The sequence below is a fragment of the Xiphophorus maculatus genome, chromosome 2, assembly GCF_002775205.1.
Source record: "Xiphophorus maculatus strain JP 163 A chromosome 2, X_maculatus-5.0-male, whole genome shotgun sequence".
Classification (NCBI taxonomy): domain Eukaryota; kingdom Metazoa; phylum Chordata; class Actinopteri; order Cyprinodontiformes; family Poeciliidae; genus Xiphophorus; species Xiphophorus maculatus.
This window is the reverse complement of record NC_036444.1, coordinates 19298854-19403704: the sequence shown is the minus strand read 5'-3', so window position 1 is coordinate 19403704 and position 104851 is coordinate 19298854. Positions and strand designations below refer to the sequence as shown.

The 104851-nt window shown below is 38.1% G+C and overlaps 6 protein-coding genes across 11 annotated transcripts; 2 read left to right on the top strand and 4 right to left on the bottom strand.

Moving 5' to 3' along the window:
• Positions 1-9934: 9934 nt before the first annotated feature.
• gins3 (GINS complex subunit 3) lies at positions 9935-14086 on the bottom strand. The gene is made up of 3 exons (XM_005796250.2): positions 13821-14086; positions 12807-13040; positions 9935-12052 (listed from the first exon to the last, which is right to left on the bottom strand). Exons 1-3 carry the CDS (start codon positions 13989-13991, stop codon positions 11822-11824), a joined length of 636 nt encoding a protein of 211 aa, XP_005796307.1. The 5' UTR covers positions 13992-14086; the 3' UTR covers positions 9935-11821.
• Positions 14087-16841: 2755 nt separating this feature from the next.
• znrf1 (zinc and ring finger 1) lies at positions 16842-66637 on the bottom strand. The gene is made up of 5 exons (XM_005796249.2): positions 65131-66637; positions 35473-35568; positions 23737-23842; positions 21750-21841; positions 16842-19931 (listed from the first exon to the last, which is right to left on the bottom strand). Exons 1-4 carry the CDS (start codon positions 65522-65524, stop codon positions 21784-21786), a joined length of 654 nt encoding a protein of 217 aa, XP_005796306.1. The 5' UTR covers positions 65525-66637; the 3' UTR covers positions 16842-19931; positions 21750-21783.
• Positions 66638-70460: 3823 nt separating this feature from the next.
• On the bottom strand, positions 70461-76335 carry ldhd (lactate dehydrogenase D). 5 transcript variants are annotated; one of them, XM_023344791.1, is made up of 12 exons: positions 76259-76335; positions 75196-75295; positions 74503-74615; positions 74243-74384; positions 73896-74037; positions 73606-73765; positions 73331-73530; positions 73059-73187; positions 72709-72836; positions 71595-71685; positions 71153-71264; positions 70461-71020 (listed from the first exon to the last, which is right to left on the bottom strand). In XM_023344791.1, the coding sequence occupies exons 2-12, from the start codon at positions 75286-75288 to the stop codon at positions 70840-70842; spliced, it is 1491 nt and encodes a 496-aa protein (XP_023200559.1). In that variant the 5' UTR covers positions 75289-75295; positions 76259-76335; the 3' UTR covers positions 70461-70839. The 5 variants fall into 5 exon arrangements, with proteins under 5 accessions (XP_023200559.1, XP_023200565.1, XP_023200538.1 ...); XM_023344797.1 differs by having other exon boundaries at positions 71595-71640; XM_023344770.1 differs by having other exon boundaries at positions 73331-73765.
• LOC102225688 (protein FAM169B-like) lies at positions 75781-82424 on the top strand. 2 transcript variants are annotated; one of them, XM_023344832.1, is made up of 8 exons: positions 75781-76141; positions 76288-76420; positions 77552-77654; positions 77737-77822; positions 78287-78452; positions 79029-79211; positions 80406-80536; positions 81480-82424. In XM_023344832.1, the coding sequence occupies exons 1-8, from the start codon at positions 76119-76121 to the stop codon at positions 81531-81533; spliced, it is 879 nt and encodes a 292-aa protein (XP_023200600.1). In that variant the 5' UTR covers positions 75781-76118; the 3' UTR covers positions 81534-82424. The 2 variants fall into 2 exon arrangements, with proteins under 2 accessions (XP_023200600.1, XP_023200607.1); XM_023344839.1 differs by having other exon boundaries at positions 75782-75966.
• A 90-nt stretch (positions 82425-82514) lies between these two features.
• On the top strand, positions 82515-85496 carry arpin (actin related protein 2/3 complex inhibitor). The gene is made up of 6 exons (XM_005796247.3): positions 82515-82704; positions 83069-83144; positions 84043-84175; positions 84358-84564; positions 84765-84928; positions 85360-85496. The coding sequence occupies exons 1-6, from the start codon at positions 82613-82615 to the stop codon at positions 85366-85368; spliced, it is 681 nt and encodes a 226-aa protein (XP_005796304.1). The 5' UTR covers positions 82515-82612; the 3' UTR covers positions 85369-85496.
• Positions 85497-86814: 1318 nt separating this feature from the next.
• On the bottom strand, positions 86815-104437 carry LOC102225423 (aminopeptidase N-like). The gene is made up of 20 exons (XM_023344755.1): positions 103492-104437; positions 102800-102942; positions 102574-102707; positions 101674-101794; positions 101278-101432; positions 100994-101107; positions 100151-100294; positions 99033-99098; positions 97928-97993; positions 97681-97826; positions 96562-96641; positions 95402-95535; positions 94430-94485; positions 93890-94037; positions 93582-93670; positions 92987-93097; positions 90823-90990; positions 90558-90698; positions 88795-88858; positions 86815-87570 (listed from the first exon to the last, which is right to left on the bottom strand). Exons 1-20 carry the CDS (start codon positions 104097-104099, stop codon positions 87418-87420), a joined length of 2841 nt encoding a protein of 946 aa, XP_023200523.1. The 5' UTR covers positions 104100-104437; the 3' UTR covers positions 86815-87417.
• Positions 104438-104851: the final 414 nt, after the last annotated feature.

Genomic DNA, 104851 nt, shown 5'->3' with positions numbered 1-104851 from the left:
CTTGCAATATTAATAAAGCATTGTCTTCTCTTATAATGAATTAAAATCTTTCATTTTCTTCTAGTAAGACTGAAATTTGACTTTGGTTTGGTTGTAGAAGCAAGCAAAAGTGCAATTAATTAGTGTTACATGTATTACCTTCTTACTTCTCAAACTATATCTTATCTCACAATTATTTTTCATCCATTGTTGCATTCCATTGATAAAAATGTTCTTAAATTATATTTTGTTGAGATGGAAATTTTGGGCCAAACTAGGAAGCAGTCCCCATTAAAATTGTTAAAAATGCTACCCTGGTCAGTCGCCTCACAGCGTGAAAGTGTCCCATTACGGTTCTGAAAGTGGACCGCCACAGGCTCAATCTCTGCAATTTCCCAGCGTGTCCATCAGCAGTCATGTATCTGCACAAAATGGCCTGCAGCTAACAGGACTTTACCATCTCACTGAAAACCACAGAAGACTATGTCAGCTGAATGCCAAAACCGTAGGAAAAGAGGTTAGGATTGTCAGTCACTAATAAAGGACGGTACAGTTTGAGGTAGCTCTGGTCGAAGGTCGAGAGGTGAGATATTCTTGAACCTGCTGACAGTAGGCAACAGCTTTTTTTTTTTTTACATGTTGTCATGAAGAATCGTTTGATATGTGAGGACACATGTCACAAAGGTTTTAGATCAAACCCTAAAGCCACGTCGTTCACTGCCCAGAAAATTGGACATGGACAGTTTCTCACAGGAAGCTTCAATCTCTCACATGAGAGCAGTCAGTCATCTATAATAATGTAATGCTACTATTTCTAACCAAGAATTGAAACATCACTTAAACACCACTTAATTAATACTTTAGTCTTATTATGATTTAACAAGTACATATAAATTGACGCTGCTATTTATATTAGCTATCTTGTACAGGGTAAGTGAGCTAAGGCAAAATAGCCAGATATTAGAGAAAAATTTATGAATGATTAATTGTTGAGCCAGATTTTAAAAATGTATTTCCTCAGCAAGCCAACGGACGCCCCCACCCCCAATCTTAGAAAAATCTAGATTATTGTTGGTAGGGGGGGACCTAAAAGTTAATTCTTATTTTTTTCTTAGATAAATGGCAGAATTATTTCCGTCTTTGTTTTTTTTGCCTTTTTATATTGATATTATTTATATGCAAACATTTTATTTTATTTTATTTTTTGGGGAGGGGGGAGGACAATTCTAGACTTTTCCAAGATTGGGGGGGTCCGGACCTCCCCGACCCCCCGGCTACATGAACCATGTGACCACGTATTGAAGAGTTTGAAGAGCGTCGTAACACTGAAATTTTTGACTTGTCTACTTGCATCTTCAGTATAATTGAACTTGGACAACAAAATCGTTGCAAGGAAAAAAAATGGCGAAATTACAAAACTGATTAGCTGGTAATCATGACCTTTTTTGGGAGTTCCACCGCAGATGCAGTGATGTCATAGACACACAAAAAAAACAAAAACTAAATATGCAATAGAGAAAAATGAACTTTATAAAGCTCATTTTCTCTGACTGAAAAATATAACCCAGCACCAGGAGAGAGTAAATTTAATGTTTTGCACTCCTGGACACGCAAACAAAATGATGCATTTTTGGGCTAAACAAGTGGATTTGCATGGTTTTTCCCTTTCAAGGACCAGACTCAATAAAACTGCCAAACCAAATCAAGTGTTTGCACGTTTACTCAAAAGCAATTTCCATACAACACCTTCCTCCTTACCACCAAGAAGACAGAAAACAGCATATGAACAAACAGACTTTGAAACAAACCCTCACCACCATATTAGACAATTCTCACACTCCCAGATGGTCAACAGGCAACCAGAACATCACCTCACAGCTTTGTGTTTTATGATCCTGACGGCACAGTGGAGCCAGCTGAGCCCAGTTACCTGCATCAGGCTAAACTACAGCTACAGGACCTACATGACTCAACAAAGAAACACATCCAACGTTTACTGCAGCCTGCAGCAATCAAAACATACAGCAGATCCCACACCTCATCATTACCACATTCCTCTTTTAGTAAGTCCCCACAGAATTTAAATTGTGTTGAGGACCAGTGCGTATCACCTGACCAGCTGTCAAGTCAAAAGTCTTCCCCATTTGTGTATGATTGATGCATTGAAAGTAATAGTTTTAATCGATTGGTCTTAATATTAATTTGATACATTTTCAGTTTTCCTCAGGTTAAAACCATAATCATCAAGTTTGGATGTGACTTGAGAGGCCTTAGTGTGTATTTGAAAGATGAAAACGTCTTGGTCTTCCTCCTGGATCTGTTGTTGCTGCAAACCAATCTTTAAGCAGAAGGCAATGCATCCAAAGAGTCATTCTAAGATTTGGAGACAATAATGCTCTATTGCATAAATAAATGCAACCAAAAATTTTTAAATAAAAAAACCAAAAAAAACAAATGGTCTTCATTTGCTCACAATGCTAACAAATTGATATGCAGATCTCATTCATCGGGTATGAAGTCTTCACACCAAAACATTATTCAGAGCAATGCAAAAGATTCGGCTCTATTACTAAAAGCCCTCTTTATGTATGCATGTCTGTGCACCCTACACACCTACACCTGCATAAATGTTCAAACACAGTGGAAGTGACTTAGAACTCTGTGTGGGGCTGTCAAAGCCAACCCATGCTTGTCCCAAATGTTCACTCCCATTGATTGAAACCTAAAAAGCTTTCACTCAATGCAGTGACACCACAGGAGAGCACAGTGTGTTAGCTGCCAACAGACAGACTGACCCCTGGGAGGACCGAGCCACTGTTATTATTAGAATGACTCATCACTCGGTCACACTGCAAAGTGGCCTCTGTAGATTTAACCGGCTGTGAGAGTCTGCATGAAAGACGTATGGAAAATAAGGGCTATTAAAGTGAGCTGCTTATAGTGAACTCTGTATATTACATTGAATTCCTCAGATGTTTATATAATGTACATTGAGGAGTAATATAAATCACTTTGGATTAAAAAAAAACTGTGCATTAAGGATTGGTGTGTGTGTGTGGGGGGCGTGTGTGTGTGCTGCATCACTGTCGGTTATCCATAATGACTATACAGCATAGCAAATATGGTCTGTAATTCTTTGGTCTGTAATTTTTAAATTTAAAATATTTATAGCAGCTTTGATTGTGTACTATTAGATGCATAAGCAGAATATTTTGTTTTGTTGTTGTCAGTTGTTGTCATTAACCCCAAACCTAAAAAGTGGTGCCAGATTTATTCAATAATAAATACAGTATATAATCGAATCATGTAAAGTAAATACAAAATTAAAATACAAATAATTTCCACTTCATATATATTACAAGAGATAAAAAATAATCTCATTGTACAAAGAAGTGCACAAAAATCCTCAAGTGTTTGCTCTTTTGTCTCAACACAGCTATAGAACTTAGTAGTTCTATAACTCAATATATTCCTCTCTATATATTGAGATGAATCTTCATATGTCAGTACACATTCCTATAATTGCACCACACCACAGGCCCAAGCTGATATAAATTTCACAGACCATGTCAGGATGCAGTACCTGAATATCGACCAATGCCAGCATGGCACTACAACCACAAGAATTACATATCAAAGCTATGTGTGCGCAGGCTACATTTTATAGATACATGGCCACAGCCGCGACCATGTTCCAACATAATCCACTGCAGTAATAAACCACCATGACATCAAAGCTTGTGCATATTCCTATAACCCTGCATCATTATTTATGTATTTATGAATATTTTGTTTATATGCGCCTAATTAACTAGCCACAACAAACTCATTTGTGTCCACTTTCTAATCCAGTGTGACGTCCATTAGGTTGGCATAAATTCAGGACCAGTTGAGGACAAGATGATTCATGAAGTTCTTATACATCAAATTTCAGGCCCTCTACAGATATAAGTTTTTATAATGGTGGTTTTTATCAGAGGCTTCCAAGGAGCTGCCAGCCACCTGCTACAGATAATAAGGCGAGGCCAACAGAGTACGGCCCTCTCTCCTCCTCCGTCCCGGTCCCCACAACATGCCTTTGTATGAGCTGTTGCTCAAGCCGAAACCAGGGGAGGAGGGCTTGAGAGGGAGATAATATTTATTTGGAGAGCATAGCGGGGGCGTTGCCTCAGATACAGCTAATCTTCACACCTCATTGCTGAGATGTGTCTGGCTGCTACCTTTTTTTTCTTTTCTTCTCCTGTTCCACTCCTGCTGTCTTCCGACTCATCTCTTCAGACTTCCTGGCTGTCTCTCGCTCTTTCTCTCTCTCTCTCTTTCTCCCCACCTCAGGGACATCAGCTTAAGGGACAAAAGGGTGGTGCAGTAGAAAAAATAATGGCGATATTATGATAAGTCCATCATATTATCATGGAATTATAATATGATAGTGAACTGATAATGTGAGGAGTTTCCAGCACAGTGGCATTGGAGATGTTTTTTAATGGTGTAGCCTTTTCCCTCTATTTACATGTTTTACATGTTCAGGAGTCATGTCAATCATAAACTCCTTTGACAAAACGTCTTTCAAACTAACCCCCTTGCAAAAATACTCGACAAGAATCAAAAAGATGTTTTATTAAGTTTGGAATTCCAGTTACAAGAAAGTCATATTACATTTTTATGCTCATGAAACAGACGCTACTGTCAGAAATCACTCACAACATCCACTAATCCTTGGATAAGTAAGATAACTTTTGACAAAGTATAAAGGTTCACTGGGTACTCTGACCACCACAGTACAAAAGCCATGAGTAGGATTAACCAGGCTCTCCATATTTGTTTTTAGGTGTAAGTGTGTGCATGCCTTATTGTTTGTCCTGTGTGCCTCAGTGTTGCTGTGTGATGGACTGGCGACCTGCCCAGATGTACCCCAACCCTGCTGGAGAGAAGGATCTGCCCTACTTCTGATAAGGAGATATAGACATTTTGTAACTGTAACTAAAAAAGATTAAAGAAACACAAATCCTATCCACAAGATCTGCTCACTGAAAGCTACTCCTCTCACTAGACTTCAAAGGTTAAAGATGGTATTTTAGTACTAGGTACGAATAGTTTGTCATACTTTATACCTAAAACCACTTTCCATGGACACAGAACAGGGGAGGTGTTTGGTATAAATCAAGTATGATACTCTTCCTGGTACGATGTTCCAGGAAGAGAACATGATACCAACTCAGGTGGAAATGCCATGGTTTGAAGATAAATTACTGTTGCAGCACCTGGACATATTGCCTCCATGCAATCCACCTAGAATTATATAAGGATTTGAGAAAAATTAGACTATATGTAAAAAAAAAAAGCTGCAGTAGAACCCAAACCCACAACATGACAATGACCTGAAACAGACAAATGGATCCAGCAAAAATTGGCTTAGAATTAAGGGTAACACTTTATTTGAAGGGGTGTGCACAAGACGGACATGTCACTGTCATGAACATGAAGGAGTCGTTATGACTATTTATGACTGTTGTCATGAAGTGTCATTCGGTAAATAATAAAATTTTTACTGCAAAGTTGCATTAAAGTTGAATTAAAACTGTATTCAAAGTGTCAATTTTGCATTATTGGGAAAACATTGACACTGACAGAAAAGTTACCTTAACACCTTGCATTAAAAGTTCATTAAATGTGTCAACTTTGCATTGAAAATGTCATTACTTACCGAATGACACTTTGTGACATCAATCATAAATATTCATGAAGACCGCTTCATGGTCATAACAGATGTTATGTCATGTTTATGACAGTCTCATGTCACAGTCTTATGCACACTATTTCAAATAAAGTGTTAACAAATTAAGAAATGGATAGTCGTTGGCCTAGTCAAAGTCAATAACATTAAGATACTTTGGAGTGATTTTAAAGTGGGATGAACATCCAAGAAAGCCCTCAAACATTTTACAGCTGTAAGTGAGAGGTGGGACAAACTTTCCTCAGGACTGTCAGAGACTGGTAGCTGCCTGCAAGTGTCTCACTGAAGTTATTTCAGCTGAATGGGGTAAAATTCAGCTGAGTTATAACCTTTTCATCAACTAGAAAACACATTTTGCTCAAGTTTAATGAGTAAAACAAGGTTAAATGTAGGTGTGTTTCATGTCAATAAGCTACAGGTTTCTCTGATTCGCTCGTTTATTCTTCTTGTACCTGTTTATTTTTTTATTGTAGCATTTCTAATAAATTTCATAGATCTTTTTAAAGTGTTTGTAATCCATCTATTCCTATTTTTTTTCTGTTTGACTCCAGACTTTCTCCCCGTTAGTAATACAAGCTGGAAGTCATGAACCCTTCATCAAGCTATTTTCTTAGACTAAGATGTTTTAGGAATACTCTTAATCAGCTTCATATCTTTATCTTTTTTTAAATTGGTCACTGGAGTTCTAATACATGTTATTAATATGGACATGGTGAGACCTGGGCTTTAAATATTAATCTTCATCTTTTTATAACGAGTCAATCTCATTCAGCCCCAAAAAATTTCAAACGTGCGAGCGGCAAAAATATCTAATATTTAAATTTGAAGTCTGACCTTCCTGCCCCTGTTTGAACTGCTGTGACTCTGGTAATTAAATATTCATAGGTCTTGGTACTTTTGCTTTCATGTTTGAAAGTATGTTTTATAGATCCTTTAATTTGTCAAAAAAAAAAAAAAAAACTGTGTGCAGTTTTACTTTATTTCTGCTGTCTTTGTAAAAAACTCATTGTTCTAACTTTTTATTTCTCCAGTGTTTTTATTCCTAGTTATATGCTTAAGAGCTGTGAGGAGACTTTGTGACGTAAACACTCTTGTGATTTATGTGAACCTGTACGGTAAGCTGGGAGACACTGTAAATGATCTTTCAATGAAATATTGGCAGTAATATAAATTAAATTACAATTTAGGAGCTTGTATGTAAAGTTGAGAGACAAAATGTGAGCCTTGGGCTCCCCTCAGTACTTTATTGTGTACGCGAATGCTTTTCCAACAAATACCAAATGTCAGAGGCCCTTAAAAAAGACAGAAGCCAGAACCAGGATTAGTGTCTGGTATGTCAGCTTTCTGGACGCTCGCCCTCAGTTTGCCCTTTGCTTCAGCGAAACCTTTGGCTGAGGCTGCCCATCAGCATCCACGGATGGGCATAATGGATCTGCTGTCAGGCAGGAAGGTGTCGATCTAAGGAAATAAATTAAACTCATTAAAGTTACGAGGACTGTGATTTGTTCAATACTTTTATGATACAGGTGCTGAAATAAAGCTCTAATTTAGAGGGACAAAATAGCAGGCCACTTGTTCTGGAATATAACAAATCACAATAATTAGAGGAGGGCACACACATTTCATAGCAAAATAAATTCTTCTGTGAACTTTCTTGCTTCTTACTTAAGAATGAGCTATACATGCAGTAATTTAATGAAATAAATAAACATGTCTGTTTTTTGTAGAAAGGACTTATCTATGAATGTTTGTAGGCATGTCTGACCAATCAAATTGCTGTTTTCTGTTATTTTGGAGTCAATTGTTTCATAGTTTGTTGCACAGCAACAAGAATGGAATATGGGTCACTTTTCTTGTGAATCGTTTGCCGTTGGCCAATTTAAATAACTGGCTGCATCTAAACCTTCTATCTAGCTATACTATATCTAGATATCTATCTAGCGATAGATAGATAGATAGATAGATAGATAGATAGATAGATAGATAGATAGATAGATAGATAGATAGATAGATAGATAGATAGATAGATAGATAGATAGATAGATAGATAGATAGATAGATAGATAGATAGATAGATAGATAGATAGATAGATAGATAGATAGATAGATAGATAGATATTTACACCAAATATGTAATCATCCTGCTGACATGCTGCAAAAATAGCATCACTCAGCCAGCAGTGATGTGATGAATGCTTCTTGTTTGGTCCTCTGTCAGGGTCAATAGTGACAGCCCAGAGGGAATGTCAATATTTACATAACCAGTGACCTACCATCTAAATCCATCATCTGACCCATGCTTAACACAACGGCATGCTACCAGGATCCAGCCACCCTCACATTCTGGATGACTTTACACAATCCTTAAACAAAAGGACATTTTTGCAAATGTAAAATATTTACAATATAGAGGTGAAAATGTTCCTGAACTGATGGTGGTGGTGGTGGTGGTGGTGGTGGAGGGGTGGGGGGGTTATGGTTGGTTATTTAAGTGATTTGTATCATTTTCCCTCTAATCAACCTAATATGAAGATTTGATTCAGCTATGTGAAAAAAAATGAAATGACGTACAAAGCTAGTTACGAACTGGTCCATTATTTCAAATTAAATTATAGCAACAATTTAATTTGAAATCAATCAATTAATTTGATTATGTTCTTAATTATTAATCAACCATAGAAATGGGAGGAAGCATGTGCATGCAGGTCATTTATTCAAGATGATTTCTATAACACCATATCTAAATAACTTGTGCATTTTATTTACTGAAGGCATTGTTCATGCACATTAAGCCCAGATTTAGTCTTTCAGATGTATGAACATGTTGCAGATTGTGTTATTGTGCATCGCTGGCCTACTGGTTCAACCGGAAAGTTGTTTTTTTTAATGTAATTAGTTCCACTTATGTGCCTCCTGATGTTGCAAGTCCAAAATTTAAAAAGCCAGCACAAAGAACAAGAGCAAACAAGACATTGTGTATTATTGTAATAAATAGCACGTTCAATAGTTATAATCTCCTGGGACGAAACCAGGAGGTCTGTGAATCCAACGCGCTGCATAGATGTGACATCTATGCAGTTTTTGCTTGTTGAATATATATTGGATCACAGTTAAACACTGTTATTTCACTTTTCATCATGTCTTCACAGTTCAGACATGCACACTGTACACATATGAACCCCAGCCCAAAAGAGCCCCCACTGATGGCCATTTTTGTCCCCATATACAGTATATGGGGATAAAAATATCGATATGACATTTCAAAAAGGAATATTTATAAATCTCATTAGGTCTGAAGCTCATTAAAAGATTATCTTTAAACGTGAAACAAAAAATGTATAATATTTTGTAATGTTTATGTCTGCAGGGACGCAGAAAAGTGACAGTCTTCATTCGTATCGTTAAAAAAAGCAGCAATAGGAATGATGAATGCTGTAGTCTGGAGACACTGGAATATATTTTTTTTCTTATGGATTAGACTGATGAACACCAGCTTGCATTGAGGACTTTTACATGTCTATGTCCAGAGCAGGTAGCTGAGGTCATGTGATCAGGACCTGCTGGCTGTGCATCACACCTGCCTGAAAACTGAGGGAACCGAGCTTTACTTACAGAGAATCAGTCTAAAACTCTACCACTGAGTCCACAATCTTTGAACTCTGCTATTTGTTTTTATAAAAACTAGCTTTTACGTAATTTCACAAAGTTTCTTGGTTTATGTTAAAACACTTTGAGATCATTTTATCATGAAAGTGGCTGTAAAATTTTCCATATTAAAGCTCAGGACCATCATCTTTTAAGTAATGAATGGCAATGATTATTGAGAATTGCTGTGTCAAATTATTTCTATATTTAGTCCTTTAGTTGGCTGGATATTATTACGGTAATTGGCCTAAGGTTGTCATATAAACCACCATATAAATGATAATGCAATACTGTTAAAATTGAAATATTCTAACTATTAGGGTTTTTAAAATATTAAATAAACTGGATTAGAAATGTGTGATGTAAAGAATTAGGCATAATTTGGCCGATATAAGAGAAATTTAAAGTCTACAACTTAATTTTCAAGGGTTTCCCTCAATGAAAAAAATAATATTTCTCAAACCAGTAAAGATGTTTTTTTGTTTCTTTCTTTCTTTTTTAAAGAAACTTAAAATATTAAAGGGCAGTTTAAAATTTTTTTTATTTTGTGCTCAGAATAAACAAAAATGCTACCTTCTAGTACCTCCTCAAATAACTTGCTAATCTATCATTTACTCTCTGGAGAGCTGCATGTTTTAGGGGCTAAAACTTAAAAATGAAACAAGTACAATGAGGATTGTAACCAAAAACTAATGTACTTGCAGTTTTGTTGGACATGCTCTGTAAATGCATTCAGAATGAAATATTTTCTCAATAACTCGGACATTGTGCTGTGTTTGTGTGTAACCCAGTGACACATTTTAGCAGCATTTGGTGCCTGGCAGGTGGTCATTTCTGACTCCCCACAACAGTTGGTGATTTAGAAGGGACCTCAATCTGCACACTGTGAACAGACTCTACTGTATTTATTACATGGAGCTGCTTCCTGGGTAAAAATCACAAAATACAAGAATATGCACATTAATTACTTCTTTCATAGTTTAGAACTAGATGCATGCTGAAATCATTCATAAGAGTTTAAAGAAAACCAGCTACTATCTCTAATGTGAGTTTTGCTTTGTTTCTGTGTGGATTAACTAACTGATTCTAAGGTTTTTCACAATATATTACACCAAACATTTAAATAAGTGATACATAATCTTAGAGCCAGTTTTAAACATTAAATGTGGAAGAAATTCTCATTTTCATTTTTAAACATGCACGTTTTATGATTTTAGTTCTTTTTCCAAGTAAGATGTTTCTTCATATAATTTCTACTTTAGAATGCTGGGATTTATGCCCAAGGTTTGGACTTGGATAATCCAGAAGGGATTTCCAGAAGGGTTCAAATCTGCACAGATTTTGCTACAGGTCCAAAATCAATGTTGTAATATTCGCGCTGCTTTGTTATCACAGTACTTCTTAAAGCTGCAAATTTACAGATTGCCTAATCCTGTCTGGAATATTGGAAAAAGTGTCTCATGAAAGACATTTTGCACCACCTTTGAATTATCCTTGCAGAGAAATGAAAAAATAAATAAATTCCTTAGATGAGAAGCAACCCCACAAAAGGATGAATCAGGATGCGTCTTAGGTGCAATCTTTAAAGTCAGATAGCAGATCATCTGGCAACTGATGGCGAGTCAGTGTGGGAGGAAATTACCTCTTAAATGGAGGACAAAGCCTGTGAATTGAAGTCAGAAACGAGCTGTCAGCGCGATCCAAGGTTATACATAATCAGCCGCTGACACAATATCAACATTGGAGATTACACACACAGCCTGGAACTCATTATCTAATAAGGATATTGACCAAGTCTTGCGTTTTCAAATCCATTTGCTGCTAAAGTTGAACAAGCATGGATGACAAAACAGTCAGCGCACTTTCCTACAGCTTACCTTGCCTGAATTTAATCACAATTGATTAATTTGTGAGAGCTGAAAAACAAACAACCTCCAAGCAAAATTCGGTTTGGGGTCTTCTTCATCACACTAGACAACCGGAAAACTTTAGGATCGACACCAGTTTTTTTGGTTTCTTTTCTTTAACAGCTTCTGATGGGACTCACTGCTGTGGAGAAAAACATCTGGACTAATATTGTTAGCCTCTCAGAACTGCAATGCAGCAGAAGCAGCACATGCTGGTTAAAGAAGATCCATGACTGATTTTGTTAATCTCACCTTTACAGTTTCTTTTACAATGGGATGTGCTTTATTCGCTATTGGTTTGATCACTAAGTTTTGATTAATTTTATTGCAAATTAAGAAGGGCTTCAATGTAAATAAAAATTGTAAAACCTTTACTTCTCACACATTAAAATATTTATACACTAAAAATCTTGCTGATCAATTATCAATTAAACATGTCTACATTTCAGCCAGGGTCCTTGTCCCTCTAGTCTCTTTGGGTCAGATGTGGAGGAGAACGTCGTCCTGACTAAATCTGCTCCTGAGAGTCTGTTGACCCGATACGAGCGGGCCGAGTTCAGGACTGAATATCGACGATCTTCCTCTTGCGGTAGTTCAGAACCAGGCTGGAGGCAGTGAGCTGTGCGGCCTGGCCCTTCTCCCAGCCCTGGAAGCCGTTCAGGCCGCTCTGACCGGACTTAAACAGAACCTTCTCCAAGAAGTCCAGTCGCCCCACCAGCACAGATGTGTCTTCATTATAGGCATTCTGGGAGGAATCCATCGTTCGCCTAAAGCGGCCGATGAACGTCTGGAGGGACGACAGAGTAAGAAGGTCACAATCGCAGTTTGCAGTTAATGAATTTTAATGAGTGATGCTTTCTTTTTTTTAAGTCGGTCCCATCTATAATTTTTTCTTCTGCAGGCAAAACTGTTTAAAAATATTAGAAGCAAAGTGGAAGAGGGCGATGGTGCCTTGCAAAATAAATTTATTGGCTTGCTGCACCCTCTAGTGGTGAAAGAGGTCAATAACGCTGCCTTGCTTTCTGATGTTTAGAAAAAAGGAAATGGAGCAGAAAAAACCATCTTGGCTGAGAAACCTCTATCGGCTGGACCATTTAAATGACATTTTTATTTCAAACACAGGCAAGAGGAAACTTCCAGGTTGTTTACTATTACACCTTTCAAATTCTGATCTAAATTTAAAATTTACAGGTTAAATTAAAGATAACTCGCTCATGCACTGAAAAGGTAAGAAAACGTCAGCTGTTGGTGGAAGCTAATAAAATATGATGCTGTGTATGCTTGGTAAATTGTAAATTAATGAAGAAACTATTTGGTTTCTGTCCTCACCAGAAGTGAGCAGGTTTGTCTCCTCACCTAAAGGTCAGACACACAATTATTAATCTGCAAACATGTCCCACCTCGTTTAAGATGAACATAAATCACAGCAAATTACATCTAATCAGTGTCTGACTGACAGCGTTTATTGTTGTCCACTGGGGATTATTTTCAGAAATGGACTCGTGCTGGTAACTACTGTACTTCCTCCTAGTCTCTCGTACCTGTAACAACGTCTTTGCGATGTCTGGGTTTTCTGGACTGTCAAAATGCAGCATCTGGGATCCCAGGCCGTAGTAGTAGGGACCCATCTTATGCAAGTCCACCACGTTGGGGTCCGCTGTGAACACGGTCCTCCAGCCCTCTTTGTAGATTTTAGGAAGCTCCACAGACAACACCTTCCTCTTCTTCTCATATAGACCCTTACAGAGCCATAGAGGAAGCTCCATCTTTGTGCCCTGAAAGGAAAGAAAGAGCGCTTAGTGAACAGGCTGTTAGGCACCGATGTGTTCAGGAAGGCAAATGAGCCAAACGCAAATACCTTAGAACTTATTTTTAACTCTTCATTATATTCAATCATTAATTTTTAATATGTGGTTAATTCTGTGCTTTGTTACATGTAGATTTAAGTCTTTCTCTGTGCTTAACATGCAAGAGACAGGGTTTGAACTGGTCAGGTTTGGAATCCATCACAATTAGATACATAGAACGAATAACTAAGAGCAGCTCAGTCACTAATGTTCCTAATATTCATGTTTTTGGATTGTGGGAGAATCCAGAGGAAAGACCCACACATGAAATGCCACACAGAAAACACCTGACCATGATTTGAACCTACGACCTTCTAACTACAAGGCAACAGTGTCATATTTAGATCCACTTTGAAGGTATGTTAGTTTAATGAAACACAAAGAATTGTGTCATTTGAATAATTCGGATTATTCTTTAACAAGTGACTAACTTCCCAAATAAGTTGCGTTTTGATTAAAAGCTAGCCAAAGAAGATTAAATTTGCGCCGACTTTACAAGGGAGCAGTATTTATTCTTGAACTCCAAAAACGTAAATTTTAAAACAGCAATGATTACTTAAAGTGAATTGATATCGGCGAGAAGTTCGGTTGAACTGCATATTATTTATGCCTCATAACTTTAAAGTACATAATAAAGTAAAGACAGTGATTTAGAGATAAATGCTGTGCCATAGTTCATTGTAATTTATTGCAGCAAACCCAACCAACCTCCTGAATGTCCTGCGAATCACTAGACTTCTCCAGAAATCCAAGTCGGGGGAAAACGCACTCCGTCCTTACAGGCAGCCTCTCTTGCGAGAGCAAAATGTCGTCGAGAGACAAAAAATTATCCTCCATCCCCACACCGGGAGGTACGGGGAAATAAGACGGTGTGTCCATGTGAGTGAATGTAAGACCAAAGTTAAACAAGTAACGGAATAAAAGCAATTAAATTCTCCCGTCTTACAGGGCTTCCACCACACTTCCTGGTTTTTGGCGCCGGAACAAAGGAACCAATCACAACGCTGCAAACAAGAGCAACAAACACACGGTGCGTTCCAGTTACCTCGGAAGTTTGATATCTGTTTCTAAAACTATATCACACACATCTCCGTCTTGGAAGTTAAAAATCCATTAGAAGTTACTAATAGCTATACCAAGCTATTGAATATTGGCAGAGCAAGATTACTACATTGAAAGTGTTATTCTGTGCAATTTACGTATTGTACAGGAGAATGTTCACAAATGTCTTACGCAGTTGGATTCATAGTTGGAAGCTAACAATGGTTCAAATCCAAATATGACTGCTTCTAAACGTCAACAAAAAAATAATTGGTTTTCATTAGGATTTCTGACAGCTGGTATAAAAGACTGTGATACACATTTTAAGTATAATTTGCGGACATTTTTATTTTAGAGTTTAAATGAATAAAATAAAGATAAATTCACTGATAATGGCATGTGCAACACATCGTATATTGCAGATACAACTGATTTTCCAACTTGCAACTAGAAGGCTGCTAAATTGGGGCAATGTAATTCCCACATCAGACTAACTATACCAAAATAAATTGAATAAAACATGTGAGAGATTTGATGAGATACACATTAAATCTGTATATTTAAAGTATGAGGAACATGCGGTTGGACTTGGACTTTGATGTTGAGTTTACTCCGGGATTTCTCACTTTCCAAGTCGAAAATTTGATGCAGTCTTGGGTTTTTCCAACTTTGAATCAAGGAAATACAAATAGATCAAATAAATTAGATGTAAAGTCATTCTTAGATATTGAACTGAGCTCTGAACTTATACAGTATAATGTCAAATTGACTTCTGTGATATGTTATTAGCATTTTCTATATTGCAAATTATTTGAATAAAATATCACGTTATTGAATACAAATAACATCTTTTATAAGGGCAATTTTAATCAGTTATTTAATCAACAGAATCAAAATACCCAAATAAAATCATGTGTAATAATATTTGTGACCATTGGAGGCCAGAATATCACCATGAATAAAAATAGGATCATCTTATAACCAGTTGGAACTGTTAAGCTGTAACCAATGTGTGAATTGTAATTATATTAGAAGCATAAAAAGAAGGCACAACAACAAGTAGCTAAATGTTAGACAGTAAATTCAACCTTGAATTGTCATCCAATTAAAATGCAGCACTTGTCTCAGTGCCCTCACCGTCTCTCTGTCACTTCTGATAACATTCATCAGCTGATAAATGAGGGATGACAGCAAGTCCAGACTGTAATATTGTATTTTCTCCTTTGTCAGGGTAAAATCAGTTCACAAATCTTGACGACAGCAAAAACAGTTCAGTCATTTTTCTTATTTTGACATTGTTGATTCTCAGACACATCCTTCAGACTCCACATTAAGGTCATCAGACACGTGGGCCAACTTCCACTTCAACAAAGTGTTTCTTCATGACTCAATAAATTAAACAGCTCATAAATTATAAGGATTCAAATGACATGAAGCTACAGTAGAATTAATAACTGGGTTTCCAGCTCAAAGCTGTCTGTCTCAGTCATGTCCTTGGGCAATACACTTCACCCGCCTTGCCTGCTGGTAGTGGTCAGAGAGCCTACTAGTGACAGTGAATGACAGCCTCGCTTCTGTCAGTCTGCCCCAGGGCAGCTGCAGCTTACCACTGTCAGTGTGTGAATGTGTGCATGAAGGGGTGAATGACTGAATGTAGTGTGGAGTCCTCTGGACTACGTAAAGCACTATGCTGTAGCATCACCATTTACCATAAGGGCAAAGCTTTTTTGCTGCAGCAAAAAAGCTTTCCGCTCATCTCTACCAAGGTCCTTGTAAGCAAGGAATGAGCTGTAACAGCATCATGACTACAACTGCTTTAATATTAAATGAGGAATAATACGGAACGAAAGCTCCAGTGGGACTGAGCGCTTTGTGCCAGAAGCGAGTTGATAACGCTTTCAAACTCCATTAAAGCTGCATCAGATGCTGTCACACACCGCCTGTGAGAAGTGGCTGTTTAACAGGACATGAAACTGAATTCATACTGTAGTTTTTTTGTTGTTTTTTTTATGTGACACTCTCCCAATATCAAACAGCAGTAGGAAGGCTTGTGATGGACAGCAAGGAAGTGGTCTCGCTGTGTAAGATCCACATGAAACTTGAGTGGAGTCGCACGTGGATGCGCATGTGAAGTTTTCTCAACGGACATTAATTTGAAGCATCACGATAGATTTGAAGCACTAAAAAATTTGCAAGAGCCTATTTTTGTGGTATATTTTTCCTTTTTAAAAAAAAATCTAATTAAGGACAGATTTTTATTGTGTTAAACAATGAGCCTGATATTTCAGACAAACTCCACATATCCATATCTTTTTTAAACACCTTTCTGTTGGACTAAAATGTGATTTTATTTTTCTCTTGCTGATTTTTTAGCTCAGTAACACTTACATCTGAGCACTATGGAGGCTTTCCAAAGCAGTGCAACTTTGCTCTAAGCAAAAAAACAAAAACAGACTATTAATACACTTTTTAGGAGAAGTGGGCTTTCCAGAAAATGTAGTTGAAGATTGAAATAAGATAAAAATGTGTTACCTCACATTCAGATCTTAGAAATAATTCCTCATCTGTGATGCCTCCACTCTGCAAGTTTCCTTCAGTGACTTAAAATGACTTTATTTCCCACTAAAACTCGCATTCATCTTCCTGTAAAAGACACATTTGAAATAGCAGGAAAAAAAGCAGAAAATACTTTTTTCATCTAGCACAATTTATTCCACCATTTGTTTACAGTAGCTTTGTAAATGCAGTTTGTACGTTGATTCGTAGTAGTCTTCACACATCAGCTCTTGGCATTCTGAAGAGTGAGTAACACCTCACATGATTGGAATATTAAACAAATGTTGTTAAATATGAACAAATGAATAAATAAGCCCCGTTCAGTGGCTGCACAGTGGAACAACGAGAGTCCTTTTGAGGGTCCGAGTGCCTCGCATCTCCAGTCGCAGACAGATACATCTGTTTCCAGCAGAAACACAATGTGGGGGAGCTGACTGTAGCAGAGACCAAGAGGCCCCCTTATGATTTGCAAACACACATGCACAAACAGTCATGGAGGGATTACGAGCCAACAGAGCAACCGGAGAACAGAAGAAGGAAAAGAGGACTGAGAAAGTCACATGAGTCATTTTGAAGAATCCAAATGCAGTTGCCTTATGCGTCCTAATTTTTGTTTATTTATTTTAAAATTTTTGTAAAGGTTTTAGCAGAATCTTTTTGCAGCCATTTTTGCTTTGAGTGATGCTCTAGCTTTCTTAAGCGCCTTTGTTGTTTATTTTCACTCTCCCTTGTTAGAGGAGGGAACAGATCATGTTCAATTTCATATGTTTGCAGATTTAGTTATCTTATACTCAACCATTTCAGACATAAAAAGACGCCATTGCCCTGCGACTTTTTGTACCGATCAGGGATATATAAATACATATCTGCTTTTAAGTAATTACTAAAAACTCGTACTTTCTTATTTTAAAATAAAAGTTCTCAAATATAGAAACAACAGAGGGTCAAGTTTGAAGCAGACAATGTCACAAGCTGACAGCAATTGGAAGTAGTGACCACAAACAGTCAGATTTGACCTTTTCATGATATGTCTTTTCCAAATACCTCAAAGACATTCTTGATATCAATGTTTCCTTGTCCCTCTAGTTTTATGGTGAAATACCCTGTCTCAATCCCTGTGACTTTGGTAATGTTAGAATTTCAGAAAAGCCCTTTTAAAAGATAAGTCATAATTAAATCACGATCAGTCCCAAACATAGAAATGGTCTTCAGTTTAACAAAAAATACTGTGATTTTTAATAATAATAATAATAATAATAATTGTTATTATTATTATTATAGTTGGATGCTATTTCATAGCATACAACGATGCTGCCGCACTGTTGTACATTTTTATTTGACTGTTATGGGCGTTGTCCTGCTTTTGCTGTTTTTATCAGTTTTAATTCTAAATTTCTAGGTTAGGTAGATGACCTGAGGTGTAAGCAAATGTTATGACTTCAGGGAAATTTTATGAAATTCTTAAAGGACATGTTAACAAATGCATTGGTTGCTCATTTTTATGGGTGTATACTAAAATATTTATTTGAAATAAAAAGTTTAAAAAAATCATAAAAGAAAAATGTAAAACTCATTTATTGCATCTGTGTTAAACAGATTAAGTGTTGACACACATTTCAAGCGTTTGTTTGTTGGTTCTTTTGATGGTTATGACCTTTCCTAAGCAAGAACATTACATAACACCAATAAAAAAAGGCTGGAGTTTTCTGTTGCTTGGACAGGTTTTACAACGCTTACAGTGATATGCTTGGATACAGCACTCTGTGACCAGCATGCTTCTTTCACAATTACTGTCTATGTCTATACTCCCCATGTGGAGAGTGACTGGCTGCTGGACAAATAATAAATAAGTTTCTCTTTTTGAATTGTAAGTGGGCCTCCAAATGGAAAAAAAATAAAACTATCTGTTTGTCTGTGACTATTTGGGTCCTTTGGTTCTGTACCTGGCTGGTTCCACTCAGTAATCCTTCCATGCAAGCAGTCATATGAATGGACACAGTCTTGCACTCGCGCTCATTCCAGACTCTCTCTCTTTAAGAAATGACTAATTTTTACATGAAAAATCTGGCAGATCTGATAGAGAAAACTGAGACAAGTTACAAGTGAAATTTACAATATGTCATGTTGCTTTTCTGCAGCTGTAAACATTAGCAACGTAAAGGGAGGACTGCCAGTTGCACACACAGGGAACATCTAAACTGTAAACATTTCAATACAGAGACACACACAGCGCTGTCCCAGTCAGCCCTCTACAACGACCTTTCACACACACACATGGCTTCAGTAACCTGACACAATCCAAGGACACACAGACGCACACACACACACACACACGCACACACCCGCACGCCTACACACACACACCCCTTCCGGTGAAGCATCCCAACCATACACACACACCCACACGCTTTACGGGCATAAACTACATTGCTTCTGGCTCCCTCCTTCCTCCCAGTCTGGACTAAGCAGATACTGAGCATGTGCAGACCGTTCCCCTCTTCTCCACCCCACCACACCCATCTTCACACCAAGCGAACGCACCGGACAAGCTGACGTGCCACATCCTCTCTCTTCCTGCTCAGATGTGCACTGACCTGATCTGAAAAGCATTTTATGTACTTTCTGATGTTGTTAATCTGGTGCGGAAGGTATGCAGAACTGAGGCAGGGGCTATGAAAGAGGAGCGCACTGTGAGGCAGTCTTTTATGAGAGATCACCACCAAGCTGGAGTCCTGTTTGTGTGAGATGAGAGGCGCACTGAATAATGTACAGGTCTGTTTGCAGTTTTCTGCCTCTCCCTCTCCGTCATCCTCATGTGGTTCCTTTTCCTCTTCCACCCACCCTGCCCTGCTTCCTCCCCCCATCCCCACCCAGTTAAGGCCATGGGAGGACTGGACGCAAGTTACAGACTGGCCTGGATCCAGAGATGAGATGGGAGGCCCGTTAAGACCATGCTTTGATTTGGAGGGGTGTCTGAAGGGAGGCGGGAGAGGGTCCACGTTGTATGCAGTATCATCAGCAAGTTTCGAAATAAAAAGCTTAACAGAGGCCCTTTAATGCGTGATGGTTGGAAAGTCTCATTTTCTTTTTGGTTCAGTTTACAAGGAACAGTTGTCTGATAGGACTATGGATTCCGTCTCGGCGAGTATGCGATGATCACTTTGTTTCATCAGATTTGGTAGCGTCTGTGTCCAGATGTCCATGGCAGGAACCTAATATGTCCTGAAAACAAAGAGGAGACAGACAGGAAAGACTGATATTTTCAGAAATTAGAAACTAATGTCAGAAGTCAAAAGCTGTCAATCGTTACATTTTCAAATCGTTTTAGACGATAAAGAAATTAGAGTTTATCAGACCTTTCCTAACAGATACTGATTTAAAATTTTCTTCTATGGTGGAATGTTGGCCCACTCTTCTTGGTAAACTTATTTTAAGCAGGTTTTTCATAGACTGAAAGGCCTGTGTAAAGTGACCGTCCTAATCTGATTTAAGACTGGACTTTGAATAGGCCTATCATGTCACATAACAAAACTGTTGTTACGTTTAAGATCACAAGCTAATGGCCGGATGTTTTGCTTGAGGATTTTCAGATAGAAAGTGGAATTCATGGTTATATCATTACAGAAAATCATAAAACACTGTATATATCAAAAGTAGCTTAAAAAAACCTTTACATTGCAAATTGATACCTTGATATTGGCCTCTGTCTCTTTAAGAAGCTTCTGTTCTTTCCAAATTGCTGCCATGGAACATTCAATTAGTCCCCAAACATGTATGAGAGAATTAAGGCAAAACATCCATATATATTTTGGATGACGGAATAACATTATAACATGATGTAAAGCTCAAAAATGTCAACCTTACATAATACTCCCATTAAGATAAAATTGCATAAAGTGTTATTTAATTACCCCAGCAACTTTGTTTTGCTTGTTTGTGAATTCTTTATTTAAGTTTCACCCTGCCTCAGATTTTTCAGTATATGACAAATCAATGAGCAAAGCTGATTAGTTGAACATTAATAGATTTTGATATCATGCCAACTAATTAATGCATCACAGCATACCCAAGGACAACAGACAAACCCTGTTTTAAGTAGCCTGGCCATTGCCTTTCTATGCAACTCCCCTCGATTCTCATTTCCCTTCAGTATTCCGTCTTGGATTTCTCCCATTGAACTAGATTTCTCTGGTTGAATTTCAACCAGGCAGATCAGTGAACTGAAAGAGGAGCTGTGAACGTTTTATACTGTTTTAGAGTTGTAGAGGAAGTGAACAAAGGAATTCAGTCCATGCTGCCAAATATTGAATTAACATTAACATCCATCTCATTCAACTTCTCTCTTTGCAGTGGAGGATGGTTGTTTATAGTGCAGACAATTTCCAGTGAGCTTCAAAGCATTGAACTGGCGCATTGCATATATCAGGGGCAAACGTTAGCAATTGGGTAAAATTATAAATTTCAACAGAATCCACAGAGAGAGACAGCAATTGTTTCTCAGCAGCAGACCTTCTTTTCAAGCGAAGCGTAGAACATGGGGATGGTTTTTACCAGACTGTGTTTCAAGCGGAAACCCACAGTTTTTCAATATCATTTTTAAAGCCTGCAATTTCAATTACTGTAATGAGATGCCAACACTGGGATTTTAAAATTAGAGTTGTCATGCTCTCCCATACATGCTGCTGTGAGCTGCCAGTAGATTTTCTCTTAATTTACAAAATAGTCAGCCATGTCCTGGCTATCAGTGGCCATCAGTGGAGAGACTGAGGAAAAACTGTCAGATGTGAAATATTGGCAGTAAACTCCCAAGGATTACCTAGCCTGCTGTTTTTTGATTGTTTTGGATTGACTCACTAACACATTTCTGGATATAAACTGACCTGTTTTGAAAAGAACAGATTTTGCATAAATAAACGGCACTGAACTGAATGAACTGCCAACTTTAGGTTTAGTGGTAAAGAACCATAATGAAAGGAATCTTGTGCTGCGTATTACAGTTTATGCACTTTCTTCAGCGGGTGATCACACTGTGATTCTCACCTTGAAGAGTACTCAGAGTGGGCCAGGTGGTCGGTCAGTCGGAGGGGTGTTCAGGGCAGGACCGATTGATCTCAAACCATGAGTCTATACAGCTGCAGAAGCACAAAGACACATAGATATGAAGTAGTTGAATCGGATATAGAAATCAGAAAACACATCTTCATACGGATAATGATGAATTTACACATCTGAATAAGAAACAAGCTGAGCTATGTTATGCAATACACATTTAACTCAATGTTATGGAAAGCTGTTGCTAAAGTTTCATGTAGCCCTGTTGGAAAATCTCCAAACACTCCCACACAGGAAGCTCATAGACACATAAAACCTATAAATGAACCTCACGGGACGACACTAGAAGAGACCTCTTCTGACCTGCTTTGAATCTATAAAATCTTTCTCCCTGTGTTCTTAGAAAACATTTGACAGTAACCACGTTTTTAGGGGCTGTCATGTCGAGTTTATTTCATTAATAGCTTAAGTACTAAAATCGGAGCCTTCAAAGACCAGAGTAAAAAGAAAAATCCACCATGTCGGGATGACTTTTGTGGAGTAAGTGCTGTGCTGAAATGTCCTGATTACAAAATCTTTACACAAGCAGATGTTAATGATTTTATAGCAAAGTGGAGCCATTTGGGAGTCACAGCAACTCAGCCACAAAGTAGTACAATCATAGATCGTTTTGTTTTTCTTTTCAGTAGATGCTGGGCAGGAAAGAGTACTTTCTTTAAAGTTATGTTGTCTTAAGGAACTTGAAGGATCTGTACAAAGTCCTGGTAAATTAACTATGGAATTAATCAAAGACCCTCTTGTCCCACATCATCGTCTGACCTCACAACTGTGCTTCCCTTAATGTCCTATAAACACAGCCCTGAAGCTTGTGGAAAGCCTTTCCAGAAGACTTGAAGTTGGTGACATCCTATTAAGCACCTGGGATTAAGAATGGGATGTCACTCAAGTTCATGTTTGCATGAAGGGAAATTAGTTTGGCAACAAAGTATATTTTACAGTTTCAGTAAAACAGAACTGAAAAAATAAATAAATTCTAAAATTGAATGTATAAAATCTAAAATTATTAATGTATGCAATAAATAAAAATGTATTAGTTCAAGAAATGTGTCAATAATTACTTAAATACACAAACATACAATTTATTGTATAGATAATTAAGGCAAACTTGAATTTTTTGTATGTTAATATTTAATACTTAGTTTCCCTTTGGGATTAATAAAGTATTTTTGGACTGAATTGAATTGTTAAAACAATCCAATCTCAATAATTATTCAATGTTTTCTGTGCCACAGTTTATCATAAATTAATTTAATCTGTGACTCTCGTTCATCTAGTTAGACTCTAATATTTCACTGGTCAAATTGGTAACAGCAGTTTAATGACAGACCAATCACCTATACTTTAGCAGAGTTTGCCACTTCCACAGACTTGATGGTGGTTAATTATTTCAAAATTGTATAAGCTATTACATTTAATAAATTAGGAAGAATAATTTCCACATAAAATTGTTTAAATATGTTTTTCTAATTTTTTAAAAATATCTAAATAATTGTAATAAAATAGATTGATTCATGTAATAAGTGAATTTCCAATTTTATTTAAATGATCACATAAAGTGAACATTTATTCAACTTAATTCCTTTGCATTGTGCTACTTTGACTCTTGTACCAGCTCATCTCTTTAATTAACTTTTTAATAATGTGAAACACTTCTTATGATAGAGAGCAGAAATGCTGCTTTATCTTTAAACAAATGATTGAATAATGTTTGCATCAAAATAAAGCACAGCAAACAGAGCAATCAGAGCTTTAAACCTTTACACAGTGCTGTGAAGGGAGGGGATTTAATTAGAAGAAGTGCAAAATTTATATAAGAGCCAGTGATTCAAATCTGTCTGCGTGTGTGTGTGTGTGGGTGTGTGTGTGTGGGGTGTATGCGTGTACGCGGGGGGGTGTGGGTGTGGGTGTCAGTTACCTTTTGTGGTAGATGCAGAGGCACGGCAGTCTGGCTATGGTGTCCCCTTGCTGCAGCTCCTCTAGACAGATCACACACTCGCCGGCATCCCTCGCCAACACATCATCTAAGGTGGCAGACACACGCAAACAGCCACAGAGCGGAAGAAGAATTAGCATTTCACCACAAACACTGATAAAGTCAGCCATCATATCAAACACAGCAGAGAGCAGCCGGGAAAGCAGCTCGGAGCATCACAAAGATGATACCGTTGGCATTTTCTGCTTCCAGCCATAAAGAAAAAAAAAAAAAAACGCAACAAAGAAGCAATTTGTGACGAGCTTTGAGCCAGTTTCTGTTGCTATTACTAGAAAATGTATTTCCGAATATTTTATCCCCTCCACTACGCTACTAACTGAAGATCAGCAGCTACAGAGACTTGAATGATCTGTACAGAAGAACTGTGCTTATCAAACCACACAGTTAAGTATAGGACTTAACCAGTATTCATCATCCTGGAGCATTTGAACATTTTTGTCACATCACTATCATAAACTACAATGTACAAAACAAAACACAACTGAAGTGAAGGAAAAAGGCAGGGTTTTCTAAACAAAAAAAAAATTCAAACAAAAAAAGAAATCTAAAAAGTGTGGCATGTATGTTGTAGAATCCCAACTAATACAACTGAAAGTCATTTGTGGCTTGTTTCTGTCATGCAAAGATGTAGTTTTTGTTCATTTCCAGAGGCAAAATATAACAATGTTTTCTAATGTGTTATAATGGGGGGTTTTTTAAGTGTAGTGAGAATTCATAAATTAACACTGACCTTATAGAATTATCTGGCAATGATAAGATATTTTCTGGTCAAAATCTTAAATCTATCTATAATCCAAACCTGTTCTTTTCTCAGGCTACAGCAAGATGGGAATAAATGCGTCGTATCTCTGTTTAGGCTGAAGTGTGGAGGAAGCAAGTGGAAACTGTTTTCAAACTAGCATTTGCTGCAACCTAAACATCATGAATGCTGAAAGAAAAGATTTCTAGTTAATAAATTAGTTGCATTATAACCAGCCTTCAAACCCATACTAAATACTTGATTTTTTTATTACCTCTAGTGATGAAGAGTAGCAAATCAGATAAAAGTTTTATTGACTTAATCTGGACAAGCATCCATTTCCAATATGACCAGGACAAACAAGCATCAATTCAGAATTGGTGACAAATTATCCTAACATGCATACTTTGGGAATCTGGAAAGCAGCTGGAAGACACATAGAGCACATGCAAACTCCAAGCAGAAAATCCTCAATCCCAGATTGAAAACCCTCTTGTTGCAAGGAGACGGTACTAACATGTCGAGGCGCCCACATTTAGAGAATTTAGATTAGGACAGTGTGCAATGATGACTGAGTCTCTCTTTAAGTAAAAGGACAAGTAATTAGATCAATGTTTTAATAACAGTAAAATAAATCACCAAAAATCACTTTTTAATTGATCCACAGCTTTGAATAAAACAGATTCAGCTTGTTTGCTGACTTTAATCGGTTATTTAAAACAATCCAGCTCAAGTATCTGTACAGATGAAATGGGTTTACATTGCTCTTGACACTGAATTTCAGCCAGGGCATGTTTGTTATTGTTCATGTGGTTGCTATGTGGTTGGATGATTTGATGATGTCATTTCCCTTGATGGAAATGAATTTCCCCTTTGGGACAATAATGTCTAAAGTCTAAAGTCAGGACATCCAGCTAGCCAGTATTAGTGTGGAAAATTCATGACACAGCCAGAATTCCCACATTCTTTGCTCTGGTAATCTATAGTTCTTATAGCCTTCTGAATGTCTTTCCAAAACTTTCTGTGGGCTTCAGCTTCTGGATGCACTTACCCTGCATCCAGAATAAAAGCTTATCTTGAGGTAGAAGGGAGGATTCATAATATTAACCTGCCGTTGGCAAAGCTGCAAAAATAACACAATCCGGTCATGTAGTGCAGAGCCCCGTAAGATGTTTTGAACATCTCATTAAAAGGTGAGGCTGCCTGAGCACAGTGTGTGGCCTGACCCAGTAAAGGTATGCCGAGACTAATAAAGTGCTCACAAAGTGTGAAATTCTAGAGAATAAGTTGCTCATAAATTAAATTCTCTGCTTGCTTTAAAACAAAACGCTACATCAAATAAGTCGTCCTCGATCCTGATTACCCCCACCTGACCGAGGCCAGGAAAATCTCCACGGCTCTTTGGAGGATCAATACGCCATTCACTGAAGGTGCAAAATGACGGATCATGTGCAATTATACAAAGCAAGAAAACAGATATAATTAGGGATGCATGTATCATACATATTCCTCCACGTTTGTTAAAGTTGTGTAAAAATACTAAACAATCTCAAATTGATGATTACATAAACAATAACTTGACTAACGTAATAGTATTAATTGTAAAAAGAGCGAAGGAGCAGAGAAAACCAGTAAAATACCTAATACTTGATAGAAATTAGAATTTTGGTTGGATGAGCTGTTCAGGTTGAAACTCTTCGGTAATAATTTACACTGAATAATAAACATTTTATTATACAAATGGAAAAAACTAATATTAGAAGGGTGGTGGAATCTGGCAAATTTGGTAGCTTTGTTGCCAGATTCTGTTCATGTGTGGGCTCTCTCTGGGTACTCTGACTTCCTCCCACAGTCCAGGCACATGACTGGTCGATTATTTGGTCTCTCTAAATTGTCCTCAGCGATGAGTGAGTGTGTGCATGGTTGTTTCTTCTGTGTTACCCAATGATGGACTGGCAACCTGTCCAGAGTGTACCCCTACTAAAAACTAACAGAATCTGTGGAGGGAGCTAAACATTAGGGTGATAGCAACAAGGCCATCCAGCCTCAGAGTCTGAGCTTACCACCAAACATAAATTGTCAAAATGTTAACACTGAGCAGAAAAGGGGATATTCCACTTTTTAAATGTAGAGAACCATGGGCCCATCCGCTTTGGCAATGAACTGCTTCAGTACACATAGAAGTTCATGTTCTGATTAAAGAAACAGAACCAAATTATTTGATTCATTTGCATAAAGCAAAGATGAGGTTGAGGTTCCCTAAGCCAAGCAATTCTGTTCAACAGCAGTGGTGCTGTGTCATCTGTTAAGAACCGTGCAGAGTAGAACTGTATGTTTACAGAGATCATGATTGAGACATTAAAACAGTCACATCATTTCCAGAAAACCCTTAAACCATACCCGTTCGCTACTGATGAGATCGTAGGCAAAGTGAATGAAGAAAGATGTGTTTGACATTACATTAAATCTGGTCCATCTTCTGTTTCGTTTGATCAGAATTGGATGAAACGGGATCTGAGGGCTCTTTTTCTGGGTCTCCAACTCATTAGTTCTCTCCTCTCCCACCTGCCTCCCTCTTGACTTTCAGCTGTCTCTCCTGCCTGCCAGCAGACGTTTGGCATCAAGCAACTTCACGTCAATAATGACTTAGAGGGGTTGCTCTTTGCTTTCCTGAATCACAGCACTAAATTCCTTCTTTTCCTGTCTGTATTTGTCCTCCAGTGGCCCGAGCTGCAGGAGGCAAACTGCATGTGCCTCACCTGACTCTTCCTTCCGCTTTCTCTCTGGTTTTGCTCCACATTGGTCCTCCTGACTTAAATGTCTTTGCCCCCCTCACTCACGCCACTCACGCAAGTGCTCAAGGTGCTATATTTAGCAGGACACATTAAAAATATCATTACTGAAAGCCGAAGCCCAGATAAGATCCAGAAGTCACCTCACGTGGATTTTGTGCTACCCTTGAACCTCACCAGCCCTCTACAGGCATGTAGACATAAAATACTAAAAGAAAAATACAGAGAAATGACATTTGTTTTAAGTTACTGTAGACAAACATTTAAAATTAGTAGATATGTTTTTGATTTGTATTTCAGAAATCCTCAATGCCATTGCAGTTACATCTTGCACATACAGTGTGTTGCAAAAGTAAACATAACTCTCAAGCTTTTTTTATACTTTGTCACATTTTAACCTTAAATGTAGATGATTTTTGTTGGTGGGATCTAATATAATAAAACAACTCACAACAGTGGGAATTGCAAAAAGATGCAGTTTTAATTTCTGATTTAAAGTCTTAAAAGTGTGTCATAGATATGAACTCACCGCCCTAAATAAAATCTGACTAAGTCCAGCTGTTCTGTAAAGGCCTTTTTGATTTGTTAGAAAACATTGGGAAAGAAACCGTCTTTGTTCCTTGATCATGAAGACCAAGGAGCAAAATGGGCAAGTCAGGAAGAATGTTATGGAGAAGTTTAAAGCACAATTAGATTATAAATATCTCAAGCTTTGGATATCTTACAGAGCTCAGTTCAACCATCTGGAAATGAAAAGAGTGTAGCACAAGAGCAAACCTGCCAAGACATGGCTGTCCGAGCAGAGAGAGTGTAAATCAGAGAAGCAGCCAAGAGGACAATGGTAAAGCTGGAGGAGTTGCAGAGACTCACACCTCAGGAGGGAGAATCTGCCAACAGAAAACTATTGGTTATGCACTCCACAAATCTGGCCTGTCTGGAAGAAGAAAGCCATTCTTGAAATAAAGCCGTTTGTAGTTTGAGATAAGCCATGTGGCGGTCACAGGAAGAAGGAAAGCTGGTCAGATGATACAAAAATGTTACAAAAAAAAAGAAGAAAAAAAACTCCCAAAAGTCGAACAATCACAGTTCTCTTCTTCAAACAAGAAGCCAAAGAAACATGGACGAAACTAAATGCAAAAGAAAACCTTTTGGAGGCAGCAGAAGACTTAGAACCTGATTGGACATTCACCTTTCAGCAGGACATTGACCCACTGCAATACAAACAGAGTTACGAACAATACGTTTAGATTAAAGCATATTCATGTGTTAGAATGACCTAGTCAAAGACCTGACCTAAGTCCAATTGAGATTTTGTAGGAAGATTTGAAAATTTATACTCACAAGGTCTCTATTCAGTCTCTGACTAAACTTGACCTTGAGGATAGGCCAGCAAAAAACACTAACAGCTCTATCATTCCTGTGAAAGGTGTTGGGGAATTTATGCAAATGCATGTTCATTAGTTCAAAACTATAAAAGTCAACTATTATCTTTAAATATACAATTATTAACCACTACTTTCTGTTGGTTTATCATGAATAAACACAATAAATGCATCAAGTTCTGGTTGTGAAATGGCAAAATGTGACAAGGATTGCGAGGCATTGTAACTTAGTCTTGTTGATGCAACCACTGCACTGTACTTCCAGGTCGTTGCAGGGGTAATGCCACTTTTAATGAGGCGGTTGCCAAAAACAGTTTCTGCAGACACTCACCGGTTCAAAGTTTAGGCTTGTCTGAATTGCCTCAGGTGAAACTATCAAAGACTTTGATCATACCTTCAATTTTTCCTGCATCCTGGCACAGGATAACACTTCTGAGCGCAGTTCAACAGCTGCTGCTTTCATCCACTTCATAGTGATATAAATAAGATATAGCTGAAAGTAATCGATTTGCATGAAGCGTAACTATCAGGGAGGGCTTTGCTGGGATCATGTGTATTCAGTGAGAGTCATTCCCAAAAGTCAAATTTTATACCTAAAAACTTGATTTTAGACAGCTAAGACTTTATTTTATTTAAAAAATAAAATATAGTAAAATAAAAATAGCAACCCCCCAGCAACCCTTCAGGACTTGGTGGAACTGGTGATTCAGGTCATTGATGTCTGCAGATGCTGAACGATCCTATCGAGTGAATATAAACCAAAATGTAGAACGAACGTATCAGCTATAAATCTATGAAATAAAGAATTACAGCCGTTCTGCCTGCAAAAGGGGGTCCAGCCCAGTAGTACAGTAATAAACTGCCTTCTGAAATATTTTGAGTTTATCACAGTAACCTCAAAATACATATTTTTTTTTTTTTTACTGCTGACCAACACAAGTGGGCATTTTATTATTACCTGCAATTCTTGCACTATTTTGGTGTGGAATATTTTTATGTACTAATTTTTTGTCATGGCAGATAAATAGGAAAAAGAATAAATGCATGTGACTTTCTGATAAGGAGTGTTAACCACCTGAGACAAACACAAACTTGTCACGGTGTGGGGTCGGGGTGTTGGCATATTATATCATGAAGAGTTAGAATGTGTTACTGATCTGCCAAAGCGGAGAGATCATAAGATTGTTTTTATGATGTGCTGCATGCATTGCAGTTCTTTGCTTTGACCCAGTTTTGTTTTCCTCCTCAACAAACAATGACAGGGATGAAACAGTTTGTCTTGTTAGTTAGCCTTGTTTGTTCAACCTGTTACCAGTGTGAATTATCAGCATATTAGCTGAAGGTATTCTTATAAGTCTATATAACAGGAGGAGTCTAAACAAGTAGAGCATATATTTTACTTTTTGTGCTAAAATAGCAAATGAACTCAGACAGCGTCCTTCAAAATAAGAGCCTTAACCATATTGCTTACTCTCTGAACTTCAAATCGCAAGGACCATATTTTTCGGACTATAAGCCGTTAATTTTTCCCCACACTTTGAACCACACGGCTTACAGCCCTGTACGGCTTTTCTGTGGATTTTTCTTCAACCGCCAGGGGGCTCTTTAGCAGGAAGTGAATCATTGGAAGTCAAAATTGGAAATCAAAGAAGAAAGTGCTAAAAGAAAAACAAAAAGAAAGAAAAGAAGAAAGTGCTGATTTTCATTTAGAACAACCACATGTTAGCAGCAGGTACGACGGAGAAATGTTTTCAAACTCATACCCCATCATCGTGGAAACCACAGGAAGAAGTTCATATGATGCCGCTTTTAAGTTGAAGGAATCGGCGTGAACGAATCCATGGTTCAGCCTTGGAGACGCAGGGCTGCGTCCTTAATAGCAGATTTATTAAAGACCCAGCCCTCTTGTGGAGAGCGGCGGAGATACCAGCGGCTTATAGCCCGGTGCGGCTTATATTTGTACTTTTCCGTTTTTTTTTTGTTTTTTTTTTTTGTTTTTTTTTTACTTTGTGGGTGCGGTTTATAGTGCGGTGCGCTCTATAGTCCGAGAAATACGGTAATATTTTCAAAAGTTTATTAAAATATCTTACAGTATTGTCTACATTTGCATAAACAACTTTACGAAGGTTGGGGAAATTGTGTGTCCGAACTGCAGACTGTGATTCAGAAAATATAGTGTGTGATGATGATGATGATTATTAAGAAATTATGAAAAACACTTCAATGCACCTACTTGTACTACTACTAATGTTAATAATGTAAGTTATAGTGATTATATTTATGTTCAAAACCACAATAATATTAACTAAAAAACAACATTTTCATACACCAGAGTGTTGTCATTTTTTAGTATGTATACATGATGCCCTGCCTGTTCTCCGTTTAGTATTGCAGGAGTACATATTTCCAGATCCTTCTGTGGAATGTGATTCCAAATTTTTATTTTTGTTTTGCTCATCTAAAATATTCAAAAGAAACCGCAGCTTGAAAAGCTGGAATACCTTGATGCAACTTGACATGTCATTGGCTGGTATTGCAAACAACAGTAATAATCTCTAGAACGTTAAAAAGGTTTAGTCAAACTTAAAAAGAGAACAAATTGGTTTACTCAGCGCTAAAGCATCGTCTTGACCAATTGGAGTAAATAAAAGCAACATAGCTAATGTTTTTAAGTTTTACTTCTTGGAGAAAAATATTAACATTTAAGCTGTGTGCTGTTGAAATAAGTAACCAAAGTTCTAAGAATATTTTTAAAAGGTTGTAAGAAGTCTGAATATGTCTATCAAATAACACCGCAGACTTGTTTGTTTGTTTGAAAAATGTGGATGTGACACACCACAGCCCAGGTGATTGGCAATAAAACCCCTGAGCATCCTGGGAAACAAGATAAGCACGTTTCATTCGGTGGGTCTCAAAAACCACACAGAACAGAGGAGAAAGTAGATAAAGAGGAACAAAGAAATTAGGAGAAAAATTGGATGGCAGGAGTAGACAGACGGACGGACTCACGGAGCAGAGGGAGAAATTGCAGAGTGTAATTGGCTGGAAATAAAGAGCGACAGGATGGAAAGGAGATGCAGAAAAAAAATGAGGGGAATTATGGGAAAGCTTCTCCTTTTGCCCTCTCTCCTCTTGTCCGTTATCAGGCATCAGAGTACTCCATCACTCCGGATCCCATCAAGCTTAAGACAGTTCCACTCTCCCCTCTCTGCCTGTGTCACTCAATCTTCAGCTCAGATTTGGCTGGAGGCTTCAAACCTACATTATGTTTTACTGCACTGGCCTTGTGGGCCACACTGGCAGCTATTTGTGGAACTGTAAAATCGCCTCCCTGCACTCCTCGCCTCAAACTACATCACATGATTTAGTTATCATTAGGATCAGAAACACAAGATGATGCAGAGACCTCAACAAGGTGACCCCAGCAGACGCCCGTTTCCACAGCCGGCAAGTCAGAGAAGTGTCAATGGATGAGCTGCTGTGGGACAATAAACATTTGGGACCTGTGTCTCCAAGCAACCAGCAGAGGCAGATCATAACTAACAGCACTGTGTTTACTGGTATAAATAGGTGGCTGGATGGTACACAGTAAGTCTGCAGCAGCTTTGTGTGCTTCTTTATTTTCAGTTATCTCAACTATAGGTGTAGATTCCTTTATTTGTAGTTTACTCTGATTGTTTTTTCCCCCTTGAATTGACCAAAAAAGGCATGTCAATAAAGTAGAATATTACTTAAAAGTTTCAAAATAGAAACTTGTATTGATTCAGAATGAGATACTTCACATGTTTATTTATGTTAATTTTTATGATTATTGCGACTAATAAAACCCAAAAGTTAGCTTGTCAGAAAAAGTATTCTGTTTCATAATACCAAAAGAAAAGGAATTGTTTAACATAAAATGTTATGTTCTTGTCTCCGCTGTCATCGCAAAGAATGCTGACCTGACAGTTTGCAGCCAAAAACAGACTGGCAGTTTACAGAGTATTGCATAAAAGCATTCTGTGAAAGGAAAAATTGTGGCTTAAAAGACAAAAAGGCACACAACAGTATTAACTTCCACCTTGATAGGATTCACAAATCTTGCACTGGGATGAGAACAGTGGCCTGGGCCAGCAGCTCCATCAGCGTTTTGGGGGATAATGCTGTGTAATCCCAGTCTGGTAACTTGCTCCCTCTAATCTGTTGTACCTATTCGACTCAGAGGGAGTGCCATCTCCTTTCAAAGTCAATAATGATTTCTTGAGCTCTGTCATTTGCTGGTGTTGGTCCACTGAGTTTTATAAAGTCCAAAACCAGCATAGAAAACCAGGACATTTAGCAGCACTTCATGCTTCCCTCTACCGTCAAACAATATGGAGATATATCATCAGACTGATGCAGGAGACTGGTGAAATAAACTCAATAGTGGGTAAACAATGTTGTTGACTCTCATAGCATTCCTCATCAGTCTGAAAAGTCAAAAATCCAGGTATCAATCTAATAATAATAATAATAAAAAAACCAGAATGAGATGCAACAGCTTTCTGGTTATGAAACTGAATCAGTCAACTTGTTAGATAACAGGGAGATCCAAGCGTGGCGGTGCAGACAGTTAACAGTGCAACACACAGCAGCACTACACACAGAAGATCAATACAGAAATGAAAAATGCTCTGACATGGTCAGCTCCCTCACTCTTCCAGTGTTAAATGCCGGTGAGACTGAGCTAAGCATCAGCCTTCAAAGTTATTGATGGTAAGGTATCTGAAATTTAATGTAAAGCTGCAACTTGCAGGTTTTTAACAACTCGGACTGGAACAGAACCCCAAAGAAATGAGGCATTGGAACAAGATTAACAGGACATGCAGCATGGACACAGTAACAGCCAACATAACAGAAAAGTCCAGCAATGAACCATGCAAAACAGAAATAGTTAATTCAATTAATTAAACATGAAATAGTCCAAAATGTCTGAAGCATTAATGATTCCTTTTATGGGAACAAAGGGGCCAAGCTCATCTCCTGAAAAACAGCCGCACAACCATAAACCATATACTCTACACAATGCAGTCAGGCAGTAGTCATGCAGCTACTAAACCCAGACTTGTCCATCAGGTTGCCAGACCAAGTGTCATGATTTGTTACTCCAGCGAATGCATATCCACTGATCTAGTATTCAGAGGCAGCATGCCTGGTAGACTGCTATGCTGGCTTTGGATCAGATGCAATGCGTCTGAAGTGTCGCATTGCATTAAGGGATGTAAGGCTTGGATGCATAAATTCAAATTCAATTCAAATTCAAACATACCAAAGGGAAATAAAATGTCTCAACTCATATGTCCCAAGAATCCTCAAGTGTTGTTGTGGATGGTGATGCTGTGGCCAGGAAGAATTTCTGGTAGCAGCCAATCCTGCAACGGCTCTGAAGAGACCTCTGACTGAAGACTGTTACTGTATGACAGTCTCATAACGATCATGCCACGTTATCAGCTCACTTTCTGTGCAGCAGAGACAACACTCCACAGTAACATGCCAATTAATCAGTTGTTGGCAAGAACTACATCTAGTCACATGGTTACAAAGCCAGCCATGTTGGAGTTGGGTATATGCTCCTTACCCACTATGATAGATGCAAGAAACGGTTCGAACTTTCTCTTTCTCACTCTGCTCTTAGGAAGCCTTCCATGTAACTCCTCAGGGATTTGGGGTCATCTCTGAGGATGTCATAGTTCAGGTGTTATTTGAGTTTGTGAGATACTAATGAGCTGTTCCCAGCTGTAGAAACAAAACTATCCAGTGGAGAATAAGAGAAAAAATCTTCCAGTTGTATAGTACTTAACATTGTGGGGAACACCTGTCCAAATGTGCAATGCCTCAACCAAAAACATTATGAACAAATGTCTATAAACGTTACAAATCAGAACTAACCCTACAGAGCAACCCTAACATGCTGCCAACAAAATGGTCCAATTCTAGATCCCACTCCTTGACTGCAGAAAGTTGACAATCTTTACATGTACAGCTCTGTAATTCTACATGGTTGGGATGCCAACATTTCCAATCTCTTCCATTTTTTTTTATCAATACATGTGGCATCTAATCACGGTACAGCAATAAAACAGGGAAAAAATAAAAACAGGGAAGTTTATGGTTGTGACTTGACAAAATGAGGACAAATTTAAGAGTTGTGATACCGTTGTTTGGATTACATTTTTATTTTTTTTCCAAGACTTGATGACTCAGTAACATAATGAAGAGCTTATTCAGCATTATTTATATGCTTCTGTTTTATTTAAGCAAAAAGGTACACTTGCTGCAGCAATACGACTCCAGTAGAAAAACACCAAGGGGCAGAGAATGATCAGACATAGTGTGGGTCACATGGCATAAAGACAAGCTGTGAAACACAAGAAGTTATGAGTTACCAAGTAGCTTTGCTGCCTCAGGTGGGTTTGTATGTTTGTACGTTTTTTTAATTGAATATATTATCTGCTTAGAATCAAACCATGAATATATTATGAATTCTCTTTTTTTCCATCTCATTCATATTTAAGGTGTTTTGGAAGGACTAGCTCGATATCATAAGCCTTCGTGTAGACCCACCCACATCGCTGTGAATATTTAGCTGTACAGCAGCAGGACACATGCACGAAATCAAGCAATAAAAATGAAAGGTAATGCAAACAACACCATTTTCCCCGTTTATCCCAAGCTCAACTTTTCCCCCCAAATGAGAACATGTAAAGACGAGTGAGATGTTTCTCACCGTTGTAGGAGAGGCGAGGTTTGCTGAGACACATGATGAAGTGGACCTCCATCTCATTGGACGCCACAGACTTGGAGCAGACAGGACACTTGAATCCTGGGAAGATAAACAGTGATGTTCAAAAGCAAGCACCAGTTTTATCAAATCTGATAACACATTACCATAATACAACCCAAAGGTTTAAACAGTGATTTTAAGATGTCTTTATGTTCACCAAAAGGCATGTTTAAGATTTGAAAATTATGCACATTTATCTTCTTGTGAGATAATCTGAAGTCCAGGAGCCCCAATGATGGATTACCCATCAGAAGACCATTTAACTCTGTTGCTCAGGGCTCCTGAATCCCCTCACATGCCAAACTTTGACAAATTAGGTGTGGAGGCAGCTCTCTGACGGAAATCCCAGTGATGTTCTTGTTGTAAATGCTGCAATACAGACCAGTTAATGCATATAACAGCTCATGTTGGCTGTATAATGACGTTGATATTGCAACAACAATTATAAAAACAAGTTGTAGTTTAAAACATTAGATTGGTCAAGTAAAGCAGGACTAAAAGGTCCCAAAATTAATAAAAGAAAACAAAACACAATATTCAGGAGACAGTACAGCCTTTCCTAAACCTGCTTTTTCTTTGTGTTGATTCATATTTTTCCCTTCCTGATTAAACTCAACAGGTTTATGAGAATTTAATTATGGACATAATTGCATGCCGCTTTACAACTGATATGACAATAGTAGTAATTTTTGTTTTTGAATTAAAAAGACTACTTCATGTAGCATATATATCTATCTATCTACATGTATAGATAGATATATACTGTATATATAATCTGATGCCACACAGCTGCAAAACTTTGACATTTTATGCTTAATGTAATCATTAAGCATAAAATGCTTAATGATGATGAGTGGATGATTCTCAAAGTGAATCATCCACTTTGAGAAACTCCTTCACACTGATATAAAAGACTGACAGTCTTTTTAAAAAAATAAAATCAAACAAGGTCACGGTTTTTACACTAAGGGAGAGCCCAAATTCACTTTTTATCTGTTTTTTTATGAATTTTGGAGCAAACTGCTATTCCTCTGGTTCTTACAAGCGAAGTAAGCAGCAGACTGGGTCCTGGCTAACAGGAAAAACAACCCACATCGATCAACATTTAGCTGAACATTTATTACATAGCTAATTTTTTTGTTGCAATAGATTATTTCAGTATCAGTGGTAATTGGGGTTACATTTTTGTTTTTAAGTAAAAGCATTGAGATCATGTTACACATTTTTTGTTCTTGTTTTTACTCAAGCTTTTGATTCCATATGAGCCCTATTTAAATCACACATTACCATCCTTCATTCTCTACTCTCACTTTCACAATAGGTGATTTTTAAAGTATAAAGCACTGATCTGTGTATATTTGCCTGCTTTTATCCTCTCCCACGCTTTTACATCCTCTCCCCTCTCTTGATTGTTTTGTAATGCTGGAGCCGCCTCAGCAGACTCCTCCTGTGCTGTTTAGATGGGGCCCATTTGGCCTAATGATATTAGTTAAACACATAACAGATAATTAGATCATCCACTGGGCCACATGAGTCGACTTTGCTTACAGCTGAAAACAAACAAGTTCTGTGAAAAAGAGGAGCCCAAATAGAAATGCTTTCGCTTGCTTTGTTGTCAGTCAGATCTTATTTATTTTTACAAGATCTGTATGTTGACTATTGTTCTTCAATGTTCAACATTGAACATTACTTTGTTTTTTTTTACTTATTTCATGATTGGTTCTTTCATCTGTTTTAATTTATTTTTCTTGGTGTTAATTTCAGTCACACCTGTTTCTCAGGTCTGATCTTCCCCCTCATGTTTATGTATGTTCCCAGATCTTATTGTTCTTTGCCAGATTCATTTTGTTTTCAGTTTCTTTCTTTTTAGTCCAGTCCTGTAATCTGTTCCATTTCTGTCAAATTTTGATAAAGCATCCCAGCACAAGATTAGATATAGCTTTTGTTCATAAAAAACAGTTTTGAATTGTTAAAATCACTTGAATCTCACATCGTCTTCACCGTGGATGAAACCACATGCCACAACACAGTGTCTGATTTGAATGACAACTATGTACTTTGACAAGGCCTAAAAGCCTTTATTTAATTTATTTATTTTTCCAAAACCATCTGCAGGTCGATATGCTGGTTTGATTTGGATCACTCTCCCGCTGCATAACCTAAATGTGCATCACCACCTGATGAATGCACTTTCTCCTTCCAAGGATTTTCTTGCAGAGAGCAGAAATCACAGTTCCATCAAAGCATCCAGTTTCTAAACAGAGAAGCAGCCCAGGCCACTACCCGACCACCACCATGTTTGACTGTTGGTATGATATTAAAAAGATCCTAAAAGCTCGATATATTCAGCAATACATTCAGCAATAAGCTTTTAGCTTTAGTTCACTTTTACCATTTTGTGTTTAACACCAACATGAGGTGATCTAAGTGATGGGAAATACACAGAGATAAGGGTGGGAATAAATTTGAAGGCCAGACCATCTAACTTCGCTTACTTATGTTTTTTGTGGTCAGTGAAGCATGCATCCAATACATCGACCATGTCCTTCGAGCAATGCAGCCCCTGAATTTGAAAAGTCCTGAAGTTGTTCTGGGGTCTTTCATTAGCTCTTAGATGAGCAGATGACTTTATCCTGGAGTAATTTCAGAAGGCTGGCCACTCTTGGGAAGGTTCAACTCTTTTACATACTTTCTCTGTGTGTGGATAAAGGCTCTCAGTGTGATTAACTGGAGTCCAAAATCTTTAGAAATGGCTTTGTAGCTCTTCTTGGCAGTAATCAGGCCTAGGTCTAGCTTGCAAAACTGAATTTGGCATTCTATATATGTGGTGAATCACATTTAATTCACAATTTACCAGGAAATGAAATAATCTTGCACATGGCTGGTACAGATCTCTTAGTGAATAAAATAACTAAAATTATTCTCAAGTTTTGAAAAACTTGAGAATATTAACCAAGTCCCTGAGTTGAACGTTAATATATATTTTTTTGCAGCTCTACATGAAATTTTATTGCATTTGAGGAATTGTGTGCCTTCAAGATTTTATTCTCTGCATGTTGCCCTCACTTAAAATCCTCAAAAAGTTGTTTTATAGTAAAAATTGGTTTGTGTCAGCAGTTTTACACGAGGCCTTATGTTTTATAAACCCTAGCTTTGTTTGCTAAGAAAACTGCTTCGGTACATAAAACTGTTTGAGGTACAGTAGTTTGACAAATTGTAGCGTTACCCAGAAATGAATTCAGTGTATGCAGTATATTCTATGGCAGCTGACCCACTTTTCCCTTGGCTGCTATTTTCAGATGATCCAAGGGGACGAGCAAGGAAGAAAAAAATGAAGGAAATGAGAGAAAAGATGTAGAAAAGGAAGGTGAAGGAGCTGAGCTGGTTGGAAGAGAAATAAAGGGTTATGATGCACCGTCCAGGAGGAATCGAGCTGAGCAGACCGAGCTGAGGTTTCAGCTGAGCAGAGCACCACAAATCCTCGAGGACGTTTCACATTCAAGCAGCACATAAGGTCAGATAGGGACAAAAATAAATCACAGGACTGGATCATAAATTAATTATACTGGTGCTTATGTGAGAATGTGCCTGTGGATGTGTGCTCAGGCCTGTATTTGGCCAGTAACTGTATTATGCGCTCTGAGGATTTGGTTTAGGTCAAAAAGAGACATATTTCTCAAATATAGCTCTCTGCTGTGGTCTGCAGCTATTCACTGTTAATGCTACGCAGCACTTTTAAGACTAACTTCTCACTAATGGCAACAACAACAACATGGAAACAGAAGTCATCCTGAGCCGAAATAAATATTTAAAAGAGCCCAGTGTATTTGGATGAAATTTGAAATTCAAAGGAATGAGCAGCATGGTACAGAAAGTGCTGACCCACATGAAAGCCGCCTTAGGTATGTCTATAATCTGCACCTTTGCAGAGATGCACTATTTGAGTTCAAAAGTGCAACACATTTAAGTAGGTTTGCACCATTTAAAAAAACTCTTGCACAGCTTTTTCTAAACCAGAAAAAGTCCTTAGAGAAATTTGTAGAATTTAACACTGATTTCCAGATAGGATTTCTGTACAAGTATGAATGATGTGTGTGAATTGCAGTTGTTAATAAGTTACCATAGTTTCTGGCCAACGGAGGAACAGGTTAGGGGGTGGCACAAGCCGAAAAATAATCAATAATTTATCCACAAAACACCTCGTGTTTACAGTAACTGAGGAAATGATACAGCTGAAGTTGGTGCCTGATTCAGAGTTAAAGTAAGGAACTAGTTTGGTGTGTTAAAGGTATTTAGGAAAGGTTTGACAATCTTTATATACAGCAGCATTAGCGCCAGCTAATCGAATATGGCTAAACCAGCATCAGTGCAGTTGTAATTGCAACATTTGGTTCCAGACTGTGATGACATTTTTTGTTTGGTTTGTAGAACTGCTTAGTTGATGAGTCTGGAAGACAACAGTAAAAGGAAATACATTTTCTGATACAGCTGCAGAAAGTCACAATTAGAAAGTCTTTAAAATCTGGAACATAATAGGTTGAAATTGTAAACACTAAATTAGTCAAATCTATATGCTTAGGAAAATAAAATTGCCTGTTGTAACTTGTTTTTAGACACAAAAGGTAAAATTATATTGTTTTAAAATGCAAAAGGAAAGACTGCCAGCTCATTCCTTTGCAACTGCTGTAGTGCAGCTGCTGTATAAATCTCCATTTATGAATTGAGAGCGATCCCTGGAACTAAGCTGTTTGTTGTGTTATCATGTTTTCGCTCAGGTGTGCCATGGTTAAGTGATGAAAAACAGTGAATCAAAGTTGCAGGGAAAAAGCAGCGCTTTGCTGCGATATTAATTAACATTCAGTGAGGAGCGAGGATCAAAGCTTAATAATGACTCATGTGTAAAATCTGCTGTTGGACTTCCAGATTGGATTTCCAAACAGCTGGCTCTTTGCAGGCATGGGAGCATCTTACTGAATCATGATTGCAGCAGCCACGCCTGATTGGTCAAATTAAATTCAAGGTGACTCCTTATACACTGACACAGAAGTGCTTTAATATGCATCAAGTGTGAAGACCAAATTAGAAAATCACCATGGGTCTGACTGTAGTTACTGTGGAGATATGATGATGAATGAAAACACTTTAGTGCATAAAGCTTTAGTGCAACGGCAGTTGTGGCTATAAAACCAGTATCTTTACTATTTTTCAGTATTTATTTCAACACCAGAAAAGCCTTTGACAGATTCCTCATTAAATCGGTTTAGCCACTCTTGCTTCCAGTAGAGGCAAGCTTAAGTCTATAACCAAAGATTGAAAACATGCCACCTTCATGAGGAAAAATGAAAAAATAGATAAAAGACTGAAGCATATTGATTCTAACCAGTCATACATAAAACTGCTAAATCAGTGCCAGTCCCAACAATACAACTGATGCTGTGATTATTACGTTCACATGAAGAAATGAAAGCAAGCTGATAGACAATCTTGAACAAATTTCACAGCAACGCAACTTTAAAATGAATGAGACAGAACTATTTAACAGTGATGTTTTTTAGAGACGTGTTGCCTTTGAACCATTCTGGGAAGCTTTCAAACTAGACAGTTGTTCTTAAAGATTTCATATCAAATGTCACTTCAGTCAACACCAAGGTTTCCAGGAAACACAATCTGAACATACATCTTATAACAGTTTTGACCAACAGAACCACAATATATTGGTAAGAGAAAGTTCAAAAAAGCCCTGTCATGGAATGATGAGCTGAAGGAAAGGATACAATGTGTTATCAGTGCAAATAATAACTGTACTTAGAAATTAACATGTCCCATGTTAAAGTAGGGAAAACTAACAAAAAGAATGAAGAACTTGGAATTTCAAGAGTGAAAATCAGAGATCTATAAACTTACTTAGAGCTGTTTATCTAGATTTCTGGCAGCATGTATCTTTTTCAACCGTTCACACAGACTGTATTATACAACCTTCATGGCCACCGCTGTTAAAAAATTGCCTGCCTGGAAAAAAACACTCTGTTGTCCTATGCTATTTGCTTCATACAGAAGATCTGGGCTCTCAGCTATTGAGAAATGATTGCTTCTTGGAGGCGTGAACTGTGTTAAGGTTTTAATTTTTACCCACTTGCTAAAGTTTGCCCGTGACGAACTAATGCGTCAGTTCAAAGCTAAGAAGCTTACCAAAAATTGCTTGCCCTGTAAACAACCATCCTCCACTGCAAATAGAGAAGTGCTGATCCCAAAGAGGCAACTGTTAATGTCAATTAAATATTTTGAAGTGTGGCCAACATAGACTGAATGACTTTGTTCACTTCCTCCGCTGCCTTTGCTAAAACTACAGGCAGACTACAACTCTAAAACAGTGCGGAAAATCAACATCATCGTTCACAGTTCTCCTTCTGTTCACTGATTGGCCCAGTAGTAAATCTACCAGACAATCCAAGTCTAAGGGAGAAACCCCAGTCTGTGTTGTAAGTGAAATATTTTTCAAGTAGGGTTACACAGGAAGGCAATGGGCAGTCTATTGTCTCCACAACCCAGAGAAATATGTTCAGTTCCTCTCAAGGCATACAGGGTCTCCTTCTTCAATCAGGAAATACATATAAAACCAAACAATTAAATAAACACACACACAAATTAGTACTTTTCAAGTATTAATTTGTAAGTATAAACATTTCCTGGGGTCGCCACTGCCAATAAACACTGATATCTAAATGGATCAAATCTAACAACTCCAGTCCTCGAGAGAAATCGTCCTCGATGCACCCCTGCTCGAACACACCAGAATCAAATGAATGGGTTTTTACCGGGCATCGGCAGAATTTGATGGCATACTGAGGAGGTTAGGGTTAGGGTAGGGTTGCACTTAAAAGTTGCAGGACTAAGACACTCTTGCCTTTGGAGATTTGTGCATGCGTTTCATTTACAGCAGGATTCATCAAATTAAGTGTTTTACTCTGGCATGACAAAACTAATTCAGGTGATTTTTCTCACACTGGCAGTTCAATTATTACCAATATTTCACATATTGGTAGCAAAAATGGAGACACTTATGAAGCTCTAATTAAAAACCGTATACGGGCAATCTTTTCCCATCTCTATCGGCCAAACATGAAAACATCCAAACAACAAACACACACCCATCTTTCCAAGTTAAGCTGAAGGGAGGTGAGTAAAGCCATTGCATGACATGGGCCAGTATGATTTTAAACGAGCACATGGAGGTTTATTCTTGTAAACCCCTGCACATATGAGGAGACTTAAACTCGGTCCAAAGCATATTTTATCATCCCTGAACTGATGGAATGCCCAAACAACCGTGGTCCAGCCCCGAATGCCTCAAATCCAACCTGGAATGAAACATGCACTGTTTCTGCACTCACTCCGGCTGTTTGTGTGTCTGATCTCTATAAAATTATTCTTTTCAGCATATCACTATTAAAATGTATTCGCTATCAAAAAGAAATATTGTTTAGTCATAATAATATGAAATTACACCAAAACAAAACTCAGAAGCTTGTTTGTCTGCTGCAGAGCCATAACTAATCCCCTCACATGCCGTTCTAGACATGCCAGTTTCTTGCGAATCAAATCCTTTACAGTCATGGGAATAATTAAGTACAACCCGCATTTCGGTAGACACTGGAACCACCCTTATCAGCAACACCTTAAGAGAACTTGAGTAGTTGTGTTCCTCTCTACTCAACAGTGCTTCAGTTCATTTCTGAACATCTCCCATATGGTATGAGGAGTTTGTGCTGGCATTGCTGCAGAAGCCTTTTGGTTCATGCAATGCTTCCAAAAAAGCTACAGCATTTTACGCCCTTCCTCATCGTCCTATCACGAAATATAATATTTAAATTAGGCCTGAAGAGTCAGAGATAGGTGCTCTTAAGGCTTCTTTAATTTGAAAGAGCTGGAATTAGCTGAAAATCCTGTAAAGATTGGCAGCTGTTTAAAAGCTTTACAGTTGTGAATAACCTTTATCTCTGTAGGATAATGGACTTTTAATTGTTCAGAAACAGTCTTATAACCTTTCCTGGATTAACAGCAACAATTGCTTCTCTAAGGTCATTGCTGGTTTCTTTCCTCGGCATTGTTTAACCACACACTGAAATGCTAAAACTGCTGCTTGATAGAGACAGTCACACACTCAAGTGCATTTGATTAGCAGCACCTCGTTGCCACGTTTTACCTCCTGAAGGGTTTACTTTTATCACACAAGTTTGATTCATCTTTTGTGAATGGGTAATATTTGGTGGAACTGGTTGAGTGTTTTTTGCAATAATTTTAAAGCCTGTTAAAAGCCAGGCCCACTTTTGTATCCTCAAATGTGGAACCTCAGATTTAAAAATGGGTATAATTTGGGTTTTGTTTTTTGTCAGTTTGTGTACAATAACGCTAATAAAAATGTTTTTTTTTTTTTTTTAGCATGTGTGATGTTAAGCATGAATCAGCTTGGGATTTTATTTGGTTTAATTTTGAGTATGACACCAAAATTAATACTATTTTTTTTTCATGATTCCAGTGTTACTCCATGTCCAACTATATAATTACTGCTGTCGTTCGCATATATCAACTCACCAATGATAAAGACTAATGAGCAATGAATTATAGTGATACACAGCTTAGCTGCAGCAGACAGCATGATTAAAACATGCATAACTGTCTCGTGCTGATGAGCGATGACCATTCTGGACTGTATACGGCCAGAGTCATAAATAGGAGCCAGACTAAATCAAACTGGCGCCTCTGACCATACTGGCTGCACAAACAGCTTCTCAGATCCAATCAATACCGCGATTCAATTCTGACCGTATTTAGTCCTATTGAAGCGTATCTCTAAAGCAATAATTACTTACTACTTATTGTTATTGTTTCCTGTTCTTTGACGCTGTGCATTCAGCTTGATAACTGTCAATAGGACAGACAGTGTGGCAGAATGGGAAGTGCTATTTAACTGTGCAATAAAATGAGGATCACAACAGTCCGGGGGCAGAGATGAATCATCCAGGCATCTACTTCATGGTGCAGAAGTGAGGAGGAGGAACGAGAGAGTGCAAAGAAAATGAGGGGACAGTGGAGCAGAGCAAAGCGAGCGGCGAGACAGAAAAGTCAAAGGGGAAAAGATGAAAAAAAGATTGCTCTGAGGGGCAAACGGTAAGGGTAGAAGCAAAAAAAACAAAACAAACAAAAAAAAAATGAAAGGAAATCCAGGAAGTGAGGCTGGCGTATGACTGAGAGGAAAGGAAGTGGCCGAGAACAAACTGAGCGGAAAGATAAAAGGAAAAGGGGAAATGTGGAGGAGACGAAAAGGGCAGATCGACATGAGAAAATAAAGCAGAGAATTATGCCAACTAAACGCAGAAGGCAAACGATTGTTAAAATTCTGAAACTCTCTCTGAGTTCTTTGTTTTCTAAAGCTTCTGTAAAGTTAGAGAGTGACCATCGCACCATACGACAGATTTGATTTTCCCATCCGTGACCTCAGCAGAAGGGTGATTCAACGACAACTGGGCCATTCATGCATTTTTTTTAACAGCGCATGATCTTTCTCTGAGCCACTCGAATGGAGAATCAACCATGTCCTGTAATCAGAGGTCAGGATGAATGGATGGATGGATCTATCATTAGTTGGAAATTGGCCACAGTACAACCAATTGCTGCTACTCCAAAAATCACCAAGCATATGTACTTTGAGGACTAACTTCTCAACACATCTAGAAACAGAGGAAGATAATCTCTTACATATAAAACACAGAGCAAAGTCAGGCAGGTCAAGGTGCTTTGTAAGCTGAGAACATGGCTGGCTCCACAAATTCAAGATGCTTTCATCAATTTGTGCTCTAATTCAGGAAGTAAGGACACAAGCACCCAGGAAATTCGGCAACTGATTCAACTGCAGACACACACACACGCCTACACACGCCAACACACAAACGCAGAGTCATGCTGAGATTTCGCTCTAGCAGACAGGCTGAAGGCTGAGATTCTCCTGCAGAAGCACAACAAAGCCACTCTGGGGGTTTAGCTCTGTGGCACTGCAGACTGAAGGCAGAGATTTAACACACATAGACACATCAGGCAGGCAATGTCACCAAGACAGATCACAGTGGAGGGGAGAGAAGACACCATTAATACTACAGATGGAAAGTGTGAGAGCAACTCTAGTCGCACTGCTTGTCACGCTCGCGGAGCCGACCAGCTGAGAGGATGGATGTGGAAAGGAGAGGGCACTGGTCTTGTAGCGATACATCATTCAGAAAAGACAAATTTACCCAACTGCATTCGAATGCTTGTGTTTCCAGATCTAACAGAGGTGGAGGACACCCAGTTAGCATGAAGCTACTGCACCTCAATCAGTGAGAATTAGGTCAAATTTAACTCAGGTGGCTGTTTATGAACACATGAATTGTAAAATGATTGTCAGCTCAAGCTGCAAACTATAGCTAGCAATTGCTTCTGTAAATAGAAACATTTACTAAATACAAGTATAAAACTCTTGGCCTGTATTTTGGATTCTTTTACTCTTGTTCTTTTTATAGAAAGGACACCTCGGGGAGCGCTTCTTTGTTAAGCCGTGTCTGTTTCTTAGATGGAGCAGCACTGTCGATATCTGAGTGTACTCCATTTGTTTTCTTTCCTGTGGGACGTATTTACGGCGCGGTTCTACGTGTTTAAATATTTTCCTTTGAAGCAGCTGGTGTAGCTAATATTGACATTAATGATGTGAAAGCTCCTTGTTTATTCACATAGAAATTACTTCTTGAGCAGTGATATTGTATTTAGTTGTGTACCCTTAACAGAGCTATTGACAGAGCTATTGCTGCTATCAACTTTGTAATGACTTTGGACTTTTCCGTTGAAAGTACTGATCTTCTTGCACATCAATGTCTAGTTACGTCTCTCTATTGTTAAAAGTCAGTCAATCGTTTCCACTGCCACAACACCCTTGCTCAGGAAGAGGGATTGCTGCAACAGCAATGACTTGGTACAATTATGTTTGCTTCCTCAGATTTTTTTATAATCAACTTAAATGGATTGCATAGTATTACAATATTGTCTGAATTGGACTTTATATAATTGGTTCTGAACAGAATTTGTAATATATTCAGTCGAGTAATGTTATTCAGTAATGTATTGTTTTGCAATAAACTGGATTTAAATTCGATTTGGACCAAAGTAAATTATACTTGTGACCAAATATATATTGGACCTGTTTTACTTGCAAGGTGCCTTTGACTTGTGATGTAATAAAACTGAAGTCAATTTTATAAGTAATTAATTTTAATGCCCCTCTGGACTCTTAATTTATTTTGTCTTTAACTGCAGGTGATGCGCTTAAAGCCACACATAATAACAAAGCAGCCTGCATTAACTGCGGCACCCTTTCCTTTTTTTCGTCTTGGAGTCAGACAGAAAGAAAACCGATCGTCAGCAGACCACCACTGCCACGACCATAAACGGAAACCCTGGAAACTGGAGGCTTCATTACATCACAACTTACAACTAATGCCACTCGCGCCAGCAAACTCTCTGTACCTTACCGGAAAGACCGGCAGTTTCCATGGGAACAAGACAGAACAAGAAAACGAGAGGGATGGAGAGACACGGGAGAGGATGGATGCTGGGGGTGTCGAGAAAGAAAGAAAAGCAGAAAGAAGAAGATCTGTTTTTTTGTTTGCCACAAGAGAAAATAATTCACCCTTATATGCAGGGAGAGGAAAGAGACAAGTATCCATACAGTCTGTATTTTGGATGTGGACAATCCGGCCGTCAGCAGAGGTTAAATAAGGATGTTTACTCTGAAGAGAGTCCCTGAATGCTCCGTCAACCCCTAGGAGTCCGTGTCCTCTGAGACCATGTGGGGCCCAGACAGGGATCGGTAAACAACACTGTGAACAGAAGCCACTCCTAACAGCAGTCACTGTGCAGCTTCACTCGTCCCTCAACACCAGCTGTTATATGAGCACTACGTCAGTGAAATGTCTCTCAATGTATCTGGAGGAGTCACTGACTACATTTCTCTGAGCCACACAAACAAACACCAAAATAACCTTCAGATAAGAAAGAAAGAAAGAAAGAAAGAAAGAAAGAAAGAAAGAAAGAAAGAAAGAAAGAAAGAAAGAAAGAAAGAAAGAAAGAAAGAAAGAAAGAAAGAAAGAAAGAAAGAAAGAAAGAAAGGAAGAAAGAAAGGAAGAAAGAAAGTGTTTGACAGTTCAGTGAACTCGGTTTTTCTGCTCTTTAAATATTAATAATCTTTTGAAAGATACCATGAACACATTCCTCAGGGTTGTTTCAAGGTACCTGGTGTTGACTTGTCTCTCCAAGGTTTTGGATCTGTTTTCAAGCTTGAGCTGAAAGCAAACAACCCTGATAACCACACTGTAATGTCCTTACCTTCTTAACAATTACTCTCTTCACAAGAAATGACCGAGAGCTTGGATACATTACTTAACAAAGAGATTGATAAACAAATGGCGTTCAAACAAGTAGCAAAAATAATCTCATGACACCATTCTGCTCTTTACCCTTCAAGGCTGTTATTCAACAGATCCATTATTGTTTAGCACTTAGCTTGCTCTAAAGTGGAACATTTTAGAAATTACATTGCTTAAGTGTGATTTTGACCCATTTTTCTACAGAAACAGTCTTCAAATTTTGAATGGGTCCTGCTGCACTCTGATCTCCAGATTTCCAGAGGATTTGAATAGGACATTCTAGCAGTTTTACTTTCTTTCGCTGAAACCAATTAAGATTTTTCTATGACTATGTGGTTGAAACTATTGTCATGCTTAGAAATCCGTCGTCTTCAGATTCTTATCAAGGATGTCCTGGTGCATCTCTCATTCCTTCAGTTATATAAAGTCTGTCAGCATCGTAAGCTAAAAATATTAAAACTGAGAAAAAAATTGACATGTTCAGTCATTATTTTACCCACTATTTGTTGCTTGAGGTTTTGACTCCTGGTAGGGTGTCCAAATGTAAATCAGTCTCAGGGTTGGGACAAGACATAAAGCAGTTCAGTCATCTTGATAACTAGCAGACCATAAAAAACCTCATGTAAGGTGTTGAGGGTCCTAAATATCTGAAAGGGCTATGAGAGTTTGGTTGTCATCTCAGTTTTTGTATTTTTTTATTTCATTGCTCCTCTCCGTTTTTACCTCAATAAGACCAGTTATGCAACAAGAGCAATATCCGTCTCTCCCCTTCTTTGCAGAACAAACACAAGACCTGACATCTTTAAAAAACTCTCTCTCAAAGTAAAAGAAATATAAAAAGGGATCAAACAGTGCAGCTGTAAAAAGCTGGCGCTTTGACTCCAGTTACTGACCAAGTCCCAGGTGTATCTTTAGAGAGTGTCTTTGCTGTGCTCGGCGGTTATGACATCAAGGCGTTGCCCATAGAAACAGTCACTGAGGCTGCAAACAGCTTATTATCAGACAGTACATGTCAATAAAAGTAAATATTGACGATATGCAGATCATTTTAAAGTGTTGCAAAGTGTTGTTTCTGCTTTACTGTAAATTGTGTTTTTGTGCTAGTTTTCATTTTCTGTTCATTTTTTAAACTTGCTTCGCATTTCTTGGTAAATATTTTTGTCATAATTTATGAGGCAAATGGCAGATTGAAGTGCAGACAGGAGTAAATCAGTCATATGATGATTTAATAATGGAAACCAAAAGCATTTGCAGGACAACGCCGGAGAAGAGTAGAGCATGTCTGGACGTAGGAAGCTAGAAACATGGCTCCAGTGGGAATATATATACACACTCACAAGGGTAATTAAGGGGATGAGGAACAGCTGGAACTAATTTCTGGTGAAGGAAAAGTCATTGAGTATGGAACACAAACATGACTGAGGTAAAATATGGTCCACAATGTTAATCAATGCTAAACAAAACGCAAATACTCAAAACTTATGACAATTTGGTAGTTTGCTTCACTGTTTTCTGTATCTTCTCAGTCATTTTCTTGCATATTGTTGACATTTTATGGTTATTGTCTGTCCTTTAGTTGATTCTATGATACATTTTAAGTTTGCTATTCTTTAGAATTGTCTTATATGATTCTAGTCAAACTGTAATATAATTTTCTGCCTCCTTGTACGCCTTGTTTTTTTTGGTTTTTTTAATGGTTTCCTTGTGATGTATGTGTGGCTCTTGCTGTCTGTTGGTGCACATTAATCATTCCCTGCTAAACAGCATTCACCTGTTTGTGTGTGCGCGATGCAGAAATCATTCATGGATGTAATAGTAACGATTAGGTGACATTTGCAAAGGTCAGCATGCGTATGTTTGTGTGTTCCTTTCTGGAAATCCACCAGCAATAAGGAGCTAGATGGTTGTCAGAGCAACAAAGAACCCATCTCCGAACGCCTTCTTGCAGTCTCTCCTTCCCTCCCCGTCATCTTGCTCTGCTCCTCCACGGTGTGTTTGTCTGTCTGTGTCCTCGCAGGCCTCCCGAGCACGCAGCACGCCGAGTTAACGGGGAGAGAAAAGACGAGGAAAGATGTGGGGAGCGTGCGACGGAGAGGAACCAGAAATACATTGCGATGCTGACCTACATTCTCGCTACCAGACACTTCAGCAGCACAGATGTTGCTCCATCCCGTCATTCCATAGCTGCAACATGCGACCACAACATCTGCCTGCACCGATGGCAGCCTCATTTTGAGCTTCTGTGTGTATCCAACGAACGCTGCCCGTCAGAAGGTTTTGTTTGTATTTGCTAGTGTGCACCAGTGATGGGGAATGTAGGAGGATTTGCAGCGATTTCTGTGCTTAAAGCGGCACCTGACTTATTTAGTGTCCACGTTTCTGTTAGGAGTGCGGACGCCACTGCACTCCCGTTAATAATCTGCATCCGGTAGGCTCTATTCAGCCCTCCAAATACAAAACCTGATGATGCAAGCATCAGGGATGAAGACTTATTTCAGGCTTCGCATGTTTAATATTTCTCGAGTCGAGCTGCAGCCTGGTCTCATTGCTTGTCTTCCATGAGTGCAACATAGAAAATCCCTTAATATACTGTTATAGAAAATGTTTCAGGCTTCATTACTAGGTGTTGGTCAAGATTAAAAAATATATTAACTTCCACAGTTTATCAACTAACAACCTCTAACTTCAACATATTGCACTGGATTTGATGTAACTTCCTTGGAAGTGGAAGGAAATTGACACGTGGCTTTAAAAAAATGCTTAGTAATACCAAACTGCAGTGTGGCGTGCATTTGTATTCAGCACTCCTGAGTCAATATTTTGTAGAGCCACCTATAATTACAGCTGCAAGTCTTTTGGGGTTTGTCTCCACCGGCCTTGCTCATGTACAGATTGATATCTTTGCCCATTCAGCCTTGCAGAACAGCTAAAGTTCAATCAGAAAAAGAGAAATTGTACTTGGAGAATCTGTGAAGATCAATTTTCAAATCTTTGCCACAGATTCTCAATTGACTTGGATTTGAATGGGTCATTCTAACACATGAGCATGCTTTGATATAAACCACTGCATTGTAGCTCTAACTGTTATGTTTGTACTTGCTGTCCTGCTTGAAGCTGAGCCTCCACCACAGTCTCATGTCCACTTTAACAGGTTTCCTTCTAAAATAGCCAGGTCTTTAGTTACATCCATCTTCCTGCCAACTCTGACCAGATGATTCCCACGACGTCATGCTGCCTCCACCATGTTTCACAATGGGAATGATGTGCAGGGTTGTTGTTGGTTTTTTTGTTGTTGTTTTTTTTTATGTAGGTTGATCTGATGCAGAGATTTGCAGATAAGCACAATTTTGGTGCCGTCTGACCAGAGCACCTTCTTCCACATACTTTATGTTTTCTGCATGCCTCACAGCTAACCGCATCATTTTAAAGGTTAGATCGTGTCTTGTTAGGTTTGCAGTTGTGACGTGCTCTCTAGTTTGCAAATGATGAAATAAAACGTGTTTTGTGAGATCTTCGACCCTTGGGATATTGCTTTAAAATCTAATATTTCTTTAAAATTCTGCAAATCTTCATCCCTGACCAGTCTGCTGTGTTCCTTCGTCTTCGTTATGGCGTTTGCTCTGTAATCTTCTTAACGAACCTCCACAAAACATCTGAATTTATGTCACACAAATATTAAGTAGGTGACTTTTGAAAGCAGTTATATTTTATTTAGGGCTATTAGAGTGAATATAAAGCACTGAATACATGCATATCACATATTTTAGAAATTAAATATGAAATAAATAATAATTCTCCTAAATAATTCTCCTAAAACTCCTCTCACCTAGTTTCCATGCATTGTTATCAGGGGTTGGAGTAATTTGGGGTGCTGCATGTTTTTTGTGAACTTTTTATTAAGATTTTACTAAAGGTCGCTTCTGTGGATGAATAAAGTGATTTCTGCCTTAATCTCATCTAACTTATGCTGTTCATGTATTTGTTGCCCTGTACACAGGAGATGGAGTTTAGGGTTCCAGCAGCATTTACTTCAGTTTCCAGTCATATCGACAAATGGCAGCATGTTCAAAAAAAGAAAAAAAAACACAACACCACAGATAACTCTCCGTATTAAACAATCCCCAAGCCTGTCTCTATGAATGTTTGTTTCAGAGCTGAAAACAAACTCGATGTTGTTTTTGTTCTCTCTTAATGATGAATAATGTGCCGGACTAATCTTCGAGGCGGAGAGGAATTCTTCTGAATGAGTGCAACGCCACTTCACTATTTACATTTAAATTAAAAAGCACCTGCGTGTGGAGGTGAAGGATTTGCTTTGTCTGTAATCTGAGAACAATGGCGAGCAGACATCCACTCATGACACAGGGCGGAGGGGTTGGGCGGTGACAGAGGAAGTGATGGTGTTCCTGATTAATTGCTTTGCATCTCGGAAAGGTGAGTGACGGTGAGAGGGGATATTTTAAGCAGAGTTTGTGTTTTAGCATTAAATATCTGACATTATCCTTTAATGTCAGATATTTAAATGGCTTTTTTTTTTAAGTCTATAAGTAACAAGTTCATAAAAATAAATTCATGAAATGAAGCCGGAGTACCCGGAGAGAAACCATGCATGCGCAGGGAAGAGCATGCAAACTCCATGCAGAAAGACCCCGGGATGGGAAGGTCTGCAAGGCAACAGCTGTACCAACTGCGCCACTTTGCCCTCAACAGATGAATATGAAAAACATATTTCCTCCACTACAAGGCTTTTAAAGTCATTTAATGTTTTGTGGCCTCAATGTGCTTTTTACTTTTATGTGGGTTGCTCATTTTTCATTTCTATTTCAGCTGCCCTCATTTTACAAGAGGGATCTTTTTCTTTGATTTAGTGTTGAAAATAGTAATACATTTTATTTGAACTTCCTTAGCATTCAAGAGAACATTTAATTTAGTTTATATTTATAGAATGGATCTTTTTCTGTGGTCGTAGAGAAATTTTATTTTGTTGCAGTGTGGTTAAAAATAGTTTTTTGAACTGAAAGGAATAAGAAGAAGAGCACCACTACTGAGTGATCACTTCTCCAGAACTAAATCTGATTGAAAATCAAAGGAGTACAAATGCACAGAATGAATGTAAAGAGAGGAGGAAAAAGTTCCAAAATTACTTATTGTTTAAATGTTTTATGTCACAAAAATCTGGCATTTCAACCTGAGCGTGTAAACTCTTTGTATCCACAATGTAACTTAGGAAACCAAAAGGAAACAGATCAGAATCAAACAGTTTGTCCTGAAATAATACACCTTATTTTCCACTGAAATTAAACAAAAGACGCCTGATTCATCTAAAAAAAATAAATAAATACAAATCTGACTTGTTTTCAACTGTAGAATACTTCAGCTCAGGTTCTTTAAAAAAAAATATTTGTCAGCTGAAAACCAAGCTCCTAAATTGACATAATCTAAGAGATAAATGAAATCAATGACAGGACCAGCTATGGCTGGCGAGATATGTGTGAGAATAAAAGGCCTCCAGAAGCATCGAGTGAGTCCTGTTATTGTTTTAGTCCCTGTTCTGCTCAAACTATCAATGTAATTAGGAGTTAGGAATGCTTTTGCACTTTCGAGGGCGCCGCTGGGGGAATCAGCAGCCAAGGTCGGCGGGGATTAAACATCCATCCATCCATCCATCCATCCATTTTCTGTTCACCCTTGTCCCTAATGGGGTCGGGAGGGTTGCTGGTGCCCATCTCCAGCTACGTTCCGGGCGAGAGGCGGGGTACACCCTGGACAGGTCGCCAGTCTGTCGCAGGGCAACACAGAGACATACAGGACAAATAACCATGCACACACACACTCACACCTAGGGAGAATTTAGAGAAACCAATTGACCTGACAGTCATGTTTTTGGACTGTGGGAGGAAGCCGGAGTACCCGGAGAGAACCCACACATGCACAGGGAGAACATGCAAACTCCATGCAGAAAGACCCCGGCCGGGAATCGAACCCAGGACCTTCTTGCTGCAAGGCAACAGTGCTACCAACTGCGCCACTGTGCAGCCTGGGATTAAACATGTTGGTCAGAAAAAGAGTGCAAATGCTATATCGATTAAGCACTGATGCTGTATTGACAAAATGTGTCAATAAAGAGTTGGGAGGGTTGAGGGAGGCCCCTTCTCTGAGGAATGAGTGTGGCTGACTGATAGATATACGGTAAAGATTGTTAAAGCACTCGGTAAGACGGTAAAGTCAATTATCTGTTTGTGTTGGGATGTTCTGGATAAAAAGCTTCCCTATGAGAGCTACACCACGCTAACACCCCAACACAATGAGCTAAACTCATCCTGCTTGTGATTATTTCAACCAATAATCAGTTCCCTTTTGCATCTTTGCCGCTCTCAGCCCATTTGTTCTCATTCCTGCGTTTTTGGACGTATTAATCACTCAGAGTCCAGTCAGGTCTCCAACTTTAGCTCACTTATTATTTCATGCCTTCATGCCTCTCACTGACACCAGATGCGGAACATCAAATCTAATCAAAGCAATTACGATTAATCAGAGCCTAGCCTTCTGCAAGCAGAACTAAATCAAAGCAGGAAAAAGTCAGATGTTAGAAAACACGACTGGTTCCCACAGCCAGAGACAGATAGCTACGTTGCTTCATTTTAGGGCTTTATTGCAAATAAAAGTACATAAGAACACATTTATGTGGCACCCAGAGTTGCGCCCTGGCTTTGGAAAATACAAAACAGACTTCTGTAAGCACAAATCTATTACATGTAACCAGCTAGTTACATGTAATAATAACTATTACATGTAACACCAGAAAATTGTGAAACAGTTGCTGCCCGAAAAATCCAAACAAGAATGTCTTTGAGAATGTGTGGCGAATTTTGCAAAGCGATGTTCACTGACACTCTTTATTCAGACAGAGCTACTTTCCAAAGAACAGTGAATCAAAACTTCAGTCTGTTGGTGTATAAAACTGGTGGAGACAAACCACGTACTTCTGACAAATATAAGTGCAGTAAAGGACTATTCAACAAAGCACTGACTCAAAAAAGTGAACACAAACGCTTATCAAAGATTTTGAAAACCAAACATTCTTTTCATTCCACTTAGTTATTGTATGCTTTTCATTGATCTATCACAAAGCACTGTACTTGAAGAAATGTTCATGCTGGCTTCTGACAGAAAGCTCAGCCACACATGAACAAAGTATGACTCCCAAAACAGCTAAATTAAAGTTGGAATCTTTCATGTTGATCAACCGCAAGAAAACTCTTTGCCAGTGAATGACAGAGAAAATAGGAATTGTAGCTTCCAGGCGTAATAGAAAATTACTTGATGGCTCTATTTTGTTATTGCGGCTATATTAAGATTGTTTTACTGATCTCATCTGCAGACTGCAGCTCCTCGCTCCTCGTCCAAGCAGCCATATGTTGTGTCAGCAGAGGCACAGAGATGTTGTAGAAACATGAATGAGTGTTGTAAAAACCCCTCAAATCTGCTTAGGTTCCAGTACCAAGCTGCAGTCATTTAATGCGGCCCGTTGTGGTGCATTTGACCTCCGACCGGCACTGGTCCAAAGATAAATGGGAGGCGTCTTTACTGCTGCTGCTTTCTGCATGCGAGTTTAGCAGAGGATGCACCCCTCAAGGCAAGGCAGGTAACTGCATTACTGATGCAGCTGCGGCGCTGTCGGCGGTTTGAGTCGTGATTAACATCGGACCGCGTCTTTTAACATCTGAAAAGAGGTCCATCAGACACACACAAAGACAAGCAGAAACCTCCGCAGCACCTCTGGCATCTTAAAAAGAGAATCTGTTCTCTCTCCTGAAGATCATTTGGTGCTCTTACTCACGCCCATGTTCCCTCTTTGTCCCCACAAACACAACAACGGTCTAAGAGCAAGCAGAGAGAAGACAACTGTGGCCTGTCTGATTAAGAGCCATTTTTTTAAAATATTCGAGAGGAAAAGATACAGCTCTCTCCTGAAATCACATCGGAGAATAAAACAAGTATTTTTGTGTGTGAGCTGGTTGGTTTATGGTGCCTGAGAGAGAATTTGTTCCACTGTGGCTCTGATACTAAAGCTAAATTTCATATGAACTGATACTTCAGGAAAATGTGGTGCTGAAGTGTGTTGTTCAGTGCCTTACAAAAGTATTTATTGAAAAGCTAAATTTTCAATCTATTTTACTGGGATTTCATGTGGCAGATCAACAAAAAGTTGTTGATGGTTGTGTGAAATTCTCTTTTGTGCTTTGATCTGGACTTTAACTGGGCCATTAAAACACATGGATAGGTTTTGAATTAAATTATTCTCTTGTGGCTCCAGTTGGATGTTTGCATAGAGATTAAAAAGTCTTATTTCAGTCTCATCTATTTCAGAGCACCTTCTTCCACGTTTGCTGTCACGCTGCATGGCAAGCCGTAAACAGGATTTCAATAATTCAACAATCATAGCACTCTTCCTTAAAAGCCAGATTTGTCCACAGCGCAACTAATAATTGTCTTGTCAACATATCTGCCCGTCAGAGCTGTGGATCTGAGCTGGTATCAGTGTGAAAGGAGAGATTTTTAGATTTGCAGTTTTTTTTTTAACTTGACAATTATGCAGTATCTTGTGTTAATCTATCACGTTAACCACCAGTGAAATACATTTAAGTTCTTCATTGTAGCCTGTCAAAATGTGGAAAAGTTCCACTAGTATTCAAAATATTGCGTACTACAGAGCTGACAGCCGAGTTAATGTTGCTTCAAAATGTCAAGAATGTTTTTGATCAGCATTAACTCGTGAAATGTCAGTAATTTAGTACCTCAAGTATCAAATTGTTTCTTCTAAAAGAAACCTAAAAACTGCAACAAAAATAGCAGAAAGAACAACTTGGAGGACTAAAACATGACAAGTGAAAGTTTCTCATAAATACAAAGTCAATTTCAAATGCTTTGCTAGGTCAAAGTAAATCCGCAGAAAATGTACTCTGATGTTATTTCTCGAGAACTGGCCCCTCTGTTTTCAACAAGTTATAAAGAACCAGTCTAAAAAACACATAGTCACACAATAAGTTAAAAAATATTTTTTATAAAAATTGTTTGCACTAGCAATGTGCAAAATGACATGTTCTACTGACAATCTGTTTCAGCAAATAATGACTTTTTCTTTTGTTTGAATATCTATGTTCTCTTTATAAAACGAATCATGATTTGTTCTTCATCTCTGGCTAATATTAAAAAGTGTTTCTGATCAGAAACATGTTATTGGGGTGGGAAAAAAAAGGAAAAACGGAACAAAGTTATAGCAGAGCACAGTAATCTATACTCATGCTTTTAAACAGGTTTGGCTCATGCACCGCTAACAAACTTTGATTCAAATAAACGAGATCCCTCTTACAATTTCGTATTCTGACTACTCTTCATGGAGCATCCACACATCAAGTCAGACATTGCTTGGTGATTTCTCACAGTGGGTTGAAATTTTGAATATCAGTTAAAAGTCTTTAATTCATGGCGGTGGAAGTGGGCGGAGGGGGATGAAAACAGAGCAATGCCACATGATTCTCATAGTCTTTAAATGGAAACATCTTTTCATTTTTTCGAGCTGGTCTCCTGGAAGCAATAAGCTGCAGAGCTCTGGAATTCCCCCAAATCAAACATTTTGTGTGTAAATATGCAACTGAATCATGGATAAAGATGAGAGGAAAAAGCAAGAAAAAAAATCTGGTCTAAATGATTATGTGTGTATTTATGGCAGAAGACAGCTACAGTTACACATGTGTCTTAAATATGCTGGATTTGTAAATTTAGCACCACAATACTTGTAATTTTCGCCTAAGGATCATTGTAATTTTATAAAGCAGTCATCCAAACAGACAGCAAGTGTGAGAAACAGGATGTGGGCTGAACTGTGCTTTTTGTTCGGGTGAGCAAATAACTATAACTGTAACTATGTCAACCACAGGATTTCTCTATAATCGCCAACAACCACTAAGTGAATACATGTGAAGGTCAAAGTCTGTGTGTTTCTTCTTGGCTATGTCTCTTTAGATGAAAACATGTCTAAATGTGTTTTCTTTACACTCTTGCACAGAAAAATATTTCTAAACGGGAATGTGAAGACCAATACATACGGGATTGCTGTAGGAATTCAAACCAAAATGAAGCCGAACGGATGCAAAGAGCTGTCCAGGTTAACCCTGACCAGGGTCACCGGGGCACTGGTGCCTACTGGATCTACAACGGGAGAAAACTCAAGTAGGATCTGAACCTGTCATGAGTCCAACAGAGACAAATGCTAGGATGAAGATAACTTCAAAAACAATATACTTCAGTTTGGCAGATTGGTCATGAAAGGTTAAAAAAAAATATTTGTATCATTGCCAAGTCAGAAAAGGTTTTTTGAAAAAGAAAACTGACCATGGAAGATGGTGTCAATTTCCAGAGTTCATCACTTTATTCTATCCCTGTCAAAAAATACAACTCCTCATTACTGAAAAGTTAAAACTCAAGAGCGGTTCAAATTTAGTTTGCTGCTCTTTACTTTAGATTTGCTGCATCTGTATCACAATATAAGTTTTTGTTAGATGTTACATTTCAGTGTTTTTATCTATATATTCGATGCCATCTATTTTGGGGAGTGCACCAGTCCCTCAACATGATGCTGCCACTCCCGTTCTTCACAGTTGGTGTTCTCAGGTATTTCCTCCAAGTGTAATAATGACCATGATGGCCAAATATTTCTTTTTTAGTTGAATTAGATCGCAGGACATGGTGGCTAAAATTAAGGGCCTTTCTCCATTAACAGATTTGTAAACTGTAATCTGGCTTTTTATCCTGCATTTACTTTAATTGTAAGTGTGTTCTCTGGCTATGTTGCTACATGTCTCAGTTTTCTGTGAATAAAAACACACTTCTTCTAACTTTAGCCGAACAACGCAAACACATTCGTCTCAGGGACTTCGTCTTCTTCCTGAAAAGTTTGATGTATGGACGTTCTCATAGTGTTTTATTCATTTTAATAATTCTTTGAACAGATGAATGTAGCACCTTCATCTGTGCTACATAATCAGACATGTAGTTTCTGAACTTGACCCAGACTAGGGAGCTGCACAATTCTCCTCCTGATGTGTTGACTGATTTTGTGAGAGCTTTTAATGATGGAACAAAAGTTGCCTACATAAAATTAATCTTCGTTTAATTTAGTAAGTAAAGCACGTTTTTAACCTGTTTCATTTTGAAACAGTAGAATTAGAAATGCAAGCCTCATTATTTGTTTAAACCCATGAAGACATGTTGACATACTTGGTGCTACAAGACAAGCCACAGAAGTTTTTTTTTTTCTTTTTGCAACTGCAGGCTGCTGAGCCGCATCAGTGGCCTCAGCGAAATAAACGAGGACCCTGCGACTGAAGCAAAAAATTATAGCCAGGTTCCCCAAAAAAACTGTCTGAACTAGATATAACTAAACTAAAAGGTCATGCTTGCGTTCACAGCTCAAGTTTTGATGGATTAAAAGCGGTAAAACTCATCAGAGAAGAAGCAAATCATTTGTAACAGATTTAACGTTGTGACATTTTGGAGATTGTTTAGATTGTATCTGGCAACTACAAACAGAACTTTTCTCACTTTTATGATGAACAATGTGAGTCCTGCACACCTTCTCCACTGGTCGTCCACGTCTAGTCTCAATGCTCGTCACTTTGTCATCCTAGTGGACTTTTGCTCTTTTACATGTCATGCAGCATCTCTAAAACATGTCAAACTTTACACTACTTTGTATAATCCACAGGGTGCTACATCTCTCTAATTTCAGTCTTTGGATATGAACAGAGTGTCTAACGTTCCCTCAGCATCAAGACTTTTGAGGTGTGCTTAACAGATTTGGACATGTAGTTTCTGAAATGTTTGCCAATTCCTCTTTGCAAAACAACTCAGGCTCAGTCCAGTTAAATAGGGATTGTTGTTAGTCCCTATTCAATCGGACAACCATTTTTTTAGTCTGTCCACAATAGGATTAGATATAGGAGTGCACCGATTTATCGGCCAGCTGATTTATCGGTGCCGATTTCCTTAATTTTTGGAGATCGGCCGATTTTTACATGTGAAGCTGATCTTATCCACCGATCTTATCTAGCTTGGCAAAGGTCTATGATTCGACCACCGTCCTCTTTTGCTCTTCGGTGAGAAAGATTTGATTGGCAGATCGGCCCACCAAGTTATGTCTGCACATTTACAATTAACAATAGTGACCCCACTCTTGCCAGCTCAACAACTTTCTTGCTATATTGAGCAACATTTCAGACCAAAGAAACTGGTATCGGCTAAAATCGGAATTGGCAGGCTAAGCTTTTTAAAAGATCGGTAATCGGCAATCAGCCAGAAAACTGCAACTAATTAGATATATACTTTTACTAGGCCATTTTAAATCAATCACATGCTTCAATTTAAACTGTACTGACAGTAACTGCAGTTAGTTCTAGTCCTTTTGTGAACTTGTAAATGTAGCAATCACACTACATCGCAGCTGTTTTCACTTCTTTGACAGCTCGGACTTTTTTTCCAAATCATATCAAGTCAAGTCAAAATGTATTTTTTTTCTATATTTAAAACAACAATAGTGGACTAAAGTGCAACAAATATATAAAATCACCAGTAGCTCTCAGAGTTACAATACAATAAAAGCAAAACCAGGTAAAATAAGATGCAAAATAACCAAAATAGGTATGGCAATTAATACAATGTGATGCATCTCTCTGAAACTACTGTAAATCTTTGTTGTTAATTGTGTCTGTAACTCAGGGGATCTTCCAGTGGTCTATAATCATTACTCTTATTATTAGTTGCTATTAGTTGTTGTTTTGGGTATCATCACAGATAGTGTAAGGCCATAGTTGTTCTGGCTCTATTCTACATTATTTCTTCTTTCATAAAGGTGATTTTTTTTTTTCTCATCTCGATTCCCCAAATTATGTTTACTTGTGGACATTTATCTTGTTTGCTTCATGATTTTAAATTTTAAATTTGTAAGCCTTCTGTCTCTTTTTACATTTCATTTGGATCCCCTTGTAGCTATATGTGTCTGTTTTTAGTGCCTTTGGATTACTCCTGTTTTTCTCTGTGTTTCTGTTTTGCATCGTTGTCTTGTTTTGAAGGCTCTAAAGAACCTCGAGCTCCTAGGCCCATCAGGACTGTCGGTAATCCTTTGTGCTGTGTGATGGAGAAAAGGGTATTATTTTGCATTTTATGTGGGATTAAAAGATCTTAAGACGTCTTAGGTTTAACCCGGTGAACTCTGCAGGAACTGGGCTCATCCACAAATGCCCTCGGCTGCTGTCCAACTGTAAATCAAAGAAGCGACTTAGCTATTAACACGCTGCTGCTTACTGCAGTTTATTTATTTGCTAGTCGCCCCTTCGTTCAGCTTTGCAATCGAACATGCACACCTTTCTTAATTTCATCAGTTTTCCACCGACTCCCTCCCCTGCTTTGGAGTTGTTATCTGCCTCCATAGATATGAAAGCACATCAGAGTTGCTAGCCAATGTAAGAAGGGCAGAAACAGCTGAGATGTTGACGTCTGACTTGCTATCATCCTGCTGTGAGCCGGTCAGGGCTTTGGTAATGAGAGCCTGGGGACCTGGCCTGACCTGCTGCATGCATGTGAGAGAGGAGGGAGAGGGTGTTCATAATGTTGCTTGGTTACTTTATTCTGGGCATTTCAGGATATTTGATTGCAGTGGAGCCAGCTGCAGGGCGGCCACATTTGCAGGGATAATAAAAATCAAGCGTTTAACCACAGTCATGTGGATCTAAATAACATCATTACATGCAAATTTCTTGGAAAATTTGCACCACCGATGGAAGCTGGACTCTGCATCATATGACCATTATTTTGGTTCATATTGAGCTCATTTAGTTTTTATTAGACAGTATTGGTTGTTTAGTTGGCCCCAAATTAAATTGTTTATATCTATTTAATGATCAGCTATGTGCCAGATACTAATAAATAAAGTTAACTTCTTCTCAATAGATACTAATTTGGATGAGATTTTATTTCTTTTTTTTCTTATTACATAAAAAACTGTAGACAATGTATTGATTCAAGATTTATTCCCTTTTAAATTTTTTCACAATCGTTGGAAACTCCAAACTTCAATGTATTTTTATGGCCTTTTATAAGACAGATCTGTAAATAGTGGAAAATAAATGTGAAGTGTAAGAAAATTCACACATGCTCTTCAAAATGGTCTAAAAATAAAAATCTAAATAATGTGGTTTGCATGTTTATCTGACCTTGTGAATCTACCTTTTGTTTCACATACAACTGCAGTAATTTTGGAGTATTTCTCTAGCAACTATGTAAATTTTTGCCCATTTTTCTTTACAAAATATCTGAGGCTCAGTCAGATTAGATGAAGAGTGTCTGTAAGCATCAGTTTTTGAGTCTTGCGACAGATTCTCAACTGGATTTAGGCCCAGACTTTGACTAGACACTTCAAACACATGAAAATACTCTGATCTGAATCTTCTAGCCAAATCTGGATGCTGGTTGTTTTGTGTGAATCTCTGCTTCAGTTTCAAGTGTTATGCAGCCTCAAATAGGTTTCTCCTTTAGAACTGAACTGCACTTAGCTCCATCCATTTTGCCATCAGTTCTGACCAGCTTGTGTCTCTGGAAAAAAGCAACCACACATCTTGATTGCAGTTCCACTACAAATGTGTGAAAACATTGTCAATTTTCCACTTATGTTGGAATAAAAATGTCAAAATGGCATTGTTTCCACTGAATAAGAAGCAAAGTTAAAGTCACACGTGAATAGATACTTCACTAAAAAACATCTGTCGCCACTTTCTCCTGCCACTTCCTGTCATCTTCTTTGTCTTTTCCGTCAGAAGTAACATCAGGTTGTTGATCACATGGCTCATGTGAGGCGAAAAAGTGTTTCCATTGCAGTTTTGTAAAATATGGTAATTTTGATGCCATCAAAAAACCACCTCATCCCAGCACAAAAACTTAAATAAAAAAATGTGTTGTTTTTTTTTTTCATTAAGCAAATTTATAGCAATAGGTAGCACCTACTGCTACCATCATGTGTATCCACAGGGATAAAAGTGTAGGGTAATGTACAGGCATACAGAGTTTAGGTGTAAAAAACAAATCTTATCTCATCTTAACAGACTATCTTCATCCACATGTTTACTGCATGTAGCTTCTTATGGGTTTCTTTCAACAATGAATTTCTTTTTACCACTCCTCTGGAGCTTCTCCAGTCTTACTATGGACCTCTGCTCTCTGATTAATGTGTTGCATCATAGGATGGATCGAACAGAGCTCTGTGAGATATTCAAACCCAGGGATATTGTTTTATAAACTTACTCTGCTACAAACTTCTCTATATATGTGTCACTAAGTTGGCCGCTGTGTTCCTTGGTTTTCATGAAGCTGTTTGTTCATTAATGCTGTCAGACAAACCCAGAGGCCTTCACAGAACAGCTGGACTCATAATGAGACAAAAATTACCTAAAGGTTTATTCTATTTAATAATTACGTGACTTTTAAAGAAAGTTGTTTGCATTTAATTTTTATTTAGGAGTATCAGATTAAAGGTGGCAGAGGACATATGCATCAGGTATACAAATTTTTATTTTTTTAAATCTTTTTCAGCATTTTCCACCCACTTCACATGTACACTACTTTCTGTTGATTAATCATATAAGATGCAGAGCAACAAAATACAGTAAATTGAAGATTGTGGTTGCAGTAGAACAATTTGAAAAACTGTTCAAGGGGTATAAATACCTCTGCAAGGAACTTTATATTTTAGGCTTAGCTGCGGTCCATCTCCCAGTAAGGTCAGCTAAGGTTTACCCTGTGCATGTACAGGCCTATATTCGTGTCTGCACAGGTGTGTTCACTCAAAAACAGAGACATATTGGAGAGATAAGCGAGCTGAAGATTAGCGAGCGGGAACAACGCTCTCAACCCTCGGTTCTCCAGCCTCGCCCTCCTCCATCCCGCTCTGCCCTCCTTCCACTCTAATCGCAAAGCTAATTGACTCAACCAGATTTGGCAAGAGGCTTATTAGTGTCATTTCACACAACAAGGAATGACCTATGCATATGGTCCTGCGGTGACAGTCAAGAGAGGAGCACACTCTTTACGGTTAGAATCCAATATGACCTATAAACAGCTCGTCTATAACCAGCGTTACACTGGTCTCATTTTCAGCCAAAATCTGCAGAAGGAGAAAACTGGGATATACTTCATCCCAGTGTGTGTCCAGCAGATGCAAGAAGAAGCAGATGTCTCAGTGCCTCAGCTTTCCTTTAATGCAGTGAATATTAATGGCACCGCGTTAGTGTTATTCTGCAGCAGGTAAATAAAGAGTGGGTGCTTGGAAGCATCTGGCGCCTCCAAGGAGGGGAGCTGGGAGTCAAGGGGGGCCAAGAGAGTCCATGGCGTAATCAAGTAATTTGCATTTTAAATGCAGATTTGTTTATGTCTATGAGTTTGATGGAGGGAAGTTGAGTTACTTTTTTAAAATTTGGCCTGTTGTTTTGTTGCTGCTCTCTGTGCCAATCCTTCATCCCCCTTCATATGATAAAAGTATTTGTATTTAGTTATTTTTTTTGTTTGTGATAATATAATAAAATTACTTTCCTTTTTGATGAGCAACTAAATGACCCCTATCTAGCCATGCATTTTAACATGTTATACAGTACATGACCTCTACTTGTAATAGGTTGTAGGGGGAATGGCCACATGCCCAGCAATCCCCTATCATATACATGTTTTTTTTTTATTTTATTTACAAATATAGGCCAAATATAAGCTTAAGACAAGTCTTTATTTAATTATTTATTTTTAATCTATTACTGCCTATGTCACTTTTTTCTCCTTTATATTTCAAAAATACTGATTCCCATTCCCCAAACCTGAAGACAGCAATTTTTACTTTCTAATTTTTAATTATTTTTTACTATTTATCAATATAACATTGAGGCAACTCTAATAATTATATTATAGCTATCATTGTTTGCGTGCCATTCACAGATTATGTGAGAACCCCCATCTAGGCACCCCTTTAAAAACTTTTTGGAGCCACCCTTGTAATAAATCCAGCTGGGTTTGTGTGTCGGCGTGAATAGATGTGTGTTTGTGCGGCAGATCTTACCGCTGTGCGCGCTGAACCAGCGGGGTGCAATGTGCAGGGGTAAGGTGTCAGCCAGCGACCCCCGGGACCCCAAATAGAGCACCCCGTCCGTGTGATGCCCGCCGCCCCCAGAGTCCTGGTAGCCGGTTCCGTGGGGGGCCGCCGTAGTGCCCCCAGACCCTCCTCCGGCTCGGTCCGAGTCCGTCCCTCTTGGGGTGTAGAAGCCGAAGGGCACGGCGGGACTGTGTTCGATGCCCATCCCGGCCACGGAGCTCACCGAGCGGCTCCGCAGGCCCATGGTGCCGCTCGGCCGGTAGTGACCAAAGTGGGCCGAGGGTGGCACCGCGCTGTCATCCGAAGAGACGCCGGGAAAAGCACCCCGGGGCCGCCCTGCCGTGCTCTGCTTCCCCCCCATCCAAAGCGGGAGAGAAATGGGTGGGGGTTCTGGGTGGCTCGATCCGTAAAGGGGTCGAGAAAGCCCAAACAGGCTGTGCCCCCCCTTCCCTCCACTCGTTCCTGTCTGTCTCTCGGCCTGCCTGCCTGTCTGTCTGTCTGTCTGTCCGTGTGTCTCAGCAGACTCGTCAGCTCTGACTCTCTGCAGACGCAACAGCCCGTTTCCCTGTCGAGCGGAACATGAGCCAGCCCTGACGTCTGGATTCACCTCACCCTCAGACAAATGAATATATTATAATTAAAATAGATAACCTCGACACAACCGGAGGGGGTGGCTGCCGAGCCGAACCAAATCCCTGCAAGGTTAAACAGATGCACGCCGCTCCCCCGCGCCGTCCCAGCTGCTTCAGACGGCTGAATCACCCCGGCCGGTCCGGATCACAGGAGCGCCGCAGTCTTTACTCCGCCGCTCTCCACTCATCTGATCTCAGACATCGTGACAACTGTTGCTGTCTGTCTGATCGCCAGGAAAAAAAAATAAAAGATGGTCTGTCTTGGAAATAAATGACGTCGTCACCGAGCGCTGGTCCGGTCCGGTGAGCTCCAACCAGAGGACACTTCTTCTCCTCCTCCTCCTGCCCCCCTCCCCGGAGATCGGGGTCACAGTGAAGCCGCTCCCCTGCGCTCAGATCGGGCGCTCCTCTCCGCTCCTCGCCGCCGACGCTGCTGCTGCTGCTGCTGCTGCTGCTCCTGACCAGACAATGGACGCGCTCAGTGCGCAAGCTCGGATCATAAACACAGACAGACCGGGAGACGGTGCAGCAACACTTTGTTTTAATTCCTCGACATGGGATTGGCCTGGATTTTTCTACGTGTGGGGGGTCTCATCTGCTGGATCAGACAGGAGGCATTTCAGGATAACCTGCGACAGGTGTGGTGAGGCCGGCAGGCACCTGAAGGTGAACTGGGCTACGTTCTTGTGTACCAGTGTTTGGAAGAAGAAAGTGTGAAAAGATGTGCGAATTGCTTTTATTACCTACTTCCCCAATTGAAACAGCTTCCTGCTAAGTCAAGGGCTAATTCAGAAGAGCCACAGTTCTCAAAGGGATGGACAGACGAGGCCCCATAAAAATAAAAAAATAAAAAATCTATTTTGTTATTGGTCGTTTATCAATAAAAAAAAAATCCCAATAAGAACTTTTATTTTTCTTTTGTAATATCTATCCCCTTTTTTGCTTATTGCTAGACTTAAATGTTCATATGAAGCAAATGGGATGGGAGGACTATCTAATCCTCCTATCTGTTAACAGGTTGTGCCAGTCCTGGCAGCAGGGACTGTCATACGTCTTTTACTTCAGTGTGATGTGGCCCACTCTTCTCTGCAGAATTGCTTTATTATGGCCACTCTGGAGGGCTCTCCCGCATGAATGGCATAATTGAAGTCATGCCAAAGCATCTCAAATACAATCAAAATGTGGTGGCAGAGTCATTCTAAACACAAGTCAATCTCCTTTTAGAGGAGTCAAAATACTTGAGCCCACAATGGCGATTTAACTTCCAGCAGAGCAACAAAGAACCAACCACATAGCAGAATGATCTGAATCAGAGTATCTTCATGTGGTGGAATGGCCCAGTTAAAATTCAGTCAAAACCTGAGTCTAATGGAGAAACTGTGATAAAATTTATGATCATATTTTGCATATTTTGAGTTTTTCTTTCCCCAGCATCTATGTGTGGAGTTTCATTTTAAACTAATAAACTTAATGGGCTAACATCCATTCTAGTACTTTTACCTTTCATAAGGTTAACAATTATTTTAATATTTGAATAATTATTGACTTTCAAAAACTCTGAAACATGTCGATGGAACAACAAACTGATTGACTTATTTATATCATACAGACTGTATATATCCAATAAGAACAGTATAAACTAATGTAATTTAATATTTTATCAGTAAGTTAAAGGAAAATCTCCGGCAAAATAAACTGACCATTTGGACAAACCGGATAAACAACAGCTAACTTTATCAGCTGAAGCCATAAAGTTATTTATTATATTCACACCCCTTTACTTGTCCACATTCTTTAACGTTATATTTACACATTTTAGTGAATTTTATCTGAATTTTGTGATATAAAAGATGAAGTGGAGTGTTTTTAAAATGGAAAGAAAATTATGGTTTTGAAAATCTCTTGCAACAAATCTGAAACGTTTGGTGTGTGTTCGTATCTAGCCACACCCAAGTGAATAACTTGCTGACCCTTTACAAGTCCTTTGGGGTATGTAAAGCTCAAGATTTTCAATTTTCTTCTTTTAAAATCAACAATGTCTGTGAACATACATTTTCAAGCCTCACCAAAGATTCTTGAATTAAATTAGATTGGGACTTAGACCGGGCCAATCCAGGTGCTGAAACTACACTGGTCTGAAACATTCAAGTGTAACTCTGGTTGTATGTTTGGGTTTGTGCTCTGCTGGAAGCTGCTTCAGTAAAGCTGATCTTTTCAATGCAAATAAAATACACAGATGTTTGTGACTGCTTTTTTTTCCCCTTTTCTAACCCTACTTAATTATCCAGCTGGCAGGTTTTGTTTGAAATTAGGAATTTGATCCTGTCTTCTGGTTTCTATGTTTGGTTGAGTGTTTTACTACTTGCAGGTCTCTTGCAGTTGTCCTGGTCTTTCTCCCCAATAAGGTAAGCTATTGTAAAGTCCTTACTGTCATGCAGAAGGTGTTAATCTGTCCTGCTATAATGACAGCAGGCCTATAAATGGTCTACTCTCTGCTGCTCAGGTATGTAATCACACTCGCAGACTCAAATAAACCAAACACAATCCGCTCAAGTGGGTCTCATGTAAATTTAAGAGCCTGACAGAAAATAAATAACGTAAATTCATCCAGAGAAAGATAGCAACTTTGTTGTGTAGAAATCCTCCCTCTGTTACATTCTTGCAATCTTTTAAAAAGTATTACCTGCTTTCTCTGACTTTCAGTAGGTCATGCTAAGGTTTTCTTTCAATCCCTGAACATTTACAGAGGAAGGTTTCCTTGTTTATTTAATCCACCTTATTCCGACACATGAATTATTCAGATGTAAAAAGGCTCCTAACCTTAAATATTGAACCAGTGTTGTGTGTTTAGGCACTTTGTTACTCAATTTGATTTTACTTCTTGTACAAAAAAACATCAAATATAACATAGTTAGACAGAAAACAGAATTTTAGCACTGAAAAAGCTGCTCTTCTGGCGCTGCTTGATTAAACCTTTGCATACTGAAGCAGCCTAGCTGCATTTTCCCTGTTACTTAAGCAAATCAGATACTGTTCATCTGATTGGCGCAGTTGTTTTTCACAGCCCTTCTTCCTTTGCCCTCCACTTTCCTCATTTTTAAATCCCATGCTGCACAGTAAGTATGCTGCAAAGCTCTGGCACAAGGATGGGTGGTCCAAGTCCAAAGTAACACTTTGAAGGTCCTTCATTTAGCCTGGAAAACCTGTGATCAATGCTTGTTTAAAACAAAACATAAAAGTCTGGCTGCTTGGAAGCAATACATAAAATTAGAGGTGAACATTCAAACCAATGAGGCATGAGTGGGTTTAAAAATGCCTACCTTGAAACTACTGTTACAGTGAGAGGTGCTGTATGGAAGACAACAGTGCTAGTATGCCACCGTGCAGCTGTGCCATATTCTATCAAAGATTTAATGCATTTTCTAGCTGAGTTTCTAAACCACTTGAGATATTGAGTGTCTACAGTTGATCTCTCTGTGGCTGATTCTGTGTGATTTATTTCTCATGGGTCCATGTTGGATAAATTTGTGCCACTTTATGGTCATTTAGGGGCATTTTGCATCTATAAGACAGAGCTTCTTCAAGATAAATCATTCAGTGATCTGTGTCTGGATGCACAGGGGCTGGGAGCTTTTACAAATCAATATCAGTAATAAAAACAAACTGTCTATAAACTGAGAGACAAATTCAATATTCTTCAAAGATTTTCAGAGCAGCCCAGAAGCTCAAACTGTTTGTTTTAGGAAAACTGTCTCATTCCAAATCTCCACTTAGCAGCTGACCCAACCAGTAAGTAACCACGACAGCAAGAATAAGCTTTTATTATGTCTGTCTTCAGGTGGACTTAAGGAATTTGTCACAAATGGAAGAAATGCTGACACCAGTTGGTGGAACAGAGTACTGCAGTGTCAACAAACGCTTCACTTGGGTTTGGATTCGGACTTCCAAAAAGTGGATCATCCTGAGCTAAAGCTTTTCCTGAGTTTCTGCATTAACACAGACTGCAGCTAACTGGTGTTTACTCCAGCATCTCTGTTGTTAGTGATTAACAAGTAAAAATATTCACATCTTGACTATGAAATTCTGCCTCAATAATGGAGTGATTAGTTTTGTCAAAGTCTATAACTAGAGATAGTTGGGGGGTTTTTTCATGTCGCCTTGTCTTTAGTATCTTGTGTTGGGAACTTTGGACATTTTTTAAGTTTCCAGGATCGAGTGATTTAGTAACTCTTGCAAAAACAATCTTAAACACAGAGTGTATAATACGTGGACACAGTACATTTCAGGAGGTGGACTAATTCTCACATTTTCTGTGAGATGCATTCTAGGTGTGGCTGTAATACATAATCATCAAACTAATGATTATGTATTTCTGTTCAAATGAACAGAAATAACAACTCACACCACATATGTACGTTTGGGATTTAATGAATCAAATAGTCACTTTTTGGTGCCATTCTTGAGAAAATTCTAATCAAAAGTATTTATTACCTTCCAGTTAATCAGTGAAAAAGAAAAATTGTCATTTATATACAAGCATCAACCTCTTATTGTTTTAAAAATAATAGATGTAATATTTGGGTTTTACTTTTGCTTCCTATTTACAAACATAATTCAAAGGATAAAATTACTACATAAAATTTAAAGTCAGCAAAACTAAAAACACTGCGGAAACTTCAAGCTTTAGTGAGACCAAACAAATTCTGTTGTAGCATTTTAGAAACACTTTTACAAATGAAATAAAACATAATAATATATTACAAACATCAACAAGGCTTTAACTGGATGTCCTCAGCAACAGTAATACAATCTCATTATTTGATGTCACATTTTTATCATTTCAAGTAATTAAAAACAAAAACAGCAGCTACATTTTTTGTATTCTTCTGTTTTCCAGGTGCCCTGGCAACCAACAGAAAGTACAGTGGCAATAAATCTTAAAACTTTCTTCATTGAATTCTGATGCACAACTACACAGACAACCTAATGAATTTTTTTACTCCAATCTTATGCCATACTCTCACCCTCTATAGGGGACTTCAGTTTATAACTCTCCTCTTTGGAGGATTTTCCCAGGATTCATCAGGTTCCTTGGGTCCAAACTATCCTTGAGTCCCTTCATGACCTGAATGGCCAGAGGTCCCACCTCCTCACACAGCAGCACTCTCTTTCCTAAACCCACACCATGCTCTCCTGTACACGTACCATCCATGGCCAACGCTCGCCTGCAGAAGAACGAAGAGAAAATTAGATTTTCGTATATCAATGACCTAGAGAGGAAACACAGCCAGAAAGTCAGACAATCACAGATAGCAGGCATTGGTTCAGGTTTGGTTCAGCCCTCAGAGAAATGTTACCTGGCCAGCCTCTCTGTGAACAGATGGACCTGGTGCAGCTCGTCTGGATCATTTGGATCCACAACCATCAGACAGTGGAAGTTGCCATCACCAACATGACCTGCAATAGGACCTGAAACGGGATGTGTTTATGTCCATTAAGCAGAAAAGGCCCAGTGGATGTCTTATGTGTGTTCATTTTTATTTTAGTTGGCTTTGTTAATCAATCAATCAATCAAGTTTATTTGTGTAGCACATTTCAGCAACAAGGCAGTTCAAGGTGCTTTACATCATAAAGACATACAAAAAAATACAAAGTCATAGAACACAGTCAACAATTGTCTTGTATGTACACTGCTGGTTTGCTAAGTGATAAAACTGAACTAGGTTGAATGCACTTAGAGGTTTGTTTTGCTAAAAACCTCGAAAACACCAGAAGTTCTTTCCGATGTCCTTCTCTCACCTGTCAGCCTGCTCTCAAGCAGGTCCTTCTTTGTCTCCACGATAATCTGAGGAAGTCGCGACAGAGGGACACACACATCTGTGGAGTAAGCCTTCAAAAATCACACACACACATATACAAGAAAGATAAAGTCACTGTATCTGAATGGCTCTAAGCAGCTCTCTGCTGCAATCTTTAAAATTTAAACTATTAATAGAGGGAGACACAGAGGGGAGCAGTTCTGATTTGGATAAATAATGTGCAAGAACAGCAGCAGTCAATAAGACACCAGAGTTATTCTACAAAAGAAAAAAAAAGAGGAAACCCTGGTCTCTACTTCACCAGGCCTTCACATCTTTAAGTTTGACTTGGCTCAAATATTATATATATTTAACTGACAAGTACTGTTTATAACTTTAGGAAACAAAACTTTTATTATATCATAGTAATAGTTTTTTTTTCTTCGTCAAAATAAATTCATCAAAATTCTGCTATAAATCTGAGTAAGCATAAAGGGTTTCAAGAAAACCTCTTTCTCACTTCCCTTTGATGACATATGGAAAGAATCAACAGTGAAATCGTAAAAAAATTTGAAATATTTCGATGATACTTTTGTCACCCAAAACTGTCTTACATATATTGTACTATTACTGATAACAGTTGGTATAAACTTGTTAAGTGATTTTTACCATTTCAGGAAATTATTCAGTCACTTACACTGCAAACATTTTGAGAAAATGCCTTCTTTAAAATCACTAGTTACCTTGTGAGTAGGAAAAATGTATAATGATAATACTAATATATTAAGTTAAAAAGAAACTTTAATATAGCTTTTAATTGTATATTGTTTGACTGCTGTTCTATACAAAGCTAGATAGAAATATACTACTATAATATGTAACTGGCCTCCATCTTACTTGATGGAAAAAAACTGAGTACACTAAAAAATCAAGGGCCATACTATGACAAGCGATGACAATGGCAATGATTTCTAACAATATGATTATACTGTTAGCAATATTTGAGACTATCGGTTATAAATTGATCTAAGATTTGGTATAGTCGGAAATGCATCACATCTCGATATGGTTGACTTTTGTAATGTTGCATGTTTCAATGTCCTGATTAGTTTTACCTTGCAGCCCGGTCTCAGTGCCTGTGCAGCGTACCAGGCGTCATGGCGAGCTTTCCACAGACGGTTCCTTGTTTCAGCGTCTCGAGCCCACTGAAAGTCTGACCCTTCATTACTCTGTGTAATCTCCTCTGCAGAAACACACATGGAGACTGTAAGTGTTTAATTTTTCAGCATGACTCTTGATTTTTAATCAAGTAATTTTCATTAGCTGGGTTCTATTCATTTGTTGCCCAAATATCAAAAAATAAGTAGTCTAAGCTTTACAATCACAACAGCCGATCTGTGTAACACGTTTGACGCTAACAGTAAATGTCAGAGAAATTGTTCCCGTTCACCACTCTCTCACACACCAGCTGTGCTGACTTGTTCTTCCAGGCTGTGTTCTGACCCGTGGAACTCCAGGAACAGAGTTGGGGTGACGGGGTAGGACAGAGAGCTGAACTTGTTGCACGCATCAATCATGACATCATCCAGAAACTCTGAAAGCACAAACACACAATGGAAATGGGGAGAGAAAAGGAATGCAAATGTGATATTCTACATTTTGCCAATTTATTGAAGTTGCTTTATATTTTGTAGATGTCAACTTTTAACAAGTAGAAGATATTTGACTTGTCCGCACCGATACGAGCAATAGGGACTCCAGTTTGCAGAATCTGCACGGTGCTGTCTACAGCGGCCTGGACTGAAGGAAAAGAGCAGACAGCCGACACCATGGCCTCTGGGACGCCGTACAGCCTTAACGTGGTCTTGGTAATGATCCCCAACGTGCCCTCTGAACCCACAAACAGGTTTGTCAAGTTGTATCCTGCAGACGTTTTCCTGAAAACAGAATAATAAGATGATGAAACTACAACAAGCAAGGCTAGAGAGTGTATGTGATGGTTGACGCTGTACCTGGGACGCCTGCCTTTCCCGGCTGTATGTATGACTGTTCCATTAGACAAAACCACCTCTAGGTTCATGACGTTTTCTCTCATAGTGCCATAACGCACAGCGTTTGTTCCCGAAGCACTGGTGGCAGCCATGCCACAGAGGGAAGCATCAGCTCCAGGATCTAAAGTCAACGTCCAAGAAGACAGCTGGACAATAATCCACTAACTGCACAGATACAACTGCACAGAAGTTAACATTTAATCTGTAAACTGTGATTCATGGAGTATAAACTGGGAGACTGTGTGACTGACCCACAGGGAACCATAGGCCTGTGTCCCGTAGGTAGGCATTGAGGGCTTTCCGGGTCACACCAGGCTCAACGGTCACATCGAAGTCCTCTGGGTGAAGGTTTAAGATCTGATCCATGTTCCTCAAACTGAAGCAAACACCACCCTAAAAAAAAAGAATCACAGAGACACATAACAGAAATATTTTTAAGATTTTTTTTCACATAAGAATGCACATGCTGGATTTTTTGTTTTCAAAAACAGTTATGTATTTAAAGATTAAAACCAAAACCCGATTGGACGTGCTGCTGGAAACAGGAACTTTTTATCAGAGATGCATTCATGGGACAAATACTGACACATGCTCTCACCTGCACTGCACCAACCCCTCCCTCTAAGCCCGTCCCAGTGCCAAATGGGATGATGGGAAGGTTGTGGTCATGACAGACTTTTGCTAGAGCACTGACCTCCTCCACACAGCGTGGGAACACAACCACATCTGGGGGTCGACATCTGCACAGAAGTAATGCATGATTCAGATCATGGTCCACCGTTTACAGAAAAGAACACACAATTTTATTTTATTTTTACAGCAGTGCTCTTAAGATGTAGTAAACAGAGAACTTCTGACCTGTGCACAGACTCATCTTTGCCATGTTGTTCTCTGATGGCTTCGCCCAGAGAGACATTGTCCTTTCCACATATACTTCTAAATGGAGAGATAACCTTGTCTACAGCAGCTTTCTGAATAAATAACACACACATTTAATAGTTTCCATTCAATAGGCCCATATCTGTTTATTTTATTTTATTTTCTTTAACTGGTCAGTGTTGTCCCTGACATTTACGTATATATTTCACTTTGCTAGCATTGAGAATAATTTACGGACATCAGCGAAGCTGTGGATAAACTACTCTTGGCTGCAGGCCAGAACCACCGAACCATCAATGATTTGATGCAGCGCCAACGTCACGTGCTTAATATTAAACCCAATCACAATGGCGGACCAGGAAAAACGTGTTAGGTCATGACAAAAATAAACAAGCTGTCTATTCTATTTCAGAATAACAGATTCTAAAAATAAAAGCAAAAAATAATTAATAAACAATGCGCAAATTGAGAGAATATCTTAAGGTGTTTTCTTTACATTTTTACACTAAAACTAAATGCATATTAAGTTAAATAATTACACATTTATTTCACATTTAAATATACAACCTTCCTCCGACTTTGGGAAATAACCTTTAATACCCCTGGTTTCACTTTGTAAACGACCTTCTGAAATAAGGCTAAAATAAAATAGATAAAACAGATACAACTCACCCTGGCGCTGTTTTCTAATGTTATGCTGCGATACTGAATGAGACTCCGCCGGAGAGAAAGCAGCCTGCGGCTCGGCGTCAAATAAAGCCACATTGTTTACCTGTGAACACGGTTCCTGATTCGTTAAGTTCATAATAATAATAAACAACACAGAGAAGAGCTTCCGCTTTTGTTTTTTCAAAATAAAATAAACACAAATCAGACTTTGACTGTCGCCTTGATTACTTTTTATATTTGATCTTTTAAAATCCTACTGCACAATTACTTAAAGCAAAACATGTTTATATTCATAATCCATGTTCTTATGGTGTGCTTTCCGTGCACAAACATATGTACAGTAATTGTTACGGAAGCCTAGAGCGGACGTTTTACGAGTATACTTTTCCCCGGTCGTTTTCCTGAGGTAATCTCGAGAAAACCTTCGTGGGAAAAGTATATGCAGAAAACGTTGTTTTTCTTTAAATAAAACTCAGTTGTACATTTCGTTTAATTCGTTTAAAGGTCAACTCTATTCGCAGTAAATAGAGTTGACCTTTTATTTATTTATTTATTTATTTATTTATTTATTTATTTATTTATTTATTTATTTATTTATTTATTTATTTATTCAATTCTAATGAAAAAATAATAAAAGGAAAGTATTTGCTTTTATTCCCTGTATGTTTTTCAGGTCACCAAATGAGAAACTCTGTTTTTTTTTTGTCGGTAGATGGCGCTGTTGATTGACGCAAAGGTGGGATCAAAGGTTAGGCTTACCCCAAGACTGTAAAGGTAGAGCTTACGCATTATTATGTCATTGTAAAGCTTACAGAATATGTGATAAATATTCGCTGTTTTTGGCTGAAGACATCTGTTATGACGTCGTGACGTGTTGTTTGCACTGTCGTCGCTATTATCAGACGCGCAGCTGTTTATTGTAGAAAATGCCTCGAAATCACAAACTTTTGTAAGAAACACCATGAAGCGCAAAAATGACATTACAATTAGTGACTTACAATCTTTGAAACTTGTAAAGACACAAAGTATTATGACAGGTTAAATATCAGTTTTCGTGTCACTCCACCTGAGACTTTCCTATTTGTCCTCTGGAAGGGCTATGTATCCTGTCGATCTGCCAGCTGTGGACGACACCGAGCTGACATCCGCATCTGAAAATTACCTAGCTTCACTGAACGCAACAAATTCCTGCAATGAGTGGTTTCGGTCATTACTGACGCCAAAAGAGGTTGGATAACGCTTTCTTATTCTTGTCATTAACTGCTTTTTTTTTTTTTTTTACATTTATATAAATGAACTGTTTTGATTCCAGGTACACATTTATTATATATTAATTACCTACTTTTATAACGTTGGGACTTGTTACCGTCAAATATTTGAAGGTAAGAGAGTGAGAAAAGAAAACACACCAAGGAAACAATAATGAAAAATGATCAGCAATAAAAATATATACCATTTTGAATAATTATTATTATACATTTTTATCTTGTTTATTTTCCCCTTTCAAATCTGTGCACAATAATAATAATAATAATAATAATAATAATAATAATAATAATGTTATTATTAATTATGTTAAACTACGTTTTTTTAATCATTGTTAGACTGAAATACTTGCAGACTGCAACATCTGACTGATTGACAGAAATTATGGCAGCAACAAGAAAACAGTCGGTTCAAACAATTGAAGCTGTTGCAAAAACCTCTTCCAGAAGTCCGCTCAGACTGTGACAAAAGGTTAACAGGTCTAAAATGTATATGCAGGACAAACAAAATGTCCAGGATTATAAAAGTGAAACATGGTAAAAGCCTGGGCCAGCTAGAAAGCTAGAGTAAACTACTATTGTGAACTCTACAAGTCCAGCTGAAGGAAATGGGATTTGCACGTTGAAAAACCAAAGAAACAGAAACAAAAGGAGCTCCAGATGGGAGCCTTTATCCCTAATGCACAGGTGGATCTTGTTTCCAACAGTACAAAAGGGGGTTATTTACAATGAAGTCATTTTTGGGGAGAAAAAAATATTCTGTCCAACATGCACAGAGCCTTCTAACTTCTCTGCAGGAAATCCAAACTAGTTCCATGAAATAACTTGAAAACAGTCTGGATCCCAAATGAAGGGGAAGTTTCAAACGTTGCATGACTGGGCTCCATCCTGCAGTGCTGATCTATCAGCTGCTACACAGGAAGGCTGGATCCATGCCTCAAGGATCCCGAACTGTCAGAAAGGCCAGAGGAGCTGCAGCAGAATATAATTATATAAAGACAAATAATTGACAGAGCTTCATCTCTTCTACTCCTTTTACAAAATGCAACACCACTCACACATTGTTTGTAAACTGTTGTCATTTTCTTGTGTAGATTGCTGTAACACCAGCCAACATCAGACAGCTCCAGCTGTTTGAGGACGAACATCCTGCCTGTACTGTGCTGGCGCTTCACCCTCCACATGATCAAACACAGGGTTTGGAACCAAACACGGTCTTTCACCAAAAACGCCATGTCAGACGCAGACCAACTCCTACCTCTCTGTTTTCACCTTATAGTCTTAGCTTTATACTTGCACAAGAAGTGGTGGCCATTGGACGACGTGCTGCAGACCTCCAGTGAATCCAGAAGTGGCTTGCAGCCGGTAAGTGAAACAATTTTAGAATCTGGTGAGACATTATCTCTCACTGGATCTGAAAGAACATTGCATGTAGGACTTCCTACACATTTGTCACTTTCAATATCTATTGAGGTCGTTCCACATTCCAGTGAGTGAAGCATCTCTATAATCTGCATCAGAGTTGCTTCTCCAAGAGCATGTTATGATTAAAAACTGGGTTGCAAAGTCAGATTCTTTCAACACTCCAATCAAAATCTGAATTGATTTTTCCTTCATGATCATGGAACATTGTATCATAAAGCAAAAATGATAACAATGTGAGTGAAAGGTCAGTCAGGTTTTACAGAAGTTAAAATAGTCTAAACTATGCATTCTGTTTATTCATATTAAATCAAAAAATATTTGCTAATAGAAAAAAAAAACACGTTTTAAACTGTTAAATTGTTGTTCAACTTACATCAGAAACTGAATCGGCACGTCGTCTGCAGGTGCAGTCCATTATGGAGAGGTTGATCGTGTTCCTGCTCAGTCAGGTGGTGGAGGGGCCTGGGTCACATGGAGAGGTGTCGTTCTCCCTGCATCCACCCACAGAAACCTGCAAAGTGCTGTGGAAGGATGGACAGGCGGTCGGCTTCTACACCATCAAACACAAAGGTGGGACAAGTTGGGGAAGACCAGTCAGTTTCCATTAACAAAACAATTTCTGCAAACCTGAAGGGAGGATTCAGCTTGTGAATTTATTATTAAAGTTTATAATGTTCAAATAGAAGACATGTAAGCAGTGCTCTGCCACAGTTGGACGGAAAGTGATTCCTGATTTTCGGTAGTTTCTTCAGACGGAAATCTGATATGTTTGGCCTGCATTTGTATTTAGTCTCTTTGATTCAACACTTTGAACCCACTTCTGCTGTAAATAAAACTGTAAGATTTTGAAAGTATGCCTCTACCAGCGTGGCACTTAATGGCGACTACAACTTCAGACCATTCTTCTTTGCAGAATAGCTCAAGCTTAGCCAGATTGGATGCAGAGTAACCATGGAAATCAATTTTCAAACGTTGTCAAATTTCATTCTGAACCTTCACTGAGCCACTCCAACTGAATATGCTTGATCTAAACCTTAATGCTGTTGTTCAGCTGGAAAACGTCTAAAAACTTGAAGTGCTCCTCTGAAATGAAACATCCTGTGGTCAAGCAAAAGACAATAAAAAGTCTTTCCTGTGCTGTTTCAGGCAGACTCTGTGACAGCTGGAGCAGCCGCTGCTACCTGCTGCCTGTCCTGGACACTGTGCTGGTGAGGAGAAGATGCAGGAGGAGAGGCTTCGGCCTTCAGATCCTGCATGACTTCTGCTCCTCCTTCTCCTCGGAGGAGTTTCTCGGAGTCAGCTCTCCCTTGTCGTCCGGCATGGTGGCAGGTCAGCGTGTTTATTTCAAATCTAAACCCCTTCCTTGCATTCTTTTTTGTGTTGGGGAAGAATGTTTTGTGTTTTGTTGGCGTATTAGGCAGACAGAATGGATATTTCAGAAGACCTGTAATAATTGCAATGGCAACATTCAGCTTTACTTGGAAATGTTCTGACATGCTATTGTCACTGGGAGAAACTCTATTAACGCTATAAACTATTTGCATACTTTTCATTTCAAACATTTTTTTTTTCTTCACCATGTCGATTATCCATGAATGAGGAACAGCTGGCAACTCTAGTTACCACTTGGGAGTCAGGCTGCTGACAAATAGAACAATTGTTAATAAAGTGATAAATTTTTTGTCCCTTCATGTCTCACTTTTTGATATCTGTCATTTACTGTATGCGGTGACATTTGGCTTGGATGTAACATAAAGTTTCCCATATGGGCACCCTTATTAAAAAATACCTGGAGACCAGAGTGGAGAGTGACGGTCATTCACTGTCAGACTGCGGTTGCATTTTTTTAAATATTTTATGTCTTAATGGCTAATAGCTCGTAGCACAAAGACAGAAATTTTAACGGCCTCTCTCTGACCAGGTGGAGAGCTGAGTCAGTTCATTGCTTTCACCTCCAGTTGTTTTCTGGCAGGTGAAACGTCCTTAAGGGACAGTTTGTTAAATACTCATTAGTTCTGACTGTTATTCCTTTCAACTCTTACCACAGGGGCAGATTCAATATGCCCCCTGTTTAACACCTCTATCAAGCAAAACACGGTAAATTTAATGACTTGGACTCCCACCTTCTGCTTGGTTCGTTTTTTTATCTGCAGATAAAGCAGATTCAGTCATGCATGCTTGAAAAATTGCCCACATCTGTCTGTTTAATGGATCCCAGGGTAATCCAGCATGCATTTGTAGCAGTTTCCAGTAACTCCTGCCTTATTATTGTAATCAAACCTGCATGTGTGGACAATTCTGCAGAGTGATGAGGTCAGAAGGGAGCAAACCCCTAGAATAGATGGTCAGGTTATTTAACTGGAAAACCTGCAGGGAACATGCTTACCCCCTGAGCGAGGCGTGTATAAAAAAGACTTTAAAGAAAAAGTAAAACAACAAATTATAAAACTAAATGTTTTTAGAGTCTCATGCAGAATGTTGAAGTTTATAAAAAATTTTTTTTCTTTTTAACACTATATTTAGTAATCAGGAAGTTCCTGCAGCAGCATGAGGAACATCGGGCGCGTCTGTATGAGGTGGAGGCTTCAGGAGGGTGGACTCAGAGAAGAAACATCTGGCTCAACATCCAACTTGGTCGCTACGCGTCTGAGCAGGTGAATGGCCCTTTTTCTCTCAGAGCACATTGTTTCTTATCATGGACTTACAAGAAAACAAAAACAGTAAAAACAAAATAAGTACATACATTAGTCCGCACAATTACTGAAGCAGGAAAATCAGTGCTCTACAAGTACAGCTTGCTCCAAGCTTATTGACACCCCTGGTGCAATGAGACCTAAAATAAATAGTTTTATTTCAGAACCAAAACTACACTCAACATTTTTAAAGAGTCAAACATCAAAGTTTTCAGGGAGTTTGTCTTTTAATGAAACTCTGGTGGCCTCTCTGGGTTCTTCAGCAGAACAGTGAACCAAAGCAGACATCTACATCGACACTGACTGGTTTAGTTGCTAGAAACCTTCTTCCATGACCATCTCAGTCCCCAGACATAAACCTTATAGAAACCTGTGGTGGGGTGATTTGCAGAAAGGAGACCCAGATCTAAGGACGATATAGAGGAATTGTGCAAAAAAAAATTAAATAAAATAAAATACTCAAAGATCGATTTCTCTCTAAAATAATATGATCAAAGTAAATGGGATTCTACAGTTTAACCCATAACGAAGCCATGGCCTTCGACACCAGGGATTGCGTATAACACAATAATGCCTTAGCAAATGTACTCAAGTTAGGTTTTTCTAAACTCTACATTGAGATTATACTGTACTAGTAGAGGCACATATAGGTTATCTTGGCTTCTTAAAAGTTCTTCCAGGAATCAAATGAACAAGAACTCTGAGATCACTGGGAATATTATGAGTAACGGTCAGATGGAGTTTATCATCATGGAATCCACTGATGAGTATAGAAAACCCCTCTGCTTTTAAACGTATACATTGCATGAGCTGAATGTGAACAATGATGGGAGTGGTTTGTAATAACAAGAAATCGAATTAAAACATATTATATGTTTTTAAAGCTGTTTCTGTCCACCCACAGACTAGTCCAGCTGTCCTGACCCCAGTCAGCCCTGTAACTCGAACGCTCCCCTGATAACGGCCTCTGCTCAGCTCTGTGATGTGAACCAGATAACTCCCCGAGCAGCGAGCTGTATGGGACAGGATGTTGCTCTTCAGTCCGCACTGATATTCTGGGTTTTAAAGCTCCCAGGAGGTCCCAACGTTTAAAAGAAAGTTTGAAATGGAAAGAAGCTTTGTCAAGCATAGAAAGCCCAGAGGAGATGCAAAAAAGGTCCAAAAGAGCCAGAATACCATCAACGAGTAAAATCACAAACTTAGCTCATTGCACAACATCACACTCTAGCGAGAACTGTTCTTTTCCTTGTGTGTGAGGGGCGCATGAAAAGGCTTTCAAATATCAAAATGAGAAAAGCTGCTCTGTGCAGATTTTGTGTTTCTGAATTTCTTTCTTACTCAAGACAGGCAAAACATTTCAGCTTTTTGGAGTTCACCTGTTCCATTTTCTGTTAATTCTGTGGTAATTTTACCCCCTACCTCTCTCCTTATGTTTCTTGTATTTCTGAATATTTAATTATTTTACCTTAAATGTCCTGTTTTGGTGAAGGCAACTCAAATATCATCAGATAGATAGATAGATAGATAGATAGATAGATAGATAGATAGATAGATAGATAGATAGATAGATAGATAGATAGATAGATAGATAGATAGATAGATAGATAGATAGATAGATAGATAGATAGATAGATAGATAGATAGATAGATAGATAGATAGATTTCCTATGTTCCCATATTTATGTAGTATTAAGTGTACCTGGGATCCATCAAATCTGTGTCCGTTTCTCTAATAACTTTTCACTATAAATAGTGACGAGGTATAAAATGTACCTTGGAAAATATCACATACAGGACTGCATGATGTAATGACGCATTTAAAATCCACTTAAATAAAACCTGTTATTCAGTCATGCTTCGTTGTCCTTTCTTGTTTCGATCTTTGGTTTGCTCTTATCTGTTGTGGCTGGCTGCACTACCGGCGTAAAAAACCAGCGCACCTCGCTCTCACACAGCTACCAATAGGAACAGGAAGCTTGGAAACAGGAAAAAAGTCCCTGAGAAGGAAGAAAAACTTGTGATTGCGTTTTTTAAAAAATGAGCAGAATCTATAACAACACGTCTTTACAGAACAAACCGGTGCACAATGAGAGTTTTGACCGTGTGTGGTGTCCTGCTTCGTATGAAAGGTAAGAGCTCCAAACTTAATAAGTCCCTCAAAGTGCAGCTTCACCAAATCCCAATAGTAAAATCACAGTTTTTCTATTGCTCCTAACATGAAGAGCAGAACGCTTTTATGTATATCCTAAAAACCCTTAGCTCCAAAAAATAAACAATTCGGCTGCAATCTGCAAAGTGCTAAAGAAGATAATGTTGAGATGCCTATACAACAATACAAAACATCAACAAATACTTATATCCGCATCAATGCGCTGGAACCTTTAAAACAGTACTTTACAAACTGAACATATTTTAAGATTGAACTGTAACAATGATAACTGTGACAATAATTGTACTCATTCAATTCAGACGTGATATTTTGCTTTCTCTCAGTGGTCCTGGGGTTCTTCTAGAGGGGAAGCTGATGGACGTTTCCAGACATTCAGTCAGTGACATCGACGGACAAAAGGTGCACCAGACTTATTTATTTACTCATTTATTTATATTATTTTACTATATTTTATTTTATTTCAGCTAATTAATTTTGGTTACATGTGGTTCAAATGTATTCATATTTATAACAAAATTAGTAATTACAACAGAATAATTTAAATTTTGATTATTTTGTTATTTTAATTTAGCGTGGTGTAATGTGTTTTGATTTGATTTTATTCTTTGTTATTTTTATTAGGTTACTTATGCAAATAAATATCAGTTTTATTTTAGGTTGGCCTGTTTAAATGCAATTTTAGATTGTAATGTATGTCCTTTTTGTTATTTGATGTATTTTTGTTTATTTCTGTAATTTTATTACTTGATGTTTTTATTTTTTTATTTTGTTTTTGTGTTTTTTACTTTTGTATATTAGATTACATTTGACTATTTTACTATTATTTTTCAGTATAATTTTTGTTTATTTCTTTATTTTGTTTCCTGTTTTGTTAGAATATTTTTGTTTAATTTAATTAACACAGTAGGTGTTCTTGACATGCAGCATTTGTTTTGTTAAAGAAGACATGCATGTGAATAAAACCAGTAAATATGAAACTAAAGCTAATTACTAAAAAACGATGAGATAACTAAAGATTTGAGTTGTTGTTTATGGCAATAAAAGTAAACAAAAAAAGAGCAATACCATGAACTATAGCGGTAGATATTTGTTACAACAGCTTTACAGGGGAATTAATCCAAGCTTTGCTAAACTGAGTTAGCTCTGCTGTAAGGGTGTATTTGACTGATATAAAGATATAAAAAAAATATACTCAGAAGGTACCAGAGCCAAACAAAACCAAAATTTAAAGCAAAGACTCATGAAAATTAAACTACTCTTTGTTTTCACTCCTGATATCTTTTTAAAAAAATGTCAGGTACGTTTCTACGTGCTGTACATCAAACCCGGACGCATCCATCAGAGGAAATTTGAAGCCAGTGGGAAGGAGGTGGAGCCGAACTTCAGCGACACCAGAAAGGTCAACACAGGCTTCCTTATGTCCTCCTACAGTGAGTGACGACCACAGTTTTTGTACATCTTCAGTCCTCCGTAAACCTGATTGTTTTGGTGCGAACTGCATATCATATTAGAAATAACAAACTTTCACACTGTGGGGAAAATCATTTTATTTTCCGTCACCGTTTTAAATGGAATTGACTTAAACACGCTTTTTTTCTTTTTGTCGGTGCAGAGGTGGAAGCCAAAGGAGAGTCTGACCGTCTCACTGAGGATCAGCTGTCGCAGATGATCAACAAAACTGAGCTGGTTAAAATCACAGACCAGCTCCGACCTGCTGGGAGCTGGGCCTTTTGGTACCCAGAGTCAGAGATGGACAAAACAGAGTTGGAAACGGGACAGGAAGTCCGACTGAAGACCAGAGGAAACAGTCCTTTTATCTGTCAGTGTGCTTTAATTATTTAGTTGGTTTGCATAATAATAATTTAAAAAAAAACTTATTTAGCTGTGCTGTACTGGTTTTTACCACATCACAAGCCTAAAACCTAAGACGTAACGATCAAGATTTTAAATAATTGGTCCGGTTGCTTTTTGAACGTCACGTGCAGCGTGGATCACGTTCTTCACTTTCTTATCTCACAGTCTCTTTAGCCAAAGTGGACAGCGGGACGGTGACCAAATGCAACTTTGCTGGAGATGAAAAGGCCGGCGCCTCGTGGACTGACAAGATAATGGCCAACAAAACAGATGGCAGCAGCTCTCAGAGGCCTGGAGCAGCAGGGGAGGGAGCCGAGGAGGACGAATGGGTCAGAACCACATCTAATTGTTTTTTGTTGAATTCAAATTTTTGTTTGTTGTTTTAGTTTAGTTTATGTTTTTATTAAATATGACTCATTATTTTTGAACTTTTAATCATATTTTGGTGTAATAAATAATAAACTATTTTAAACAAATAAAAAAATAAATGCTAGTATGACATATTTCTGTGATTAATTGACTTGAAAATGGAATATGAATTTTAACGCTTAGCAAGATAAGCTCATGACTTGAGCCTCACTTAATGACTTCTGACTTTGGTAAATAAATGTTTAAAGAGGAAGAGGGCAGCTGCCACAGTAGTAATCTACAGTGTATATTTCTACATGCAAATAGACAATCATGTTTGCCTATTTCGCTAATAGGAGTTCTGCATGTGACTGGATTTATTGCTCATAAGCTGACCTGCATTTCTCTTCAGGATGATTGAAGACAAGGTCCTGCTCCATCCTGGGTTCTGATCCAGTCTTCAGGGTTAAACGGTTTTCATCCTGCATCGAAGATTGCAACTGCAGTGCTTTAAAAAAATAAATAAATAAAAAGTATATTTTTGTTTTATCTTTTGAATTAAATGGCCTCATTTATAAAAATTTGACTGCCACACACAACCTGAATAGCGTTATTAATTACTGTAACAAAGTCATTTTCTTAATCATTTTTTTTTTGTTTCTTTCACAGAACAGAGCTCCTTGAGTTCTTGTTGTTTTTGCCCCACTTGTCTGAAAATGAAGCTCAGGCACATAACACAAGATTTCTTTCCCAAATTTATTCCGCATTAGGGAAAAGTTCAAAGTCTCTTTCCAAGCAGCCAGATTTTCTCAAAATCTTGAAGGTCATTCAAAACCCTTCATCACAAACAGCCCCGTTTAAATTTTTATGGTTTCTTTTTAAGTTGATTGTTTCTGAATATGGATTAAACATTTTCTATAACATTTGACTGCTTCTTTCCTAATTTTTGAACCGCGACTGCATATTATGATAAAAAAAAAGTAGGTTAGTTGGTAAGTTGAGAAACAACAAATCTGATTAAGGCCTAAACTAAGTATCTACAAAAAAAGAAAGTTAAACTTTTCCAACTGGCACAGGACATCTCTCTGATGTTCAGGTTTTGAACAGTTTCCTCATTCCACTAGCAGATACTGGATTGAACAGTTCTGACATGTTGAAAGCTTGGGATTTTGCTGTTTAACCCAACTCTGCTTTAAACCTCTCCATAACTTTGTCCCTCCTTTTACTAGTTCACTTTTGTTTTCTAACAAACCTGTGAAGACCCCAACAGGTAGCCATTTTGTTCTACTCTTTTTATTTAGAGGCGTTCAAAACACTTCTTAAGATGTGGAAAAATTCAGCATGCACCACGTTTCCTTATACTTTATTACTTTGTTTTTATCTCTTAAGCATAATACCAATAAAGTATGATCAGCTGGTTGAAACATAAATCTTGTTTTCAGTCTTTTAAAGTTGGTCAACAACAGGAATATGTCTTTGTGAAGGTGCTTGCTGACAAAATGCCAAAATAGCCAATTTAAAGTTCTATACCAAGTTGTTTTTCACTTGTGGACACAACACAGGGTCATTTCTGTAGTTTAGGAATCTTTTTATTCCTAAATGATTCAGTAAACAAAAACCTTCTGACATAAATGAATGCTAAAAGCGATGAAGAGTAAATTTTCACCCTGTGCTGTTTGTTCACTTTACTTTTGAGAGCCCAAATAAATCCTACATGGTTACAGGCTTGCTGTGCAATGAAGGAATCCTTTGAAAAACAAACTGGTAATTAAGACAAGTTGTGTCTGATTACATCTAATCTCAGTTCAGACTCGGACAGCGTGGCATTTCCTGTTGCTAAAACTAAAATAACACAGACCAAATGAAAGGGCTTGCTGGTTGGTATTTTATTATTAAAAACAACAAATTCAGCAAAAATAAATGCAATAACAGTAATTGGATTCTTTGATTTCAACATTCATTCTCAAGCAGACTTTCATGTGTTATTCTGGATGTTTGTGAGTGTTTGGGAACCAGCAGCAGCATGGAGACCGGTTAATTTGAGGATTTTTTATTTTTAACTAAAGTTGTGTATTGGGACAGTAAAATAACAATCAAACTGTCATCCGTAAAAGAAAAAAAAATATTCATTATATTTATATAAATCAGCAGTAACACACACACAAGTAATCTCATATAAGAACATCTTCACCAATTAATTGACGTTCCAGCAGGAAACAAACAATTTATAAAGGGGAATAAAATCTATGTTTTAACTATTTGCATTGAATACACTATAAATAATGTTCATTGTTAATCACACAAACAAGAGCACACCTCTCTTGTTGTCTGTGCTACACATCATGCCACTTCTGTCTGATCAACTGAAGTGTGTAAAATCCTTTAACTTCATCTCTACTTAGATTTACTAGTCGCCTGAAAACCGGCTTAACCGCCGATCCGACGGGCCGCAAAACATCTGAAGCTTTGATTATTCTAGATGGGCAGTCTCTCTTTCAAACCACTCCAGGAGCGTATCATGGTTCTCCTTGACCCACTGGATGTTGACTTGGGTCTGCTCGATGGCCTGAAGTGTGGCTCTGTAAGCTCCGTTCATCTCTGTGTTGTCCTTGAAGCGAATCAGCTGGAGACACAAATTGATGTGATTAAAAACACAAAAATGTGGAAGCTAAATCTGACAGAAGGATCCCTCACCTTCAATGAAACTACTCATAATCATTAGGAAATATTGTAATCTTTAGCAAACATATTTTTCCCAAAGATTTCAGATTTGTAGAAAGCATAAAAGATGTATGCATATGATATGATTTTACTGTAATGACCAAATTCCTTTTCCAGACTCTTGTTAGCTAAACATAATACACAAATCTTAAAGATAAAAGTTACTAATTAGATAAATAGCTGGGTGATGTCAAATAATTTATTTTTAAGTCTTATCAACATAGGACATAAATGAACAAAACCAAGGAAGTGATTTGTGTGTGTGTGTGTTTTAAATAGAAAAATAAATTCACATTTTTAGAAGATCGAAATATAAAACATAGCTACAAAATCATTAAAAGCTTTGATTTATTATAAAATGAGATTTATTAAAAAGACTTGTGAAAGCATTATTAACACATTTAACAAAAGATGGTTGAGTGTTAACCATTGTGTGGAACAAATAGATTAAATAAAAGTTCTAGATTATACTACACAATGTTTCACATAAAACCATGGCATAATCATCAATTCTCTGGTGAAAATTAGTGAATAACACAAAAAGCTGTAGGTAAGTAAGGCTACTTAGATGTTAAACACAAAGAAAAATCATTCAAAAGTGCAAACATTCAATAAGCTAAAAAAGTGGAATAATGATAATGAAATATGATTCCAGATGCTAAAAATTATGAACCACTCACAAATAATTCAGAAGAGAAATGAAAAGTTGAGTTATAATATATTTACATGATCTGCTTAGTTTAAAAGAAGCTGAAAGGTTTTTTTTTACAATAACAAAGCCAAACTTTGACCAGTAGAGTCACATTATCGTCACAGTTTATATAACATGGATTTTGATAAGTGACTCATTCAAATGATTAAGTAATATGAGGAAACATCTGGAGAAACACAAATGAACTTGACAACTCATTAAATTCAGGGTCAGAACTCAAGAGTCAACAAAATAAATAAATAAATAAATAACTTTGTCTTAAACCGGACTGGTCATGATGGGGCAGATTTGATTGATTAGGTATCAGGGTGTTTTGGGTTACTCATGCAAGCGCTAGGGCAGATAATCAGAATAAAACTCGTTTCGAGGTGTGGCACTTATTCAATATATACAGATAAAATGTGAGTAAATTACCTCCTGCAGCTCAAACTGTGTGGAGAACCGTCTGGTCACACCCATAACCAGTGAAGCAGCATCCCTGAAAAACAGCAGCAACAGCATTTAAGAAAACAAGTGAAGAAGCTGAAGAAACCAGTAAATCAAGCAGAATAGAGGGTGGATTATATTTGCTTTTTAATTTACTTTAGATCACATGTGTCAAACTCAAGGCCAGTGGGCCAAATCTGGCCCGCCATAACTTTTTTTGTGGCCCTCTAAATTCTAGACTAAACACTAAGTGTGCTTAAATATTATGTTATCAATCAAATCACTGCAGTTTTTTTCTGTTTACTGACAAATTATATCAATCAGTTCCTCCAGTTTCTTGCGAATTATCGCATATCCACACAAAATCAAAAAATCCCCACACTTCTTTGCACTAATATATAATTGGGAGTTTATTGCAGATTTTTCTCAAAAGTTGTGAAAAACTTCTTTGCTTGTACTAAAGATCTGCCTCAGCCTTAATTGATGTCAGATTACAGTCCATGATCTGTACAGCGAGTATTAAAAAGTCACATTTACTGTCATAAACAAGCATAAATATCGCAAACATTTCCAAATTGGTACCACAAGAACACTTTGATTAAATCATAAACCAATCTTGAAATCCTGGAGGGACTGAAAAGATGTTCAATATTATTTAATTTTAAGAATTCATTGACATTTTAACAGGTTGTGAGTGGGGTTTTAAGAACATTCATGATCAAAATGAGTTTGACACTCACTGCTTTAGATAAACAACAACTACTGGTTATTAAATAAAATCTTGTATCTTGTGCATATATATACTTAGATACAAAATCTCTTGGCTTCCTGGTTACAGTGTAAACAGTGGAGACTTTATGGTGAGGAGCTGTTGATAACCACTGATTAAATTTCAGGACCTTTGTCCTTGACGACACAGGGCAGGATTACTGTAAGCCACTCTAGGAAACTCTAATTTTTATGACTTCATTTTAACACGAGCAATTAAATTGTCACGAAGCCCCTGTAAACAACTCCTCCCTGGGCGAGTTGAAGGAACCGTCTTCTTGGCTCAGCTCTTGTCTTGAGAACCAAGATAAACATCAACAGAGGAACTCTGGGGGACCAGCCACTCAGCTAGTTGGCGGTCCTGCAAAACTTTATGTTTATTTGTAGCTAAAAAAGCAGCGCTGACCATATATGTTGTTTAATGGCGTTTTCTTTATCAGTGTGGTCAATACACAGTGTTTACCCCTTACTCTACTTCATTATTAGATATTTTTAAAACATAATAGTCACAATGCTAAACATCTATTGACAAATTTGTAATTCTTCGTAGTACCAAACATTAATTTTCCCACAGACAACATACAGGATCCATAAATACTCTTAAAAAGTCCCAGTTTTGTCCAAGTATGATTTCTACTCCTGAACTTTAACTGTTTTTTCCTCCCCATAGTTACAGCTCAAAATCACAAATAAGTTACATCACACTGTTTAAAGTCCTCTAAATAAAATATTTCTAAAAAGTGACAGAGTGTTGCCCAAAACAATTAGATGATAATCAGTGTTTGTTACGTAATGGCCAGCTGGAATCTTTGGTGTACGTTTTTGAACGACTGATGTTAGGAATAACATAATTTGATTCAATTCAATAATTAAATGGATCCTAAGTCCCCTTTAAATGTAGTTTGAATAACAAAGCTCCTTCCTCCCCATCCTCTGAGAAAATACGTATTTCAGAGGCACTTCCGACCCGAACATCAACCTACCCCTGACTGAAGTAATCCCAGTGGGCTCTGATGAAGTTCCAAGCCAACGCTTGTCCCGCGGCGTTTTGCGCTATGAGGTTAATAGTGGAAGTGGCGTCCATCAGCCTTATCTTATCAGGGTCCAGAGTGTACGACAGGTATCTGTAAGATAAGGAAGGTTCTGATTCACTATCTGCCTCCCAACACCTGGCATGACTGTAATTTACTTTATCACAGGCATGCCCGTTATGAGAGCGTTTTATTTTTATTTTTTTATTCTCATCACCTGTTGAGGAGCCAAGTCTGCTTGGTGCAGGACAGAGCTTTTCTGAGCTGGTCTTTCTCCGAGGTGTCAGTGGAGCTCTGAAATTTCTCCCAGGCAAACTCCCACTCTTTCTTCCCACCAGCGGCCACAGCTTGGCAGTAGATTACAGACCGTAAATTGGTATGAATTCTGAATAACAAACAGAAAAATGCCTTAGTCCACTGATTGAAAGCGTATTGTTTATGCAGAACTGTTGACTCAGTCCGTTTCCTCTCGAGAAGCTCGTCCACAGACACACGGGATATTTTTTACAACAATAATGTTGTGAAGAATGCTCTGTCATCTATTCAAACACTTACAGACCAAGCCAGCTAAAAGGCTTAAAATGAAGTAGCTCTGGACTGTGGGATATATATTTTTTATTTAGATTTTATGTTTCTTTAAATTTATTCAATCTGATCTCAATCAGGTTTTTCAATAATTTGACACAACTTCTCTCCTTCTTGTAATATTAGAAATATCCACACAGCAATAATTGAAAACTTCTAACTGTATGTACAATGACTAACATCTACTACACTACTCAGATATGATTTAAACATATATATGATTTAAACATATATATGATTTAAACATATATATTTGCACAATCTCTCTGTTCAGATTACATTACGTTGCTTTTTTCCCGTTTTGCCTTGCATGTCAGTGTATCAAAAATAATTTTTATATGGTTCCAAATGAAAAGAAGTCATTGGGCTCTTTGAAGCATTTGTGCTGATTTTGATGTGCCTCCATTTTATATAGTGGCTAACGTCTAACTCCTACGCCAGAAACAACTGATATTCTTCTTGAGTTACACATTCTGGCCTGAAATGTTGGAACGTCCCTCAATAATCTGCCCTAAAATCCAACATGGCTGCTGCACATATAGAAACTGCCGTAATAAACTGATGAGTTTCTCATCTGAAAGTTGGCGTTTTTCTAAATAAGTCCCGCACATTTGTTACTGACCAACGTGTGCTGACTGTGGTCACTGAACATGCTAACGGGCTTGTCTTACTGATTTGGGATTTGCCTCGTCACTGAGCTTTCAGCAAATCTCACAGATTTTCTGACTCAGTACACAGTTGAGACAGACAAATATATCTAAACACAGAAAACACATCAGAGTTAGCTCTGCGTTGAGATTTCTGGAGGCGACGTGGAAAAAAATAAAGGTTGTCTTGTATGTTATGTTTCCATAAGATGTCAGCAAACTTCCCATCACAACACTTCTTTTTTTTCATGATAAAAAATGGCTGAAAATACGTGCACATATTTTTCTTTATTATTTTATTTCCTTTAAAGTTTATATGTTTATGCTTTATATCTGTCCTCGGTAAGCACTTGAAAAGAGAGGTCAAATTCTATGGAAGAGGACACTCAATACGCCAACTGTCCTGATTCACATTGTTGGATTGTTTTATATTTTAAGATAATAATTTAATCATTATTGCCTGATAAACAAATATATTTTATGATTTACTTGAACTTAAATGGGTCTAAGCCTTCAGATAAAATACCAAAACTGCTTCTATATCAAAGATGCCTGAAAATCAGCTGAGAACAGTAAATATCCTAGATTGAAAATGTAGAAGAGATTGATTTAGGTTTTTTTACCCAATACATCGCACAAACATCACATGCACTAACAAGCAGTTGTGGGCTACTACTGACACACTAACATTACACGTAACTGTGTATCAGCTTCTCCCCACAACTGCTTGAAATGGCCTATAATTACATGCAGTTGCGGACTGATACACAACCACATTTCACGCTGGTATATGCAACGCATGCAGTGATAGTTAAAGCTGCACCTGTAGACATTTCAGAAAACTGACTGGAGAAAATTGCAACAACAAAAATAATAAACATCGGAGTTCCTTGTTAGTTAAATTCTGGCAGATACTTTTACATTTTATAATAAAATAATTTTTAAAATCCAGACGGATGCAGCTTTAGAATAAATCACGATGCTGCGACACCAAAAGACACAAAAAGTGAGCAGACAGCACCTACCTTTTCTAAATCACTGCAGGAGAGAGCAAAGCTACAGAACGCAAGGGATGCTATTACAGTTACTGTCAAATTATGGCTCTTCAGAAAACAGAGGTGCAGAAGTTATATTCATCTCAAACCATACTTGTTGGTGTCGTTTGTGTCCATCCAGTCAGCAAACTTCTCCGTAACCATCTCCACACAATCTGGGAGTAAACTGGAGCAGGCCACCTCTATGGCAGTGATCTGGTTGTGCCTTCAAATAACATCGCAGACAGAACCCAATGGTTGAAAGTCACAAAAACCAACACATTTAAATACTTTTCTTTGTCAGCTTTAAGTAAACCGCAAATTTAAATTTTTTAAATTATTATTATTTCTAAATGACTAATTCAAGTTTACGTTGAACATCAAACCTTTTCTCCTCAGAACTAGTTTGGGTAAAATTGGTGACATTCATACAAAAATTGTGTCAAAAGGAAAAACCAAAAGAATGAACTATACTTGACTTTCCAAAAGCAGGAAATGAAATCCCTGACCAATGTATAATTTGCATTCTTCTGCTGTCAGATGGATGCCAGCGCCCTGCGTGCCAAAGTACTCAGCATAAAAAGTGTCTGGCTGTGAACTTTATAGACCTCAAACATGCAAATCTGGTTATGACTAAACTGCAGACAATTCTTCCACCTTAACCTGTTAGTTTAACAGCTCCAGATGGAGTGAAGTAGATTTTTGCTTACTGTAATGAGTGATCATCGGGGATAGTCGAGCTGTCCGTTTGGTTTTTGAAGAAGTTATAAAGCTCCTCTACTTGATGTCGAAGATAAAGCTGCGGCAAGAGAAAGAGAGAGAGATTTAGAGCAGACTTTCCAGGTCATGCTTTTCTAACATCTGTATATAAAATTCTAGGTCAATTTTAAGAAGAGTAAACTAGTAAAACTGATTTTATATCCACTGAACATGGCTGTAAGACAACCCCATATAATAAAACAAGACAATGTTCTACTTGTTTTATTGTATTAAGCAACAGCATTTTATTGGCGCTTGCCTGCATGGGGCCGTACACCTCGGAACGGTCAAACATCAGGATGAAGTACTCCAGATTCCTGACGGCTGATTCCCAGGGAAGGTAAGCCGTCTCTTTACGGAGGAAACGGGTCGAGTTCAGAGCCAGAGTCACGTCGACCTGCTTTGCTCTGAGAAAAACAAAGGATAGTAGAGACGGTTTGCAGAGACTACTGAAAAGTAATCCTCATTTCATTGAACTGGAGATTTGTTTTAAATGGGCGCACTGTCACTCAACCTACATATTCTCGTTCAAGCCAAATATGTGTGTAAATAAATAACTTAAGACACATTTTTACACAAATATATGAACAGATCAAAGCAGGTTGCAAAATCTTTCAGAGGGAAATTATCATTCCCCCATTTCCTCATTCGGTGTTGCTTTAAACTAGAAGCAGTTCCTCTTTAAACAAACGAGGGTCAAACCGAATCAAATATTTTTACTGCTGAAATTATATCCTTTAATCCCTGTGTCACTTTTTCCTCTCAATATTTGTGAAAAATAATGTAAAAATATCAGTACCTAGCCAAGTTGAAGGCATCGTCAATGAGCTGCCCTCGGTTCATCAGAGGGATGCGCTGCAAATGAGAGAATTCAGTGTTTTAATGAAACATCCAAATATTAAGACATCCAAGGGTTTGCTCTGTACTAAAGACAAATATAAAGGTTAACTTATCAAGCTCCAGTCAGGGAGTCATGGTTGCTGTTTTCATTTGGTACAAATCTACATTAAAGGTGAAAACTGAAGTTTGCTCTGGTTGGATATGTTTACTGGGTCGACTGAAATCATCTGTGAAAAAATTCCAATATGAAGCCCAAGAATAATCCCAGGCATGGTTTGTAATTTAATATGAATTTTAAGAAAACATTTAAAAAACTTGTTTTCACTGGGTGAGTGTTTTATTCTTACTTTATGTCCCTCAGGCACATTCTAGGAAACCGAGCAATAATTTCCCCCCTGGTTAAGTTCTTCATGTATTTATGGGTCTTGCCTTGCCACCAATGTGCAGTCATGTCGAAACAGGATTTTATTTAAAGATTTTCTTAGTGTTTTCTTTACAGAAATGATGGGTCATTTCTTGTCCATTATTTAAGTTTTACACACCTTACAAACTTCTTAAGAATCTGGTATCTTCTCTGAAAGTGTGGACCGCAATTAAAATAAAAAAAAAAGAGGTTTCCATTAGGGAACTTGTGAAAGCATTATTTATTTTTCTTACTTTGACTTTTCAAATAAGGACTTTATCCTGGAAGCATAAAAAAATGCTCCAATTAACAAAGTGCTTCTAAGACTGTTGAGACAAGGGCGAGATTCAGACCGGCGTAAGTTCCTGTGGTCTCGTAACTCTGAAAGCGTTGGCTGACGGTTTGCTTTATGTGTGTATGTTGGCTGTGTTGGACATCATCTGGTCAGGAACAGTGGTAGAAAAAGTTGTGAATGAGGCCTGGACATCTTTTGGGAGTATGTAGCATTTAGTTCAGCTGCTAACTCACAGATGGATTTGTTTCCAGCTGCCACAGCAGGCGCTCCCAGTTCTCCAGGTTGTAGTTGACTCTGTAGTATCCAGTGGCGTTGACGTTAGCCAGGATCCACTCTCCTTTCTTTGAAATGAATTCCTCCATCTTCACTGTTCCGTGAAAAATGTTTGGAGAACACATTTTTAAACTCAACACAAAACTGAAGATTTTGGAAAAGAACACTAAACAAGGCCAGAACAGTTCTGTTTCCCAGGACAAATTATAACAATTCAGGCCTCTGGGCACAAAGATAATCGCCCAAACAGCCCTGCAATGCAAACAAAACACCAAACCCACAGCAGATGTCTTTTTAAAAGATGATTTTTTTTATACAGCTAAGATTATATCTAAGATTTCTATAATATCTAGAGTAAAAAAAGCATTTTTTTTTCTCTCTTTGTTCTCGTTATCTTTAGCCTCCATGAGATATAAATGTCATGGAGGTTTGATTATTTAGCTCTTTGTCTGTTTATTCTTTGATCACCTACTTATTGCATATCAACTTGGAGAACTTATGCACTTATGTTTTCTGTTTTTGTGTAATTAATTGAGATATTGCATGGTGTGACTTTCGTGCTATGTTTCTGGGGTGTCCAATCCTGATATCATTGGCAAACCATTTTAAGTCGTTTTCACTTCTGAATGATCTTTCTCACTTTACAACACTGGAATTTAGATTATTTGGTAAAGATCTAACACCTCTTCTCAGATTGATGGAGAGCAACAATTGCTTCGCTAGGGTCACTGCCATTGTGATAAAACACACTTTAATTCTCTGCAGCAGCAAACGGACAAAATTCAGACATTTTTTGAGGTAATCAAAGAAGATGGTGATCAATTAATAAAGACTCGTTTTATTAGAATCTCTCTCATAAAGCCTTCAAAAGCATGCATTGTGTACTGTTCAAACCCTTAAAGTCAGTTTGTTATATCAATCCCTGATAACTCAAGAATGGAAGTAAAGTGTCCTTTTTAATTACTACAACTGAATGATTGGCGTATGATCAAAAATACAGTAAAGCTTTTTGCATGTCTCTTCAGTCTGGATTAATCTGATTGGTTAAAAACGATTCTGCACAGTTTTGTTATTTCTGTGTGAGTGTTAGGGGTTTGAACTGTGTGTTCCTGCACATTACCTGGTCCTTTCTTATCCAGCCAGACATTGTTCAGTCCAGAGATATTTGTAGTAAATGTGATGGGAATGAGCCACGTTAGACTAAACAAAAAAATAAAGACATATATGTTAAAATGTGACCAAAGGGCTTGTTATGCAGAAAGTGAGTCTAAATAAAAGCATACAGTCTTCTAAGTTTTTTAAGGACAACAGAACAGAGAGAAGCTTGCAGACAGAAAAAAAGACACCAGGTCTGCCGCACAGTGATGGCACTTTATGCTGCAGCTGCAGGAGGGGTCCAATAAAAAATGAAAACCAGATCACAGTTTGCTAAATCATTCCTCCGTGGTTTCATGACGTACACAGTTAAAAAAAATAAATAGATAAACATTGACTCAAAACATTCTGCAGGGCCAAAGGTTAGCTGTAATCAGCAGCAGTGATTTCATGAAGGCCTGGCAGGAAGATAAAAAGCAAATTGGCCTGCAGGGAATTGCCTTCTGTGTTTTAAAAACTGAATCTGACAGTAAGAAATTCAGCACATTGTAACTTTGCCAAAACTTTTTTTTTTAACAGAAGGCACATCGATCACAGCTAGTGAGACAAACAGCTCAGCTAGCCATGTGCTATTTTATGGAAACACGCTCATATGTAATACATAACTGCTTCTAATGAAACAAGTTTAAAGCTGCTGGAAGTGAGAAGTAAATTTATATAATTCCTACGCAGAGATTAGTTTGGACTTTTTTTGAATTGTCACAATCCAGTGAAATTCAAAGGGCCCCCAAACAGCATTAACCTATAGTAGCACAAAAAAATAAAAAATAAAAACCTCTTACCAATTTCCTAATGTTGCTCCATAGTTTTAAGACCATTGGTAAGATTTCATAGCTTTAATATTAACACTAAAAATTACATTAAATTATTAGTTACAAATTATGACTTTCAAAATTATGACTGAACCAACAACCATGAAATATATGTAAAATATGCAGAGATCTTAAGAGCTTTACTACTTTTTAAGATTAAATCATTTTACAGCTCTGATTATTGCTGTTCATTTAGACTGGACTTTGGCTTCGCTGTCCCCATGTTTTCCATTAAATGGTAAAGAAACAGTAAACAAAAAAAAAGCCCATACCTGGATACAGCAGAGCTGTTGTAGAGGAAGTGCTTCTGGTAGATCGCTCCGCTGGTGGTGTTGATGGTGATGACAGGATAGCCCATTTGAGTGGTCCAATATTCCATGATGTCGGAAACCTTGTACTGGGATTTTGCATTGCGGGCCTGGAAAGATGATCACAAGCCAGTTGTACGTAGCCATATGTTTGTGTTCAGATGTTCATACTTAATGCAATCGCTGTTTGAAACCACAAGACGTTTTTTACATTCTCAATGAAATCCCACAGGTCGTTTGGTTCTACATTTTCTCCTCTGTGCGTTTTGAGGTAAGCCTAAAAAGCAGGGAAAAAGGTGATGAGAAACAAGAAAAGTAAACATTGAAACAAAGCACTAGGCTTCTGTGGTTCTCTCTAAATCAGAGAATTAAGTCTGAGTCGAACCTTACTGTTTCTCTGCACAGCATACAGCATTTACAGTTGAAATTGGTCATTTTGAGAAAGTCAGTCTACACAATGCTGACAATATTGGACACCAAACAGAATCAGAGAACCTTTAAATCCTCTCTTACACTTGGCAAGCCCGCTTGCACAAGCAGAGAATTCAGAAACACTATTTCGATAGTTGGTGATATCATGACACTCGGTCAACTCATCAAATTAGAAATCTGCTCTGCTCTGGTTTCCTATTGGCCTTGGTAGGATTCATCTGAGTATGGTGAACTGGAAAAGTCTGAAGACTATTTGTGCTTTGACCAGAGGCTGTCTGGTTTTAACTCCAACTGGACAAAGTTATGATGAAGGGATCAGAGACCACTTTTGAGTCCCAGAGAATATGTGCAAATCTCTGACTCATCTGAGCCAGACGTCTGCAACCTGTGGCTTTTTAAACTTCCACAATGGCTTCTGTTAACTCGGGATAAAAACAATGAAGAACATATGTTTTCAAATATAATTTAAGAAAAGAGGTCTCAAATGTTTTTCTGTGTTTTTGCAGAATAATTTAATTGAATTTCAACAAAATGACACCAAGAGTACCAGTACTAAATTAATTCAATCTATTCTTCTTGACATTAGGTTGAAACTATGTGCTTTCATTTTACATCAACTTCCACAAATATCAACATGCCATAGAAATAAATGTATTGTTTTTGCTATTTTTTTCTTTATTTCAAAACCCAAAAGTAGAAATAAAATGGTGGATGTCTAAAAATGAAGACATTTCTTCTTGTAGATATTTAGCAACAATTGTGAGTTATCCTTTTTCTATAGCTTGTTTAACATCAATTAATTGAGTATTATTTAACAGGATGAGGTTAAATGTATTGTAGCATCATTATCATGCGTTTGACATGGGTCTATATCAGTGTCTTACTCTGATGCCGTCGTCAAAAGCTTTTTCTCCCACATAGTTTGCCAGCATTCTCAGCACCATGGCCCCCTGCAGAGTACATGAAACCAGGGCTTGTTATAAACACAACAGATGCTTTCAGAAGAAAAAACAAGAGAAATCTGATAGAGACCTAATATTTCCAAGAAATATTAGCAAGGTGACATTTGGTCCTCAGCAAAACGGAAAAGGACAAATTAGCATTAAAGACAAATTAAACTGACATTTTAATTTGCACAGTTAAATTAAATCTTTCCACAGTGTTGTAGAGTCACCACACTATTAAACTCATCAAATTTGCACCAGCGATTTGGGTTCAGTGCCAAATACGTTCTTACAAAGTAAAAGGCGTCACCAATTCTATCCAAATAAAACATTTTTTCTTTTGCCATCTTTGCTGCTGAAAATTGTCTTTGTTATGCATGTTTCTAATATTTTTGGATTTGCTGATGCTTTAAAAAACATAAAACTAAAGCTTTTCATCCCTGTGAGATAAATACATCCGGTTAGTCATGGACTGGTTAGAGGCATCAGTGTACACCAAAGCTTTAAAAGGTGTGATTTTAAAACTGCCTAAAATGTTACGTAACACCTTTCTGTTGGGTTACAGTACTTAATAGGAGGGTGACAATGTTACTGGAGTTTTCCCTGTGTTTGGAGTTAGCAGCACTTCTCCTCCCCCACCTGTTGCTAAGCCCTGCAGGTCAGGTAACTGAAGAAAGTCTACCACAACTTCTTCTTTATTAGAAGAAATGTAACTTTGTCTGTTTATAAATATTTCTGGTTACAAAAGACATGGACAAAATTGTTTATTTATATCCTTTATATTTTATACTTTTTGCTTGAAGCTACACTGACTAAATACAGCTTTGGGAAAAAAAGGAAAAACATTTCAGGTTTTTTCAGTTTGTCTAATTTCATTATTTTTTAAATGTGTTTGAGCAAAATAAACAACTCTCTAATTTTTAGTTCCCAACCTAGAGAGACACCTCAAATGCAAATGTACATTTTAAACATAATGACGTTCAAAGGCATGTTTCTAAAAGCTCAACCAAAAAAATTAAAAACAAGCAAGCATGTGCGTGATGTGTGTGGTACTTTACCTTACTGTAGCTTATAGCATTGAACATCCCGAGGATCTCACCAGTTGTCTGGACATCGTTCGGCGGAGCGCTGAGAGGATGGGATGTCAACAGAGCATCCTCCTCAAACGCTGCATGAAGGTCATCCATGATTAATTTCTCTGTCTGTAAAAAAACAAACAAAAAAAAACAGACAAAAAGGTTGTTTAATGACACCTGAAAAGTGTACAGTACAAGTTGGAAGTAGATTATTGAGGTAAGAGTTCGCTGAAGTAATGACAGAATTTGGTCAAAATGTGGCTTTATTTTGACATACAAAATAGATTTGATCCCACCGTTTATCATCAAAGGTAAACATTCTTCATTTTAGCAGTCTTTAAACATTAAAGGAGATTTGAGTCAAGAATGCAGATTAAAAAAAATATGTATGTCTATTTAGGTCCTATAGTGTTAAAAAATAGAAATGATGCATATCTTTATCCAACCTGTGATTCATTATATGTATTCTAAAGGCTTCAGGGGAGAATTTGAAAGATTTAGCCAACTTTTAAAGCTTTAAAGATGTTTGAAGTGCTAAAGACCCAACTAAAGGTCAAATACTTTGACTTCTTATCAGTCAGTCAGTCAGTCAGTCAGAGATGAAGAAGCCTTTTGGATGAAAGAGCTGAGAAATGACAGCTGCTTCAAACCAAAGATCATCAGATTACAAGCCTGGGGTGATGATAAAAGCCTAAGAAGATGGAGGTCTGGTGGTTCTCTTGAGGATTGAAGTAGTTTGATAAAAAAAAAAAAAAAAACCTCCTAACACTGGTTGCTTTTGGGAGCAACTAGCAGTGGATGAGGGGACGCCCAACCTCAACTTACTATTTGAAATGACGGCTCAGCATGGTTCACTGCAAGGTAGGACATGTAGGTGGCGAACCCTTCATTCAGCCAAACTTCATTCCACCATTTCATCGTCACTTGATTTCCAAACCACTGTTGATAAAAAAAAAAATCAAAATCCAGCAATCAATTTACTGCAAAACTCTACTTTATCTACAGAAGATGCCACTTGTCATGGCAGTAAATACGTCCAGGAAGTATTAAACATTTTTTAGTGTATGTGTGTCATTCCAGGAAATACACAAAATTGCCTTTCCCCTTACCTGGTGTGCCAACTCATGAGCAATAATAGTGGTGATTACTTCCTTGTGCAACAGTGAGGACACTCCTTCCTCATAGAGCAAAGCTCCTTCCTGGTACGTGATAAGACCCCAGTTTTCCATTGCTAACGGTTCCAAGTCCGGCAGAGCAACTTGACCTAAAGGAAACATACAAATATGGGCAAATTATAAGTTACAACACCTGTATGATTCTGCTTTGACAGATTGTTAAATTATATAGTGGTTACAAAAGACATGGACAAAATTGTGGTTTTAGAAAAAGTGGATAAAGATAAAAAAATATATATATATTATTGTCAATCACAGAAATTAAACAAAATTGCCATATTTTGCCTTAGTCTGTCAATCAAGTTTTAAAATTGGGTGCTGTAGTTTTACCGAGGTGTTGAAATCCATACTGCAGCTCAAAATGCCCTTCGTAGAACTCGAGGATCTTCGCAGTTATTCCGGCGGCATACTGCGTGTGTCCGGCTGCAATGGCTTCAGGACGGGCATAGGTCTGCATGAACAAAACACAAAAATGTTATCTTGCTTATTCTTCAACGTGTGAGAAACAGCAACAAGATTGTACAAAGTAAACCAGGTATAATATCATGACCACAGATCTAATGCAGGGTCAGACCAAAACAGCCCTGAAAAATCACGACTGTTGCCAATTCTTAGCTTGATCAATTTTAACAACAATACAGAAAACTGCAAACTGAGAAAACCTCAGAAGAGCTGCAGTTTTGGAGATACTCAGACCCATCTAACCATCAAAAACTTACTCAACTATCATCCTTTCCATTTTTCCTGCTTTCAACATTTCAGCTCTGGTGAAAATTATAAGCCTAACATCTGTTGGTTACAAATATGGGTGATGTTTCTAATCAATTAATGAAGAGAATTGTTATCACTTTATTTGACGGGTTTAGCTTTAGCTTTAATAACAAAAAGCTATATAATTTTTAAAGTTTAATCAGTAATACTTTTATAACAAATTCATGTCAGATCATGATTTCTTGGTTAATGTCAAATTGTCATAACAAATACATTTTGAATGTCAACTTTGTATTAAAAGTGTCATGATTTACCGAATGACACTTTATGACAACAGCTATAAACATTCATGAAGACTTACTCATGTTCATGACAGGTGTTATGTCATGTTTATGACGATGTGATGACAGTCTTATTCACAACCCGTCAAATAAAGTGTTACTGCTTATTGTTTAACAATTAATTTATAAACCCAAATTCTGAACAAGCTACTTCTTAGACTTACAAGTTCACACTTACTTTAATATTCACACGACTTGTTGGGGAATCCATGGCCTGGAACTCTGAGATTGTGAAGGCAAGTAAATAACTGGACATCTTTGGTGTAGAGAAAAACTTTGTGGATTTCCAATCCTCATCTAGAATAGAGGAGCCTGCGAGAAGAAAATAATACACAAAGCATGAGTCAGTGCAATAGGTCTAAGAATTAGGATTTCTTCTTTGTTTACTGTATTTATTTGCTTACTTTGTTGTAGTGTATTTGACAAAGCGAATGTACCCACTCTATGGATTACTGTCAGCTGAAAAACAGCCTTCATGTCTGGCTCGTCGAAACATGGAAACAATCTCCTTGCACTCGTTGGCTCTAAATTTGTGGCTACAAGGAATCTATGAAAAAGACATTGTAGTAAAATCAAAATAATAATATTAAAAACAGACAGAGATGCATTTTATACTTTAAAAACATAATATTTAAAATGTCAAATATGAGTATATTTATTTACTATCTCATAAAGTCTAGAAACCAAATCAGACCAAACAGCGCAAGACTAAGTTATCACTATTTATTATAAGAAAACAAAGACAGTTTGTGCCTTGAACTTGAAAAACTATAATGGAGGTCCAGAATATTTACTTTTTTTATTACAAAAATCTTTCCACCGATCAAATTTGTTTTAGAGTGTCAAACAAGTTTAAGATCTTTGAAGTTTTAAATATCTGTCTCTTTTCTTAATGGTATAAAAGCCTAATAGCCCACATGGAAATATTTTCCTTAGAATGAAACTGGATTATTCTTTTATATTGAAGTATTTTTTTTAAAATATGTTGTTTCTCCAAATAGAAAAGCATTTCTATGTTTCATACATCATCTTTGTACTTTCTCTGTAACAACTAATCTTAAAAGAGCGTTATAGTTTGTTTTTTTTAATCGCTTACCTTTCCTCTATTGTTTCATTTACAGAATCAAAGTTGGTTTCTGTATATCTGCTCACATACATTGCTTGAAGATATTCAGATATTTCTCCCTCAAAATACAGAGACAAACTGTAATTCCCGTCTGTCTTTAAGTTTTCCTCCAACTCAATCTCCAAGAAGTCACTTTCATCATCGTGGTGTTGGTATGAGGTGACTTTTAATTGACCATTCTCGTCGCGGTCTGTCACCAGCAGAGGCGACACGCTCAGCTCGAAGCTGTGGAGGAAGATGTACTTCGTTGGTTGGTGACAGCGGAAGTACACGGTCGAGCTCCCATTGAAGAACAGCGTCTGGTTTGGGGTCGTGACGTTGACCTCTTCCACAATCCTGCTGTAGAAGTGAGGATGGACCAGGATCTCGTATCTTTCGGGAATCAGGGACCTCGGCAGCCGCATAACCGGTGGTGGGGCCAGAGTTGTCGTTGGTTCGGTTGGACGTTCTGTCATGGTTAGGTTAGAAGTCTGTATCTTGAAAACAATCATCATGGAGACCATCCCACCGATGGCAGAAACCGCCAGAACAGCGAAGGCGACGGCCAAACCTTTGGATAAGGTGGATTTTCGTGGCATTGTGGCAGCTTCCTTTGGCCGCCCCTGAGGCGTCCTTTGCGTTGCAGCTGAAGTTGAATCTCTGAGCGTGTCTACCTGTGAACTAAACCAACTTATCTGTAGGCATCCACCTTATTTCTCCCTCATAAACAGGGCTTGGCCTTAAAAATTATAGGTCTGTGCTTGGATTAAGCATTAACCTGGACACTGCCAAAGGAGCAAAGAGTAAGTGTTGGAGTGTGAAGAGGGCGATGTTCACTGTAGATAGTCAGGCAGTGCTCTCTCTCACACATCTGGAGGAGGTTACTTGGTTCTTACCACTAATGCAAGGGTTAGGTAAACCTCAGGGAAGGCTGCAGTTTCTGAGCCATCACACTTTCCTCGCTTTTCCTATTTATAAGCACAGCACATACTGTACAAACAAATATCACCAAGTGTCTGTCGTGACACGAAAGAAAACGACCGTCTTCTGATTGTAGCAGGAGTCCAGGTATTCAGTCTGCCACCATCGTGCCCCAACCAAGGGTTCCCATCCAGAGGTAAGCAGGTCCTTGCTGCAGAGGTTTCCAAAGATATGCATCCGTAAGAAAAGCTCTGTGAGATTGACAAACTCACAGCAAACAGGACGCAAATGAGGAAAGGATGTCTGAGGGGGCTGGATGAAAGAGGTGGAGTAGAGCAGAAAAACAGAGGACTGGCTGCAAAGGCTTGTCCTGAGGGAGGCTCGACCACCATCATCTCTGTGCTCGAATTTCTCACGAGGGGTTACAAAT

Excerpts from the sequence above, each read along its gene's own strand:
- znrf1 (XM_005796249.2), bottom strand. The coding sequence starts at position 65,524 with ATGGGGGGGAAGCAGAGCACGGCAGGGCGGCCCCGGGGTGCTTTTCCC. Across the intron at positions 35,569-65,130 it reads CTGGTTCAGCGCGCACAGCG|GATTCAAGTGTCCTGTCTGC; the intron begins GTAAGATCTGCC and ends TTATCTTCCCAG. Across the intron at positions 23,843-35,472 it reads ACCTCGCCTCTCCTACAACG|ATGATGTGTTGGCGAGGGAT; the intron begins GTGAGAAACATC and ends CTGCCACCTTAG.
- LOC102225423 (XM_023344755.1), bottom strand. The coding sequence starts at position 104,099 with ATGCCACGAAAATCCACCTTATCCAAAGGTTTGGCCGTCGCCTTCGCT. Across the intron at positions 97,994-99,032 it reads CTTTTGACGACGGCATCAGA|GCTTACCTCAAAACGCACAG; the intron begins GTAAGACACTGA and ends CCTGCTTTTTAG. Across the intron at positions 93,671-93,889 it reads AGGTGTACGGCCCCATGCAG|CTTTATCTTCGACATCAAGT; the intron begins GCAAGCGCCAAT and ends CTCTTGCCGCAG.
- arpin (XM_005796247.3), top strand. The coding sequence starts at position 82,613 with ATGAGCAGAATCTATAACAACACGTCTTTACAGAACAAACCGGTGCAC. Across the intron at positions 83,145-84,042 it reads GTGACATCGACGGACAAAAG|GTACGTTTCTACGTGCTGTA; the intron begins GTGCACCAGACT and ends AAAAAATGTCAG. Across the intron at positions 84,176-84,357 it reads CTTCCTTATGTCCTCCTACA|AGGTGGAAGCCAAAGGAGAG; the intron begins GTGAGTGACGAC and ends TTGTCGGTGCAG.
- gins3 (XM_005796250.2), bottom strand. The coding sequence starts at position 13,991 with ATGGACACACCGTCTTATTTCCCCGTACCTCCCGGTGTGGGGATGGAG. Across the intron at positions 13,041-13,820 it reads ATTCGCAGGACATTCAGGAG|GGCACAAAGATGGAGCTTCC; the intron begins GTTGGTTGGGTT and ends CTTTCCTTTCAG. Across the intron at positions 12,053-12,806 it reads TCGCAAAGACGTTGTTACAG|ACGTTCATCGGCCGCTTTAG; the intron begins GTACGAGAGACT and ends TCGTCCCTCCAG.
- ldhd (XM_023344770.1), bottom strand. The coding sequence starts at position 75,288 with ATGTGGCTTTATTTGACGCCGAGCCGCAGGCTGCTTTCTCTCCGGCGG. Across the intron at positions 73,766-73,895 it reads AGGCCTATGGTTCCCTGTGG|ATCCTGGAGCTGATGCTTCC; the intron begins GTCAGTCACACA and ends CGTTGACTTTAG. Across the intron at positions 71,686-72,708 it reads CACTGAGACCGGGCTGCAAG|GCTTACTCCACAGATGTGTG; the intron begins GTAAAACTAATC and ends TGATTTTTGAAG.
- LOC102225688 (XM_023344832.1), top strand. The coding sequence starts at position 76,119 with ATGCCTCGAAATCACAAACTTTT. Across the intron at positions 76,142-76,287 it reads CCTCGAAATCACAAACTTTT|GGCTATGTATCCTGTCGATC; the intron begins GTAAGAAACACC and ends GTCCTCTGGAAG. Across the intron at positions 77,655-77,736 it reads TCCACATGATCAAACACAGG|TCTTAGCTTTATACTTGCAC; the intron begins GTTTGGAACCAA and ends TTCACCTTATAG.